Source organism: Vanellus vanellus (genome assembly GCF_965231255.1).
Source record: "Vanellus vanellus genome assembly, chromosome: 19".
Taxonomy (NCBI): Eukaryota; Metazoa; Chordata; class Aves; order Charadriiformes; family Charadriidae; genus Vanellus; species Vanellus vanellus.
This window is the reverse complement of record NC_138924.1, coordinates 6,579,203-6,721,899: the sequence shown is the minus strand read 5'-3', so window position 1 is coordinate 6,721,899 and position 142,697 is coordinate 6,579,203. Positions and strand designations below refer to the sequence as shown.

Here is a 142,697-nt window from a genome sequence, read left to right as displayed (position 1 = left end):
TATTAGATAAAGTACAAACTGTTCAGTTACATCTTAAGGTGTGAGATGCGTACAGATATACTGGAGTAATCTGGTTTAGTTGCATTCCTTTTTTATATAGGAATTTGAGGGCTATTTAGACATGTAGGGAAGCAAGAGACTAGTCTTTACTGTGAGAAGTGTGAGAAGCTTATAATTTGGTGGGGGGGGAAGTGCTTGAATGCTGTTCCTGATGGAACTTAATTATTCAGGTTTGAATAATTTGTTGACCTAAATTCTCTCTTTGGTTTCATAGGATCATAGGAATCATAGGACAGTTTGGGTTGGAAGGGACCTTTAAAGGTCATCAGTTTGGTTAATTGTGCCTTATTCTTTTCTTTGAACTTGGGTATGTTTTCAGGATCTTTTGAACATCTGTTGCTCTCTTATAAGTTTTCAAGTCCATTGTTGGATGACATTAAGATAAAGAACTCTGAAATATAAGAGTTTGGGGTTTTTTTATTCTTATGTCTATGAAGTACTTCGAGATCTTTGCAAACGATATTGGTATATGTATATAGCTGTCCATATTTGCTATGTTTTTTTTTGTGAGGACTGTTTGGGGGGGAAAAAAAATCTGATATCAATTTTTTACACTGAGCTAAAAAGAACCCTGAAAAATCTACATCATCTCACAATTTTATTGGTGTTGGAAGCTCACGCTCTTCTGTTAATGATTTCACTTTGAAATTAAGTCACTAAGGTTTTTTTTTCCTTCTGCTCTCTCTCAGAAACTTCTAAGCTTTTGAATAATAGCCTGTTTTACATTGTTGGTATTGGATACTTGTAGGTACTTGCAGCATTTTAAAGGGAGGCTGAGGGAAATAGGCTTTTATATGCCTTTTACAGTCTTGGCCTTGCCGATCTCTGTCATAGCCTGAAATGCAGTGCAATTTCACTTGCTTTCAAAGAATTAAATTAATAATCCACGTGTGCTGCTGCAGGCAGTTATCTGCACAGGGTCTGTCTAGTTAATGTTACTCTGTGCTCATACGTGCTTCAAATTTCTGTAGACATTTATTGTTTTGATTATTTTCTAGGCTTCACAGAAGAAAGGATAACACTTTCAGTTTGATTTCAGAGAATGTAGGTAATAATAATCAAATGTGACTGACACACTAACATGGAGGTTATTTTTTTTCCCAATTATTTTCCTTCTTAGAAAAACAGGATGAAAGTTCTGATGATGAGACAGAAGAAGGTGAGGTTGAGGATGACAATCCAAGTGATGTTGAGGTGAGTACAGAAGGAAAGTGAAAACACTGTTACAGAAGTCTTGCTCTGATTGGTGTAAAGTCTTCATAACATTATAGTTTCAATCATATATATTTGTAATTCACAATTTAATTATCAAAGTAAATTAGGTAGGGAAATGACAGGAAGTGCAGGTATGCTGTTGGTGAGAATAGCTATGTAAGAGTGTTCTGTGAAAGCAGATTTTGAGAAGTGGTAGGGCATCCAGCACATAAGAGCTAGACTGGCTGCTCTGTTCTGCGAGGGGGCAAAAAAAGAGCAATAATGGATGGTAACGGCCTTTCAGCAGTGAAGGCAGTGCTTAGAGACAAATAGGATTTAGGCTGTCCATAGATATGTGTGAGAATCAGCATACACATTGATGTTTTGTAAGTAATTTAATCTTCATTGGCTGAATATATAATAGGTGTGATTAGTAGTTTTTGTTAGGAATGGCTCAGTGAACACTCATACATCATGGAAATCTGCTTTATAGAAACTAAAATTCAGACATAAATGAAAAAAAAAAAAGCACCTTTTAGTCATTGTGTGAGGGCATGAGAACCTGTTAGTAAACCGATTTAGATATGAAACAAGCAAAAAAATCAAGTAGTAGTTTTTCTGTGTCCAAGTTGTGCTATTTATTTTCTGCAGTTCAGTCAGTAGTATAGTGTCATATGAAAATTATTTGATTTAATAATCTGAGATAATGTTATGAAGCAAGAGAAGGAAATATTTTAAATCTGCTGTGCAAATTACTTTAAAAATTGACATTAATTTTTCAAGAAAAAAAGCAGACTTCATTTGAACATAGTTTGAAAAGTAACTTTATCAGTTGATTGCTTCTCTGTAAGCAATCCATTTTTGTTCAACGGTAATTTTATTTTTGAGTCCAAAATACCTTTTTTGCCCCCCAAAGTTGGATGCCCTCTCCCAGGTAGAAGAGGATTCTCTCCTGCGTAATGATCTTCGCCCTGCCAATAAACTGGCTAAAGGAAACAAGCTATTCATGAGATTTGCTACTAAAGGTAAATGAACAGCTTAACAAGCATAATGAATTAATTGCTTGTTGTAGTTTTTATTTGTTGACTAATTAATGACTCAAAGTACCTAATTTTCATCTGCAAAATTGTTAGGTTTTTTGCTGATTTTAAGGTTTTGCAATAAATCCACATTTAATGTGTGAATTAAATCCAGTTCAAGTTGTATGAGAATTATTGTACATAAAAATTTTATCTTGGGCTCAGGGCATTCTTCCCAATACCATAGAATAGGGTTTATGATGCCCTTCGCCACAGAGGTAAATTTCATGTTTTATAAGTACAAAAATCATTTGAGATGCTGATGAGGTATTAGTGGAAATTACTGCTAAATACGGTTGAGATATTAAATGATATTTATGAGTAAAATGAAAATCCATATAATTTCTGGGCCATGTGGGAAGTGCCACATCCACAAAGAACAGAAAGGTCATGAATAAGGTAAGTATAGCCTCCGGCAGTTACAGGGGGATGTGATGCTCTGTTAAGCTGATATGTTGAAACTCAGTCTCCCTAGAATTAAGTTTCTAGACACAAATAAAACTGTGGTGGTAGGAGAAATTTCAGAGGCGTCAGCAAAATCCTATCCTTCGTGAAGGAGATTGAAGTAGTACTGATCTGTAAGACATATTCAGTCTTACTTTCACTCTCTGTGCCTTTGACTGGATGGTTATATATTTTTATGCTAGTGTTGTAAGATATATTCTAAGAGGGAACTATTCCTTTATGTTTTTTTCAGATGACAAAAAGGAGCTGGGAGCTGCAAGGCGAAGCCAGTACTACATGAAATACGGCAATCCGAATTATGGAGGCATGAAGGGGATTCTTAGCAATTCTTGGTGAGTATTAGATAGAGGAATTGGAATGTTTTAGGCAATTGGACAAGATGGTCTAAACCTGGTTTAATTAGTGGATTTTCTTTTCAGTTTGTGTGGATGCTTCTTATGTGTAAATAATGTTTTTGCAATGTGTCTATGAATTTGCAAGGGGGGTATTTTCTCATGAAAATAATGAATTTGTATACAAAACATTTAGAACAGATCTCTGACATAAATGTATGTCTGCTGTTAAAGCGAGTGATAATTGCTTATGCTTAATCCAGGCCTGAATATGGCTTGTTCATTATGCCTTTTCTGTGACAGGAATGTCATTCTTTTTATGGTGTTTCAGGAAACGAAGATACCATTCACGTCGAATCCATCGGGATGTGATAAAGAAAAGGACGCTTATCGGGGATGATGTTGGCTTGACGACTCCTTATAAACATCGTCATTCAGGTAACTGATGGCAATACCTGGACCCTGTAGGAACACAACTGGGAGATGCAGCACTGGAAAGGACCTTAAACAATGCCTCATCTAATCCCCTGCGGTGCCTGGAAATGAAGTGTCCTTTTTAAAAAAAAAAAAAAAAAAAAAAAGTCTATAACCGAATTACACTTAAAGAGTTTGCAGAGAACAACTGATGCAGAAGTTTCACACTGCTCATTGGCTTACCAAAATAGCTGCTACTTTTTATGCCATGTTTTTCTTTTACAAATTTAGGACACGGGGGCTATAGCATCAAGGGCAAAAAGAAGAAATAACTTCTTTAAACTTCTTGACAATTTGTCCTACTTGCTATGTCCATTCTTCTGTTCTATGAAAAAGCCAGCTCTAGATGTAGAACAATAAAGATTAGAAAATTCTATTAATTAGGCTTGAATATCTTCATCTGCTCCCTAAGGTAGGGGGTATGCATTAGAAAAATAATTGATGTAAAAATCTTTGACATGAGACAAGTACAGTGTCAAAGTTTCATATGAGCGACCTGTTAAAAATACAGCCATGGATGTAGGAAATCTCATTGAAAATTTTGCATGTTGATAATGTACTGCTTTCTAAAAAGATGCTTGCACACTGCTGATGACCAAATTTAATTTTTTTATTTATGTTTAAATCATATATGTGATAAATTCATATTAATGATACTTTCTTTTTGGCATTACTGCATACAGGACTTAAGGATTGTTGCAGAGCCAGCAGTTGTCACACGAAGCCCTGCAAGATCATAGGAATCGTTATGCTTAGTTCGGGAAGTATGAACTGCACCTACTGCAAGAGGCAGTTGTACTTTATATATTCACCCCAGCTTTATGCTTGAGCAGGCTTCTGAGATAGTGAACACCATGGACTTTTTTCATCCCTTGACAATTTTCTTCCACTTAGACTATTCTGTAATACAGGTTCCACTTACAATATTTTGCAAAATATTTGCTCTCTTTAGCCTCAGAGAACTACAAAGACTCATTTGTGGCGGATCATTAATTACAGTGATTTTTTTTTTTTTTTTTGCATTGGTTTTAAGGTACCTTATATGAATGATAAACTTCCGTTTAGTAGAATTGGTTTGTTTTGCTACAGGCTTAATAAATGTTCCTGAAGAGCCTATTGAGGAGGAAGAAGAGGAGGAAGAAGATCAGGATATGGATGAAGATGACAGAGTGGTGGTAGAGTACCGTGATGAACTGCAAGCTTTCAAACAGTCCCGAGACCGCAGCGCAGCAAGACGATCGAGTGCTAGTGCATCTGATTCTGATGAAATGGACTATGATCTTGAACTGAAAATGATATCAACACCCTCTCCCAAAAAGAGCATGAAAATGACAATGTATGCAGATGAGGTGGAATCTCAACTGAAAAATATTAGGTAAAAGTTTCTTATTCTTTAAAAATATCAGTGAAAAGGCATTCTAAATTTTAATTAGTGACAGAGCTTAAAGACAAACTGTTGAAGCTACTTTTTCAATTAACATAACTTTGTAGTAGATGTTTTAAAAAGAAATACAAAATACAGAAAACACCGATACAGGCTTTTAATTGCAAATAACATTTTTAAAAATATAGCTTCCTTTGCAGATTTCCATAACCCTGATTCTTGATAATAATGAAGCTCAATGTGGAATCAGTGTATGCAAGCAAGCAAACTAACTTCTTGCCCTTCATATCTAGTTAAGCCAGGGAGAAATAACTCCTTTTTTCCCTTTACTCCTTCCTTTTTCTTCAGAAAGAAGAATAACCCTAAAGTGTTGATGACAAAAAGGAATTTACATTCATTATGGACATAGTAACCCGAATCGCATATATTGTAGATTATTAAAATAACTTTAATATGCATCCCTTCAATAGTATGATTATACTTCATTATAATGTCAGGTCTTTCAACAATTTTAAGGTTGCTTATCTACTCTGAATTTTGACCCAGAGACACAGCCTTAAGGAGACAAAGTCAGTACCTGCCTTGAAATGGATACGGAGGTATTCATGTGGTTATTGTTAAGCTTAGGATTCTGACTGGAACACGTGCTCTTCTAACTAATGCTTTTACCTCTATTTCTCAGTAGAGAAATCCTGATATTGCCGTTTTCTATGATGTAATTGTACGTATAAGAGGACTTATGAAATGAAATCTAGTATAGTTATTTTTAGGGACGTTAAACCTATTAAATTTTTTTTAGGAATTCCATGCGAGCAGATAGCATAGCAACCAGTAACATCAAAAATCGGATTGGCAGTAAAGGATCATCAGAGAAAGTTGCAGATGTAAGACTACTGTTAGAAGAAAAACGTCAGAATAATACTGGGCCACGTCAGCCAAACAGCACTGTAAAATCAGGTAATTTTAAACTCTTATGTTGTGCAGAACTGTGACTGGCTCATTAAAATGGATATATTCACTTCACAACTGTGCTCCACTGCAACTAACAAACCCGGGGGAATTTTGTTCAGCAGCAGTTTCTGCATCCATACAGTTAATTTTTCCTCACTAAGAGACCGAATTGGGGATTGCTTTGGGGAAAAATGAAGTGCGTTTGAGTGAAAGAGTGATGTTTATTTTTATCCAATTTACTTGCCTGTTTCTATTTCCCCCCACTTTGTCTTTTTTGATTTCCTCACTCCTTGAGGCAGAGTATGACTCTGAGAAACATAGCATGTGGGGGAGCTTATGTGCAAAATGAAACGTGAAACACTAGCTACGTACATGAAAGAACACTTATTACATGAATATGGATGTATTTTTCAATTGGCAGGGTTTATTTTTGGGTTTAATTGACTTTTTTGCCTCAGGTATGTGTAATTTCAGCTACTTTTGACAATACATAGTATCCAGAGGGTTATCTGACTGATAAGTGAAAGATACTCTCTTGTATCAATGTAATGTAGAAGTTATATTGATGTGTTTTACCCCTCCTGCATATTTTGGGGCTCTGACAAGTTGGCACATATAGGATATACCTTTGCCTTTCTGTTTGAAACCTCTTTAAGACTAGGAATATCTAGCTAAACCAGGCAAACTTCAGAATTGAAGAATCAGATCATGGGTTAAGTATCAATATATTTAGGATTCTTATATTCTGATTTTCATTTTATTCTGCAAAGTATCAAGCAGTACTAGAATTCTAAAGCAAGGTATCTGTTATCCAGAAAGATAATTTTAATCACTGATAATATCCCTAGATGTGCGGCAAAGACTGGGAAAAAGACCGCATTCTCCAGAAATTAAACCTCCAAGTAGTACCTCTGCTCCTCGTCGAGAACCAATATCAGATGTACACAGCCGGTTAGGAATCCCCAAACAAGATGTAAAAGGCCTCTACTCTGATACCAGAGAGAAGAAATCAGGTTAGTTTTATGCAGAAAATGTAATACTACAATCCTTTTGATTTTAGAGTATAAGAGAAATTTGAGCAGAAAATCATGAAGCGTGTTCAGGTGAGTGAAATTAAAGATGAATTTGCAGATGTTTGTTCAGAGCTTTGAAATGTAAATACACATAGGTAGGTTGAGCTGAGTGTTTTTATAAGCAATATTTTTATATAGTTATGCTTAGAAGTAGAGGACTACTTTAAAACTGTGGTGAAAACAGGGCCCTAAAATAAGTGTAATGGATGCAATGGCCCTTCAGACCTGCGTGTAGCATTCTCTGTAAATGGGAAACAGTGAACAGGATTGCATTGAGCCTCCCGTATTTTAATTTCAACTACTGCTTCAAAGCGTAGTAAGTTCCATGCCAAACATTACAGTGGGAGGAGTACGAGGAGCTTAAAGAGATGCAGTGACTTTAAGACCAGGTTCCTCAGACTTCTTCCAGAATTACTTACTCCTGTCTGTTTTTTTTAAAAAAATGTTTATTTTTCATCTGATTTAGGTAACTTATGGACCCGATTAGGGTCTGCTCCGAAGACACAAGAAAAGACTTCAGATAAACCTGAAAACTCTGTGGCATCTCCAGAGGAAGATGATTCAGAGCTCCAGCGGGTTTGGGGTGCTCTCATTAAGGAAAAAGAACAGTCTCGGCAAAAAAAGAGTCGATTGGATAATTTACCGTCTCTACAAATTGAAATCAGCCGAGAAAGCAGTTCTGGATCAGACACTGAATCATGATTGTTTTTACATTCTGATCCTCAAGATTGTGACTCTACAGTGTGGCAAGATTTCCTTTGCCCAAAAGCTGGACACTGGCAAAGACTCTGCAGTGAAGGTTCCAGAAGTGTCTCTGTTCCTTTTATACAAAAATAGAGATGCGTATACCACTTGAAACCTAAAGCAGTCACGTTTGTCTGGAGTCTGTGGTTGGCCCTGTGCTACGTAGGGCATTGTCATATATGTTTATTACTGCAAACCTGTAGTTAATTCTAGCAAAACACTTTTCCCCAAGCTTTGAACTTAAAAGAAGAGGCAGAAATGCTCTGTATTTTTAAGATGACCTTTTTGTTCTTAATATTTTTAACATGAAGCCTCTTAACAAAATATTTTACACAGTTCATCCAAAGAACAGGGCATTTTGTAATCAGCATCATTGCCTTGCCCTTCTGGCTCTTACCAGCACCTTTCCTTTCCTCTTGAAGTAATAACAATAATGCTTCCTGGGTAGGCAGCCAGCAAGGATAAAGCATGAAGGGACTATGGCATTCCCTTCTTCCAAAATACTGAATGTAAATCTACGTTAAACATTTTAGTACAGTGAAATTTCACGTAGTGTTCAAGTAGCATCACTGCTCTCAAGGAATTCTGCTCATTTATTTTGGAGGTTATTCTGCTGTAGTAGGGATTGAGATGTTCAAGACTGCAAAGTTGGATGTTTGAGAATGGTGTAAATTCCCGAGGGTTTAAATTTTTTTTCTTTTTTTGTTACATGATGAGAAATTCTATTTCTTTCATTTTATCTGTATTATGTTTTGAAGAAATCTAACAATTTAAAAACATACACTTTTATATTTGTGAGAATTTTCCCGTTGGCCACGGTGAAAGCTATAGTGGTGTTTTCCTATGTGCTGTTTAACTATATATATATGACTAAAAGAGAAAAGGAAAACTATAGGATCATTGTCTCATGTCAATATTTTTGAATGTTCTTACTGTATAGTACATGTGGATGTGCACATGGTTGACTTGTTACATTCAGCTTTTTTACCTGCATACCCTCTCTAGGTAGGAAAAAGGTTAGATTGGTGTACAACTGCAATTTTTTCTTGTTGCCTATGGCATTTATTTTGATTGCCAATAATTCCAAATAAGGAATATTGCTAGAACATCACATTCTGGTAAACAGAACAAGTAGCAAAAACACTGTCTGCTACATTTGGATAGTCTGAAAATTTGTTTGCATTGTCCCTGTTTCCTAGGTTCTGTCAGTCCAAAATGTCTATGGATATCTCTTCCCCTTTCTGCTTTTTAACAAAATGTTTTCTCTTTTTTCCCCCCTATTTTTGTACTAAGTTGAAGTAGGTTTGAGGCTTTACAAAAGCAAGGGGTCTGCAATTAACTTTTCTTACTGCTTTATTATGTGTAATAGCAGCATGTAAAACTAAAGGTAAAATGAAAGGTACAGTGACTAGAAGGGTAATCTGGGGACTGACTGGGCTTCAAGCCTTATTATTTCCTTGTTTTGTGACACTCATCCTTGATTTTATATTTAATTATGGAATATATAAATGTCTCATAAAAGTACTGTTGAGAGTAAAGGACTGCAATGTCTATCACTGTAATAATTCATTTTAATGTGTGCTTTCATTAATACCCCTTCCGAAGTTTTCAAATAGAATCATACCCATACCGTACCCATTTCTCAACATCCTGATAAAATTTATTTAACCAGTGTCTTTTTGCCAGTAAACCTTTGTGTTGTATTACTGTTTTGAATCCGTTATGACTTTTCCTTTTCCTGAAAGGAGATGGCAGATACGAATCATGCCACCGGGTTTATGAAGACAGGCTTCTGCGTTGTTGTGAACCTTTGCATGTTTTTAAGCTCAGCAGCTGGTTGTGCTCTACTGTTAATGTTGCTGATAACCACTGTGTTCCCATGTAAATATTCATAATTTGAGCCTGGTGAGGGACACACTAACTTGTATGAAGGGCAGAATGGGAAAAGAGAATCTCTTCAACTGAGATCAAAGATTTGAACTAATGGGTGTGTGAAATCAAGAAAAGCGAGGTAGGCAAAGGTGTGTGTTTGAGGAAGAGGAGCCATTAACACTGGTTCTGTCTTCTGGATAGTCATAAATACGCCTTACAAATGCCTCCACGTTAGTAAGATCTGTTGTGTTTATGGTTTGGGGGGAGGGTTATGTGTGTTAATGAGACCATGGTAGCTTAGCTGCAAGAAAAATACGGGTTTACTGTTGAAGGGCCCTATAGAGTTTTCTTGGTAATTGCATGTTTGCCTGGCTTTGCTTTGGGATGATGTACAGAGAAGCCTTGAAAAGTGTTTGCTGGTATCACAAACTCTACCTTTGGTCTTCCTTAGTTTCCTCAACACGGACTGCTGAGTTTTGATAATTGAAAATGAGCACAGAATCTTCAGTGAATGTTTTTTTCCTCAACATGGTTAACTTGAATCTATTTGACCTTGAGGGAGATTGCATAGAGAATTTTGTTCCGAGTCCTTTTCTTGTTGTGGTCAGCTGTTTTGCTCTTACCTAATGTGTTCTTGGTCTTTCACTGAACTCCCAGATAGTAGTATATTCCACATTAGACAAACTACAGTTTCAGTGTAAGAAGGAAAATTAAGTAATTGGAATTCTTTGCTTAATAAAAAGAATGCAAGACCTACAAAGGTCACCTTCAAGAAATTTAATGTAGAATTTAATGTTCTGATACTGAGAAGTGCAACATGTGTATTTTACTGAAATGAACTTACATTGAAAACTGCAAGAAGTTCAGCGTTGGCTTCTGCTGGAGGATTTGTGCCTCGGAGTTAAAAAATGGTTCTGAATTCTAGGTGACTCGATAGGACCACACTAGTCCTCCTCTTAGGAAGCTTTTGCTGTGTTAAAAAGCTGTATTTTTTTTGGCAAGTGGTTCAGGTGACCGTTAACGTTGTCCAAAAGAAGCAATGGTGGGGGGGACCCTGTGCTCTGCCTGCGGCTGTCCTCAGGCGGGCTCTGAGCACGCGGCCTTGGCGGCCAGGCCTGGAAGCCAGGGCTGCTTTTGTGGGGGGAGATGATAGCCAGACAGGCACAAGGAAAGCCAAACCCCCTTATTTTCAGTTCAAGGTGACGTTATAATGTGAAAATAATGAAAATTTTATTTAAGCAGCTGTTCTATTCCAAATAAAAGTGGTCTGAAATGGCACTGACCTACCCCGGGCCCTTCTCTGTGAGGGGCCGCTCCCTTGGCTGCCCTGAGCGGGGCGAGCTGCGGGGCCCCGCTTCCAGGTACGGCCTGTCCCGGCCCAGCCTTAATGAACCGAATTCCCTCCTTTTCCCCCCAAAACCGGCCCACCCGGGCTGGGAGAAGCCTCCGGGCCCGCCTCCCTCCCGGCCCGCGCTGCAGGAAATGGACGCCTCGGCCCACCCCCGCTTTGCGGGAGCAGTGGCACGGCCCACCCACCTCCCCCTCGCCGCGGAGTGGTATGTCCCAAGCCTTTATAACCAGTCGCCGCGACTCTTCCAGCCCTTTTCTCCTGCGTGCGTCCGTGGTGGAGGGTGAGCCGCGCCGGCAGTGCGGGTTGGGCATTGTGGGAGGCGGGGGCCCGGCTTACCGTTTAGCGGGCTGAGCTAAGCTTCCCCCCCCGGCAGTGGTGGGGTCCGCTCTGCCTCCCCGTCGCCAGGGCGGCTCGGGCTGGGCCCGACCATCCGAGGCTGTTGGGAGGGAGGGGGGGGGGGGGAGGTGAGGGAGAACGGGCCGCGTTGGTGACGTGCGGGGAGGGGTGTGGCCTCGGAGCACGCGGCGCCTGACTCCCCTTGTCCCCGCAGGTCGGCCATGGTGGCGGACGGCGGCGACGGGCGCTGCTGGAACCCCGCCGGAGGGGCTGGAACGGCTCCCCGGTAGGTTAACGAGGCGCTGGGTTGGGGCGTGCTGTGTGTGCGTGAGGTAGAAACCCCGCGGGCCGGGCGGTGCTGCCGGCGGCCCGTTCCCGGAGCTCGGGCTGAGAGGCCTGGGAGGGCGAAGCCTGTTGGCGTTCGGTTCCTTCCTCCTCACGAGCTTCCCGCCTGCCCACAGGCTCCTCTGTGGTGCCGGGGCAGGGCCCGGCCAGGCTCAGAGCGCCGCAGGGCCTGTGGCGGTAACGCTTTTGTGGTTAGTACTGGGCACCTGTATGCCTTCTATGGGTTCTTTTATTTTTATGGCCTTTTTTTTTAGCCAGCAGGTCACTTTTCTTGGTCGTTCGATGTGCCAGGCCCTTTCTGTGCCGTGAACGTTACAACCGTTGAATTGGTGGTGTGGGGAATTTCAATTTAAAAATTGCCCTTATGGTAAACGCAGTCTGGCAGACTGACAGTTTCCTGACTAAAAACAGGTTAGAGGAGATTGTTGACTACTAAAAGCTGTGTTGATACAAAATTGTGGCAATTCATGGCATCAACGCAAACAGCAGCGGTAGAACTGCAGGCAGATTGTTGGTGGCGAGATTCTGGTTTCGGGGGGGTTGTGTTTGTTTTTTTTTTTTCTGGATAAACTTACTTTATAGTTTTTTAAAATTACTGTTCAAGAGTATTCTAGTAATGCTTCTCTTGCTTTCTTTTCCCACAGCAGAAAGATGTCATGACGTAAAGAGTAAGTTAATGTTTCTTTTGTACTAAGCTGTGAAAAGTTGTTGAGAAGGTTCTAGCCTTTTGCTTTTATATGCTCTAAAGCAGTAAAACACAATATATGATGTAAAGCAGTTAAATACAGGACTGTTAATCAAAAATAAACTGTAATAATTACATCTTAAAGCAAGTTAAAGAAATAAAAATGAATTGAGACTAGTTTTACGTACACCTTTTATAAACAAAGCGGAAAACGTACAGCTGTTGCTTCAGGATGATACAATTAATCTGTTTAAGTAACCAAGTACAAAAGTTGTTGGCTGTTGATGATGATAACCCTGAATAGGAAGTGCCGTCAGATGCGAGAACTGACGATAACCTTCTTATTTGTCTGAAATACAGCTACATGCACGCACAGTTTCAGTTCTAGAGATTTGTCTTCTAGAACTTACTTGCTTTCTGTGAAAAGTGCTCTTGTAATATCTAATGTAGCTTCATGTCCATCTGTTTCACTTTATCTGCAGAACCTGGTCTTTCCAGATAAATGTGACACAGCTGGGACCCAGAGCAGGTCACTCCTTGGAGATGGCCCTAAGGTGAAGAAGGTAAGTAATAAATTTCACTGAACTATGTAGAGCTTTATACCAGGTGGAATCTAAATTGAGAATAAATGAGGCCTATAGGCTGCCAAAAACTTAAGAGGCGTATTTCATAGGTTTGAACTTTATAGCTTAAATCAATCTGCTTTCCCTTCTCTCTTCCTCAAAATTTAAAACTTGATAGTTATTTCCTGGTGTATCTGTATTTAGCTATAGCTTGCAGGTCTCGGCTGCCCTGTGCTGATTGTTACTCATGTCTACTAATTGATGTTGCAGCTCTTCACAGGTCCTGTGGGAGGCAGTGAGACAGCAAGAGAAGGAAGTTCTTCCGGGTGAGTTTAATATTTGGTGTGCTGCTAGTTCATCGTGATGGTTTTTGGCTACAGCCTCAGAAACATTACCTAGTTGAGAACATTCTCATTGGCTATGTTTCCATTTCTGTGTATGCTTAGCTCTAAAATCAATGGAAGTTCTAGGCAAAAAAATACTTAGACTAAAATATGGACAGTAAATGTATAAGAGCAGCTGTCTTCCGCGCTACAGTTTTGCTGACGGCGCTGTAGAGCAAAGGGATAATGGTTCTGCTTCTGCTAGAAATGTGTCGATTTACCTAAAGATATCATATGATGAAACTAACCAAAAATTGCTGGAATTACCGGCAGATTGACTGGTGTTGAGCAAAGGTTTTTCTGATGATATCTCTTATGTTAACAATGGGTTAATATTTAGTGTTGAACGTTAACTTACCCATGCTGTTGTATTACAGGTGTTTATGCTGAAAGTGCCTGAGGAAGAAGGAATCCAGTGAAACGTGCTCGTGAGCTTGAAAAGTAGTGTTTGTAAACACTACATATTTTTCTGCATTAAGGTGTTAAGAAATGGTAACAGTTACAGTTTTGATTACACGTCTATTAAAATTCTCTCAAAACCACCCCAACTGGGTCTGTTTTTTGTGTTTTCACTGCATTGAAGAAAGACTTCTAATTACAACACGTTTTTAATAAACGTGCTGAGTGCTCCTATAATTTGCTATATAATACTATAAAGTAGATGTATACAGACTGCAGATAACATAAATGAGTTTTAGTTGTGTAAGCATTCTATCTGTTTTTTGGTAATTTGCTTGCTTTAAATGGCTGAAAGAAGTGATACTAATACTGCTGCTGTAATTACTGGAGAGAGAAGGTCTTAAATACCCCTAACAGCAAGCAGAGCAAATGCGTCTGTTTCTGTAGCTTGTTCCAGGCTTGCTATTTCTTCATTATTTTGGCCTCAACCTTTTTTAAAATCTGTTACAGAGATGGTAGAATCTGTTCCTGTAGCAGTAGCATTCTAGCCAGTGTTCTGCATCTCTTCTAAGTAATGGTCTAAGATTAATTGCCAGATGCGGGGACGGGGAAGAGACTTGTACTCTCTGACTTGTCAGCATTCTTCAGTGTTGCTAGCAAGAGAAAAAATGGATGATTTTGTGATACTGGCTCAGATTGGTCTACAGTGGAGGTTGATAAAGGGGTTTGGGGGAACCTTGAGGAAATAAAATGGAGATGCATAAATAAAAACAGCATCTGAAGCTAAAACTCCCAATTAGATTCATTATGTCAGTATAACGGGCAGGCTGTAACGCTTCAATCCTCTTTATATTTATAGGAGGTGTGGAATGTAAGATTCTCAAACCCAGAGTCATTGAGCATGTCCAGTGAGGCAGACTTTATGTGGATGTTGCGTGTTGTTTTGCCCACTGGGTGTCACCAAGTGAGAGATTTTAGTACAGTCTTCCATAGTGTGTGCCTTTTGGAAAAGGTAAACATTATTAATATACTTAATTCCTTGTGAGCGCGTGCTCATTCTGTACCAGCAGGAACCAAGGTAATGTTAACTACATATCCAAGTAGAAGATTTCTTGGTATTGCTTCTGAAAGTGATGAAACTTTCACCCAATTGGAAGTTTTCCAGAGGGGATTTGGCTAGGAAACAGCCATTCAGGACTGCTAATAAAACACCTTTCAGTCAAAAATGGTAGTTAATATGATTAGTAATATTTTTACTGTAGTAATTTAGGGGAACAGTTCTTGGTTGCCATAAAATAAAAAGCAGGACACAGCTTTGTCCAGGGATTTATAATTCATAAAACCACTGCCACAGCACAAGCTTGCTCGTTTTTGTGATGGGACAAGGAAAAAAGTGGTGGCAACAGCAGAACGTAAACCTTATTCCAGTCCTGGGTGACACATGAGATGCCCCTGCTGTGAGTGTACCTCCCTGTACCGTGTAGGTAAAGGCCGAAGTCTGTTTTCTTGATTTTTACCTTCTGACTCGATTACCTGAAAAAAAGAATTGCTACAGGTTGTTGCTGCCCATCTGGTGTCACAGGTCAGCTTCCCTGTCCCTCTGGGCACGGGTGAGCCCTGATGTCTGGTGGTTGTGAAAGTGGTGCAACTGGTACGTATATCTGTGCTTGGGGCTTAAATTGTGTAACGTGGGATTTCACAGTTTTCTCATTGAAAAGTCAGAGTTACGTACTTCAATCACGGAAGAACAGGTTTAATGTTTTTCAGAGAAATGTCAAAACCCAGGAGAGTGCCTGATACTGTAACGTGCAGGTGAATTAATCTGGATTTTTCCTGGGAACGTTGCTGTGATACATGCAGGGCTCAACATAAACATTCAACCTGGGTAATGGAGTATGAAAACTTGTTTGCAATTAATTTGTTTCTGTTTTATCTGAATGTATATTTGAGCAATATGAAGAACGGGTTGCTCCAATGTTTATTTTAATTAAAATTTTAAACTAGAGTCACTTTTTGTTCCAAGCGTTTAATAAAACAAAATTCTTTGCCTGATTTTAAGAGCTTGTGTATTAGAACGTGTTGACAGAAGACATTTCTTAGCTGATAAGATACGCATTGGAAATAAAAGCGATTTTAAAAGTTCAGAAGGAGCACAAGAAATCGGCCTTTTTTAAATGAGGATCTGTACACCATTAATGATAACGAAGTTAAGTGTAACCACATGCCCCCAGTAAACAGAAACAACTTGCCAAATATTTGCTTGGCTGTTTAATGTGCTGTTTAATTTGCTCAAGATAGGTTTGCTGCTACTTGTTTTTGTCCTTTCTTTCTAGTATGTATCAGAATTATCTCATTAAAATAGAGAAGAATTGATTTGGGAATACTTATGTAAACAGGAAACAGTTTATCTGGGTTTATTGAGGTTGCAAGTTGGTGGTGTCTATTACAGTTTCATGAGTTTCATTTTAGTATTACTTGTTTATTGTTTTCATCAAAAACAAAGTTCCTCAGCAGGGGATCCTCTAATAGGCTGGTTTTTGCTAAGAGGAATGAGTGTTATTCCTATTAGAATATGGTGCCTTTAGAACAAAACATGTGTCCTAAACATATTACTATATTTTTTTTATTACATACATATTACATCTTACATGGGAGCATATATAATATTACTATTTATCTTACAGTGCTTGGGGGGAGGGGAAATAAAATTATTCTGTTTCAATTACATTTGGAGCACATTAACTTTTCCAGTGTTGGGGAATAAGCAACAGAAAAAAATCCTGATTTAAAAATACAATTAGTTTGGACTTTTCTAAACGTTTAAGAGAACAGTTGGCAAGAGTCCCTGGCACTTCACCACAGCCAACAACCGTGGATAAATCTAAAATAGATGTAAGGATTAAAGTAGAAAGAAAAAAAACAGGAAAATAAGAATGGCTGAGTGCCAGTTTTTAGCAATAAAAGATGGAAATGTCATACAGTAATTCATCCGTAAGAGAAAACACAGTGATTGCGTATTAGCCACAAAATAGGTGCAGCGACTGCTGACCTGATGGAGAGTGGCTGCTCCGGGTAATGGTCTTCCAGTTTGTCTTCTCTACTGAGGTGGTGTAGAGGATGCCGACTGCAAAAAATGACTTCTGTGATGTGACTATGTGTTTAGGAGTAACTTGGCTCAAATCCTCAGGCTCCTTTTTACATAGGGCACTAAAGAAGGTGGGAGGGGACTGGTTTGGACCTCTGTTCAGGGAATTTGTCGTGTGGCTCTGGCAAGAGGCACAAACCACTGGCAGCTCATGGCCAGTCACGTTTGAGGTGGAATGGGTTAGAAGGGACCTTGTGCAAATGGTTTCCTTGCACATGCCAGGGAAGGTGTGCCGGTTTTGTCCTGCGTTCTTTCCAATGGTGCAGGAAAATGACGGAGGACAGGGAAGGGAGTGTGGTGTGACTCGTGTCATCGTGGGGAGAGACATTAACGTGGGGAAACGGCTGCCTTGCGAGAACTCCCCTTTTTCCAAATCACAAGCTTCACGTTTCATATAAATGCTGGTTATCGTCATTATTTCTTGATTAGCATTATAAAGCAATCTTATCTACATCGGTATTAAAATGATCACTCATGCAAAACCATAAATTACTATAATTAATATATCCCAGCTATTAACTAAAATCTGAAGCTGTGTTCTTTCTTGGCTTGGTAGCCGCTGTTTCAGCGGAATGAGTTTTAGCTGGCCATATCCCCTTAATGAGAAGGGAGGAAGCGATATAATGCATATTTATCTTTTCAGCATGAAGTAGGTCCTGATTTGTGAAACTTCACTTCTTTTGTCTTGAAGGCAGATGGAAGAGCAGTCAATTTTTCAACACTTCTCTCCCTCTTTTCAAATTGGTGAAAGAGAAGCAAGGCACTGTCAGAGGGACAACTAAGAGGCTATCAGGGTTGTGCAAGGAAAAATTCTGTGTTTTCTTCCAAGTGCCACGTTAGCAAATGCTTTGTTACAAATTCTCAGATGCTCCAGGCATCGACTCTGAGTTGTTCTGTGCAAAGAGCGAAGGTTCAAAATAGCTGTGGGGGGGTGTTTGGCCTTTCCCACGCTGGCCCAGGGCTCAGGCGCAGCGCCGTTCCCGGCACCTGATGGACGTTGCGCTGCCAGAGCTTTATCTCATTTCACGTGTTCCTGGAAAGAAGGACAACGTCGACACATCATTTAGTGGTCTGGTAGGACAAACACCTTGTTTTGTTGTGCACTTTGTTTTGTCAGGTCATGTAATTTAGTCTCTCAGTTTCATGCTTAAAATCAATTTTAGCCAAAACGTTATCTTAATACTGCTTAAAACTGTAAGAATTTAACAGGTGGAATTTGACTTAGGGCATGCAAGGAGGACATTTAAAAAACAGTAAGCATTTTGTGCTCCTGTACTCTAATTCAGGAGGAGGGACAATAACTTCTGCCCTGTTTTACCACCCGGCGCGTGTGCCCACAAGATGGTGCAGTGATGAAATTCAGAGCATTTATTGTAGAGAAAGAGGTTTTGCAACCTTGGAAGATGCTTGTTTGGGGAAACACAGTTTTACTGCTGGTTCCTTCCTGGTTTGCGAATAAGATTTGCGACTTTCATTATCACGCAGAGAATCCCCCGCGCAGTGACAATATCACTCTTTAATTGGCTGTTAATAATGTTTCTCAGACTGGCAAAGGCTGAGCCTCCGTTTTCTTTGCCGCTGTGCAAACCCATTGCCATAACAGTCCCAGCCCCAAAAGCGTTTCTGGTCTAAGCAGGCAGCAGTGGTGCGAGTCTGTGAATAAACGGTGTGATGGGGAACCAAAGGAGTTAAAATGTAGTTTTCCGGAGTAAAAATCAAAATACCACGTGAGGAACTCCTTGCCCTTCACTACCTTTCACTCAAATGCAGACAGCCTCAGGATGCGCTGGCCCGGCTGCTGGACCAAGCCCTGCTGCGGCTCCTGGGTGGTGGGTGTTGAGCATCAGCTCAGCTGAAGCCAATAAACACCTCGCAGCCCAGCACCTGCGTGCAGAACTGTAAAACCCGGGCAAAATACAAATGAGAAAATCATTTGTACGATGGAGACTGAATTTGAAATCCCTGCTGTTTTAATCAACTTGAAATGTTAAAAGTTTCGCCTCCGATAATTAAGACCTTTCCTGTACGTGCCTTTTTTTTTTTTTTTTTTTTTTTTTTTTGTTAGACTCCTGTTAGTTTTTGCAAGTCAATACTTAGATTTTTTTCGTCACAGGGTTTTTATTTGTAACGGTTTGTGGTAAAATAATCGCATGGCACAGCTGCAACATGAACTCTGAACAAATGAAATAATGATCTGTATTTCTAAAGCTGCCTGTGGCTTTCCGGTGGGCTCTCCTTGTTTTCTTTATGATTTTAATTTATTTTCTAGATATTTTTTTTTCATGACTTCCTTGCTTGTGCTTTTCCAGATCCTGTAGGAGGATAGTTTCTTCAGGTTCGGTTGTTTTTTGATTTTTCTTGTATTCTGTACGCATGCTAACTGCATTTGACGGCTCGTTTGTGTTGGCTGTGAGTTTGTATTGGGCGCCGTTATTAAACTGAATGGTGGAATAGGTGTGAGGTTTGATAGCGCATTCAGAGACAAACTTCCCAGCTAAGTCTAAGTTTACGACCCAGATAATAAGTTTTTCTGAACAGCTTACACTTTATTAATAAATAGCCGGGTCAAGATACTAGTGGTATCAAATACTTCCTATAGTCCTTCGGTTATCAGAGCCCTTATCTGACAGCAATGGGAGTGTTCAGCGGATACAGGAACACATCCAGTGGCCCACAACAGCAGCAGATGAAATGCCCGCTCTAACGCATCTCTGGTGCCTCCATCAGCTAATCTTGAAATGGTGTGCCAGCATCCCCATGAAGCTGGTTTACATCCTCATTACAGACAAAGAAACTGGAGATGGGAGCCTCGCTGGGGTGCGTGAGTAAAGGCAAGGCCAATTTGGGCAGTTGTTGGATAAAACAATTTTATATAGCTGTGTCAAATCAGATGTTTATTACCTTCAACTGCAGCAGTAAATAATAAAGTCTTTGTGCCGAGTGCTCCTCGGGATGTGAAATAATGGAGGATACCTGCTGTGAGGATGATGAGAATTGTTTCAAAGCAAGGCGCGAACTGGGAGCTTTGATACGCGCGCTGATTTTAGAAGGTAATGGGAAGATGCTCTACCGAGGTACGTGCACTTTGAATTTGATTTAATATGTATCCAGCCGTCTCCCTAAACCGGCCTGTACGCTTCTGTACCGGGGGAGGAAGATGCTCTGTGTTTGCAGGAGGCGATCTAAAGCTTTTGTGTCGGCGCCAGGCCGTCGGTAGTCCAAAACCGGAGACCACATCAAGGAGAAAGTATTTCAAAGCTTACCGCTTTTAAGCTTCAAAAAGGTCTTTGGAGATGACAGCAACGCCGTGTCACTTGGCAGCGTATCAGAGGCTAAAGCTGGGGAAAAAGAAGGGTTTCGGGGAGGAGGGCAGGACCAAGGTAACAGCGGTGACACCAAAATTGTTTGGAGAACTGATGTGATGCCCGGAGCTGGTCACGCAGGTGAAGGGACAGCTCTGGTCTGATGGCTGCCCCTCCTCTGGGTGGCTGTTGGTAAAGTTCAGCTCATTTTAGCTGATTTAGCTCATTCAGCTCATTTTAGGCTGCCCAGGGAGGGGGGGGAGTCCCCTTCTCTGGAGATTTTCAAGACCCGCCTGGATGCAGTCCTGAGTCATGTGCTCCGGGCAATCCTGCTTTGGCAGGGGAGTGGGGCTGGATGATCTCTAGAGGTCCCTTCCAACTCTGAAAATTCTGTGATTCCATGATTTTGGGGGTCGGCTTCGCTAGTGGTTGCGTGAAAACTCATTAGCTTGTGTCTCTCATCCAGTGAGCAGCAGGTTAAGGTGTTTGGGTTTGCAGGTGGGATGCTTCAAAAGACGTGTAACGTACACGGAGGAAATTGGATGTTGTGGAGGTCAGAGGAAAGAGATAAAAAGACAGTAGAAAGTGGCAGTAAAGTTACACTGTACTTGGGGAAACTTTTTCCCTCCTTAGCAGCTCTGCAGAGCACGTTCAGGAGCCCAGGCACTGTGCGTGTGGATTTCTGGTCAGTTCGGTGGGGATGTTTGCGCAGAACTGTAACTACAAAATAAAATTTAAACTGTCAGATGCAGCGGAGACTTTTCCACCAAAGCCTGTATGGTCGTCCTTCACAGGCAGGTCTTATTCCTGATCTCAGGCATTACAAATTACATCCAATCAGTCTGAAAACTTCCCTTATCCCCCCCCCAAACAGCCCTGAAAATCTGGTGACTTGTTAAAGAGCGCAGTCTGCAGGTCATTGCAAGAAGGGGTGCCCCAATCTCTGTTGAACAATGTTAGAACTGCAATAAGCTCATGCAAAGCCTGGAGGCTGCTGGCAGGCTGATGCGGGGCTCGGCTTGAATGAGGTCAGGACATTTGCTGACCCTTACTGATTAAAAAGCTGGTGCTCGTTGAGGGCCCCAGGTGAAGCTGCTCACCTCTGTTTCATTTTAAACATCCAATCCCATTTAATGCTCCCCCGGTAGCTCAGGCACAGGGTAAGGATTGTTGGGGCTTTTTTTTGTTGTGTGGTTCTGTTGGTTTTTTTTTGTTTGTTTGTTTTGTTTTGTTTTTTTCTTTTTGGTTTTAACTTTCTTCCCTTAGCAGAATCCAGTACTTTATAAAAACAGTACTCTGCTTATCTAATTTCTCCTGCTGCTGGCAGACTGGCAAGTGGCAACCTCCAAGGATGAAATAGGAAACTTCTGGGCAGTGCTGGGTGGTTTTGGAAGGAAAGCTGCATTTCTGAATGATGATCGAGCAAGAAACCTTTGAAGTTGAAGACCAGCAGGCAGAAGGGCATGGTTGCAAGAGGAAGAAGAGGTGGTACCTATATCCACCAGAAGAGAAAATTAAAACAGGTAGGAAAATTTATGATTTCCCAGAGAAGCTGGTGTCTAATCACTGCCTTCAGATTTTCCTGGAAATTAAGGAGAGAGAAGGAAATAATCAGGGGCCATGGGAAAATGCTGATCCTGGTGCACGGAGGGATTTCAAGAGGAGGCTGTTAGTGTCTGTTACTCTGGAAGAAGTTTTGGTGGGCTAAGAGGGAAAGGGGAAAAGAAAAGGATGATTTGGAGGAACACGCAGGTTAAAATAAGGACGAGATAACAGAGATCTCTAGATGCTTAATGTGTAAGAGTTGTACAGCACAGGCGATGTTTTGTTGTGGGTATGTGGCATTGCTTCAGAAATGCCCTGGTCCGGAGGTGGTTTGCTATCGGGTATTACTACCAATTGCTTAACTCTTGGTCGGCAGTTATCATCAGAGGATGTGGTTTAATCCCTCTCATGTGAGCTCTGCTGCGTTTGCCTGGGACCAACTTTTAAGTGGGGCTTGCTTGGCACACGTGAGGTCGGGGCAGACTTTCCCCGTCAGATGGGTAATTTTGCTGACGTGCGAACCTGAGCTGCTGAGATCGGTCTGCAAAAAGTACTTTATATGAAAAGCACCGCCAAAATTAAAGCTGCAGTTCCGTCGTGCGTGTGTACTGCGTGTTGCGTCGGTGTGGGGAAAATAGCTCTTGCCTTCTACCACTTCCCAATTAGTGTTATCGCTGAAAGAAGCAATATCCACTCAGGTTAATGAGCCAGAACGAGGACAGTTTCAGCAGTGACAGACGTGCAGAAGACGGAGTTTAACTACCACTGAAATGGGAAGTCGGGTTTTCTCCTGGCGATGCCGGGGACTTGCTTCATTTAGTGCATTGCGAGCATCTTCCCGTGCCACCAATTTCCCAAACGGGCCCGAGGTATCGCTGATGTGAGCTGAGGTTTGGACCTATGCTCCAGAAAGGAGCAGTGCTGCAGTGCATCTCGTGTCTCCTGAGTCTTGCAATGCTTCGAGCTGTTCTTCTGCTTTGTGGTTGTTTTTTTTTTCCTCTTTTCCTGGCTGAATGATGCAGTGGTTTTTACAGTAACTTCTGCCAGTTGTTGGGAAAATGCGTATCACCCAGTTGGCTTTAAGCACGTTTGCGAAGCCTCTTCTTCTACAGCTGCTCGGGAGGGAGAAGTAGGTGCTTTGTTCTTTTGAGAATCTCCCCCTTATAATTTGCTTGATTATCTTTTCCTTTCCATCTCGTGCACGGGACCTGAACGTAGCTGGCAGGCTTTCGTGGCAAACGGAGGCGCCTGAAGGGCACAAAGAAAGGCGAAGTTTTGCATTTCAGCCTGCAGCACTGTGCTCTTTGCAGTGTGTGTGGTGGAGGGGAGCTCCAAGCTTGCGAGAAAGCGCGGTTTCCCCCAGAGCAGTTGGAAAAGTACTTAGCCTTTAAATTCATAATTCAACAAGCAGGTGTGTACTGAGGAGGAAGTGAAATAAAAGGTAACGGTGAAGTTCTCCTGCTATTGGAAAGCGATGTGTACAGGCACGTAGTCCGAAGCAGACGCCTTTTGTTTTGTGTGTTTGAAAATCTGTCCGCCTCTGAGATTTTCTGCCTGCGTCTCTGTGCGCAGGACTCAATGGGAGTTTGGTGAGAGCCAGGTGAGCGGGTACCGGAGCACGACGTGCACGGTGCTCAGAGATCCATTCTTTACTGCCTTATATTTCATTTCTGTAAGACAAGCTGGAATTGCAGGTTTTACCTGGAGGCAGCTGCAAAAGAGGAAAGGGGAGGCTCGTTCCTGTGGTGATGCAGCTGGATTTCCAATACTCGTTAAAGCCAATGCCCCTTCCTTTATCTTCTAGTGTTCCATATATATCGGAGTCTCTGTATGTCTATTCCAGGAGTTTACACCTGTAGGAGAGGCATGCCTGCAATAAGGTGCTTTGAGGTCTAATCCTGTTGCTGTGATTTTCACGCTGTGTTTAGCACTGGCTGTGGCTTGTGGTCCTGCTGCTGGCGGAGGCCTTTGGCTGCTGCTTGCGATGCAAAATCCTAATCAAAGAGCGCCTTTGCAAAGGCTTGCACAAACCAAGGGGAGCTCTGGTTTCCCCCGGAGAAGGACAGGGCTGACGGGTAACGCAGCGAGCCACGGGGAGAGCCAGGAATAGAGCAGCTTCACCAAGAAAAAAACAGCCATAAATGCACGGGCCAAATCTTCAGTGAGTTATATATCGATTTTTCTTCCCTTCTTGGCACAGCACAAGGCAGCGGCCCTGTGCTTCTCTTTTATAAACCTCAAATGCTATTTCTGCGTCCGCTAACAACTCGCGGAGGGATGCAGCGTGCAGGAGGGTTACTGAAGAGCCGCGTTGGCAACTGATGGCTCAGCCAAACCCGCCAGATGCAGCTAAGCAAACCCTTGGTGAAGGATGCTGTATAGACTCCACAGGTTTATTTTCTCCCCAGATTGAATTAATAAAATGGCACAGAAGCATGAAAGATGGCACAGAAGCCACGGAATCAATAAGCTGTTAGGCGGCAGAAAACTCGGGGAATGCGTTTAGAAACCCGCACAAATAATTAAAGGCGGCTGTATCTTTTCTGACTCTATCAAATCAGGTCTTCGATGTTATGTAAAACCATACACTAAGCCAAAGGTACAACCAGCTGTCTTCTGTGCGTATTTACAGAAGAGAAGATAGACAACGCAAGCCCCAAACTGCCAGAAGGGACTATAAACAAAGCATCTGCGATTCCCCATCGATCAGGAGTAATTGAGCCACGGGCTTACGCAGTTTTCATGTAAAAAGCTGGCACTATGCCGAAATACCTGTCCTGCAGCGCCAGCTTGGGAGCCGGGGCTCCTCCTGTCCTTTCCAGTTAGCAAAGCTCTTGCAGTTCGTCCTTGTGAACAAAGTCTGCGCTAACATTTGTTACTGGTAATGCACAAGCAAAGTAGTTGGAATACTTTCTCTCCTGTCCACCTTAGTGATTATGTCTGCGCAAAGAAATAACCCAATATCCACTTTTTATTCCCAGCAAGCCTTCAGCTCAATATAAATGACGTATTTGGGATGTATAGCTTTTTTTTTTTTTTCCGTTATTTTACTATGTTGCTTGGAGACATTGGTTATTGCGACAGCTGAAAAAGGAGGTCCGTAAGTTTGGTTATAAGCTCGACCATCTCACCAGGTAGCAGAAGAGCAGTAGCAGCTACTGCCGGTCCGATTGCTACCGCCTTTCTCTGTGATAAAGCTTCTCACGAGCGATCTGTTGTGAATTAACTGGTCATCCATCATGCAGCAGCTTTCCGCCGGGCAGGCAATTAATGGTGCAATCAATGAAATCTACTCAATTTAGCTGTGACCTCTGAAGGCTGAGCTGCCAACTTAGTACCCGGAGGCTGAGAGCCGCTGAGCCAGGCTCGCAGGCTTTCCTCCACGCTCTTACTGGTGCAGGGTAGACGGAGTGAATAGCAAAACCTGCGAGATGTTTTCCAAAGCCAGTATCAATCCGGACAGTTTAGGAAAACTGGTCTTCAAATCCATCTTATTTAAAGAAGGGAGTTGGGAGTCGCTTTTTCTTGTTGTTAGCTTTGAGCGTGCCGTCACGGGCGGGGGCTGTCACGCTTCTACAGCATCTGCTGCAAGAGAGCCCTGACCCTGGCCAAGGCCTGTAGCATCGCCAGAAGCATCAAAACAATAGGATACGTATTTTTTATTATTATTATTATTGTGGTTGTAGTAAAAGGGAAATTTCACAATTGGGCGGAATGTTTGCCCACTGAAATGTGGGAGGTAATTGATGGGCTGGAAGGGGAAGGCGGCCTGATCCATCCATCCATCCATCCCCGCTCGCTCGCAGGAGGCCGGTCCTCCCCCGTGCTCGGAACTTGCCGTCTGGCACTTTTTCCCCGGGGCCCTGAAGTATTTCGGCATCGGCCTTATCATTTCCACCAAGGAAAAATGATTTCAACAAGAATTGCACGAATCTGAACCGCGATGTAATTTTGGCTCAGAGCTCCTCGATCAGCAAGAGCTAAAGCCCCTCTGGCTTCTAACTGGGCTTGCTCAGTGTTTTGTGTGTGAAAGAGGTACTCCTTGAGGGATAACACTTAGTTACTTTTCCAGGTGCCGCTATATGCATTTTCCTCTCTCAGCTGAGCTCGAGCAGACTGTTCGCTATCTCCAGGGCCAGTGTTAAACACACCAGCATGAGCTGCCAATAAATAATGCAAAAGGTTCCCCTAGCCAGGACTTTTCCTTCTATTAGTGAGAGGAAAAATACCAGGCTTTGAGTAGCATGGCAGCAGCTGAAAGTTTTAACCTCCTGGGGTTTCATGCGGATGTTTTGTTTTGTTTTTTTTTAAAATCCCGGGTGTTGTGGGTGAGGTTTGCCTGGGTCTCGGCCTTCTCCCTTTTTCTTGGCCTTCGTTGCAACGCCCCCCAAAAAGTCACCTTCTCCCTGCGAAAACTGCATCCTGCAAACATCTCCCTTCCCTCCTGCTGGTTGCTTCTCTATTTAACCAGGCGCGGCCGAAGCACTCCCACAAGGGTTGATTTTTTTCCTCACAATAACCAGAGTATTCACGTAGGTTTTGTTATGGTCTGGCTCACAGCCTTCGAAAGCACTCCCCGCCTGTTGTTGAGTTATGTTTTAGGTGGAAAAGGCCTGATTTTTTGGAAGGAGGAGCCCTGGGCTGTACGTAAGGCTGGTGGCTCTCCTCTGGACTTGTCTGCTCGGGAAAACGGCAGCCCAGCATTCCTAAATTTCGGCTGTTGGGATCTCCGTCGGGATTTTGATGTAGCTCTGCTCCGGGCAGCTCGGCACGCTCCTGCCTTCAAGGGCTGGGTGGCATCGGCACCCGGGAGCAGCGGCGTCTGCTCGGGAGGGCGTCACTCGACACGAACCGTGACAAGCGTAGAAATCCTCCCCGCGCCCTGCGAAGCGCTCCCCACGCTCCCCGAGCGCCGCGTTTTCCAATCGATATTTGTAACGACAAACAGAAGTCCGCCGACCTGCTGCTCTCTGGGTCCTCAGCTAGGTCAGCTTTTTCTTGTCTGAAAAACATGTTTTTCAGGTTGCAAACCCGCCTTCTTTTGCAGCAGTTGTGCTTATTTTCCATTCACCCGTTCCCCATGAACAGCCCTTTCCTACGAACCTGCTTCTTTACGACCCAGAGGCTGCAAAATACAGATTCAAAAGAAAAAAACAAACCAAACCAACCCAGCCTGCCCCCGCCACCCCCCTCCAGTTTAATTACTATTTCAGTTCTCCCCTGCAGCGCTGTGCGTTCCCGCGGAGCACGCGGGAAATCCTCCATACGCTGCAGCCCTGCAAATATATATACTTCTTTCTTAAAGCTCAGAAGGAAATGAAAAGACATCCAGCGCAAGCTGGGTTTTGCTAAGGCGGAGAGGGGGCTGCGCCAGGGAACCCCCCAGTCCTTTAGCAAGTCCGGACAAAACCTGTTGCCTGCCCTGCCCAGACACCTTCCCGTGCACATGGTATTTATTTAGTTTTTCCTCTGAATAAAGAAGAGGAAAGATGAGGAAGAGAAAAAAAGATGATTTTTCCTCATGATGCGTGTGACGGGTGTCAGTAAAAGGAGTGGGAACGTGAGAGCAAAGGATGTGTTGGGCTCTGCGCATCAGGGAGAGGGGCCTCGATCCCCCCCCCGCCCCCCCCTCCCCAGGGCTTGGTCCTGGTGGGGAAGGGATGGCGCCGGCGTGGATTTGGAGGAGCTTTTCTGGTACAGGCGGAGTGTGGGTTGCAGCGGGGTGGAAGAAGCGGGCAGCCTCGCAGCCAGCCCTGCGCCGATGTTTCCCCTTGTCTCTTCTGCCCACCTCCCGGCTGTGGACCTTCCTGCCGTCACCAGCTGCAGATGTTCGCGTTTGCGATGCAGTCGGTGGGGTTTGTAGCTCAGCATGGCAGTGCCCAGGCTGTTGCACTGGGCTGGAAGTGGAGAGCGTGGCTGTAATCGGTGCAGGGAGTTGGTGTTTGCTCCTCGCTTTGCCTCCCTCCTGGACAAGCTGTCCTTGACCACCCACATATAAATACACTGTAGAACCCAAACCTATTGTATTTCTTATTTTTTTTGGGTAGCTTTGTGTGCTAAGTAGCAGTCACGACGCACTGCCTGGCTGCGTGCAAGCCTGTATCTTGAAAGTGTTCAATCAACGGGTTGTGGGGTGCTGCAAGGGAGGGGAGAGATCCCTATCGAGCCTTTAACTCCACCTCATCATCTCAGAAGACCTCTATTTCCCCAAGGCAATGGGAGGAAAGGCTGAATCTCCAAAGCCTGGCAGGTTCTGGTATCGCAGGGTCATCGGATCTTTTGCTTATGGCTGTTGAGCATTTGAGAATACTCCTTGAAGAGGGGGCCCACTTAAATGAAGCAGTGAGACTCACGTTGCTGAAGGCTGTTGAAGGACTACGAGTGATGGATCTGGTTTCCTGTTCGTCCTTCAGGATTTAATGCTAAAGATATTTAATATAGCTGGAAAGATCATCTCCCCTCTCTGTATACAGTCTGCTGGTGGAACATGGCCTCCAGGCAGATAAAAACTCAACTGCCCCTGGAGCGAAGGAACAGTGGGATCATTGCCTGATGTTTCCAGGACAACATTTGCGTACCAAAGAGGTCCGGAAGAAATTATATCTGTTGCTCACCTAGGTACATTACACCGGAGAGGTGAGGTTAGTTGTTTTTTCCCCTTTCTCATGAGCATCAATATATGAATACTGCTAATAAGGTCAATCGGTTTCCTTGGCAATTGCAGCTACTGGTGATGTGCTTCCAGTTAATGAAACATGTGAGCCTTTGCGTTTCTGAGGACACGAGCGGTCCCTGCACGAGCTGAGGAGCCTTCTCCTCCTCTCCCGCTGCTGAAACGAGATGTGCTGAACCATAGGAAAGCGCCAAAATGTTTGTGCCCGAGTGCAAAGTCAGTCGTGGTGCAATAACCCGGTGTGGTTTCATCGCCTTCACCCCGGCTCAGCCGCTGCTGCCTCCCTGGTGTCCCATTAGTCCCTTGAGTCACTTTCTCACCTCTCCTCCACCGCAGTTTTGGGTAGGCGTTTGCAGTCACCTGCTGCTCTCTGGAGGACTGGCCAGCAGCAAGCACTGCTTTTGGCCAAAGTGGCTTTGAGCTTCTTGATGTCCTCAGCAGTGCCTTCTGCAGCTTCCTTGCTCTCTGCCGCAGTCCCGTGCTCGGGGGTGACCACCACCAGCCCTCTTGCCTACTCGTGCTTCCAGCAGTCCCCACCTCCCCCAGGAACATAACCTTCACTTTAAATGAATACTCACCTTCAAAACCCAAACCGGGCTTGTGCAAACTCTTCCGAGATAATCCAGCTGGAACAAGCCCTGTAGAGCATGTGGCATCAGCCCTTTCATCCCTCTCTCAGTCCTCGCCTACTGTTTTGATTCCCCTCGGTGTGGGCTCTTCGGTCTGTGCAGAATGATTTCCAATTACATTTTTGTTGCTGAAGGCATAAATCATCTCCCACAGACCAGTTTCTTTCAGGCACAGGCAGAGCTGTGTGTCACTGGTGGAGATAACTAACCGAACCGGGCTTGGATGTTTTATAGACTTTTTATTTTATGGTGGCTATTTCCTCCCCCCTTTGACAACAAATGACCTCAATCAACTTTAATATTCTAACAGCAGTGATTTTCAGTACTCAAATCCTTCTTCTAAGGCCGTTTAAAAGCTTCTGACCAGAACGAGCAGCCCAGCGTAGCACGGGGAACATCACTGATTATATATGGAATGAGCTCCAAGCTTGTTGTGATGCTGGTGGACTGAGAAGGGAAGCAATCTCAGGCTGCTTTTTTTTTTTTAAAAACAAACAAACAAACAAACAAACAAAAAACAACACCACAAAACAAAACAACCAAAACCCAAACCTCTTTCCCGAGCCCACAGACTCATCGTCATACTGAAGTGGAATAAGTGGCTAATTGACCTAATCCCCACTGCGAGGAAGAGACTGATTAGCTAAAGCCCTCTTGTTTTCATAGCTGAGTAACGGTCTCTACTAGAGCTGGTTTGTGTTTTTTCTTTTCCTATGAAAGTCAGTCATTTGGTGCAAACTTCAGCATGCACAAATATATCAATAAAAGGTCCTTTCTGGTTATTTCCCTTTCTCGGAAGGGCTAAACCCTCGCTGGGCACAGAGGTGCTGGCGCAGCCCGTCCGTGCCAGCGGAGCCGCGGTGGCTCAAGCGGTACAACCCCCTCACGGGGCGAAGGGCTGAGGGATGTGGGGTCTTCCTTTGGAGGCTCCTCCTTTGCAGCGCGGTCCTGGCTGATCACGCGAGGGACCCAACCGCAGTATTTCACAGCAGAGGGGGGACGGTTGGGACGAGGCGCTCCCGATCCGCAGCGCGTCGGTGGCAGCGTTGGGCGCGGAGCCTCACGTTTCGCTCTCTGCAGCTGAAAGTTGAGCTGGTGGGCTGCTGGTGGCCCCTCGCGGGAAGAGCCTGATAAATGCAGAACGCGTCCCAGTTGATTGATGTGTTTCACAGCAGGTAGGAGCTCAGCTGGAGGGGAAACGCGGCAGGAGCGGCCTCCCGGGTGGTTTGTGTCGGTGAGGGAATTGAGCGTGCAAAGCATCAATAAATGATGCGGCGCTCTAAATGCGAAGTGTATTTAGAATTTGCACGGCTAAACCGGGGGAGGGGGGGTCCAGACAACTGCTGAGGCCCAGGATGGCTGGTTCCTGTGCAAATACTTCGCAGAAAATAAAAAGCTTGTGGCAAGGAGCTTGCGATTTAAATAATTTAAAGAGACAGAGGGGCCCGAGCTGTGCATGAGGAGGAAGGGAGCCCGGTGCTGAGTACTGAGGTACTGAGCAAACCAGTGCCTGACCTCTTATAGAAGAAATTGGTGGAGTTTCTTTTTTTGCAGGGAGAAATCTTGACGAAAACCCCATACGTTGAGCTAACAGCATCCATGAGGGACGCAGCACCGGCACAGCAGGGCAACGCGTGCACGCGGTGGATGAAGTCGCCATGGTGGATTTTCTGCCCGTGTCTCGTTGCCCGCCCTGGGCGTAGGCACAGGCTCTACGTGCTGCACATCAGCCTTTCCATAGGAATAAAACGTACGTGCCACAGGCTCCGTCTCGCAGCCTGCCCCGGGCAAGGAGAGCCCTGCCCTTGGCTCCTGGGGAGGGGGAGAAGAGCAACCTCCTCCAAGGATGGGGGGATGGTTAGCGATGCAGCTGGCACCTGGCTAACCTGGTGTATCGCATCTTGCTTAATTTATACCTCTATTAAAGGCACCTTATTAAAGTTGTAGTAGTGGTGGGAATAGTCCCCAAGTGCTGCAGGAGAGGTCTCCTGTGAGTTAGGACAAACCTGCGCCCGCCAGCACGTTGTCTGCCATGTCCTGGGCGAGCCCCTGCCGTGGTTTGGGTGCTGGACCCAACATCGTGCAGAGAGTCCTCGCTGCAAATAAAAAGCTGTTTCCTTCAGTGCACTGAGGCTGTTTAACGCTGGAGGGAAATACCCCGTGGAGCGCTATGCCGGTCTCAGTATTCCTTTCTCCCACGTTAGTTTTGCACGCTGGCGACACTTAAAATTTAACAGATGCTTTTATGGTGCTTCTGTGTCCACCTTGTGCCCACCCAGCAGAACCCAGCCCATAAACCGGGCTATTTATTTCTCCAGCCGACTACAGCAACCCTTTCTTTTTTTTTTTTTTTTTTAGCACCCTGGAGAACCCAGACCTGCAGTGCTTAGCACTGGTTTTGGCTGGGGTGCTCTGGGTTGCCAGCTGGGCACTTCAACCTGTACAGAGGAAAACTTCAACACCAGGTCTTTATTAAACATTGTCATTTATTTTGATTACGGATAGCGCCTTTATTTCAAAACAGAACGGTTTATTCACTGCAAGGGTTTTTTCATGCCTGTTGGAAAGAGTTAGCATTAAAAAAAAAAAAGGAAAAAGGCTTGGATACATGCAAATCATACTGAACATTGCCAAATGTATTAAAACGAGTAGCAGAGTTTCTTCTAAGTTATCTACTTGCCTGCGGAGGAGAAACAACAACCGACAGCGTGAAGCCCCTCTGGAAAAAAGCTTCCCAGTGCAGTGATGTGAAATGAACGGAGCCAAAATGATGGCCAAAAAGTCTGACTGCGTTTGCACCCAGAAGCAGCACAGCCAGAGGGTCACTGCTGGGAGCCAGGAAAGCGATGCTGTAGAGCTGGTCAGGGGTGGGCTCTGAACAGATAGAAAGGGGCTCCCTCTTAGCAAAGGGAGTCATGTTTGGTCCTTTGAATGTAAGGGAGAGGAGGTTTTTCACACTTTCCTGCCCTCGCCCTGGGTTTAGGATCAAAGGAAATTCTGGTTCAAAAGCCAAAGTGCCCGTTCCAGTGCTGCTGCTCTGGGGTGATCCATTTTCCATCAAAAATAAAATAAAATCAAAACTACTTCTCTTTTAGAAAAAAAAAAAAAACCAAACAAACCCAAACCACCATTTTAGAAACAAAGCACTTCTGGTCCAGGGGACAACGGATGCAGCCAAGTGACCCAACCGTCTTTCTGAGGCTTTAAACCTGCAGCCGGCTGTGTCCGCCCGGCCCTCGGTGGCAGTGATACAGGGATGAACCCCGGGATTATTTTTTCTTTTATGAGCCTTCACTACTGTGGTCTCTTTTGTCAGCAACAGCAATCAACCTGAGCCGCGCATTGCTTCCCCAAAGCGGATCAAATTCTCTCGGCGTTGCTGGTGCAAGCTCCAGGCACCACATTCAAAGCTCCGGAGTTATTACAGCAGCACGGCTGGTGGGAAACTGGATTTTACATCTGAATAAATACCGGGCAGGCAGAAATGCCAGCCTGATTTCGGTAAGGCTGGAGGGTGAGAGCGGCGTCCAGGCACGCAGCGGGCTGGGATTTAGCTCCGCAGCAGGGAAGCAAAGCTCTCCCTTCGGGCTGGCTCACGATATGAAGAGAAACGCCCCTGGTTAGTGTGTGATCAGACTTTTGTTGTATCTCAGCAGATGCGCTATTCACCAGCAACTCCCCAAGTCGGGACTGGAAAGGATTTCAGGTTTATCTCGGCGGCAGCCGCCTTTGGGGTGACTGCTGTCTGTCCATCTGGCGTGGGAGAGCAGCTGGGGTCTGGCTGGATCCAGCGCTAAGGAAAGGGGGCCCTTCCCTGTAAAGTCTGGGCACCTTTCTTCTCCCCTTCTGTGCTCTTCTAAGGGCCTCATGTTACACCACCTTGGAGATGCATTTTTGAGAGGTTAAAAAGCATAGCGCGTCTCTAATGTTTAAAAATACCTGGCCAGCTTTTATAAAATACAAGTATTCAACGCGATCACCTTTATGTGTTCTTCGAAAAGGAAAAAGTTGACATTCATCGTACGGGAGGAAGGCAGCAGTCCAGACTCCCGAAGCATCCCACCGTGTGAGCTGACCCTCCACGACCTCCGCCGCTGAGGTCTCGGTTTTAAGTCATCCTCGCTCAACGCGCCCGCCGGAGCTGGACATCATGTCTGCGGCGTCGCAGCACCTTGCTCCGAGTTGGGGAGCTCCCCAGCCTCGACCGTTCTGTCCGTCTGCTGCAAGCCTACGTTGTCTGTCTTGCCTGGTCCAGCTCGCAGGTCCTCCTGGCTCTCGGCCAGGCCATCTTGGCCCTCCAAATCGCTTACCTGACCCTCGCCGAACTCCAGAATGGTTGGCAAGTTGCCTTGCTTTGGGCATCGTCTCTTTAGGCTGACCAAGAAGGGTTGCGGCAAGGAGAAGATGTCCACGTTGTTGCCAAGGTCGATCCAGGTGACGCTGGGGAACTTCTTGGGGTCCTTCAGGGTTTCGGTGAGGTCCCGTAGGATAGCTTTGGTCAGCCGGTTGCCGTTGAGGGAGAGGGTGGTGAGGTGGGGCAGCACGCAGAGCGCCGGCAGCAGCTGCAGCAGCATGTCGTCCGTCAGCTCCGTGAAGCACAGCTCCACCGTGTCGATGTGCTCCGAGCTGTGCTGGAGGTAGGACGTGACGCGGTCCAAGTCTTTCAGGGTCAGCGGGATGCCTGACAAGTCCACTGTGTTGTCCTGAGGCTTCCCCATCAGGACGGCTTTCAAGCTGCAGGGGAAGAAAAGGAGAGGGACGTTAATGTGGAGGGACGTCTCTGCTTGGTGGCATCACTTTGGGCTCTCTGGCTGCTCTCGGTGGGGGAAGAACATGAGTGACGTAGGTAGGATGTTCGACTGGGGCTAATCATCTTCTCTGTAGTGGCCAGGAGTGTGTCTGTGCAGCTGCGGGGGGGCGCAGAGAGACATTTCAAGGCTGTTTATTGCTAGAAGATGGCCAGAAACAGGGAGACCATATTAAACAACCATAATTCAGAGAGAATAATGCAGAGTTCTTTTCTACAGCCACTGCAAAACCCTGGAATAAAGAGGTTATCCTGCTGCCCTTAAAGGTGCAAAAAAGGGTGAGGAAGCCCTTGATTGGATGGACAGGGATTGCTGGTGCTGGTGTAACTTCTCCCACTGCTGCCTATGAAGCTCTTTGAGCAGGAGGACGCTTGTTTGTCCTCTCGGCTGTACAGGTGGGAGACTGAGACCCCAGGCCAGCATGACTAGCCCAAGACAGCAAATGTAGGATAGACGCCTCCAGGGCTGGGTGATTTGATCTAAGTATTTCCAGTATGATAGACCTATTATGTCTCTTCATTCTAGCTGCCGAGGAGATGAGCACTATGGAGAAATCCTTAGATAAATAAATTAATTCTCACAATGGCCCTAGAGGGACTCATTAGCATGAGCTAGACTGGAGTTTCACAGGTCAATTTATCTTCTAAGGCAAATCAAAGAACACATCTACAATGAGGACCTGTCGGCAGACTAGCGCTGCTGAGGATTTTTTGCTAATGAATTATTCTGAGTGAATTAGGAGGTGGAAGGAGCCTCACGCATGCTAATTGCTCGTGTCAACTTGGTGAGCGCACATGTCTCATCTGCTGTGGTGGCACAGGCGTTAGCCTCACGCCAAACCAGCCAGCTGCAGAGAGGCTTTTGCCTTTCATTACCGCCTGAGCCGGGGAACGGTTCTGCTCAGCACCTGTGGGTTTTTCGAGCTGAAAATGCAAACCAGCCCTAACACTGCTTTTCTTAGCCGCCGAGCAATGCCGACCGCCGAACAAGCCCACCACCTCCTCTGGGCAGATGCTCAAGCGTGTCTGCTCTGCTGCCAGCGCACCGTGTTTGAAATTTGTATTGCACAGGACGGCAAAGAGGTTTTTACAGCTCGTCCCACAACGTGTGCCCCGAGCCGTGAGCTGTTTGTGACCGGGGGGCGGGTGCAGGCAGCTGGGAAGCGGTGGGCTTTTCCCCTGAGGAGTTATAGAAGTAACGCAACTAGAGAGTTGCAAATTGTGCTGAGCTTTGATTCGTCAATAAAGCATGTATAGACAGACAACCTTGTAAGGCGTTGTGAGCTCCCCACTAGACTTTGGGGGGAATAACTTAGAATAGAGGCAGGGTGGAAGAAAATGAAGGTAATTTGTAAGTACCAAAGCATTTTATTGTTGACTGATCAATACCCGTGTTCACCACTGGGGTATGAGGAGTTAGCCACGGCCGCTTGCTATACCAGAGACCTGCAAGCCAAGGAGGAGTGAAATTCCTGCAGTTCCTATGGAAATAAACCCCCCAAAACTGCGGGGGGTGTGTGTGGGGGGGTTGTATGTGTACTTTCCAAAATCATCATCACCAGAAGAACTTTCCTAAAGGCTGAAATTGCCACGACCCGCAGTTAAAGACTTTGCCCCAAGCCAGCGTGTCTCGCGGTGCTGGGAAGGGGCCAGGGAGAGCAGAGAGCCTGGACCAGCCCAGCGGCAGAAGGGGATGTGCCGTGAGGTGTCCTCTTCATGAAGGATGGCACTGTGTGCGTGGGCACAAGCTGAGCGCTCTGCTGGGACTGAGTATCTGTAGTCATCAGGAGGGCAGCAAGATTCGGGAGCGTGGGGGCTCTACAAGGTATTGCGAACGTGGGGACGGTGCTCTGCCACCCACGCCTGCTCTGCCGAGGGCACAGAGCTATTCGCAGTGCCTTACCTGCCGGTCTTTCACCGCCCCGTGGAATATTACCTGCCTGCCTCTTAAGTCAACAGGCAGTGATGGCCGCATCACCGCAGGAGGCCGCCTTGTTTGGTGGGGCAACGCGGCTGATGCAGTCAGCAAGGCAGTTACCTTAACAGGACTTACGTTGGTTTTAGCCGCAGATCGAGAACGAGCTGTGTGGCCAGGCTGCCCTGATGTCCTGCCTGCCGTCAGATACCCGCGCGGGCACCCATTGAGAAAGCAAACGCGTTCGCACTTGGGGTTAAGCTGTTGGCCGGATAACGTAATGCTGTGGAGGACTCGGGGCCGAGATGCCGTCTCCTCTGGGCACGTTTTTCCAAGCTGCTCATCAGAGCTGACTGCCCAGACACTGTTATTTCAAATAAGGGGAAAAAAGAGAGCTTCTCCCCAATGGTGCATGCCCATGGGTTGTGTCCCAGTTAACAAGAGAGTCTCCAAATCCAGAGTTACTCTTCTGCTCTCTTGAATGGCCCAAAAGCCACGGACTGGGTGCCCATGGCCACAGGTTGGCTACGGAGACCTGGCCATGACCCAGCCGAGCTGGGGTGAGCGCAGACCAACCCCCGAGTGCTGTTTTTAGACCAGAAACATCTCACAAAACCTGACCCGGTTGTGACGGTGAGGCTAGGAGGGGCGAAAAAACCTGGGTTTTTTTTGTGTTTTTCTTGTTATGGCAAGACAGATCATCCAGTGCAAAAACTCTTATTAAATGATGGGTGCCAAGCTCCAGTGAATAGGTTAAGAATATCCTGGCGCTTAACACATCTGGACGCTCACTAAACTCTCCTGTGCCTCGGGGATCCATTTCACTGCTGCGGTGGCACTTCTATTAGCGACAGTTCGTGGTTTGCTGGGTTAGCTGGAACCTCAAACACACCCCTCCGCAGTAATTTAGCAAGATCTATACTTATCCCTTTACAAAGCCTCATTTAACTTGTTACGTGGGCAGAAAGGCAGCTGTTAATGTGACGCGGTTCTCTCTACTGGTAATTTTTTGGCAACACTGGGAAAGAAACCAATGAAATAGTATATTTATTATTTAAAAAAAAAATAAAAATTGATTTTTGTAAGTTGGCAGCTACTTCTCTCCCATATGTACCACTGCATCATCTTTTGGAAGCAGCCCCGGCGAGCGAGGTGTAGCGAGGCTGGGGCCAGAGCGATGCCTCGGTAACAAGCTCTTCCCACCTAAACTAAAAAACCCCAAACCTAAATGACACTTGTTTTGCCGTCTGAGAGCCTAAAGCTGGTTACACTGGGATCTCACTGTCAAATAAAGCACCCAGTATCCCTGCGGATAAGTGATAACAATCTAAAAGCACGGCTGAAATAAGCATTTGGGGGTCGAGCTTTGTTTTATCCGGCATGGACAGCATGGATATCCCCTGCACGGAACGACCCCGTCCGCCTGCCTTCCTGTGACTTCTTGTGGGACTTCTAGCGTGGCTTTGATTTAGCAAAACCGAGAAGATAACAAAGGGGGAATGGGGATAACTTCAGGGCAGCTCTTCTTTTTTTGTTTGTTTGGTTTTGTTTGGTTTTTTGTTTGTTCTTTGTTTTTATTTTCAGCTGCTTTCAATATTGCTTCACATTTGTTTTTTTTTTTTTTTTTTCCCCTCGGAGCATGTACACTGTTTGTGCCAGCAAGTAAAGAAGAATTTCTCACTAGGGCTCTATCCTTTTCCCCTTGCAAGGGATTTAGCTGATATACCTACTGAAACGGATTGATTATCTTGTACAAATAGCCTTTTCGCCCTGACGATCCGCAGTCGGTATCGCAGGCAGAGGAAATCTCCCGAATCACCGGGGCAGAGCGGCCCTCTGCTTGCGCTGGGGGATGGTTCTGCTCTTCCGCAGCAGCCTACGCTCAATCCGTCCCTCGGGAAACAAACAAACAAACCCCAAACAGGATTCAATAAAAATAGTTCTGTGGATATTCTGAACCATCTCATGGAAATGAGGAGGATATTATGTTAACAAACAGCTGTAAAAACTTTTATCCCCGCCATAAAGCTTGCCACAGAACGGCCCCAAATCTCTGTAGGAAGATCTTACCATTAAACAAATCCCTACGAGCTTTAGCGGAGGATCAGTTACACCCACTTGGTTTCATCCTCACATTTTATGAGGATATTCCGTAGGGGAAGACACAGATTGTTTTTCTCCCAGCTGGAAATGTATATGGGGTTTTGACCAACGTAACGATAGGATGGGATATACAACCACGCACTAAGTAAAGCTTTGGCAGGACGCCGATTTACATACGCTCTCGCTGAACTGAAAGCTATTTTGCGTGTAGCGCTGAATCAGATCAGAAGACGTTCCCATGAACAACAATATTGATGTTTAGATCAAAGAGGATTAAAAGAAAAGGATTTCCTCTTGGTGCAAATTCATGACATTTCTCTAAAGCACCGCACAAATCGGGACATGAGACGCCGATGTGTCATGTAATAAAGTGTAATTGGGCTATTGAGCCACTTCCTTGGAGGGCAAAGGAATAGCTCGAGGAAAATGAAGAAGGGGCAGCCCCGTAGAGCGAAGAACTACAGTAGGACTTTTGTATGGGATCACTGGTAAGATGTCAGCAAAATGGTAAATCACTGGTAAATGTCAGCAAAAAATTATTGAACATAATGAGCGATCAGAAAAAAGTAAAGTCTTGAGATAAAAGACTTGTCCTGGAATACTGGTGGTATCAAAGATAAGTATTAAATAGCTTTTCCAAAGTTCCTACTCCTGCTTCAAGCGATGACAGTCGTACACTGGAACAGATATTTTGGAAATGGAGGGAAGGAATACAAATAAATGCGGGTACTCTGTTAGTAATAACGTTGACAAAAGCGTTATGCTCCCCTACCCTCAAAGGCGGAACAGAGCCAAGAAAAAAAGAATTATTTAGCTTAAATGAGGAATGCGACTGAGGTGTATGTAATAATATATATTACATACTATATATTTTATACTAGACATATAATCTATATATAAGGATAAAAAACCAGAGAAGATGAGAATAGACTGCTCTTTCTTTGTCTCTCTTCCTGCATGAACCGAGGGACACCCACTGATGCTGAAAGACTAAACTCTCAGGGGATAAAAGGCAGCCGTGTGTACACCGAGCTCAAACGAACCTCCCCGCTCCAGCCACGGGACGTCACCGAGATCAAGGGCTTTGTGGGAGGTCCAAAGCAGACACGGCACTGCTGTGGCCGATAACATCAAAAGTCATGTTAGGATTTAAAAAATAAAAAAAAATATTAAAAAAAATTGGCTGGGCTTATGTCCTGGAGCGAAATTGTAGAAATTCTGTAATTCGCCGATATGGGGCCCTTTCGCGTCATGGCCAGGAGCCCGGGCAAGGGCTGGTGGTTTGAGCCCGCCCGAGCAGCCTGTTGCCGAACAGCAACGGCCGCGGGACCCCGCGAGGCGCTGGTCAGGAGGCAAAGGCTGCGTCAGGAGGCCGGGGGGATATGAAAATACACGCGCAAGTGCCTGCGTGCGTGTGTTTTGCAGCTGCTCTTTATTTAAAATAGGGAGAGGCGTTACAGTCCCAGAGCAAAATGCTTCTACTTATGCCAGCAGCAAGGAAAGAACTGTATTTCCCAAGTTAAGTTAAAAAAAAAAATCTCCTTTTAACAGGTTTGTGATGCTGCCTGGGTCAATAGTTGGGTGTTTTTTTTTTTTTCTTTCTTTTTGTTTAAAAAAAAAACCCCAACCCATCAAAACATGAAAGGTGCAATCCAAAAATAACATAGACGGAGCCCAGCTCAGAACTGGAGTTGCCAAGTCCTCCAAAATTTGGAGGCACGCAATTCCTACACCGGCCCACCGCAGCCCCTGCTCGCCTCTTACTGCATTCTGAAGCTTTATTCGTCAACACTCCTGAGTGAGTGTGTGTGTGTGTGTGTGTGTGTGTGTGTGCGTGTACACACGCGCGCGCTCTGTTGTGATTAGTCATTAGCTGGTTTAGCTCGTTGTTTACTGCCACAAAAAGGTTTAGAGGATTATTAACAGCGTAGTTTAAAGTCTCTGTTTCTCACCGCCTTAGCAAACGACTAGCTTGGGAAGGCTGCACTCCTCTTCTTAAGAGAGCTTCAGGGTAAAGAGGATTTTTAAATACAGAAATACAAAAATATGTAACTTTAAAGCTCCTGTAGCGCTCACCAATAAACACATAAGAAATTCCTAAGTCTGTGCTGTTAAAAGGGAAAGTACCAGTGTGGATTAGTTATTTCGGTCTCTTCCTGTTCCAAGCGCCTTCCCAGTTTTGCTAAGGTTTGCAGTTTTCACATCATAAAGTCCAGACACCCCCGTTGTTCCCTTCCTTTCCCTGCTATCAAAATCCCAGACTGCTCCTCCGGCGAGTGCCATCTGATTTTTTGGGGGTAGGAAGGGCAGATCGCTCAGCCTGGAGCTCATTGCCTGGGGGCTTTGCATCTAATTTTTGGCCCTGATGCGTGACATCAAAATTAACTTTATTACGCCCATTTATAAAATAATTGTGGCTGCTGGGGATGCTTTGTGGGAATCACGTCACCTAACGTTCCTAAACAGGAGCTCCTACCGCCATTGCAAGACCGAACACGGGGCTGTTTCTCAGGTCCAGCACAGCATTTTTTTAAGCATCCTGTTAAGAGCATACCTGGAAGGAATGGTACGTTTTTCTCCTCCGTTTTCCTCTTGCAGAGGATCCCCAGCGTTGCATGCTGCTGGTCGCTGCGTGTGTGATGCTTGCAGCGACCCCCCCCCCCCCCCCCCCTCGCCCCCCGCTGCGTGCCCAAGCGCACGGGCTGCTCCAGGAATAGCTCTTTGTTTACACGTCTTTCCTTTTCCAAATCCCACTGAATTTTCTTTGGCTCCTCACCAAGCTACGCGGGCCTGTCCCTCCCCTCTTCCAGGCACAGGGCTCGGTAAGCGCACGGGCTATTTGATGGGAAGAGCAATTTCTGCCCACCCAAGAGCATCCCCCGCAGCAGGAGGACCGACACGGGTCTCGCAGCTTCGGCCACGGCGCGGTAGTGGAAGGACGGTCGGCATCAGAAAGATCTCGATCGATAAACCCCTTCCATCGTGGTGAGATAAAGTCAAGCACCTTTGATTTATATTTCTTTACTAAATTACTCCGTGCCTGTGTAACGTCTCCACAGCCATATTAAATTCTAAAACCTTGTGACACAAATAACAAGACAAAGACATTTTTATCACTGGATGAGCGCTGACCCTTTCCATCAGCCTCAACTCCTTCATCCCAACCCGTTTGATGAAGAGCCATCCACTAGAGAGCAGTGTCACCCAGCCCTTGGTGCCTAAAAGCCAGCACATCACCCCAAACCCAGGTCAGGAGGGACACAGCCCAAAAACCGCACCTTGCAGACAAATTCCCACCTTGCAGGGGACGGGGACACTGCGTCACCCCTGGTGTGGTGAAGGGATGAGATGTCACCGTGCCATCGGATGTCCTACTCACAGCACAGCCCTCGGCTCTTCTGCTGGGTACGTCACAAGGGCTGAGTTATCTGAGAGCTGATGGTGGCTTTGGACAGCTGTGCTCAGACTTTGAAGATCCAGATCCAGCTCTAAACGCACTTAAGCATCCTAATATTCAAAATAATATGTGTGTGTGGAGGAAGGAATCTAATATTTTAGGTGCAGCATCTCTTTGGGGAGAAACAAAGTGCAGAAGAAGAGAACAGAAGAAACAGAGAAGAGCCTCTCTTTGGGGCTGGGTGGATTAATTTACTTTAACATCTCCCAGAACGCCTCTAATTGCACCCAAGAGCATCTTTCTGAGGAAGTAAAGGACATAAATTTTCTTTGCATTAAGCGTTTTGGCAATGCAATATTTAGTCCCTTTAAGGCTGATGTGCCTCAACCTTGTGCTGGCACAGAGGAGACGGGAAACCAAGGGGAAGGGAGGTGAGGCAGCCCGGGCAAAAACGGCAGGCGGGGGCTGGCTTCCGCGCTCTCTGGCGGGGCCACAGGCTGCGGGAAGTGGGAAGGCTGCACTGACTTTGCAAGCTGAGAAGCAAAATATCACCCCACGAAAAGGAACCAGCCACAAGTTACTGAAATGAAATTAAAAGGGGAAAAGAAATGTGTAGTGGTTTTGGTTTTCAGTCCAAACCACATACATTCGACCCACTAACACCGGCCAAGAGAAAGTCACAGGTCCGTTACCCATGAACTCAAGGAACCTCCATCTGGGTCCAACTGCTGGGGCTCACGCCCAGGCTGCTGGAGAAGCAGCTGCACGTGGTGGGTATTTGGTGACTTAGAGCCCTAGGATGGCAACCCCTACGTTGTGGTAAGGCTAAACCAAAAAAAAAAAAAAAAGTCTGGGCCGGACCGAAGTAGCACCTCCTCCTTCCCTTGGCCAAGCTCCATCAGCAAACGGCTCTTCCCTGCAGCCTTCAACAGCCCACAGCTGCGAGATTACTGCTGCGTCATAATTTCACGGCATCTCTGTGGTATTTAGCAAAAAGGTCCAATTAAACCTTTAAAAGCAACAAGCTTCTTGGAAAATGAAGTACTGTTATCCGAAGAAGCAACTCGATCGATATCTCCAGTAGGGATAATTAAGCAGAAGAACTACTTTCATTTGCACGCCGCACAGCCAGCTCCTTGTCACGGTCCGGAGCCGCGGATTCAAACGTTTAGTGAAGCGACGGACTTGCGCTCTGTATGAGAACCACCATTTACGTGTTACAAGAAGAGGGATTTTTTTTTCCCAACTTGTTTTTAATTTCCTGCTAAACCAAATTCTAAAAATAAGCATTTGGCATCCATCAAAATGCTTTGCTCTAATTATAACTCTATTTAACTTATTGCAAAAAAAAATGTAAATACCCTGCTGTTGGAGTACGCCATTTTTTCTATCCCCATCCTCCCCGGAATGAAATGTATTTATGTACTCCTTCCTATGATATATTTTGCTCCCAAGAAACCTGCATTTTCCTATAGAGAAGCTCTGCTGGAATATTTCCAACAAACTCTACTCCAGCGTAATAAGAAACCGCAGCTGACGCCCCATTAATAACACACATTTGCAGAAAAGGCAATTTGCACAAGTGCCAATGGAAAAACAATCAAGAATTTAAAAGGAAACAACATGTTGGGCTTGTTGCTTCTGTAAATGACCTCCTGGAAGAGAATTGGGCCAGAATAAGAAATGGGGCACGTTTGCATTAAAATAAACACTAGTTTGTAATGAAATAAACAACATTTTCTTTAAATTCTAACACAGGGGAAAAAGAAGGCTGAAAAGGCTCTTGGAAAGGGACTTTTAGATTGAATATATTAAAAATACCCGAGTAACTATTGGATTCACATGAGCAACTCCCCACTAGGGAGAAAGGAAGCTGATGGGCTCTGGTTTGACTGGGAGAAGGACCTTCGAATTGGGTTGCAGTCCTCAGCGTCCAAAGGAGTGAGGCCATAGGAAGAGAAATCACGAGGAAACTGCTCATAAAAACATACGATTTGCTGCCAGTATGTTTAAAACAGTTCCAAACCGGTGAGTTGAAAGGAAGGGGAGGAAAAAGGAAAAGGCCCAGGGGAGGCTGAGAGATGGGGGGCGAGGGGAAGGGGCTGCGACGGTGAGGGATGGGAGAGCCCTGGGGGTGGAAGGAGCACGGCAAGGGGCTCCAGCCCGTTCCGCAAAACTGGGATGGCTCATTGCTTGAAATCCTTCTTTTCAGCCTCTCCCTTTGGTTCCGTTACCACTTCGTCTTGTCGTTGCAAGGAACGACCCTGCAAGCAGGCTGGATGGGACCCCCCCCCGGAGGGGAGGGGGAGAACGTGGCTTCTCCCTCTCTGTCCCCCTCGTCACAATTTTTAGAGACAAAGAAATGCGTTTTGACACATCTTGCCTATTCACAGCTGAAAGGGGCTGTCGTTAATTCATCTCCATCCCTTTCTCTTCATCGGGAGGCAACTGGGGCCCGGGGAGCCGTGGGGCGGGGGAAACCCAAACAGTCGGGCAGGGCGGCGTGAGAGGCATCGGCAGCGGTTTACTTCTGTCCTCCAAAATCCACCCACAGCCCTCCAACCTGCCCCTGGTGCTGCCAAACAACAAAAGAAAGCCCAGGGAAAGTTTGCAGAGAACGGCACCTATCAAACCGAACGTGCTTTCGCTGAAGGCCTGAGAGTCACACTTTGCAGAGGCTGTTTGTGTTTCCTGTTCCTTCAAATAAGTCGAATGCCATTAATACAAAGGGGAAGAAAACAAGATTTTTGTTCGGGGGAGGGTGAGGGGAAAGAAGCTTCAACTCTGATGCTCCAGCCCAGTTTTCTCATCAGAAACCAGCTCAAAGATGAAAAAAACCCAAACCTTTCCCCCTTTCCCAACTGCTCTTCCTGCAATTAGGGAGCGATCAGCTGCCAAAGTGTGTGCCTGGGGCTTCGCTTTCCCTAAACTGTTTATTTTATTGGAGCACAGATCACATTTGGAAGAGTTTAGGCAGGCAGAGGTCCCCCATTGCCTGTGCTGCTCTGATGAGAGCCAGAGCACGAGACGCAGCCGCCAGCCCGGCTCCCGGGGTCCCTGCTCGTCCCTCGGGCCGGTTGGGAAGAGGTTTTCTCCATGGCCAGGAGCTGATATCACCCCCTGTTTTTCTCTCTCTTCCCAGTGAAGCCCTTGCCACATCTCCCATTTCAAGCCAACCCCTGCCCTTCCCTTCCCATCACCATCCCGACACCTCTGGTGGCCAAAGACAGGGTTTGAATCATGACACGGGTCCTGATGCTCCCGTAGGTGGATCAAAGGGAAACCACCTCCTTCTGCTTCAGCCTGACCGTGGACACGTTGCATACAGTTGTTTTATTTTGGGGGGGGGTCGCATACTGCTTTCCCCCCGCCCCCGGCGGAGGATGGACGAGCCTGCAGCCATCCCACAGCTATGGAGCCGGTGTCCTCGGAGGTGCCTTCCACCTGATGCTTGGCCTTGCTATCAGTTTTTAATTGCAATCTGCTCACCTATGGAGCCCCAAATAATTCTGTTCTGCGTGGCTTTCAATACACTGACGTCACGTTGGCTGAGAAAGCCCTCGTACTGTCACCGTCCTGCTTCCCTGCAGGGGCATACGAGACTCACGGAGGGGCGAGACCCCGGGGATTAGGCAGTGTTAAGCTAATGAGACCTGACCGGCGTGTGACTGCTTCCCCGAGCCCCCCCTGCCCCGGCAGATGCAATCTGCTTCACATTAACTTGCGCAGAAAATAATGGGTCTTACTCAGCGCAGCAGAACAGAGCCACCATTGTAGCCCCGGCTTTCATCAGCTGAGGAATAACAGGATACAACCTGATCCACTACTAATTCCCTGCTCGTGTCTTCAGAAGAAAAAGGGATGTTTTTTTTGTAGCTTTTTCACATTCTGTTCCAACGAGAAGGTTTAATAGTACCCCTGTCCTCCTCTCTTTATAAGTACAGCAGAAAGTCGCTCGATGGAGCGGTGGTGGGGGGGGGATGAACCTGCTTTATTTGCATCCCGTAGGTTCCTTTTCCTGCTGGGCACAGTTTCTCGTGCAGCTTTGCTACCTGCTCATAAAGTTATTTCGTTTTAACAGACCCTTTCCAGGAGCCCGGGGGCGGGAGAAAGCAGCCGCTACCGTTTCTGGGGCTGCAAAGCCAAACAACAGCCCACGAGGAGTGTCTTTAACCGCCCCGAGAACACCCGCTGCTCTCCCTCCAGCACTTCATTGCTTTTGGCAGATTATTTCCCTCCTAATGTGGAGGATTTCAGCATTCGTCTTCCCCCCAAAAGATGAAAACCGAGCTAATATCGGAAGTGAAGTTGGGCATAACAGAAAAGTCATTTCGTGTGCTGCTCTTCACAGCCAACCATCAGTGCTGCCCACCTCCCCCAGTCCCCACGGCACTGCAAATTCTTCCAGACAAGCAGGAAAACCACAAAAACCTTCCCGGAATTGTCCCTGCCTGGCTGCGTAACCTACTCGCTTTTCTGATAAAAGACAGGCCCCGCTATCAGCTGTATCAATAAAACTACAAACCGGTCACCCTCTCCCATTCCGCTTTCCGAACGCAAACATTTTGCCCTTTTTTCTGTTTTCTGTACCCATCAGTGATGAGGTTTTGGGCCGCTGTGCTCTGAGTTGGCTGTTAGAGGGGAATGAGCGATGCTGGAGAGATCAGCACAACAACAAATCTTCCCAAGGTAAGTAATTTGTCCATATTATGTGGACACACACACACACATTTTTTTCTTTCCAAGTCTCCAACTCATCATCTTCAGGATGATGAGCCACGTTTTAGCACTCGGTGGCCAGCAGGACCCAAGAGCTGATTAAATCCGGGAACACAGGAGAGGCCTCGCTCCAGATGGGCACTTCTCTTAGCCAAGATGCTGCCAAGGAACCCAGTGAGGTGGGAAGTGACCTTCACGAGAGAGCGAGCGCACGAGGAGGGAGCACACGAGGATGGCTTCCTCCCAAAAGAACCCCAGCTCCCCAGTCCGGCATTAATCCTGGACAAGGGGAGGGTGAAACACCTGGAAGAACATATTGCCACCCCGGGCTAAACGTTGCTAGACAAAAGAAATCACTCTTGGGGCTGAAGGCCCCGTTCCTCAGGGACTGGGATGTGTCAAAACACAGGCTGCCGTGCGTTGGCAACATACACCAAAGCCAGTCTGCACTCCGCAATTTGGTCTCCCTTTTCTTGGAGGTGCCAACCAGCTCCTTTTGAGATGCAAAAGATCCTTCTGCACTTTCCTGAGCGCTGCTGGGACGGGGACGGGGGGGCTTTTTTTCTCCACCCCATCACCCATGAGCCAAGGGACTACACCACATCGAATCATAGAATAGTTTGGGTTGGAAGGGACGTTTAAAGGCCACCTAGTCCAACTCTGCTGCAATAACCAGGGACATCTTCAACTACATCAGGCTGCTCAGAGCCCCGTCCAACCACCTCTCTGGGCAACAGGTCCCAGTGTTTCACCACCCTCAGCGTAAAAAATTTCTTCCTTGTGTCTAGTCTAAATCTCCCCTCTTTCAGCTTAAAGCCATCACCCCTTGTCCTATCGCAACAGGCTCTACTAAAAAGTCTGTCCCCATCTTTCTTGTAAGCCCCCTTTTAGCTACTGGAAGGGGCTCTAAGGTCTCCCCGGAGCCTTCTCTTCTCTGGGCTGAACACCCCCAATTCTCTCAGCCTCTCCTCCCAGCAGAGGGGCTCCAGCCCTCGGATCATTTTTGTGGCCTCCTCTGGCCCCGTTCTAACAGGTCCATGTCCTTCCTGTACTGAGGACTCCAGAGCTGGAGGCAGCACTGCGGGGGGGTCTCCCCCCCCTTCGCCCCGCTGGCCACGCTGCTGGGGATGCAGCCCGGGATGCCGGGGGCTTTCTGGGCTGCCAGCGCACATTGCCGGCTCACGTCCAGCTTTTCATCCACCAACACCCCCAAGTCCTTCTCGGCAGGGCTGCTCTCCATCCCTAACGATGAAGTGTCAAACTGGAAGGGGATGAGTCAAGCCTGCGTCCGGGTCACCCCCGGGGCGAGCGGGGAACTCGGGGCCGGGTTCTTGAGGGACAGATGGAAACGCCTGTTTATAAGCAATGGGATCAACCAGTAGCTGGGCTTGAGAGGCAGGAGCCTGTGCCAGGAAAGTTCCAGCCACGCTGGCTGCCGGCGCGCACGCTCTCTGCATCGCAGCCCTGCTGCCACCTGCACCCAGTTGCTCACATCTCCCGGTGCCCGGCTCGCTGCCTTCTCCAGTCTAACCCTCCCCGCCTGAGCTCTGCCACTCCTGCCAGCCCCACAGCAATGCACATGGGAAACAAAAAAAAAATAAAAAAAAAAAAAAAGAAAAAACCCACATCCAGCCCAAATACACCTTGGCGTCCCTTCGAAACGCTTGATGCCCAGATGCCACCATCCAAAACCTCGGTCCAGTCCTTCCCCTCCCCACGGCAGCAAGGAGCAGCGGCGCTTCCAGCGCTCTTATCACCGTCCTCCTTCGCACCGCTATTTTAAAACATTATTTTCATTCAAAGAGAGCAGCAGCGGGTGCGAGAGGTGGAAACTTGCCCCGACAGTGAGTCAGAGCCTCAAGTCAAAGTGATGGATGAGCTCACTAAACACCTTCATTTACCACCGCTAATGATGCACGATGTGAAAGGGCTTGGAAAAAAAAAAAAAAATCTAAAATGCCTCTATCAAAGCTTCATCATAAAGCTTGATTCTCCTAATTGGGAAATATAGCTGGGGGTGACAGCCACGCTGGGGCTGGCCGGTAATTAGATGGGCATCGCTGCTTAGGGGAGCGATGGCTTTCCTGCGGGGGGGCAGGAGACCAGCCCGGAGCGGGAGCAGCCGCCGGGCCCCGGGCAAGGGAGAGAATTGCCCCTCACCGTCTAAAAAAGGGACTAAGTTTTAGACAAGACAAATAATGGCAGGGTGTTTGGAGGACTTCCCAGGCAGGGAGGAAACGCGCGTGTGTGGGGATTCATTATTTCACCAGCTGATTCCCTCATTTAATAACAATTTCTGCTGGTTGATTCCCCCCCTCCGCAGCCCGAGTTGTGAGGATAGATTTAAATAATCACTGCCATGTGTCAAAAGCAAAACTAATTTTCACTCCCCTCCAGAAGCAGAGGAAGTGGAGGAGTAATTATTAAAAAAAAAAAAAAAAATTAAAAAAAGTCACACTTTTCACAGTCAAAAGCCTTTTCTAATCAGGCACAGGGCTACAAAACATTCAGGGGCCCACAGGAACAAGGAGGTGAGATGGATGTTCCCTCCAAGGGGAGGAAAACTACTGGGTTATTCCTTGATCCAGTTGCAGGAGGGGAGAAGAAGGAGGAGGAGGATGATGGTGGCTCAGAAAGGAGGTTTGAAATCACAGGTAGTGCCCCTGACTACCTGTAGCTTTTAAGGCTGCAGCAAGAGGGTGAACGAGCTCCGAAAAGCACGGCGGAAGGAAGGGATGTCCTGCCGCTGTAGGTCACCTCATCCCAGCCTCGCTGCCACGTGGTTTTTCCTACTTTAGGATATTTTCCCGTACTTCTGGCTGTTGGTTCGTTCGCTCAGTGGGGGAACAGCAAAGGCAATTCAAGCATTGGTCAGGGCCAATATCCATCCCCCGGATTTGCAGTGCTCCACCTTTCCCCCCACAACAGGCATTTAATTTGCTCCCCATTTAGTCCTGTTTTCACCGCGCCAAAGGTCATCGCAGTGCCTCTGACTCTTTAAATTCAACAACAAACATCGCAGCGCTCTCTTTTCAAGCCTTTCGGCTTCCCCAGGGAAAGACAGGTCACCCTGTCGTCTGGTGCAGACTGACGTGCGCTGACATGTTGAGGGACCCTGGCAGGGGGACACCCCAGGCTCTGTCACCATCGGAGTGCTTCCCCTCTCTGGAAGGCATCTCAAGGGCTTTTTTTCCCAGGCTGGATCCTGTCACAGCTCAGTCTCCGCACAGATTTCCTCTGAGAATTGCACTTTTAACTGTTGAGGTCTCTCCAAAGCACATGAGCAAGCAGAAATAGGTCTGTCCTGCTGGAGACAGATGAATCATAGAATGGTTGAGGTTGGAAGGGACCTTAGAGATCATCTAGTTCCACCCCCTGCCCTGGGCAGGGACACCTCCCCCCAGCCCAGGTTGCTCCAAGCCCCGTCCAACCCGGCCTTGAACACCTCCAGGGATGGGGCAGCCACAGCTTCTCTGGGCAGCCTGGGCCAGGGGCTCACCGCCCTCAGAGTGAAAAATTTCTTCCTCACATCTCATCTAAAACTCCCCTCTTCCAGTTCAAAGCCATCCCCCCTCGTCCTATCACTACATGTCCGTGCAAGAAGTCCCTCTCCAGTTTTCTTGTAGGTCCCCTTCAGATACTGGAAGGGGCTCTTAGGTCTCCCCAGAGCCTTCTCTTCTCCAGGCTGAACAACCCCAGCTCTCTCAGCCTGTCTTCATAGGAGAGGTGCTCCAGCCTTCTGATCATCTTCATGGCCTCCTCTGGACCCGCTCCAACAGGTCCATATTCTTCTTATGTTGAGGGCTCCAGAGCCGGATGCAATATTCCAGGTGTGGTCTCACCAGAGTGGAGTAGAGGGGCAGAATCCCCTCCCTTGCCCTGCTGGCCACGCTGCTTCTGACGAAGCCCAGGCTATGGTTGGTCTTCTGGCATGCGAGTGCACATTGCTGGCTCATGTTGAGCTTCTCAACAGAGGAAGTGGGCTGAAAAATCCCAGCGGTGGAAAGGCAGGCTCGGGACCAAGCACTGGTCATATTTGGGCTCTCCCTTGAACGGGAGAGGGTTTCCAACCCAGGCAGAGGAAGCGATGCAAGCCCAAGCCAAGAAATGATCAGTTCAGCATCGTCACTGCGTTATGCTGCTCTGATGGGTTCCCACTTTGTGACAGAAGGGCAGGGATGTGGTAGGTGAATCACAGCCTGGAGCCCCTCCAGCTCTAAGTGAACGGCGGGATGCGGCAGACCCTGGAAAACTCTCACCTCCGCTGTTAATAGATATTTGTTGTCTAAGTTAAATAAGTAAGTTTCAATTAGAATAAGATACTTAGGGTTACGATACGGTGTGATTTACGCTGTTTGCCTGGCTTTACTTGGCACGAGTAGCTAGATTTGCTGAAGCCTTTAGGCCGCAATAGAGTTAATTTTCTTAGCAATTTTCCTAGCAGCTGGTACAGCGCTGTGTTTAGTCTTTTAGTATGAGGAAAAGGTGGATAACACACTGATGTTTTGGTAGCGTATTTCCCCAAGTCTGAGACTTTTCAGTTCCCCACGTCCTGCCAGCACGCACGGGTGCCCAACAGCGTAAACCAGAAGATAAGGAGGTGATAACCTTCAGCAGAGACGGTGAATCAACAAGATCAGAGCAGTCAACGGCCGGCCTGCCTGGACACGGAGAGAGAGAATCCAAGAAGGTGTTAGAAGACCCCAGACCAAAAATGACCACTGGACTAAAAGACCGTGAAGAGCGTGTGAGGGGCAGGCGTGTATGGTTGGGCTTCATGATCTTAAAGGTCCCCTCCAACCCAGCTGATTCCATGACTCTGTAGATCGCAGGGGTACAATTGCCCAGGGATTTCTTTGTTCGAGGTCCCTCTCTGAAGGCACCCAGCCCGGGCTGACCCTGCTGCTGTACCTTTCAATTAAATTATTTATTTGTATAAAATCCGACACCTGAGACTCTGCTGCGGGAAACCTGTGGTCGAGCCTGAAGAAGAAAGGAGCGTGCCCGAGAGTGAGTGCGTGTGTGTGTGTGTGTGTGTGGAGTGGAAAGGGGCACCCATCGGCTCCCGGGGGTCACCTGCTGCGAAGGGACCCTGGTCCGGGCAGCGACAGACCGGGGTGGTGAGTGTGCGACTCCCGGGACGGTGCGGGACTGCTCCGGCAGCGGCTTCTCCTCTAACACTGCACTGATGCTACTAAGCATCAATGCAAAAGAACAACCATTCCGGGTCGCATCAAGGTCTACCAAGTGCAGATCCTGCGTTTACACGTTAGTTAATGTTTAGGTAAAGGATCTAGGGCTTTATTCAGTTATTCCCCCCTGGCAAATCCTCCCAGCTTCCCGTGCTTTAGAGACTTCTTGAGCCAGAGGTTGAGCCTAAACTACGATGCTTAATGGCCACCGATGAAGCTGTCCTCCTTCATCACTTTCTGAACGCCCCGTGTTTTTTGGCCCTTCGACATCATTCGGTGGGGAGAGCTGGCTGAAAAAGCAATTCCTTCCGTTTGTTTTCAGCCTGCCACTTGCTGACGTTGAAGCTTTGCTGTAACGATGGCACAATCGTTGGGCCGCTTAGCTGGGGGCAGCCGGGAGCCGGCTCAGAGCATCCTCGCCGCACCGTCAGGTCCATCCCTCCCTGTCTGACGCACACGCGCTGATTCAGGGATAGCGTCCACACCAGGGACAACCTAACGCCCTGGTATTTATACCCCACTAACCTTAAAAGAGCATTATTTAAAGCAAAAGCTGCTTAGCGCTGTATATTATTGACTTTAAAATGACTTAGCTTTTTTTTTTTTTATTCCTCTCTCACCTAGCCGACATATATCTTTCCCCACCTGGATGAAATCCTTCCCCTCTTCCCACCCGGCTTGGCCCGCGCTGCTGACCTGCGGTGGATGATTGCCGGCCTACTCGTCCCCCTTCTCTCCAACATCACACGCCGTTCCCACAAGAAGGACAAAACATTTCACCACGGTTTTCGCATGGTCACAAAACGCCGGACCCGCCGGACGGGATGTCTTCACGTTAAACAGCATTTTTGGAGAAGGCACTCATCACATTTTCTACATAGCAAGGGGGAGTGCTGCGGCGCACGCCGGGCTGTAGATAGCTGCATCTCGGCAGGGTGTCCTCGAAGGGTCGTGATTTCCCAGGGATAATCGGCTCCCGACAGCCAGGCTGGCGCCGGTGGGGATGGGGCAGCCGCCCAGCTCCGTGCGGGGCCAGGGCACAGCCACCGCCGCTCGCCAGCATCTCCCTCTGTTTTGGGAAGCCGCTTAGCCACATTTAACCCCAGGCTTAACCTGCCCACCCCACTCGCTCACGCTTGGGGTGGCAGCACGGAGCAAAAGCTTCTGGCCAGCTGCCTCGGTGCACGCTAAGAACCAGCCCCGAAAGCTTGCTCCGGCTCAGCTATCTTGGAAAATGGATTCTCCTCAAACAAAGCAGCCCCTGACCAGGCAGTTTTGAAGCCACGCAGACCAAGAGAGCAAAAATACAGAAGGCACCGTGCTTCCAGCCACGCACGTGCCAAAGGGAATAAATTCAAGAGGCAGGAGCCCAGAAGCAGCATCATGCGGAGGAGCACTGACAACAGAACAACTGACAAGTCAAATCAGGGGTGTTTCAATCCCAGCTATAAAAGAGATATAAAGTCATATCTTGAGGAACTTCAACAAGTCCAAAGAATCCCGGATTGGCAGATGTAGGAAATGCCCCGTGGCCACAAAGGAGACAGAGGTGAGGAGGACGGAGGTGATGAAAAGTGCACTCCTGGGATACGTGCTGTAAAATCACCCATACCCAAATATTTGTTCCAACTCCTTATTGTCTCCTGGTACCTCAAAAGGTTTCTTTTTTTTTTTCCTTTCTTTCTTCTTTTTTTTCTTTCACCAGGGTACGTGCCTTGAACCACAGCAAACCTGCTCGTTCACCGTGCTGTGCGTGGCCAGGAGCCATATCAACCAGCCCATCACAGCGCTGCTAGAAGACAGCCCCCTCCCAGTGTCGCAACACTTTCCAAACTTTGCTGCCAAACTATGGAAAATACTCTGCTTTTAGGTAAGTTGGCCGCGTGCCGTGTGTACCAGACCAAACCAAGGGGGAGCATCTCCCGAAGGAGCTGCTGGAGGCCATACCTGCGTGCCAGGAACACTGCCCGACGCCGGTGTTGCCCACGGGATTTGCTCCGCAGGGGCCAAGCCGGCTCCGTCTGACTGACGCAGGGGTTAACGCCGCACCTCATCCCGCTAGTGCTCTCGTTACTGGGGCAGTTCATTAATAAGGCCGAGCAAAGTGCTTTATCAGTCGGAGACCAATGCCTTAGAAGAAAGGCCAAGCGAAAAGACAAGATGAGATAAGCGGGATGCCGAATGCACCATGGGTGGGGTGATGCCGGTGGCGGGGGGCGCTGCTGACCGCAGCCGCCCGGCAGCCCCGCAGCGGCAGACCGGAGACGGCCTCGAGCTGCAAAAATCACAGAGCACATCTCTGACAGCAGCCAAGGGAGAGGGTTTTATCGTCTTGCTCACCCTCCCCCTGTTTTCCACTCTCTCTCCCAAAATCTTAGCTCCCTTCTGACTTCTCCTGGGTCACTCCAGGTCTTCCCATCACATTAAGTCATCCTTCCATTACCGGAGGATTACTCAGTCCCCGTGGTTAACCCTCACCATTCCCAGCGCTCACGCTGGGACACCCTTTCGCATCAAGCAGATGTGCTGCCTGAGGACTCCCTCCCGCACGGCCGACAGCTGGCACGCTGACGAGGGACAACCAGGCATTAGACTCTTTCGGTGGTTATTTAATATTTCCAGAGGAAAGGCTGGCCTGCCTCGGCCAGGCTGGGATTTGAATGCTGAACCATAGCAATACACAGAGATTAAATTCTAATTTCCAACCCTCTTGCTACAGACAATCACAAAAGTAGGGTACGATAAGCTTGGAGACGGCCTCTCCTGTGCTCTTAGGGCAATTAAGAGAAAAAAAAAAAAAAAAAAAATGAAGTAAATAACCGGAATATTTCTAATGCTGCAGGATAAACACGGGGAAAAGCTCCGCTCCGCCCCAGTAGAGCTCTTATTGACAATTGCCACGCACAGGCAGACAGCAGTTGGTATTTAGTGCCTACCCTGGGAAATGAATTGCTTTCCGCCTGCATCCAGACTGCAATCATCTCAGAGACAAACAGAGCTCTGTGCGACAGCCGCAGCCAACGCACGGACAGCCGGAGGTGGCCGGGAGCTTTGCGACAACACGCCTGAGCGAGGACAAGGGCAAATATCGGCAGCCTTCTGCTGCGGGGGGTGGAGTGGGGTCACAGCCTGTCCCACCCCATCTTTTTGAGCCGTCACCAAATTGCAGCGGGTATTTAATTCCCGAGATGGATGTCAGCCCAAGGGTTTATAGACTCGGTGACCACGCTGCAGCCACGAGGCCGCAGACCTCGGTGACTGTGATGTGACCCAGCAAAGGGTCAGAAGATCCACCACGGTCAGGAGCACCTCTGTCCCTCACCCACGTGCTCCCGTGAGATGCAGGACTCTACCTGCAAGCCAGGGCCAAGCATCCCGCTGATGAAGCCCGACAGCCTCAGTTCCCACCCCCAGGCAGCCTGAAGAACCACCAAGAACCAGAGTTTTGCTTTTCACAGCATCCCAGACTGGTGGGAGGTGGAAGGGCCCTCTGGAGCTCCCCCAGTGCCACCCCCCGCCAGAGCAGGGGCACCTCCAGCAGTGGCACAGGACACGTCCAGGTGGGTTTGGAATGGCTCCAGAGTGGGAGACTCCCCCCATCTCTGGGCAGCTGTGCCAGTGCTCTGCCGCCCCCACAGGAGAGAAGTCCCTCCTCAGGTTGAGACAGAACTTCCTATGGTCACGTTTGTGCCCGTTCCCTCTTGTCCTGTCACTGGGCACCACTGGAAAAAGGCTGTTCCCATCCCCCCGGCACCCTCCCTTTAAGGACTGATAAGATCCCCCCTCAATCTTCTTCTCTCCAGACTAAAAGCCCCAAGTCCCTCAGCCTTTCCTCATAAGAAAGATGCTCCAATCCCCTCATCACCTTCGTAGCCCTTTGCTGGACCCTCTCCAGCAGTTCCCTGTCCTTCTTGGCCCGGGGAGCCCCGAACTGGGCACAATTTCCCCATCCCAAACAAAACGCACGAAGTCTCAGACCACGTAGGGAGGAGCAGAGGTTTGGAAATTGCCATCTTCCCACGGCAAAGGCAGAGTGATTTGCAACGCACCCTGAAATCACAGCACCGGGCAGTATCCCGGTCTGGGATTTGGAGCATTTGCTTCGTGTACGGGATAGCGCTTTGCTGCTCTGTCCCTTCCGATCTCCGGGACAGCCAGGTAACATAGGGCAAAATTAAGTCCCATTGACATAAAGAGAAGTGATCACCCACTCATGGGTCCCAAAGGTCTCCAGCTCACAAATTCTCCGCTCTTCTGCAGCAGTTACCAGGGCGCCTGCTGTGCGCGCGCACACACACACACACACACACATAGATGGGATTTTAATGATGAGGAGAGACTGCATAATTCCTGCTCCAGCCGCCTCCCACAGTGGATTGGTGTCGGATGCTCTGAAGGGACCGTTTATTGCAGGAGCTACAACTTCTCCTATCGCTCGCCCACGAGCTCCCGGCAGCCGCGGAGGGTTTTCATCCACAAACATTCATTCTCTTTCTGTTGTCAAAAAGGAAGGGCGCGTTATTCATGCACCGGGCTTCCCCCATCCCCGTGAAAACTCCTTTTTTATTTTGCTTCACAAGGGCTTTGCAGAGAAACGCGAGCGGGCACTGCAAGCAAGTAGGAAAAATCAGCACTCAGCATTCCTCCGGGAGAGAAATGTTTTGTGCTCCTGATGAAATTAGGAGTGGGACATTAAAAGATTGTTGCTGCCAACCAAATGAGGCTGCTTAACCTCCGTGAGTTCATCACTAAATCAAAACACACTCCTCTCGTGTTTGAAGAGGTCTCCGTACCCGACTGCCACGCGCGGCGGAGAACACGGCTTAAAAACTGCCGCAGCCTCGTGGAGCCTCTGGACTTCCAAAAGCTGTCCCAAACTGTTTGTTTGCACTTTTAGCCGGGTATTTTCAAGGTGATTTCTAACGATTTCGCATCAGAGGGTCTTAAAAGAGCAAAGCGGGGGAGTTCAGGCTGACTCCCAGCTGTAAAGGAGGACCCCCAAGCGTTGCTCCTTGGTGAAACGCATTTTCCCGGCGTGTTTCCGCTCCTCCTTTAATACCATGGGAAACAAAGCAATACCACGGAAAACCAAGCACAGTTGGAGGGGGTGAACTGGTTTGGGAAGAGCCAGGAGGGGCAGCCCTCGGCATTCGGGTACCACGGTCAAACGGGAGGTGGGAGCTCTGCCTCCTGCGGAGGCGAAACACCTCCAAATTATTGCTATGCTGATCCTGAAAAGGAGGGAGAAAAGCACCTTTTCAGCTGTCCCCAGCAGCAAGGGACCCTGCCAGAGCCTCACGGGGCTCCACGCAAACCCCATCAGGGTGCCGTCTCGGGCACGGCTGCCAAACTTTCCCTATTCCCGCTCCTCTGGGATATTTTGGCAGGTTTCCATGGCATCACGCGTGATGCTCCGGTAACACATTTTGCAAAGCACTGGGCAAAAATGGCAGGGTGACAATGGGGGGAGGCGGGCTCCCGTATCCCACCACGGCAGGATGCAAAGGCAACGGGAGACGCTTGCGAGTGAGGAACGAGGGGTCCAGGAGAGGTGTTTGCGCTTCCCCTTTCAGGGTTAAAACGCAACACATTGCTTTGAGAACTGACTACGGTCTTGCTCAGGAAAAAGCAACTTGTCACACTCCTCCACCCTAAAGAAAAGGGGGTTTCGCTTTCCGTGCAGACAGGGAGCAAGGCGGCCTTGTCCCAGGCACACAGCACCCTTCTGCGGGGAAAACCTATTGGGAGAAAACCAGTTCTCTGCATTTCCCCTTGTGAAGCCGACCCCTGCCTCCACAAAGCAGCAGACACAGCCCCATCCACCACTCCGGCAGAGCTGCTTTGGCAATCCCTATTTTCCCAGTCCAACAGATCCCACGGATGCGCAAACCCAAGCTTAAACCCCAAATATCTCCAATCCCACGTGCACCGTGGACCCGAGCGCTGGGGACAAGGCGGGAGCTGGAGGAGGATGAACCAAGCAGGATTTTTGCCCTCGGCAGCAGTATTTTACGCCACGCTGATGGCGTACGACGGATATGGCACACTGTGGCCACTGGACCAGACCCTGCAGATACCGGGGGCTGGAGGTATCAGCCCTTGAAACCAGCTCCAGGAGGGCTTCCTATCCACCCTGGGCTACCAAACGTCCTCCCTGACTTGTTGCTTTATCAGCAGCTGCTGCAAAACAAAGTCTTGCAGGGCTAAAGTCACGCTCGGTTCTTACCCAGGCGCTGCCGGAGGGATGCAGAAGGCGAGAGGAAAGGGTTGCTGCATTTTCAGCCCTGGGAAAATCAAGGAAAAAAAAAAAAAAACCAACACAATATTCTGTCTTACATTATCACGCGTAGCCCTGTAATTTGCACATATTACATGGAGAAGCACCTATTACGCGGGGGCTTTTACACCCCCAGTGCGGTTCCCATTGAGGCAGGGCCACAGGCAGTAATTCCCCTGCAGAAATGGATGGCAACAGAGCAAAAATACCTGTTTGCTGCTTTCACCCTGTTCATACCGACCCTCACAGAGAGGCAGAAAAAGGCAGCTACCATTGGACACTTTTATGGTTAAATATATCCTCCACCTCAGAGAATTACAACCCCGTTGGAGAGAACCTTCCTAACCTGTCCCGAGAGAAAAATCATGGCTTTCCAGCTGCAAAACTGTTTGAGCCGGAGAAAAATCAGTGCTGCCCGAGTGGTGAGCCACGAGCCAGGACGCGTGAGGCTGCCGGGCCCCCTTCCTTGGGGAATCAGGGGCTCACCCTTCGCACTGGCAATGGAGTATCGAGTCTATGCCCGAGTGGGGCATCCCCACGGGTGCCTGGGTCAGTCCCTCAGGCGCGTTAAGAAAACAACAACGTAGAAAATTAGGCTTAAACTTTAAGAGAGTGAGGAAAAAAGGTACCTATTATTCAGGTCCTAAATCCATACGCGAGCCCCTGAGGAGAGACCTGACTTTTCCAAATGCAAAGACCTCAGCGGTTCCCGGTTTGCTCACGCCACCTTCTTCAAACACTGCAGCTCCTCCTCTTCGCTGTCCTCGTCCCCTCCTACCACAGTTATCTTAAGAACCCAACGGCTATTGTGGTAAAACACAATAAATTAGTATAAACAAGATTGTTCCTGGAGTGCCTTAGGAGCAATGCCATTTTTCTGCAGGCTGACACGTTAGATTAATGCATAACGAAGCAGGAATGGGGTTTAGCACGGACTAGCGCTGCTTGTCGAGCGGAGATGAAAGAACGCTCTGTTTAAACCGGAATTTAGCTGAGCAAGATTTAGTGCAACAAAGCAATAAAGGGGTTTTTGGACTGGAATGAAGGAGTGATGCAGCCCAGACAGCCCATAAACGAGGCGAGCGCTGCTAAGGGATGGGGGAAATGGAGTGGGGAAAACCACAGCGGCAGAGACGCAAGAAACTGCAAGAAGAGACGTGAACAATGTGGCATCCCGTGAACAATGTGGCATCCCGCTGAACGATGGCGACATCCCATCGAACGATGGCGACGTCCCATCGAACGATGGCGACGTCCCATCGAACGACGCGATATCCCATTGCAGCGGGGCAACGACAGGTCTAACTCCGACCCGCTTTGAAGCCCCCAGGTTGGGCAGTGGAGAGCGAGGGTGCCCACTTCTTGCATCAGGAGGATGGACGGTGTTAACAGGGAGGTAATGACACCTCCATTTCACCCAGAAACTCAGCTGGACAAAGGTACATGTCAGCTCCTCAGCCCATGACCAAAATCCCCCTACCTTAGCTGGGTACCCACAGAAGTTGTGTTTGCGTCATCACTACAGGATTTGACCCATGGGGTTCAAGTGATCGCCGTTCACAAGCCAAATATGTAAAAGCCCATGAAGCCGTGCCCTGCACGCACAGTGCCCACACGCAGCAGGCAATGTGTGGGCAGAGCTGGCTTCCACGCCAGCATCTACATGGCAAAGAAGGGCAACGCTTGGATTTCGGAAAAAAAAAAAGAATAGATTATATTCCTGGTGTTACCAGAGCCCTCAAAGAATGTTGCCCTTGTTTAGACCAACTATGGGCATGATTCATCCTTGATGTACATAAATACTTGGGAAATAATTAAGATTCTCCATCAGCCATAAGAATGAGCTCACGCCGGGCTGTGGGAAAGCCGGCCAGCCGCTCCGCAGCGCTCCCGCAAAGAGAAACAGCAAACGGCCCCATTTCCTACAAATCCTCATCGGGCGCATTCCTGGTGCGGCCGTGGAGCAGATCTCATAGCAGGGCTGACATTCCTCTCACCCCGCGCTGTGCTAAACGCTCCCAGCTGCTGCCCACATCTGCATCGCTTCCGAACCCGGCATCCAGGCTGGTCCCGCCACCAGCGGAAAGGACAAGTGGCAAAGAAAAGAGAGTTGGCTGGAGCTAAGTAAAGCCACCTGAAAAACCCCTGTGATTTGAGGGAAAAAAAAAAAAAAAAAATCAGATCCTTGCTCCTCACACCTCCCAGCACCGAGGGGAGGATTTGCATGAGCACGTGCCGGGAGCCCCGAAACATAAAATGGGTTCAGAAAGTGAAGAAAACGCCACATTGGCTCACCCCGGTGTGGAATCCCCCCATAAGATCAGGGTAGGCATGGGTTTCCTTTTGGGGTGTTTCTTCACCTTTTGCAGAGCAACAAGAATGCAATGAAAAGCAGTGTTAAAAAATTCACATATTTAGGTCCAGATCGACCCCATTTAATTCCAGCGCTCAGACTGAGCTGCTCCACCCAAAATTCTTCCATGCTTCACGCTCCAGTGGCATCAACAGGAATTGTGCGCAAAAAAAAAAAAAAAAAAAAAGGGGTTTTAACTGATGTAAAATGTGGCTAGATTTGGAGTTATGATATGAACAATCGATATTCCTTCAGACTCAGCCTGGAGGGACAGGCACTGCTGCTCCATCCCCTCCCCGCCGCATCCCTGCCTCCTCGCTATCACTCCCGTGCACAACGCAACACGGGCAGCAAATAAAGGTAACGCGCTGGCCACCACCCTCCGGGGATGGCAAAGCCACAGCAAAGCCACAGAGGCCGTTTTCCCTGGGAAACACCTCCTCTCTCCCCACGAAGCGCACAAGCCCGTGCTCCAAAGCGGTTACGGACGTGCGGAGCTTTGATTACCAGTTTTGCCTTTGCGCTGCCGAAGGCAAGCGCTCGGCAGCAGGAGGAGCGGGGAGATTCCAGGATCTAATTCAGCTCTCGCTAGTTGAACGCTGGACCGTAATCGTGTCCCCGGGCAGAGCCAGAGACGTACAAATGACTTTAGCAGGCTGGCTTCATCCTCCTGCTCTTGGCTACCCTGCCAGGCAAAAACGCTGATTTTCATCCTGGCTGTTTAATAGAAATACATGTGGTTCAGAGGGAGGCGCGGAGAGGGAGACGGCAAGCGAGAGACAGACAGATTGATAATATGCAAAAAAAAAAAAAAAAAAGTAAGGGCGTTTGGCACAGGTCTGGGTGCTCCGGTGGCAGGCAGCGCCGCAGGGCAGGGCAGCCAAGGCTGAGGGCTTCTCCCTCCGTTTGGCTCTTTCCGCGCACACGCGGAATGTGATGCCTGGGGTGAGATGGAAACAGAAAGCGTTGGCCTCCCCGCCTCTGCCTACGCGGCAGCCTGCTTGACCAAAAAATAAAAAAACCAGCTCCAATCCTCTCTATCATCTGTGCCCATCCTCCTCCTCCGGCTGCTCTCTGCTTCTGATTATCACCTGTAACCAATACAGCAGTTGTGGAATACAGAAAAGCAATTTTCCCTTGTAATTATTTCACCGCATTTCTGGGGAGACTAATAGCGGTTATTTGGCTTTGCTCAGCGCTCGGTCGCGCTGTGCCGGGGTGCGGGGCTCTCGCTCACCCTGCCGGCGAGACCCCAGCGGGGGTGCCAGGGGGTGCCAGGACGGGCTGGTCCAGGAGGGACTGATCCACCCCACTGCTTATGGCTATGTCCCCCACTGCCCAGTGGAAATGCCAGCGGGCATTTAGTGAAGAAGGGATGCTATCCCACTAAAAATTTGACTGTGGGCATCCGAGGAAGTGGCAATACAATGACATCCACCACCTTCACAAGCCCTCAGCAAGAAGGGCTTCCCGCTAGTGTCTGAGACCTGCCTTGATCCCAAAACTGGGGAAAGCTTTTAATCAAAGACAAGGAACAGCATTGCACTAACACGTCCATCTCCTACAAATGCAGTCCCCACTGCCTCCAATCATGGGGATAATTAAACTCCAATTCCTTCCCAAACCCTTCCAACACATCTAACCCAGCTGCAGGGAACAGGGGACTGTGGAGCATCAGGAGACGGGCGCAGCCGTGAGCCTGGAGAAATGATGCCTCTTAATGAAGCCACGGCACAGATTACGATGCGTGTGTTTCTGCTGGTTACGAGTCAGTGCACTAATGAGCGTGTCTCTGGCAGACAGGACCCAGGAGCACAATGCATCACAAAGATACAGATTTCTAATTAACAAAGTATTTTCGAGTAACTCCACAGCTCCAGACCCCACGACAGGCTCCGCCAATCCCTGCCATTGTGCTGCAATCCCTAATTATCGCAGGGAACCAGGGACAGAGCCAAAACATTCATTACAGGGTCAAGAATCACTGTGCAGGAGACGAGAGACCAGGTTTCCACATCCAAAGCACGTGGTTACATGCTTCCCACAGATGGACCCTCCAGGCAGGTTGCACCACAGGACAGGTGCTGACGCCAAATTGTCCCTTTCTGGCCCCAAATTTGTCTTGCAGGAGAGTGAGAAGACTTCTTCTCCAACAAGAAAGAAAGAAAAGGAAAAGAAAGAGCAAGGAAAGAAACAATCCTAGAATCACAGAATAGTTTGGGTTGGAAGGGACCTCCAAAGATCATCTAGTCCAACTCCCCCGCAATGAGCAGGGACATCTTCAACTAGACCAGACTGCTCAGAGCCCCGTCCAACCACCTCTCTGGGCAACAGGTCCCAGTGTTTCACCACTCTCAGCGTCAAAAATTTCTTCCTTATATCTAGTCTAAATCTTCCCTCTTTTAGCTTAAAGCCATCATCCCTTCTCCTATTGCAACAGGCCCTACTAAAAAGTCTGTCCCCATCTTTCTTATAAGCCCCCTTTAAGTACTGAAAGGTATCCCTGGAGCCTTCTCCGGGCTGAACACCCCCAACTTCTCAAGAAGTCCGGGCTCCCACACATATCTCGGGAGGAAGCCCTGGTTGTAGGGCTCCAAATGCCCCAGAGCAGGCACCTCCTCCTGCCTATAACCTCCCGTTGGGGGCTGCTGACACAGAGGGGAGCCACCGTACGCCGTGCTGTAGGCACCACCATGGGCTTTCCTGGGACCTTACTGACCTCACTGCAAAGCAAGAGTAGTTCCGGGGAAGCCGAGGGATTTTGGAGTCTATGAAAAGGTGGTAAGAGGAGACTTGAGACCCAGACATGGCTGATATCACCATGATGGTCCTCTTCCAGGAAACCCCAACAGAGGTCTCTACTATAACCAAAGGCTTGTTGCCACAGTTGTGAATTTAAGCCAGTTCACCCCCAAAAACCAAGCACTGAGCCTTTCCTTTTAGAAAGGCACCTCTTAACACCGGATCTCTGCCCCAGACCGGCCGCTGGCTATGTGGTGCAGGGGGCCACCGAGGAGTATCTCTGAGCATCAAGGAGAGATATCAAGTGAGCCCTGGGCTGGTAAGGGGAGCAGTTAACCCACAGACCGATGGGATCCACACCGCAGGTCCCAGACTTCCCAGGCACTGGGTTACATTGCTTCTGTGCCCATGCAAACGGGGATTTTACAACCGTAGCCTTCAATAAGTCAAAATAAAACATATCCTAATTACAAGGGTTGTCCATAGCTACTTACCAAAAACCTTCTCCACTGGGGCACAATCAACCCCTGCAAAAACCAGCATACAAAGAGGGAGAGGAACGGGAGGAACGGGAACTTTGAAGAAAGCCCCGGCATCGCTTGATTTATTGGGTCTATTTAGTTTCTAAACAAAAAGCAATCAGCAAAGCAAAGGAACGGGCCAAGATAAGGCACGATAAAACCAGCTACAGAAAGAGCTGGGAAAGTATTCCCACAGGCTTTGCTTTTATTTCTGATAAAACGGGCCTGTCCTCTCCTTCTCCACCAACCAAAGTCTCTCCGCTACCACCGCACCAAGCCAAAGCTCTTTTCCTTGTGAAGAGATGGATACAAAGAAGGGCTCTGTAGCTCCTCGGTCATTAGAGCAAGCTACTAATTACACCCCAGAGCAGAGCACTGACAGGTTGTGGATGGCCGATAGACATATAAAAAAAGTGTGGAAACTTAATATTTGCAAGTTTCTGCAACACCTGACAGCAGGGCTGGGTCAAGCCAACGCCGGCGCCTGGGAACAAGAGCCCATTACTCCCTCGGAGGCATCTCAGGGCACTTCCAAACCCCAACCCAGAGCAGGGGGCTGGGGAAGGAATTTCCCACCAACTGACGCGCATCAGATCAGGAGTGTCCCCAACGGGGTCACTGCTGGGGCACCAATAAAGCAATGGGTGCTCAAGCACAGGGCAGACAAGACAGACGGTCTCTCTGGTCTCTATGTATTCTCTACATTAAGGCATTTAGACCTTGTTGACTTCAACTTCTAGCAAAGGGTTGGCTTCAACTCACAGCCACTTCTTAAATGAGCATTTAAACCAGAAATCCAGGCAAACCCCATCCTACAAACCCTCATCGGGGCAGAGCCAGCGGCCAACGCCACGTGTTCGCAGCTCCGGGGTCGCTGCCGTGCGGTCAGGGCTCAGTTACGGCCGAAACCTCACCCCTGCTGTTAAACCCATGAAAAACCTCAGCTATTTCCCAGCTCGTCCAAGAGAAGGGAAGCGTTACGGCAGGCTTGTAAGATAAAGCCTCGCAGATCTCTGGCACGCGGACACGCTCGCATAACCGCTCCAAGCTGATAATTAAGGACAGGGATTGGTAATTAAAGACAGAGTGGCACAAAGCACTGCTTTAAATTTTTTCATTTTCAAGCATTTCTCGTATTTGGGGCTGTAAAGAGCTCCCCACTGCCACATCAGCCTAACTTTAATAATGCCCCGATGGGATGACGAGGGGTGTGCATTTCCTATTCTAATTAAGAAAAACAAACCCCACGAGGGTAACTGAGCTCCTGGGTCATTATCCGGCTCCGTGTGCCGAGCGCAGCCTGCGGGGTACAGCCTTGCGGCGCGCAGCCCCAGCGTACTCCCTCCATTTCTGACGCTTTATGGGAAAGGGCAAATTTTAGTCATCGATACACCTTACAAACGCTCAACACACAAAAGTACTGTTACCACTGACAATGGGATGATGACGTTTGGGTCTCTAAGGACAAGAAGGTGCAAGGATGCTGAGCCACATCTCCGGGAGATGTGGTCCTAATTCTATCTGGCCATACAATCCTTTATTCCTTTGTGTCTCTTTTCCTCTTGTGTCCCTTCTCCTCCCCTCTCCTTCTATTTACAGGCTAAGTTTTTTCACGGGATTAATCTCCACTATGGCTACAAACAACATCTGCTACAACAGGAACCAAAACTCTCTTGGGACCACGAGCCAACACCTGGATACAAATCCTGACTCTGCCAGATTGCGGCTTCTTTTGTATTTCTCATTTCCATAAACAAAAATAATAAATATATAATGCAGAACATCACGGAAAACAAGGAGCCCTTTCCATTCCCATCAGCATCATCTTGCAGCTCCATGGATCCAGGACATCGGCAGTAGGGATGCTTTGCTGAGGACCCAGGATCATTTTCTCCCTATTTTTAATCAAACAGTTCCCTTTGGGCAAACATGCTGCAAGCCACGGTGTGCATGGTGACACGCGCCTGTACGTTAATTACCAGCTAATTAGGATGTCTTGGAGCAGTTTGTCTCCCACTCTCCAATGCCCAGCATGGGGGTGTTTGGAGGATGGATAGTTCAGGTTTTCCAACCCCGGGCACTACCGCGCTGCTTTCCTCTGCAACTGGGATGCAACGGGGAAAGGAAAATGGAAAAGGAGAAAAACACCTCTGGGGGAGCATGAAACAACCTCATCACACAACCACGCGTGGGGGAAAACGCTGGTGAGACAGGAGACGACAAGATTTTAGAGGTTGTGGCAAGCTGAGAAGGTTTCCACCTCCCGGCTCCCTTGCAGCCCTGATTAATGGTTTTAAGCGCTTTCCTTCATCGTGGTGGATTTGTTCCTCCTGTCGCTGCAGGTGTGCAACAGCAGCTCCCACCGGCACCCACATTTACACACCACGGCCAAAAGCATCGTGGAAAAACCCTCTTCCAGCTCTCCCAAGCCTGGGGGTGGTCTGAGGACGCAAGGACCGGGATGGGGACAGTGACCCACCGGGGTGACAGTGGCTTTCGAAAGCCGACTCACCAGGACTGCGGTTTCCTCTTCATGATGCCCTGGCGTCTCCACTGCGAGTGGGGGCTGAGGTGGTAGGTGAGCTGCCGGCAAAGCTTCTCCATGGCCCCGAGGGAGTCCCCCTCCTGCAAAAACAAGGGAGGGACACCAGGTAAGGCATCTGCAGCGTTACCGTGATGCCGGTGGGATGCTCCGACCCCGGAGCGGCTCCCTGCTAGGAGCTGGCAAGTCGTAAAGGACCACGCTAAAAATTGTATGGGAATTGGGGAAAAAGAAACCCCACTGATTGCTACGATGCCGCAGGGACGGGGCGTCTCACCAAGGGCCACCCCGTCCTGCGCAGCCGTGGACACTGCTGCAGGAGAGCGAACGCAGGGATGCACGAGCGCTGCCTGGTTAGGGATGAGGAGGTCCCTCCTTGGCTGCTGTGCTGGGGTTCAGGGGAGCCGCACGGTACGGTCACGTCTCTGCTATTCATTCGGCGGCAGCAGCACCGTCATTGTTCGACACTACGTAATAGCTTTCAGCGCTAAAGTTTTACAGGGATTGATTAAATAAATGAAATCACCCTGACGTTACCATCAAAACTGCTTCACAAAAGAGCAAACACTACGAGGCTTTGTGAGCTGATGGAGATTTCAGGAACAGCGCTCATCAGAAAATCTCAAACCATGTATTTGTTTGTTGTTTTTTTTTTTAAAAAAAAAAGTTTCAAGGAAAATGGATTTTGGTGGAGTCTTCTCAATTCTGATGAAAATTTCCACGCAAAAGGATAGTGGCTGGGAAAACTTTAACTCTGAAAGCTTCTAGGAATGTGGTCCTAGAAATTATGGTTCCTAAAAATAAGACAAAATACAAATACCAGTACCTGGACTGTTCAATCATGTTTAATTTCAAGACCTTTATATATCAATGCATGATATGACATCCGATAACGTAAACCACCCACCTTGCCCTGCCTGGCTTGCTCTCTGAAAGATCCCAAGCAGAGATTAACCTGACCTAAAAAATAATAACGATTAAAAAATAAAAACCAAGATGTGACAATTTGTGGCATCTGCCTGGCTTTATGAAACTGCCGCCCCATGAAACATCTTAGAGAAGGCACAGAAGCTGAATAGGAAGCCCTAAAATACGCAATCAGCCCGGGCTCAGCTCGCCGCTGCTCTTCATTCGCGCTGATTGCTCAGGATTTTGCTGTGTGCGGGGATGAGCTGAGGAAGACGCTGCACCTTCTCTGCCTGCACACCCAATTCCTGCTGCCTTCGCCTCCTCCCTCCGAGCCCGAGCGCCCCCGGCAGAGCTGCCCCTCTCGTGTAGTCTAATTTACGCCATGGAATTCTCCCCACCGCGCCTCCAAGTCAGCAGAGCGGGACGGGTCTTATAAAGACATTATAAATATTGAATTAACCAAAGAGCAAGAGGGATTTTGACAAATCACCTCTGGGTGTGCGGGGAAACAATTACAGCAGGTTTTCTCAGAGTAAGAAAAAAAAAACCACACTAAACCAGGACAGAAAGGGCACATCTGCAGACGGCCGGAGCAGAAACATCAGTGTAGGACTTGTGGTCTTGAGCTTCTCTGTTCAATCCAGTCGGCAAGATGCTACGCCTTGGCAGGAATCGGGGTAGTTTATTCCCAGACAGGTCCAGGTGCCGACACAGTCACTAACATTAATCAAAAGCTGATTTAATTCCTGGGCGATGCTTGCCGGCAGCGAAGCCAGGGCACCAGCGCTCACCCCCTCCGTCAGGCGTGCGGTGGCAGGCGATTTCGGCAGCTCCGGTAGAAACTCCAGCCCCACAGATACCATCAGGACACGGTGTACGGAAAACGCCGTGTCAGCACGAGCTGGAAACAGCGCGAGTCGGGACCCGTTTCACATCTGAGCTCCGCAAGCGTTAGACGGCCGTGCCTCCTGGTTCCCAGTTTGCGGAGGAGGAAATACGGGTTTAAGAGCATATTTAAACCCGTACTTTTCAACACCTCATTTATCACCAGGCTTAACTTGAAATAAGGGTTTTAATCCCGCAAATTTCAATGGGACGTCAGCCTATGCTAAACCTCAGGCATGCCGAAATCTCCCCTCCCGCCGGCGACCTCGCGGCAAGAAATCTCTCCTGCTCTAGGCTTGGGGATGGATGAACCCTAGCAGGCTCAGCCTGTCGAATTAACACCGAAAAAATAACGCAAGAGAAGATTTTATTTCGTGTTTTCCACTGGAAGGCCTGGAAACACGTTGCAGCCGTTCTTTAATTAAAGCCTCCAAACGTTTCGGGAAGGCAACGGCACGCGCCGCTCCCTCTAACCGCTCTCCGTTTGCAACTCCTCCCTCGCTGTGTAAGCAGCATCCCTAAAGTGAGAAGAAAACACCATAAACTTTGACACCTGCCCTATTTTATTTTTTTTTTTAACCTTTGCATAATATCCACAGCAAGCTGCCTGCTGCCACCAGCTTTCATTTCGACTGGTTTTTTTAGCTGTTACCCTTTGCACGGCATTGCAACAGCCCCCGAAATAACAGCGCCCACCCTCAGCACTGTGCCCAGTTTCCATCTCCGAGCCCTCACTGCATCACGTGGAAAAACTCTTGTTGAAAAGGAAACAACGCGCAAAACCGCGGTGGAGTAAAGTAGCCGCCGCGTCGCGGTTCAGCGCTGCAAATTGCCTCCAACATAATCCTGAAAGAGACAATTAAAATCGTCTCCGGTGTTATCCTGACAACAAAGCTGTCGGGGAAGTGAAACGATTCACAAGAGGAATGTGGCCAAAAAAAAGCAGAGGAAGTAAAAGAAACAAGTTTTTTTGGCGGTAGAAGTGTGGCAGGACCATCTTCTCTCTCCGATAAGAGATTTTTTTCCCCACGCAGCGTGTCACGCCGGCCCCTGGCACGCAGCTGCCATTCCTCCCGAGCAGCCTGGCCAGACAACGGCTGGAAGCTCAGACCCCAACTTCACATCAAGCCAATTTCTGAGAAATTCAGCCCAAAGAAATCCCCTCAGCCGAACCCAGCAAATCGTCCATCAACGACAGGGCGCACCCAGGGCTCCAAGGAAAGATGCTAGAGCGGGGCAAAGCGTCTTGCAATCCTCATCTCTACACCGGTGGCCACAGCCAGCTCAGCCTTCACGTGGTCATCCCCACCAGCCCACTCTCTTTCAGCCCTCTTTTCTTCACAAGCCCTGCAGGTACTGGGCTACTTCTGTTTTGAGGTTTTGAAACATGACTTAGAGAACATGACTTTGGCACACAGCAACTCACGCGTCTCCCTCTGGTCTCGGTACCACGCGAGGGTATCAGCCAGCCACGGAAGTATGGTCTTTTCCACACCAGTCTGCAGTGATCTGTAGATAAATGCCCCAGTTTAGCACTGGGATAAATAAACAGCCCATTTCAGGCCCTTCATAAGACGCGTTATTTTGGGGTCAGGCTCCTTGCTTCTGCCCATCTCGTTCCCATCACTGCACTTCACCTGCCCACGGGGGAGACGCAAACCTCTCCGTTTCAAGAACCCACTTTTTTTTTGTTTTAGATACCTCCCTAAACCTCTGCAATTGCCCCCCCAGCCCCCTCCCCGAGAGCTTTGCGGGGGGCTCCAGAGCAGCCCCAGCCCTGCCCGCAGTTCCCGGCCGTCAGCCGGGATGCTGAGCACGGGATGGAGGAGGGATGAGGGGAAAGCTGAGAGCAGAGGCTCTTCCCTGCAAAGGGCCCCTTTCCCCGTCGTTCCTCCTCCATCTTCGCCTGCCTCCAGCCCTCTGGAGAAGGAGAGGGCTGCTCGCTGCCAGGAGGAGCCTGGAGATTCATGAGATTTTAATCCCTTAACAGGTTTCAGCTGGGAGAGGGATTCATGGCACATGCCCCGTCTCCAATCCAGCCCCGCACCAACGGGATCTTGTTCAACTGGAAAACGAGGGGGAGCGGCACGAGCTGAGCCCCGTCTGTCCCCACGGCAGAGGGGGTACCCAGGCACGTGCCGGGGACCACCGGGCTCCTAACCCTGGCTCCAGCCCCGAGCGGAGAGCTCTGGATGAAGGGATGGAGCAACAGCGCTTGAAATGGGAATCGGTTAAACCCCAGGGATAAACGAGAGCAGGTAAAGGCTCACCCGCTTCGTGTCCTGCTAAACCTGCCCTGATTTCCACGGGGGAACCTGTTTTATCCTCTCTGATGGTCTCGCCGGCGGTGTAGGAGAGAAACTGTCCAGCCCCTCTCAGCACCGTGCACCGACAGATCCCGTCGGTGAGGTACCACCCGGCATCTGCACACCACCTTCAACCCCAAATGAGCGATCCCTGGACGCGTTCCGCGCCGCTCTGCCGGCGGAGGAGGGGGGGGCGTAATTGGAAGCAGACGGATGACACCATGGGAAAGCCAACACGGGGTGAACAGGACCGTGTTTTCGCTGGGGATAAATAACCGCGGTGTCATTGCCTGTCCTCCTTGCGGCAACGCCTCCGGAGCGACGCAGGGAGGTGAGGGCTGTATCCACAAACTGGATTTCTGCCCCAAAAGAAGCAGCCAGAGAGCTCGGAGGAGGACACAAAGCTTACGAAAGCCTTGGCGATAAAGATGTTATTTGCAAATTAATTTGTTTTCATTAAGGAATGAATCAGCCGCTCCACCCCCAGCAGCAGAACCCCTGGTGATGTGCAGAGCCCCGGGGAGTGGGGGGGGGGGTTGCACCGGGGCCAAACATCGTGTAAAATAGGCCACCGTTAATGATTAAAGAGCCCTGGCAAAGAATTCCTGCTGCAGCGCAGCAGGGGATTGACCTAAATTAGAACAATTAGCCATTGTCTCGGGTGGGAGGAAGCGACAGGTTTCTGCTCGCGTTATTACACAGCCCCATGTTTCTGTCACTTGCAATCAGTCTCTGGGCAAAAAAAAAAAAACAACAGGTGCTGTACCGCAAATCTTAACATGCAAGAAGTCCCAAATTGGCCCTCCAAAACCATGATTTTGACTTAATTAAAATGTTAATTTTTCTTTTTTCTTGCCTTTTCTGTTTCTTTTAAAAAAACTTTTCAAACTTTTATCTTTCCGGATGCTGCAGGATTTGCTGTCGCCGCTTTGGTGCCCAAAAAGCTCTGTCCATATGCAAACCATTGCAGCCACAGGGCAGGGAAGCTGCTGTCATCCTGGGAGCACCATTCCCCACGCACGAAATATTTGGTGTGGAGACCCCTCAGCCAAGATGTTTGCCTTCCATAGAGTTCCGCCGACGCTGGCCCTTAAAACATGACCTATTTCATACCCAGAAAATACAGAGAATGATAGATTTCCTTCCAAATCCTCCTCCTTGTGTTATTTGTCTTGGGTGATTAGCTAGGACAATGGGATAATAGTTTGGACTATTGAGAAAAAACACAGTTGAGAGAAAAAAAACTATGCTGACAATAGTAAACAGAGTTATTACACGGTAAAACAAAGGCATAAAATGGTGAGAGATGCTCTAGGAAGCCCTAGGACAGATCACCCTCAACGGCTTTGACGTGCATCAAATCAGCTATTACAAATGAGCATAGAGCAAAGGAGAACAAATCCCCGGTAACCCGTGCTGATGTAGGGATAGACTTTGGGGTTTGGGAAGGACAAGAAGACGACAAAGAGGAAATGTTATCTCAGCGCTGTGAAACGTCCCCACGTGCAAAGCTTTCGCAACACCAGGAGATCCCTAACACGCGCCAAAGCTGATGGGCCACAGGGACCTCCAAATACCTGCTAGGAAGGCGGCAAGAGAAGGCAAAGAGACACATTTTGGGCAATTAATAAGTGAAAGCCATGTCCACCATCCACCAGCGCAGAGCAGCTGAACCCCCCACCCCCCCCGCCCCCAACCCAGGTCAACGCAGCTCCCGGGAAAAAGCTCTGCCCATCCAAAACCTGCAGCCGCTCCTGTGGCCCTGAACTGGCTTTCCCCGGCCGCTGGCACAGGAACGGCATCCCGCTCCCCGGCGCCGGGGCCCCGGCATTTAATAGAAACCGAATTTACGACGCCTTCCCTTTTGATGTAGTCACGAGGAGCTGAAGTCATCTAATGGCTTTCTGGTTTTCTTTTTTTGCTTTCCTTTCTTCTTCCCTCCCCCCTCCTTGCTTTCAAAGCATGGGGCTAAATTGCAGCCTATTGTTGCACGCAGACATCTGCGCCGCAGCCAGCCCCGGCTCCAGCAAGCCACCGCCAGACTTTCCTTTTGAAGCCCTAATGAAGTTTTCTCCGGCGAAGTGTCCTCCTCCTGCAAGACCCGGAGCCGAGGAGGTAGGAAAGGCTTTAAAGCCACCATTCCCCTCTCACCGATGGCCAAACCATGCCAACACCCGGTCAGCAGCGAGCGTTTCGGTTGGTGTGAGATCGTCCCACCACCACAGGAGGTTTGGTGGTTGCTCCTACCTCCAACCCCATCCAGGTGTGCAGGGATGGATCCACGTCAGCGCCAAACCCCTCTTGCTGCACGGCTGGTGTGTCACCGAGTTCCTTGGGCAAGGATGAAAACGCACCTGGAAAAATCCCTGTCGTGCTACAGGGCAGAGCTCTCCAGGGAGGTGTCCTTAAAATATCACCATAAGGATACTGCAATTCCCTCTCCACTGCTTCATACTCCTCTGGGAAGAAGCCCCAGCGCGTGCAAAATGAGCCGTGAGGTGGATGATGCCCAAAGGTGAGCAGACGTGGGGCACGGTGGATGTAAGCGATATATCTTGACCACAGAGAGGAAAACCAAATCCGAATAAAGTGGCAATATAGCTTTAAATGGGTCCATTCGACCACCCGATACCCCCACGCAGAAATTCTTTTTAAAATAAAGCAAGGCCATTTTAATTCAAATTAGAGGAGAAACGGAGCAAGTTTAATAAAGGCCATTTTAATAAGAATGGGGTTGTTCCCAGCAGGGATCATGGCAACTGCGCTAATCCACTTGATCTTTCCTGAGTGTCCCCAGGTACGCGGCCGTGGGGCCGAACGCCGCCCGCGCCTCCCCCTGCTCGAGGTTAGGGCCGAGCGCTCGCTGGCAGCGGAGACACCCCCATGGCTTCTGTAAGGGAAGGATGTGCCCCCTGATTAATTCACATTATGAAATGGCCAAGTAAAGACCAGCTGGTCCTGGAAGACAACGAAGGTCTCTCATATGAGAAGAGGCGTTTGGCTTCTTAGAAGAAAAATGCAGAGTTTTTGGCATGGGAAATTCAGATTTGGGCTTGGTGACCCCTCTCTCAGCACGGCTCCAGCAGCGAGCTCGCTGCAGAGTCCTTCCCAAGCTCTGCTCACGTCCTTCCCCAGCCATCCACGTAGCAGCAGGAGGTTTGAAAAGACAACAAAACCAAACCAGCTCCCGATTTCCCACCGCGGAAGGGCACTTGGTGGTGGAGCTGGGTCTGTGGGGTGCAGGATTTGGGTCCCGGACCTGGGAACAGCCAGCGAGACCCTTGCAGACCTGTCAAATGACCATGTACAGTCGGCTCCCTTTGTTGGAGGCTCTCTGCCAGGAGTGGAGCGTCTCCACCCCGGACAAATCTCTCATTTCTGCTCTGCAACATCATATTTTACAGCGGCCACTGTGGGTCCACAGGAACTCAACAGGGCTTATGGAAGGTCAACGCCCAGCATCAAGTAAGGTACTGCACCTTATTTCAAATCACCTAATGTGGGGCTATTTTCATATAAAACTCTCTCGATATATTAGGAAGCGGTTTATGGGAAATTTTACGGAGAGTGTGTTAAAAGATACACAGAAATAGAAACGCATAGACACAGACGTTGCACAGAAATGATGCAAAGCCACCAAACAGCTCCAGATGCTCTTTGGATAAAGAATGTTGCTCATACTGGAAACCTTACTCCCTTCCTTCTGGTTTGCTAGGATACAGGCTTTGCCATCAACAATTACCTCTTAAAGAAGGGCAGAGGTAAGAGCAGCTGTCGAAAGTAGCATAAATAAAAGGCAATGAAAAAGATGGCTTATTTTTTGAGGAGGAGGAGAAAGACCAGTCTTCTATCAAGCAATAAACCGTACTTTGAGAAAAGCTTATCAGAACGTAAAACTTTCCGTCCAGCAGCAACCCTTTTGTACAGGAAGGAGCATTCTGGAGATCTCGCAAGAGCTGAGAAGGGGAACCACTTCTCATCAGCATTCCTGATCAGAAAACTCATTCCGTTACCTGCCAAAACCCAAACCGAGCAACCAAACCATGCAGTACAATCTCAAACCCCGTGCCCAGGCCTGCAGCCATCGGGCCAGGCAGGCAGAAACAGGAGCGACAGCCCCAGCTACCGCACAACGTGACCCTAAGCTGAAAATGCTTTTGCGGAAAGACTCCTTGAAGGTTGGGGCCGTGATTAGCTGCAAACCCCGGGCTGAGAGCATGGGGCTTAAGAAGCCCTTCTGGTCTTCACCACCTTATTGGAGAAGCCTGACACACCGGCAGGAGCAGTAGCTGAAGGTGTCCCTTAGCAGATGGCAGGTAGTCCTTGCCAAGGCAGACAGCATCAGCTCTGGCAGCAAGCACGGCACAATTAACATTTTGCGGAGTCCTGGCTGACGGCTGCATAAAACTCAATGAGGGAGAAAGTCAACAACTGGTGCAAAACATAAGTGGCCTCAGCCTGGGACTCCTGGGCAGGAGGTGCCCGCAGGGATAACCAGGCTCTCGGCTGAGGGTGACTGCTCCTCGCCATGCTCGTTGCAGCTGGTCCTCAGAAGGTCCCATTAACGCCTTGGTCCAAAAGGAGCAACTGGCTTTGATCAAATTAACCAATGGAGCGTGGTGCATGCATTAACCTCAGGGTTCAAAAAACCCCAAATCCTCTGCTTCCAGACAGATCTACCAATGGTGCAAATCCTCTCCCCAACGCAGCCCAAACCACAAAGGCACGAGATCGCCACATCTTGCCATCACATGCTGGTTGCAGAGACGGGAGGGGACGTTAACCTCTTTAAGATGACCAGCACGAGACTGAGCACCAGTAAGGTCAATTTTTTTGCCCTCAATAAAGGATTTGCTCCTGCTCAACTCTCACAAAAACCAGTCAGGCCGGTCCGGCTCTGGACCGGCCTGACACCACAAAGCCACTGCCAAACCTGGGAAACCCATGGCTGAGGACATCTACACTGGACATTCTGGGCATCCTGACACAGTACTAGGTGCCCACCTAAGACTATCACAGAGTACCAAGGACACCGGCAATTAAACCCTGCCTTGAACTAGCCTAAACTGGGAGCTGGAGAAGCTGCAGCAGAGGCAGAACATCGAAAATGGAAATTTGTAGAAACAAAGAAAAGAAATGGAAACCAATTCTGCAACTCAGATACCGCTATAAGAAGTGCTCATCATCCGCTTTGACGAAAGGCCGAAGTGCGACGCATGAGATTCGGTGTTGACACGCTGAAATGAAAAGCAATGTACAAGAGGGCTTATCAAGAGAGGCAGAAGTACAAGATGAATGGCACCGCTGCAACTCAGGAAGTTATTCAAAAGAATCCTGGAGTAATATTACACTTGGACTTCAGAGAAGCAATTAAAGAAGGCAATAAAATTCGAGGTGATAGATGGCCCTGAGGGGAGCGTGTAAGATAAAGGAAAATTGCAAAAAAGAATATAGAACTCTTTCGTGAGAGCTACTGGAGGGTACCCAGCTTAGCTTCCGCAGCAGAGGATAAATGAGCAGCAGTCACAAAACGACGCGGGGAACGGCAGGGGACCTGCGTGCTGCCCTGCGCCCATCTGCGGCACTGCCCCGCGCTGCGATGCCTGATGCCACTGACTCCATCCTCGGCTGGGACGGGCACAGCAAAGCTCTGACTGCAGAGGAGGTTTTTGAGCATCACCACTCCAACGCGCGCTCCTCATACACGCCGCAAGATCCTCAGCCAAATAAATTGGACCCACTTCAGTGCTATAAACAAAGTCACTAATGGGAAGGCCATTTAGATGCCGGTGTTCCTTCCTGGAAGGGTCACCGGACCATCCTGTTAACGACAAATGCATCTGTAGCCTTCTGATAGACGCAGGGAGTTATCATAAAACAAAGCAAGCAGCTAAAAATCCAGAAGAGCCATTCATTACCCTGGAAATATCTCAGTGAACAACCAACTCGCGAGTTAATCACTGTAGAACAGCAAAGGCAGAAACCTCCCCCCGAGGTGCTGCGTCGGCCAGACTGCAAACGAGGAGAGGGGTCGGAGGTGCCGACCTCTGACGTCTGCTGAAGTCAGTGTGTTCGGTGGGTGATGGCACTCGTCATCCTCCCACAGGCACAGACAGGGAGGATTGACTTGGCAGCCCCGGGGGACGCAGAGCCCCATGGCAGCTCCTCCCCGGTGGGGTTCAGCCTCTCCCCATCGCTCACTGCCCCTGCCCAAGCGCAGTTTGCAGGCAAAGCTCCCCCGTGTTTTGGCAAACAGCATCGTCCACCGCCTACAGACCCGATGTCTCTGCTTACCCGCGTGGCCCCACGCGGCAGCGAGCGCTGCTTCTCCAGGGAGGTTCCTCTATTTGCTCCTCTTGGGCTCTCGGGCTCTGCCCGGGTGCGATGCACACAGGATGGAGACGCATGCTGTGGAGCGATGGGTGCATGGACCTTTGCGCAGTGGCCGTGATACCTCCCCACCATCCTGCCTTGAGCAAAGGTGTCTCTTCAGCCAGACCCTGCTCTAGCCACTCTCTCAGCAGGAGCCCGCGTTTCTCGGGGGACATCCCGTTGGGAACCGCAGCTTGGAGCCCAGCACCTGCTTTCCCTGCTAAATACAGGAACCGCTCGCCGTTCTTTGTACCCCTCCCACCCCAGGGTTAAACCAGAAGTAGATTATTTGGTTATTTATGTCCCAGATGTAGGAGAGCACGTAGAGATTTTCCCAGCCCTGCAAGTCTCCTACGGAGCCTGGGTCTCAGCTGCACCGCACCGGATCCCACGGGAAGCAAACCGCAGCCCAGTCCGTCATTGCTGTTGGAGGAGAGCAGAAGTGTCCCCAGGATACCACTGCAAATATTTATGTCATTCCATGGGGGCTCTCGCCACAACCCCTGGGAGTCTCGTGACGCGCACGAGAGCCTGGGAAGGGGCGGCAGCGACCCCCTCGCATCGGTCCCCATTACTCCCCGCTGCAGGCGGGCACAGAAATGTGAATCCCAGGGCAGGGGCATAGCCCGCAGTGCAACGCGCACCTTCAGCTCATTAACTGCTGTGCAGCCCTCGTAGGCACAAGAGAGCTGGGAATTTCCTTTTTCTTCTTTTTTTTTTTAAAAAAAAAAGAAGAAAAAGCTGAGATGCCAGTAATGAAGCAGCAGCTAAGAGCAGTGGCTGCACTCCAGCCAAGCTCTCCCAGTGACAGCTCCAGGATGCGGCGAGGCTTGAGGGAGCAAGGCGCTCCAAGCAGATGCGAAACTACGAATGCCGAAGACATAAGAGCTGTGCTGGGGATTTCCTGGAAAGCTGGATGGAAAGGAGAACGGGGAAAGTGACAGAGAAATCAGGAGGATTGGCAAATAACCTAATGATTGCAAAACTCTTTGAAGATGGGAAGGGTGGGATCTTACTCTCTTACCCAAGTCCTCAAATATCCCAAACTGCGAGATAATCGCTTGCTGAACTTGGGCCAGAAGTCACAGTCCCTGTCACCTATGAAGAGCAATCGCTGAAAATCCCGCTGGCAACTTCCTTACCTGCCAGACCTTGGCTCTTTGCATTTCTTTATTACTTTTTGCCCCGCAGAGGCGGCGCAGCTGCATCTTCTCGGGAAGGAGCGATCACCTGGTGGTCCCCAGGGGAAGGGGGACACGTCGTACACATGGGGTGAACCAGAAAGAGGGGCTCCTCTTGCTTCATCAGCACCCCATGGGGTTCTGACCCACCCCAAATCTGCAACGCTGCTCACCAATACATCTCCTATATTTGGCTGGGTGAAAGCATCTCCAAGACCTGGCACAGCCAAATCCCCAAGGAACTGCCCCGACGAGGCGATTCTGTGCCAGGGTCTGCAAAGGCAAGGGCTTGGACATCAGTAGCAGAGGGCAAACCTTCTCCTTGCTCCAAGAAATAGCCTGAAGCATACATCAAGACAGCTGTGATGCTGCAGATGGGCTAAACATGAGTAACTCTTCAAATTCCAAGATCAGCGCTGGAAATGGCTTTAAACTGGAAGAGGGCAGGTTCAGATTAAACATTAGGAAGAAGTTTTTGACTGTGAGGGTGGTGAGGCACCGGCACAGGTTGCCCAGAGAGGTTGTTGAGGCCCCATCCCTGGAGGTGCTCAAGGCCAGGCTGGATGTGGCCTCGGGCAACCTTGGCTGGTGGGAGGTGGTCCTGCCTATGGCAGGGGGGGTTGGAACTCCACGATCTTCAAGGTCCTTTCCAACCTAAACCATTCTATGATTCTATGAAATGCGAGTGCTTCAGAGACCCAGGGGCGTTTTGGTTCAGCCCCGATGAGCACGGTGTTGTGCACAGCCCTTCCCCAACTCTAAGCATCTCTTTCCCCTACTGTGAAATGCTGATAATGCTCTTTCCCTTCTTCATATAGGGCTTGAGGAACCAGCAAGGAAAGGGCACGGAGAGCCGCCGGGCAGTAACAGCGTTTTATCCTCAAGTGATTTCAGCTCACCCTGAAGTGTCACAGGTACTCACAGAACCACAGGGGTTTCGGTACTCAGCACCTCTGACCCCCCCTGCAAAGGCTGACCACGTTACCCAGTAAAGAAGCTGAAATTTGGGGCACATGCAAAACAATAGATTTTTTTCTTCAAGTCCACAGCACGGGGCAAAGGCAGGATTTGGGGCAGGCAATTGCACTCTCGTGTAGGACCCCGAACCTACGACACTCAGTGCTGCTGAGCCCTCACTGGCTGAGCTCCAAGCGCTCCTCATCAGGGCTCGCTTCTCTGCCCTTCCAGAGACTCCGGACACGCCACCGTCTCCATTCCTTCCCCCAGATGTTGGGGAACTGCCCCTGCTTTGCAGGAGAGCAAGCAGAGATGCAACAGGGCTCACCGAAACACGTCCTGAGCACTGACAGCCTGTGGCTGTTGGGGTTGAACCAGCTGCCTGCAGCCCCAGAAGAGCTGAGATCGGGTCGTAATATCTATTAGAGCTTCTTTCACCCAGCTTGACAAACAGCGAGCAGGACTTTTCTGCCTGAACCGGGTCAGATGTGGCCATAACCCGTGGCTGGGCAATTCTTCAGCCATCAGCAGTGGTCTCTTCTCACAGGTAATTAATGACAGAACAAGAGGGAATGGCTTCGAGCTCCAACAGGGCAGGTTTAGACTGAACATCAGGAAAGAATTTTTCCACAGAAAGAGTGGTCGGGCATTGGAATAGACTGCCCAGGGAGGTGGTTGAGTCCCCATCCCTGGATGTGTTTAAGAGACGTTTGGACGTGGTGCTGGGGGATATGGTGTAGGGGAGAACTTTGTAGAGTAGGGTAGATGGTTGGACTCGATGATCCCAAGGGTCTCTCCCAACCTAGACAATTCTATGATTCTCTCAGTAGAGAGGAAACCCCTCCTTATTGAAACCCTCAAACCCTCCTTATTAAATCGTTCATTTCTGTAAATCCACATTGCCAGCAGACCATTTGCTTGCTTATTGTTCACACACCCGTGGGTTAGGCTGGGAATAGATATTAAAATACCCATCCGAGTGTGCAAGTCACCCATGTCTCCCCTCCAGCCCCAACGTGGGAGAGGTTCCCACCACGCGCTCTTCAGTGCTCCGGGTAAACAAATAACGGTCCCGCCAGGAGGCAGGGAATCAATACGCTTCCTCCCTTTGTGGTAAATTATGTTCTGATTAAAAGCTAAACGAGCTGAACTCAAACGTCAATCACCATCAGAAAACACCAATAAGGTACGCTGTTACTGTTTAATGAGGTACCTGTTTCTTCATCCCTCATTTCCCTCGGGGACACTCACTTGGCGTTACTGGGGAGGCTGCAGGTGAAGCGCGTGGCAGGGCGGACAGTCCCGGATGCTCAGCTCGGGATGGGGATGGGGACCCACCTTTGCACTGGTATTTCTGTGCAGTGACACACAACTCTCAGCTGACAGAGCTGTGCCAGAAGGGTCCTTAGAAAAGACGCAAAATTAACCAGGGCAACTACAGCCCTTGCCAGCTCTAGTGAAAGACGCTCAGCTTCAGTGGTTCATCCTCCTTCAGCACAGTTTTTCCTAGCAATATTCCCCATCTTGTGATTCTCAAGGGACGGGATCAGACAAAACCTGCTTGACCCAGATTGGTTTTGTGGTGCAGACGGTGTACCAGCGGCTCTTCAATGTGCTTCTTAGGTGACATTTTTTGGAGCGGCACGATGCATTGAGTAAGAGACCAGGCACGCGGTTCAGATGCCCTCTGCATTCATGCACTCTCAGTCTCATTGTGTTCTCTCACATCGACAGGGCTGAGCAGCAAATCCTTTCCCAGTTTGTATTAACAAACTGACTTTTCTGAAATCTCGGAGCATTTTCAGCCGGAGACCAAAACCTGATGCCTCTGGCAACCCTCTTGGAAAGCTCATATTAGTCTGCAGGCAGAGGAGCAGAGCATGCGGGAGACAACCATATCTTATACGGAGTCAAGGGTCTACAGAAGAGGCAGGTAAGATCTGACTTCAGCACGGAAGATGGCAGAAATGGAAACACTATCTTCCAGAAGACAATTTGAAACCCCCAAGGACCTCATGTAAAGATGTAATTTCTTCTTTTGTGTCAAGGCAGAACTGCTGAGCCTCAGGTGCAGCCGCAGGACAAATAGACCCTTCTCCAAGAGACTTCACCAACACTAGAATTGAATCTTGCTTATCATGACCAGCAGCAGAACATCTCCTATGGTTCTTTTCCTTGCTGACCATGAAGGGGAGGCCACCAAGCAGCAAGGCGAGAGGATCCTCTTCTCTGTCCAGCCATGCAGCATCACTGGGAGAGTCAACAGCAGAGTCAGTAGGGGTCTATGTCATCTCCTATGTTTTTTTTCCTCTAGAGGAGAAGATATTGGGAAGAGAAGTAAGGAGGCAGGGGAGAAACAACTGACCCAAGGAGGTGTTTAACAGAGGGGCAGACGTGGCGCTGAGGGACATGGGTTAGTGGTGGGTTTGGCAGTCTTGGGTTAATGGTTGGACTCGATGATCTTAAAGGTCTCTTCCAACAAAAACAATTCTGTGAATCTGTGAATTGGTAGATCCTTCCAAAATGCAGCCACAGACCTTTTCCTTCTCTTTTTGGCATGAAAATACTTGTGCCGACCTGACGCCTTCTCTTCTGCTTTGGATCCAGCTCTGAAGTTTAACTTGGGTGCTTGGCCTTTTGAGAAAAGATGAGGCCACCGTGAAATGTCTTTTCCTGCTCCTGGTTCTTTTTTAATCTCCAGCTCTGACCTGTGGGATGATGCCCATCACCGACAACTGCTGTCACCCAAGATGCTCTTGGCTGCTTGGCAGAGGAGAGGAAGCCATGCACGCAGCACTTCGCACATCGCTCACCGGCTCGCATGGCGCCTGACATTTTGGAGGCATTGCAAAATCCATCTCCAAGCCGACAAAATCCACCCTGCGGCATTTAGGAGGGTTTGCAGATGGTTACGCAGCGGTTAGGAAAGGTCGTCTTATTATTATGGGAACTGAGCGAGGGGCCCAGCAATTCTGCCAGCCAATGTTGAGATTTTGGGTTTAAGCAACCCAAAAGAGATAAAAAGATTAAAGTTTGATAAAAGTCACCCTGGCCACACTGGACTTTTTTTTTTTTCTTTTTTGAAAAGCCTCAGTCAGCTCTTTCAATAACCATTTGTGTTTATACAGCCTCTTTCATCCCAAATTGTGCTGCAGCATTTCAGAGACTTTCAAATCACAGATCCCCTATTCATTGACCCCCACGTGGTATCAGTTAGGTAGCTGGGAACCTGAGAAAGACTTCTTTGTCTCTCCAAACTGCAGTTAAGAGTTGCACACACCGCCATGCCTTAGCCCAATCCCATAAAAAACTCAATACTTTTTAACCCAGGGGAATTTTTTATGGCACTGATAACAGGGTGTGCTGGGTGGGCTCCCCCACACCTGCTGCTTCTGCGCCGAACACGCTCAACTCCCACCACAAGCTGAATTTCCCTCAAAGACACAACTGGTATAAAAGTGGTCAGAATATAGCCAAAATAGGCTAGAATTTTTAGAAATCAACCCGGGCACCCAAGAGAGAAATTAGCTAGCCAGAAAAACCCTACAGTGCCCTGCACAAATAGAGGCCAGTTCATCCTACAGCCACGACACTGGTGCTGCGGTGAAATACAGATTTAGCATCCTTTATAAGGTGCTATTGCTTGAAATATAGTTAATCTACCTGACATTTTAATGTGCTTTTTTTCTTTTTTTTTTTTTTTTTCTTTTTTTAAAGGACAGGAACGCTCCCCCTGGGTTCCTACACCATGAAGTGTGCTTAGGCAAAGGGTGGCATCCTGCCACTTCCCCGCTGATGCAGGCGAGGTGTATTGTTTGAAAAAGAAAAATAGGTGCCAGCAGAGCGGTGCCACGGATCAGACCGTGATTAATTGCTCCACGTGCAAACAGGCTGAGTGCCGGGGAGCGAATTCATCAGGGAGGGAGGGACGAGGCCAGCAGGGGCTTCCTCGCATCACAGGGGGTTTGGACAAGATGCTGAGGCAGGGCTCATCCCCTCTCCCTCTGCCGTCCCGTTTCACATATGAAACCAATAATTTGCCAGTAGTGGTACCATCGCAGCCCATCTAGACCTCACCGGTATTCCCTTTTAGCCTTAATATTAAAAAAAAACACCAACCTTCAAAGTGCAATTTTCCCCTGTTTCCAAGGCACTCTGCTCAGCTTGAGCTCACGCACAGGGGCTTTAGAGGACATCTCTCTTTTTGCAAAAAAAAAATAAAAAAAAGATGAGCAGAGGGCACGACACATTAAGTTAGGAAAGAACCAGAGTTGTCATTAGTGGGGTCTGAGCTTCACAGCCCGTTTCATACTGTAGGATATTTTAATGTATTGCAGATGTCTTAAATAGCCATAAAGAGTGATCTTCGCACTTGGAGCAAGACCAGGAGAAAAAAAAAAAAAAAGAAAAAAGAAAAAAAGCCATTAATACAGAATACAATTGACTTAGTTGACTCTCCATCATCCCCGTTGCTTTTATATCAGGTATTTGGGGTTTTAGAGGGTTTTCATTCATAAATCAGCTCCCTTTTATGATGTTTCTTACAGCAATTGACAAATACTACTTAGTGCTCTCATAGCACTTTGCATCTGGAATCTGAGAGCTTTGTAACACGTGTGAGACGCATTTTCCTCGCACATCCAATAGCAAAAGGGAAAGGTAAGAAACTCGTTGAGGCTGAGAAGCTCACCCAACAGACTGCGCCGGAGCGTCCCTCAACGTGTCATCACTTCGTACCTGTAATTTCAGCTCGTACTGCTATAAAAATGAGTGTGATATCAGAAACTTGGAATGATAATTTGAATTCAAGATCAAATAATAACACGCGTTGGAGGAGCTGGATTGCGTGTTTCATTTGGGAATAAAGGCACTGGGATGGCGTTCATGGTATCCTGATTATATTCACCCCGTATAAATTGAGTTTATTAATACTGTTTTAGCACACAGGATAGTAAATAAGAGCAAAAAATGCTCATTTTAGCTTCAACACAGCTCCATCAGAAATAACACATTTTAAAAAAGCAGGGCATAAAAAAGCCAACATCATCTGCAAGGTAAATCCTTACACCATGGGGCTGCAGAAGGGTTAGAAATAGATTTTTTTCATCCAGGTCAAAATAACCGCTTTTTCTTTCTATACTTTCCATGGGTGACGATTCCTGTAATCAAACCCATACTGCAGACCTGATCGGTTTTGAGCTCACGCAGGAAAAGACATCTGAGCCAGGGACGCAGCTGAGCACATATTTCTCAAATGACACAGAAGCGAACAAGAAAATAGATCTTCACTCTATCCAGAGCTACACGGGCAAAACCCATTTTACTTCTAGTCCCAGCACGTCGCCTCTCCAGCTACGCCGATTCATTAGACGAGTTTTTAAATGCCCTCCCCTAACACATTGCTGTCACCACGCGTCTTGAAACACTGTGAATTTTGGTGGGGAAGCTGAGGACCACGTTATCTGCTGTACACAGCTTCCATGCCGAGACACGTGCCCATATCCAGCACCCCACGTGCCCACACAATTGTGTCTTTCACCCGTCTTCTTCGTGGAGCTGCAGCCTACGGAGGTGCGGGCACCAAGAGAAGGATGGACGGGCAAAGCAGCTCTGCCAGCTCTTCCCCACCCACTGACCGGCGGAAAAAGCTTTCCTCCACGGAAAGCAGCAGGATGGGGATCAGCAAAGCCAAAAATCTCACTTTGGATCTATTCTGGGCAGCCTTTAGGGGCTGCAGGCGCTTCCACTCCTCCGGCTGTTCCCGGGTACCTGGGCACATCCCCAGGACCGCAAGAGCTGCTGCAACCAAACCCCCCCAAGGTCGCAAGGGGCAAAAGCAGCTTTTGCCCAAGGCTTCACTTTCTCCTCTCCCCCGGCTCCGCTCAGCGCTTATCCCACGTTCAACAAGTCCTCCAACCGGAGGAAAGCCTGACTCACTCCCTATCACGGCCATCAGTCATCCATACATGTGGCGCTGGTCTGTGGAAAAAGAAACCGGTTTAATTTTCCAATAGTTTATGGCCAGATATTCCTGCTGGCAAAGAGCGCTGCGAATTTTTTACGGGGGCCCTTTGCTCCTTACGCAGTTTGTGTCTTCAGCTCCTTTGCCTGGAACGACTCCTGCTGGAAACACGAGCGGCTGTAGGGAAGACACGGGGCATCGGGGCAGCTCCGTCCCGCGCCACGCGGCTTCGCCGAAGCATTCTGTCCCCTTTCCCCGTTCACGGGGACAGACAGACAGACAGACATCGCCCCGAGAGCACCAGCAGCACCCACCGCCTCCTTTCCCTGGCACCGCGGGCTGTGCCTGCGGCCGAGCCGCCTTCGGAGGAACCCGCCTGGCACCTTTCCACGGGGCAGAGGCTGGAGAGAGGCAGGAGGATAAAAGACCGCCCCAAGGTCACGGCCGTGGGGAAGAAAACACTTGTTCAAATGCCTTTGATCCTGTGCAAACACCCCCTTGAACCGACGCTGGAAAACTTGCTGCACAATAGGAGAGTTTCCAGAAGAGCAAAACTGCCTCTTCTAAAGCAGAATACCTCCCCCCTCCCCCCCCGAAGGTTTAAAATAGCTGCAGAAGGCGATAAATGCGGACACATTGATCAAATGCTCAACACAACGCTCACACGCGACGGCAGCATTTCTTCGATCCGAACGCTTCCCCACCAGATAGCAACCCAGCGCGGCCCGGCCGGAGTGGGGTGGTCGCCCTCGCACGGCTCCAGCGGTGTTTCTGGAGGCACCGCGCGGTCCTGCTGCGGCCACGTCCCGGCCCCTCGAGGAAGGGCTACTCAAGACACCCCGTTTCGGTTGAATCGCATTATACGTCTGTAAGGAAGGATGGGACCGAATCCAAAGCCTGACTTCCAAGCGATATGGAAAAGGGTTTTCACTCGGCTCCTTTAGCAAAAGTCACCCGAACGCCAGCGCTCCCGGGAGGGCTGGGATCGCAGTGGGGTCTGGAGAGACACCATCCAACCTTTGCACGACCATACCCTGACGTCCATACGGAAACTCGTCCAAAGGGTTTCCGCACTCGGGCTCATTCAAAGCGCTCCAGGCTCCTCCAGCGCAAGTTAAATTTCTTGCCTTGCTGCTGGTTTGAATTTACTCGTTGGAATAAGCATCCACTGAACCGTGCTGAGCCACGGCCACGTCGGAGAGCTCAGGCCAACTTTTTTCTGGCCACACAAACCAGGACGTGTTTACCCAGAGCTCGGAAAAACGATGCAACTTTTATTTTAGCTCAGGGGAGAGACCGAGGGGTCACCTTTAAGCTAAGGGTGGTATAAATAGAGGCTGAGTGGAAAGAGCAACGTACAGAAAGCCAGGGGGGAGGAGGAAGGCGAGACCCCGCAGCTCCAAGCAGGCGTGTATTTAACGGAGCGGGTTAATAGGGACCAGGGGCCGGGTCAGCCCCCTTCTTCAGCCCCATCTGTCCCACCCCTCCTTACGGATGTGGGTAACTTCACAGCTGCCTCAACCCACATATTCCCATATATTCGTGCCACGGGATGCAAGGGCATACTTTTGGCAGGCAGAGCGAAAGGCAAAACTTCTGCAGCCCTCCTGGCCCTGAGCTTTCTCCTGCTCTCCTACGCTGCTGCCAAGTCTCTGTCAAAGCAACTGCGGGGAGGGAAAGAGGTCCGGGGGAAAGGAGGACTGGATGCTGGAAAATAACCCAGGTGACTAAGGCACGCTGGGTTTTGAGGACATAAAGAAAATTGGTGTCTTGGAAAATCACAGCCAAACACTGGGATGAAATTACTTTTCACCCAGCACCCTGAGCTGCCAAAACAAACAAACAAACAAAAAAAGAGGGTTTAAAGCAGAGCCGGTGGCACCTAAAGCCTGAGCAAGGCTAAGTCGTGGACCAGGAGCTGCAGCACAGTCCTGCTGTTGCTGGACTTGTCCCCTGCGCAGTCCCCGCTTCCCTTTTTCCAAGGCAACACCCGTATCAACCTCCCAGGGATGCTCCAGGGCTCAGCAACCGCCTGTGAGCCCCCGGGGATCCCCGACGGAGCGCCTCGCTGCACAGCAGAATGATGGCGATATCTTCTTTGCTGTATCAATACAGCTGTCGCCGCTCTCATGAGAACGCTTGCCACCTGCCAGCATTGGCCACAGCAGCCTCGTACGGTTCTGCTGGCCCGGAGAAGTCATCCCTTGCTCCAGCACCAAAGCAACTGCACAGCGGGGTGCACGCCCTGAGCTGCCCAAAGGAGGGGGGGAGGACCAAGTGCATCCAACGAGCAGCATCTCATGCAGGAGAAGAGCCCCGGCGCTGCACGGGCTGCACTTAGTCGGGTTTGCTATTGCACGTTTTACCGCCGCGGTTTGCCAGAAGCCCACGATTCAGTATTTGGAGTTTGCATCTCTGTGCTTACCCCAGCACTAACTTCCTCACGGCGTTTAATGCCAAAAGACGCATGCAGGGAGACATGCAACAGCAGGTATTCGGCAGCCGAGCAGTTCGCCGTTGCATCAGCGGCCTCGGGTTATTTTTACAAGGAGCGCAGAGCGCACGCTTGGCCGCGGCTCGTTAGTCTCCCAGGGCAAAACGTGGAGGAGAAACCAGCTTAGTCACGACACTTTGGAAAAGGGTAACCTCAGCGGGGGAACGGGGCCTCTCTGCCTGGAAACAGGCCCGTCAAAATAGGTTTCTTCAGTTTCCCATCTCATTGCCCCATGAGGGAGGAGAGAGGAAAGAATCTTTTTCTCCATAAGAAAAGGGAAAGGGATACATTGGTGTCCTTGCGTGGGTTTAGCTACGCAGCACAGGGATGTGTCTGCATCTTGAGCTCACGCCGTAGGACACGGGACATCCATCCATGGTCTGGAGATGGAGATTTGGGTCCCTGATGTCCCCGAGCCATGTCTGCATGCTGCTGCACTCGCTCCACCCTTCCTAACGCGGTTTATTGAGTGCAGAGAGTTTTATGAAGCACTTCCAGAGCCAGTTTCACACCGTAGCCCAGGCAGAAACACCCTGAGCATCACCGCGGCTTTTCCTCGGCAAAGTTAAAGGAATCTTTAAATATGTCAAAAAAGCAATTTCACTCATTTTTAAATTGTGGTGGAGGTTATTAGTAAGTAAAACCTCCACGAGAAAGAGCAGTGAACGACTCTATCCCTTCACGCACTCTGACAGGAAATTAAAGACCCATTTTTAGCAGGAAGTTCCGGAGAGCGATGCCTGCAGGTCCCAGCCTGGACCCCAGCCCTATAGCACCGGGCACAGCACACCTAGGGACCGTCCCTTCCCAAGAGGTTAAAAATTCCACGTGCGAATCAGAAGGAGGCATGAGATGGGTGAAGGCCTTGTACTTCCGCAGCAGAGACGAGAACGGACGAGCTAGCTCCGAGTCTGCTGTCTCCAGGAGGGAAAGACAACCAACCAACCCCCCCTCCCCAGCAAAATCCAAGGATACAGAGTGCAACAAGTGTGCTTCTGGCAGAAATTCAGAGGCCTGATGAGCTCACTGGGACCTGCTGTCAGGTACAAACATCCCCCCCAGGAACACCCGAAAAATATCTGAGGTTCACTGCGTGATCCCCAGCGGGGGCTGGGTCTTGCTCAGATGTCCCCCCTCCTTGAGACGTGGCTGGGACATTGGTGGTGCTGCCCTCCAGGAGGACCGTGGGAAGGGCTGCACCCCTCCACGTCACAGGGGATGGACCCACACGTCAGACACGCACCCGCCTGGGGCATTTGCACCTCTCCTCCCCGCTCCAGCTTACGTCAGCATATGAAGTCTTACACACGGTAATGAACCTGGACGATTGATGCCATGGCGCTGCTCCAGGCAGCTCTTTCCCAGGGGCAAAAAGGCATGGGAAGGGTTTGGAGGACAAGGAAGGAGAGTGTTGGGAATAACATAGCCTGGGAAGTGGTTCCTGGTGGCCCTCAAACAGAGATCCATCACATGGGCAAGCATGACCAGCGCCAAACACAGGTTACGGGTCTGAAAGGGTTTCCTTTTCGCTCAAAGTGAACTTTTTGGTAGCTTATTGGTTCCAGACAGTAAGTTCAGGGGAACCACACAGTTCCCACACTCCCAGGGAAGCTGTTACGATGAAGACATCCCACCAGGAAGCTCTGCAAACCCTCCTTTGGGCTTAGCAGAAAACATCACTCAGCCTCTTCCTACAATTCACATCATTTTTTTAAATGTAACTTCAATTCCCGACAAGCAACGTGCAGGGGAGAAGAAAAGCACAACCATGACAGATGAGCCTTCAGCTCCCCCACCACACTCTGACCTGTCCCAGACAAGATAAAACACGGAGAGAAATGTGTCTTTAGGAGGAAGCCCATTAATGGGAGTTTCAAGAGGACTCGAGGGAGCATCACCAACTACAGCTCCCGCTCGCCCTACAGCCTGCATGGTGCTTTGCGGAAGAAACACACCCCTCAGAGGAAAGGGCTATCTTAGATGTTTGCAACCGATTCATCTTTGGTGCACACCACGTCACCGTAACTGTAGTGCCAGGACACATCACGTCGATTCAGCGGTACTGTGCCATCCTCCCCAAAACTACAGTCCTCCTGCAGCACAGGAGGACTAGGAGATCAAAAATACCCCAGAGATCTGATGCCACCTACATCTCCTGCGACCAATGTCTGGTAGATTTTGGTCTTCTCTCCTACCCCTCTTCCTCCTCACCCAGCGCGTTTTAAGAGATCGGACACTTCATACCTTTCTAAGCCTACGCAGCTCTGTGAATCAGACACCGACAATAGTGCTTATTTAAAAGAAAGCCTGGGGAAAGAAACCTTAACCATCCAAACAGCCAGTGGCCACCACGCAAAGTCCCATTTACCACGGAAGAGAAGGGAGGGAGCCAGCCGGGGATTTTCACAAGCCCTTACGCTGCTACGGCTGCCAGTGAGCGAATGGGGGCAAGCGTCTTAAGAGCCCACATCTGCCTGGGGCTGCGCTCACAGAGACACCTGCTCGTGGCCGAGCCCAAACAGCGCACGGAGACTGCGCTTTTTTGGGAAGCTGGCCTTGATGGCACAGCCAAGGACTCTCTCGTCGTTTGGGGTCACGATAAATATCGCACAAGGGTGAGGAACGGCCTGTTATCCTTGCGAGGCAGAAAGTGTTCCCGATGGGGAACGGTCTTTGACACAGAAACACAAAGTGGCAGAAAGAAGAAATCATTTGCAAAACAAAGTGTTAAAAATCCAGAGTACATTAGGTGAATGTCACTTGGGCAGCCGGGAAGCCCGATACTGTGCAATCAAACCACAATCTCCCATCAGGTCCTCTTGATCCAAAGACACACAAGCACAGCGGTAACTGGGAGACTTTGTCCCTGTCACTCCATGCTCCCAGCAGAGCGGTTTCCCAAGCCAGCACAGTTACGGAGGTGTGATGAGACTGTGGTACCTACCGGTTTGGGGCAGTGGATGTATCTAGCAAGGCTGATGATCAAGTCATGAGTGATTGGATCCACCAGGTTTCGAAAGCTGGCGTATCGATAGAGGACATCATCCAGGGAGGTCGACTCCATTCCCAAATCCTGCAGAAAACAGGGTAAATGAGCAACATTAGACGTGCTATAAAAGCCAGTGGTAGCATGGATCTGAAAATTAGCCCACGTTGGTGATGCCCATGAAGAAGCCAAGAAGAAAGCGACCCCCTCAACACAGAACACAAGGAAGGGACACATGAGCATGGCACCTCGGGGAAAGCTGCACTCCTGTCCTTTATCTGCTCTGCAAAGAGGTGTTAGAGCTGCAGCGAACACCCCAGTGCCGCTCACAAGCCATAAATCCACCGAGGGAACAGTACGCTTGCACCAGGGTAAAATCAAAGATGACTCCAGAGAACGTGACAGCTTGATCAGCATGAAACCGGAGTTGGAGAACAAATACAGCATAGATGTGCTCTGGGTCTGCTGTGCTTAGGGAGGAAGGAATGAGCCTAAAATTGAGGCAAGGGTGGATAAACTGGGGGGAGCGGGGTGTGAAGAGCAAAGCGCTGGACTAGATTGCCCAGGGAAGGGGTGGAGGCTCTGCCCTCGGAGACCGGAGAAGGATGTGTCAAGAATAGTTCAGATGGAGCTGATCCTGCCCTGGGGATGGATCAGAACCCCTGAGGTCCCCTCCAAGGCTATTTTCTCTGATTTTCGGTGCTCAGACGTAATAATTTGAAGAATTTTGGCAGAAAACTCATCGTTATATGAAATACGTTAGTGCACAGGGACAGGGAGGAGCAGGGTTATATATAGCGTACTCCTTTTACTTCAAATATTTTATCTCCACTATATTTTGTTCCTCAGCAGCAGCCGATTAGGGGACAGGACATCACTCCTTGCAGATGAATGCACATTGCAGCCAGGTCCATCAGCCACCCCACAGGATGGCCAGAGCCAGTCCATCGAGGAGATGTGCCTCACAGGTCCTGTCCAACACCAGAGGTCCAGGAGAGCTGGCTCGTTTCAGTTTCGACGAGTAACTTGTTATTTATTGAACATTTTGCACTTCTGCAGAACTTGCCATGCGAGGACATCAGAGCATCTCACAAACGCAAATTGCACGTATCACCCACAACCACAGGTACTTACAGCGCGTTTAGAAGGAAGGCATCCCACAGAGGCATTGTCTCCCTTACAGAGCAGAGCAGAGCAGCTCAGTGAGATGTTAAGCCCCGCAGGTGTGAGAAAGGAGTCCCTCTCAAATATATGCCACAGCCTAAAGCCCCACAGCTCTCAGCCCTCGCAGTATAAACGCAGCTTTTGCCCAAACAAGTAGAAGTGCGGTAGGGTTGGATATAGCTGCTCTCGTAGGAAATCAAAAAAATCAACACGGCAGTAAAAAAGTAGCTTTACATGGTCTAAAAATGTAAAAAAAAAAAAAAAAAAAAAAGGGGGGGAAAGAAGATAATTACAGACCGGAGTAACCTCCCTTTGTACACATACACACGGATAAAGACCAAGCAGAAAAACAGAAATACATGTCAGAAGCTTCGACTATCAGAAATCCATGATCCCTGTCAGATGCAGGACCCAGACGGGGACGGAAACATGTGGCTGAGGGTGGGGACTGTCCCCAGGTCCTGGCACCACTCTGCAACTCAATCAGCGTAGGTGTGTATCAAAAGCCCCCCCCGAGACACCCTTTCTCCAGCCAATGTCCCCGAGCTGGGCTGCTCCAGGGTCACGGTCTGCAGCTCATCATTGACAGCCACACAGGCAATTTGCTAATAATATACATTAAAAAGTTCCCTTTTTCCTACTCCCCGGTGTTTTAATACAGCAAATCCACACCAATAACAACTTGGCTCCCAGCAATAAATTGGAGCCTGTCCTGAGCTCTGAGATGCTCCAGCCCCAACGAATGGCATGGGAAGGGACACTGGTTGTAGACGCTGACGCTCTGTGACTTCAGACAGGCTGAAAATTATCATCTTCACTTAAAAAAAAAAAGAAATAAAAATCTATTCCATCTTAAGACACTGGCTGTAGCAGCCAGAGGGCTCTCACATTGCGTGCAATTACAGCTCACGCCGCAAACGAGGTGGCAAATCTTCACCTTCCCTGTTATTTTCAGGGGCATCACCGCAGCACTGACCGAGTTACCGCCGGCTTCGCTGACTCTGTGGACTGCAAACGTGCCATTTAGCAAAAGAGTGTCTAGGCGGTTAAAAACCCCCAGGAGAGGGGCTGTTCTCCCTTGCTGGGAGCACCAAATAAAGCCTCAAAACAACAAATCCATCCAGGCCACAAAACCCAACCAGCCAATGCGCCCCGCTGGTTGCGAACACACCTAGTTTGGAAAAATAAAGGGGCCGAACTGACTTATGATCTATCTCACGGCTTCTGCCAAGTTTGCACTTAAAAAATAATGAATTAATCTCAGCGTTGAGACGTCGAGCTGAGACGTGGGCGTGTGCGCTGCGCTCCCCACGGCGACGGCCAGGCCAGCCCACCAACGCTGCTCCGGCCCCGTTGGGTTTAATTAGTCTGGAAAAACTAACTCCTTCATTCAAGACCATCTTCATCCTCGCATGCTTCGGCACAGGATGGATCCACAGGTGACTGCACAGAACTGGGTGGGTTCAGGGGCTCGGGCTCCCTTCCAAGAAGGGGGGAAAAAAGAAAAAAAGGGAGGAATAAAAATTGTGAAGACAATGTAGGGCAGGGAGATCCCCAAAGGAACCTCCCACTCCTTCAGGGAGAGAAACACCTCTCCCAACAGCAGTGTGGATGTTACCTTCCCAGTTAGGTAGAGCTCAATATTAGGATTAAACAAACGGGAAGTAAGAGCTGGATTTGGTCCACGGTCATATGGCATCGCTGGCAAACACCATGCACTACCAAAGGAGCCGGTTTGGGGGCTTGGTAGCAGTAATCCCGCACACGCAGCTCTCGGCACACTGGGATCTTTGAGGATCAAACCAGGCTTAGCATCCCGCCACTTCCCTTTAAGCATCTCAAAACGCTGACGATTTTCTCTTAAGCTAAAATTAAAATGTAGAACCACTAAATCAGAGAATTTCTCCTCCTCTCTCCTGGGAGAGCTTACATTTTTCACATGAAGCATTCCCTCCTCCCTCCTGGTACACATTTTTTTATGCACAGATGTCTTTCTCAGCTGCTCCCTAAATCCCTCTGCCACACCAGCATTGTCTCTTTTCCACCACATGTAATATTTTAAAGCCACTCAAGGCTGAAACTTGTTCGAGGCCAAGTGATGAGCTCATCTGCAATTTAATAACTTCGCACCAGTTCACGCTGTCAGCAGCAAATCACGAATCGCTAGCGCTGGAGAAAACGCCCAGCATCTGGCTCGAGTCACTCGGGTGTTTTTCCAGCACGTTCCCTTTTCCTAGGGGACCTGTACCTGGATAGCAAGTGCAACTTTCAAATGGGAAAGGGTACAAGGGTATAAAATGATGGTATTTGTGAGCCAGGCAGGACTGTGGCTTTCTTGGTGTAGGCTGGAGGGGTGTTTTTCTAGCGCGCGCCCAAAACCCTGCACCGTGCTGAGATGGTTGGGGAAGGTCTGCGCGTGTGCGGCAGGAGAAGGGGAACGCTTCTGCATCCCTGAGCCACCTCGAGTCATGATGTCCCCGTGGGCACTGGCAGGAGGGGGCCGAGAGGACATGTCGGAGCAGCACATTCAACAGCGTGAGGCAGCCGGAGCCAACTCCAGCAGGATTTGGGATTAACGACACAAAAACGAGCAGAGGAAATCAGGAACGCAGAAGCGACTGAAAACAACCCAAAGGCTGCGAGTGGATCAAAAAGCACCGGGGAAGAAGATGCCGACCCTGAGGTTAGGCAGCTCCCTGCAACTTGAGCTGCTGCCCCTGAGCCCGTCTTGCCGAAAAGTGGTCCCCACCGAGAACCATCAGCTCGAGTCTTGCTTTGCCAGGCAAGGCCAAGGAGTGGGGAGAGGAGATGGCTTTGGGACTAAGTACAAAAGCAAGAGTCTTGCTCAACATATTTTGCTGCGCATCCTCCCTGCCGTCACTCATGACCTTCCTGCAATTTATCTGATTTGTTTCCAGCTTTAGGAGGCCAAGAGAGCGTCAAACCACTGTTCAGTCCTCGGGGCTGGCTTACCCACTGGAAGGAAAGCTTCCTGCCCCCAACTAGTTACGTTCAGCCTCCGCAGGAGGACTCTTCTGCAAATGTAGCAATGCAAAGCTATTAGAATTTAAAAACAAACAAACAAAAGAAAAAACAACAAAACAAACTCCACGCCGCCCAAAAAATAACCCCAAACGAACGACAACGACAACAACAACAAAAAGTGAAGGAATGAGAAATTTAAATCAAAGAAGCCCAACAGAAAAATGTGATGCCTCCCTCCACGGCAGCCAGCAACGGAAACCTCCCAGCTACAGCCATAAATGAAAGGCATAAGAGAACCCAATTATTTCGGAAGAACACCGTGCCCGGTGGGAGCCCGCGCGTGGTCAGGCCAGCCGCCCCGCAGAGCTGAAGCTGTGTTAGATGCTCTCTTCAACCTGGGTCCCTTTCATAAGCAACAACCACAGAAACAGCCCTTCCACCCAGAAACCAGCCCAAACTAAGAGCTCACCGGCGACTTCCCCAGGCCAACGCGACCCAAGCAATGCTGTTTTCCCAGCGAAAAAGGAAAGATACTTTTGGGAGCTGTAGCCCCAGCTTATCTTTCCTTAACGCCAGGTAAAACAACTTGTTACTCCCCTTCTGCCGCCTGTCAAATGCAGCACAACAGCAGCTAACCGTTGAGCAACAGTCTTTCGAAGCTCCAACCTGTGTTTCCACGAGACGCAGCATCGTGTGATACTCCCCTAAGCCACAAGGAGCCATAACCAATGGAAGTCAAGCCCGTTTTTGCTTATTAAACTATTTATCACTGCAAATTGGATTGCAATTAGAGGAAAATTCAGCAGGTCCGTTGTAAGAAGTCATACAAGCAAGCAGGTTATGCTGTTGCTGCTTTCATTAGCACAGAGCAAATGCAGTTATCGGCTGCCCAAATGAGGTAACTGTGGAAAATATCACCCTGAGCTCCTGCAATCACGGCTGCTCATAAATATCCTGATAGCTGCTATTTTGGCCAGCACCTCTTCCAAAACTGTTTCATATCTCCACTAATAGCCAGGGCAGCATAACGAATTTGCAAGCGGAGAGACGGGGATTATAAACAATGGTCGGGCACGAAGGAAGAGATGGATTAATATCGTGTGCGATCAATCATCTGCAGCAACTTATCTGGGAAAAATGATTTCATGAGGCGAGCATTAGCAATGTGGTGAGTAAGGTCAGGTCAGAGAGAGAGAGGCACGTGAGGCGTGACTCAACAGCGAGCACAGTGTGGGTTGCTCAAAGGCTACGGGGTTGGTTTTCTTGATGGAGGACACATTTAGCTGCTCAACCCCCATGCCTTGTGAAGTACCCCCTTGAAAACGAGCAAGCAAAACAGTTCTCGCGTTTAATCCTTCGGATGTTCTACTCCACCGCAAATCCTCCGATGTCTGGTTGAGTTACGAGGTTCGCAAGCCACCGTCAAACTCGGATTTGCCAGCTGCAGTCGGCCACGGCTGGCCACCACGTCTAGGATCAGCCTCCACCTGTTTAACACGCGAGGAGCCCTCCGGCATTTGCTTCGCAGCGCACAAGTTTGGTGCTGCTTTACTTTTCGATGAGACAGGACGAAGCAACATGGAAGCGCGTTGCTGGAAAGATTATCTGCGTGGTGCGTTTATTGCAGCCCAACGGCGCTGGGCATCCATTTATACACTGCAATAAAGTGTCTTACACATGCTATAAACAGCTTAATTCTTAACTGGGTATCCGAAGGAAACAAGGCTGAAATAGTCACGCTGTCCATCCACCTCCTCCTCCTCTTCCCCAAACAGCTTTTTAACATATGAACTGATTTTATGGGTTGAGAAAGGAGTAAAGCATCCGGAAGGTAATGACTTTTCAATTGGTTTGGGGGGAAAAAAACAGACCTCAGCAATGCAAAGATGCCCAACTTTGCACCTTTGAAGGGGGCAGGCAGCAGCTGGCAGCCACACGTGGTTTGGCTGTGACCAGGCAGCCCGCGGTGGGACCAGTACGTCTGGATGGGGCGTCGCGGAAGGCACCTTGGGAACCTTCAAACAAACCAGCAGCTGCTACTGCAAATTTCTGTGTAATCCACCAGAATGGTGCAAAAATGGAGTTTAAATATGTGGGATATTTTCTGTTTAAGAGAGTAAATATTGGTTTGGAACCAACGATTGCTCATTCAAAAGCCTCAAGTGAGGGTGCAGTTAGAGAAGAGAGTCGATGTTTCAGGGAAGAAGTAAACATTTCCCTGGCAGATTGACTCAAATAATAAACGGTGGCAGCTTGAACCCCCTCCAGGAGGCTGGAATTATAGAAACTCGGAGAGACGGATTAATGGGCAGAGATACGATGCCGCCATCCAGATAATAAACAACTGCAAATAAGAGATTTGCAGAAGAACGCGCTGCGTTTATTTCAGACTGCAAGGCAAACGCAATTACCCCAATTGGAGTTTGGCCAGACCACAGCTAACAGACTTCTTCGGGAAAGCGCCTGTGGATATTTAATGAGAACAGATAGCTTCAGCTATCCATCCCGTTTTGATTTACAGTGGGATCCCAGTATAGAAAAAGCTTGGAAACACTATTTGGGGAAGGTGACTCCAGGCCTTCCTTTGAACAATTAAAAAAAAATTTAGATCCATCACTGCTTTTAACACAAGCGTTCGTCTTAAGCTCTCAAAATATTATTCACTCATCGCTTCTAAACCAGCGGGAGCTGCCCGCATCCCGGTTTCCCGTCCAAGCCGGTGCATCAATCTGGGGCCGTTGCTCCGGCTGGGGCTGCAGCCCCAAGCCAGCATCCTGCTGGCCATGCAGAGCCTGCACCAGATGGCTTCTGGTGGGACTCGCCACTTCTTCCTCCTGCTCCCCAGACGGACGGGTGACAACGGCAACCTCCCAGCGCTCTCAGCCCAGAGGCGCAAGAGCTTCTTCCGCTCCGCGCCGCAATGTTCTCAGGGAGAGCGATCCCCCACGGTTTTCCTCCTGCAAAGGAAAAACGGGGGCAGAAAAAGCTGCAGGTCTAAGGGCAAGACATGGAGGAGGCTGTGAGCAAACACACCGGTCTCTCCGGTTTGCCGATAGCCGATTGCAAACACCGACGGGCCGCTCTCACGGCCTCCTCACCTCCTGCTAGCCAACTCCACCCAGAGCCCACCACGTTACGTGGCTAAAATCCAAAGAAAAAGGTTAATGCATCAACCCGGCAAGACGCCCGCCCTATTAACTCTGCTCTTGCTGCTGGAACTCCCATTAACAACTCCGCGGTGAAGCATTAAAAGGCAATATGACAAATTTAATCAAACATCTGCCATTTCTTTCCTGGTGTGTCTGCTCAAGGGGCTTGCTGGAGCAACCCAGCTGCTGACTGGAGCATCCGAACCACAGGTCAGAAGCAGAATTTCAATTTATCATTCTTTTTGCTCTGTGACTGGTGCCTTCGACTATTAAAGGCAGTAGGGGTCGCACAGGGGCTCCTGCCCCAGCACGGGGCAGCGGCCGATCCCCAGGACGAAGGCTACGCGCCTCTCCCCCTTCCCACCCCAAATGCAAAAATAATACTTATTCTCCCTCGCAGAAGTGCCCGAGATCTCTGTCAGAAAATGGACTCACAGGACAGGATGCGTCTCATCTCCTGTCAGGTGAGGATCCAGGCTTGTCACCTAAGCTCAGCCTACTGTCAAGTCATATGAAGATGGTGATTCATCCAGTTCTAAGGCAGCTGGGCTGAGTCAGGCTCTGGATGTGGCTGTCTCTACCAGTTATCCGTCAAGAAAAGCCCTTCTAATTAGCTTATGCTAGACATTTAATGTTTAGGCGACTGGAGCAGGAAAATCCCACTCGTACTGGTCTGACCTTTGTTTTCCACCACAGCAAGCGCGGAGCTCTGCGTGGCTTTCATACCCACTCTTCCAGCCAAAGAACAGCCCCATCTGTTTTGCAGCTGATCATCCACCAACACCACTTACGTTTTTAAGTCTTGCTTTAGGCCCCCACTGTTTTGTTGGAGGTAACTGGGAGCTCAAACAGCTCCTGTCCTTGGAAGGTGACAGCAGATGCCTTATGGGCACGGAAGAATTTTATTTGTGCATGCAGATATTCTACCACGTTGTGTTCACGTGTGCTAAATACACACACACACACATCTTTATAATAAGTATTTATGGGAACAACAGCAACAAAAAGGCAGAAGTGAGATCCTTGCGGGAAAGGGGAAGAGGTTTCCAAACAGAAGATGACATTGTCAGATGGGGAGGAATCGCTCGTCTTCATAATTTCCACTGCCTGTTAGAGACCGCCTCGGTGTCTGGGCACACAGTAAGTGAACGATTCCTGATACAAGAGCAGCATTTACAATCACGCGCCTTTCCCTGTTTGAAATTACAGACCACTCTCCCCACACACTCTACAATTGATGAGAGTTCTTGGAGCAACACCGAGTCTACGAGCGCTTTGCGCAATCTGCTCCTTATCCCCCACCTGCACATACTGCATTTCATTAACAGTAACGAGCCAAACACCCTCGCTTTACACATCCCTGCAAAGATCTCCGCTAAGGGATACGGTAAGAAGAAAGTCCAAAAATCTTGACTCAGATGGCTCAACATTAATAATGAGTCAAACAGGCAACGAGGCTTGAGCTGTCTGTCCATCCTTCCCCATCCTGGTAACTCTGTGGGTCAGCCAGTCTCATTAAACTGTGGGAAAAGGACAAAAGTCTCAAAGGTAGTTAAGGCCCTGTAGATTTGGGGAACCAGAAGGAAGAGACCCCAGTGAGGAAGAACCAGGATTTGGCTGCGGTGCACCCTGCGTGGCAGCAGATGGATGGACAGGAGGACAGATGGTCTGCAGCTGGACCAGATGGTCCACAGCTGCTGTCAGGGTGGCCCAGCTGGGACCTCGAGGAGGACACTGGAAGCAGCTGGGTTTTCCCCGGAGCTGATGTGATGGACAACCAAGATAAGCCTGCAAGAAATCCAGCCTCACCTGGTCCTGCACTGGGGACCGCCCCCTTTTCTAAACAGAAAAGTTGAAAGAAGAGAAGTCCCCACCTCTCGCTGCTGCCTTCTCTAATCCAGCCACTTTCTCCAAGTTGCCCTCACTTCACAGATTAACGCAACACGGCATGAGCTGCCTGGCCCTGGCATTAATTCTGTCGAACCAGCCTCCGGTTAGCGGGAAAGCAGGATTTATGGCCTTGGCCCACTTGAGCCCCATCTCCTGTTTCCAGCAGCTGCCACCATGAGAGATTTCAGGAGGAGGTCAGCACGGGTCTCCTTCTGATGTACAAGGGTGCAATCCTGCCTGCCAGGAGAAAAGCCCTCTCTGAGCACCGTGTAATCAGCTGCTGCCAAGAGAAGGAGATCCCAACACCGCCAAGTACAGAAGGAATTGCAAATCTTGGTTGAAAAGTCACGTTTGCTTTTCTACCCGTTCAAAATGCTGCGTTCTGATGATCTCCCTTCCTCTCCTCAGCCCGGAGAGCTGTTGCAAACCAGCGATGGGAAAAGAAACTTGATAATTTCAGGGGATCAATCCGGCCTGCGTTAGCAGCGCCGCAGTGGGGATTACCCACACCTACCTGATACGGGGGGTTTGTTTGGGCGTACAGCTCTGCCAAGCAGCGAGCACGCAGCCAGCCATGTGAGCCACCGGGAAACACCCCCACAACATCCCCAAGCACCGAAATTCCCAGGCATGTCACGCCGAACCTGCACCGTCGATAATGACGTTACCGTAGCACCGGGAAGCCTCCTGGACCCCCCCCAGCGCCCAAAAGAAATCAATCCGTTACTGCACGTACAATAAGAGCTTGCAATCCAATAACTGCTATCTAAAACCTGGTTTCACTTCCAAGCCCTGGGTTGATTATTATTGCATTAGCTACGGAGGGACGTATTGTTACCGCTCAATGAATGCTAAGCTCTACTTCAAAGGGACTGAGTTTTGGCGGTGGAAGACTATACAAATGCTTCGACAATTGCTTTGGGATCCTTCAAAGCAGATAGGTGCCAGAATAAAACCTAAGATCTTATTGATACGAGCGTTAGTAAAAGTAAGCGTCAATGATTCCTCAACACAGCTCTTTTCCAGAGTAGGTTATTCAAGAGAAGCAATTTGAGACGTCTTTGAGAGAGAGAAATATTCAATTAACTCTTTAAGCCGGCTGCCATGGAACAATGTGAATGTTACAAAGAGATCATCTAAATGAACAAATTGTAGCTGACTCCAATAAAAACATTTCAAGCCTTTTTTTGGTGCCATTTATGCCACTGCAGAAGCCTGGGCGAGAGGACAGCCGGGACAGAAACGGATTTGGATAGATAGCGGCAAGGGAAGAGCCAGACACTGCAACGTACACCACTGGCACTACCCTACGCACACCAAATACGTCTCCAATGCGCTGCCGCGCTCTTGGGCTGCCCGTCGGTACCTCCGGAAAGCAACCCCACACCCGAATCAGAAGGTGAAATGTTTTGCCATAGCCAAAACCATGCCCTGGCAGGCAAGGCAATGGGTACGATCCTCTTCTGCCTTAGCCTGAGCACCCTGTCCTCTACCTGTCGCTGCAAGAAGACCTATATTAAAAATTTTGCACCGTAAAACCTTAGAGGGAAGAAGGGACAGGTAGATTTTAGCTCAAAGCAAGAGATGAGAAAATAGGGTTGAACTTGACATTGAAATAAAATCTCTCTGCTCCTTTTCTGCATTAAGGCTTATCCTGAGTTAACAACAGCCCATTCCACACTAAGGATGAAGTCTCTACTCTTGGTACCTTCTCAACAGTTAAAAGAGGCTTCCAGCAAAGGAGGAAAACAAACAAATCCCACAGCACCGAACTCATTTTCTTACTTAAGACAGAGCAACGGGAATGGAATAAAAATAAAGGTTTCCACAGCTTCTAAGGGCTGGCCAAGACGACCAGCATCACACAAGTAATTAACATGGACAACATGAATTTCAATTCTTTCATTTGCAAATCCAGCATCACAGTTAATCTCAAGCATGGACAAAGTCCATTAATAAAGCAGATTCATGTAATGGGATTCAAAGCAATGGCAAATCAATACATAACACACTTGTATGCTAGAATAATCTATGCTTCGCATAATAATCACGGTAACTGTAATGCTGTGCATTTATATGGAGACATATTCAAGACCAGCCCAGGCCACCTAATGAGCTTGGCGGGCTCTGCTTCTACCTGCAGTGGGATGCAGCCGGCACCGGGAATGAACAGCCGCCGAAGAACCACCCGGCAAGGAAAACAGATAAACCTGTGCACGACAGCAGTTGCGGCAGGGAGAAGCAATCAGGGAGGATGCTATTTAACAGAGAGGGCTGGCACTCCGAACTTCACCTGAAAAAAGGGAAAAGGATCTATTATGTGCCATTGTGTTCTTGTGATTATGACAAAAAAAGGCTTTCATCGCCGAACGGAGATGTACACCCATGGTTACCATCCAACGTGTTCCCAAAAGCCACGTGAGGGGCAGGGGTTAGCGGAGCGGGGCAGGGAAAGGACAAACTCGTCAGCAATCCCGTTTCACGAATTAGACGTGGACCTGGTGGCTCGTTTCTCTCCAGACACCGACAGCAGGCAGGTCAGAAGCGGTTTCATTAAACACCCACCACGCGCACTTTTGCACAAAGATACCTGCCGCACCGAGGCAGTGAGCTATCCCCCTAATTACGGGACGACAACAGACACGCTCCGAAACCAGCATCCTCCACCCAGCTCCGGCCTGGGGAAAAGTAGAGGAATCGCCCACTTCTCCGATTAGCTCCCAATCAAGCCTGTGAAATGCCTTTTCCGCAGGAGCTGTGCCCAAAAGCATGCGATGCCAAGGGGATAGGCAGCACGCGAGCTGAGGCAGCGTCCAGCAAGGCAGGGCATGGCTGTCCAGCTGAAGCCCCAAAGGACGCCTGGCACCAACATCCGCAGGCAGTGAGGGTTTCCCACCGGCAGTGCTTTGCCTGCGATGCTCTGACCACCGCCGAGCGCCACATCTGCGTAAAAAGATCCTGCAGAGGTGTCAGAGCTGACTCCAAATAGAGAGATACAGCAGGAGGGAGGGAGAGCTGCTACCCGCTCTGTCCCCACCTCTTCCTTCTGCTTCCAGGCTGGTTATTAAGTGGCTTTCCCATTTTTTCCCAGGGGAAGATGATGATCAAAGACCCCCTAAGTCTCACAAATGATGGAGTTATTCTGGTTTTGGGGAGGTCCTCCCGACCCCCTTCGTTACGAGCGGCAGGAGCCAGGGTTCTCCGTGCTAGCTGCTCAACTGCTGCACCAGCTGGGGCAGATAATTTCTCTTTTCTTCAGCTTCCCCAGCAGCAAGACGGAGGAGAAAACAATGGAAAACTGAGCAGACCTAGCGTGGCGCGAAGGTGCCTGAAGACGCAGGCAGCATCCTCCCGCATCCCAAAAAGCCCGGTCCCCAGCCCCGGGGCAGCGTGAGCTTATTGAGTTAATCCTCATAACCGCGCTGCTTCGTCCCCCCAGGGCGAGAGGAGAGAGGGAACTGGAAGTATTTCTTACACCGCTGAGCAGCCGCGAGGGAGGAGGCACTGCGTCACCTTCTCCCGCGCAGCTCTACCCAACAGCCGCCAAGTGCCTCGCGCTCAGCAGCTTTTCAAGGTGTGAGTGGAGATGTTTTCCCTTAAAATCCCTCCTCGAGCCCCTCCGGTCTTGCCCTGGGCACTTGGCAGAGCCCTCCCCTCCAGGAGGTGTTTGCCCCGGGAGCTCATCAGCCGCTGGTGGGACCTTTCCTCTGTCCTCCGCTGCAGGCTCAGACGCACCTGCCCGAGACACACCGATCCCGGCTCCTCTCCTCTTTCCTTTAACCACTGCCCTTCTCGCCGTCTTTGATGCCTCGAAGCCCCTGTGGGCTTTGCAGAGAGTCTCGCCCTGAACAAACGGGAGAAACGGAGTCTGTGCAAGCGAAACCCACACCCCCAGACTCCCACTCCGCTGCCTTCTGCCTTTAACACCCGCGTTCGCAAACACCGTGAGTTGGGAGGCCACGGTTCCGCTCTCCTCCTCCTCCTCCTCCTTCAGGATATCTTATCTCATGCTTGCCAAGTCAGAAAACCACTTAAATACCTGATTAACTATAAGCACATGTTTAAGTCCCACTGAAACCAGAGGGCTTTGATTAGCAGAGCACTTCACGCAGGTTTTTCGCTAAGCAAAACTCCTCCACGGCCCTCTCCACCCCGCTCCCCTCACGGCAGCACAGGGTACAACTTGAGCAGCAGTGGCCGGGACGCACCGCGGCCATCAGCTGGTCAGAGCGAAACGCAGCTTAAGAGATGGGCAGAAGAGCATTTAGCGCAAAAGCAGGCAAGGAGACCCCAGGAGACACAGGCCGTTTGCAGGCTGGGCTGCTCCCACAAGCGCTCTGCCCTGCACAAAAACTCGCCAGCAACCGATTCCAGTAAGCGCTATTAAGATCCTCCTCTTGGTTTCACCACACATCCCCGCAGAAGGGTTTGAGGGCGGTGGCTGCGAGGGACGCGACAGATTAACCCACACGTGGCCGGACACCACCACCACCACCACCACCCCCCCCCCCCCAGCACCGGGCCGAGAAGAAAAATTCATCCCGGGGTTCATTCGTGGTGATGAAGGGACGCAGAAAATAAACTGCCTCTCTGCTGCGCTCCGCGCCCTCGCCAAGGGGGAAGAGGTGCTCTCCCGCACCCCCAAACCCACCGCAGCGCCCCGAAGGCGGGGAGATGGGGGGGGGGGGGGGCGGTGGGGAGAGGCAAGGGCGTCCCCTCCCGCCCTCCCGCTCAGAACGGCAGCGGTACATCTTGTTCAGCAATAAGATGTGTCAAAGTCCCTCCCCTGGTTAAAAACGAGAGCATTTCTGCTTTGTTTGACAGTCAGGGCCATTAAGCCGCCCTTGTTGATATTTCATTTCCCAGCGAAGACGCCGGCAGCGTGCGCCAAGTGAACTCGGGATGACCCAGACAGAAAACATACCTTTGCCCAGGAAGCTTCTACGAAGGGAATTCAGCACGTGATGGATTTGTGGCGGTGCAACGCCCGGCAGATGATAGCGCGCAACCAGCCCACGCTCGTGCGCGACAATAACCACACCTCGAGCTCACTTTGCAGGAGACGGCTTCACCGAAAACCTGCTGCTTCCGCTGCTGAGTCACGGCAGAGCCCCCGCACTTCGGGCTGATGCAATGCAGATTTCAGGCCGGGCTTTCACTTCCCGTAGCTCCCAACCTGATTAGGGCTTTCCTTCCACCAGTGGCTTCTACCCAACCTCCACTGTTGGGGTCCCAGACGAGGACCGAAAGGACCACCAGTCAGTCCCAGTGACAAGGCAGGAGGCAGCTCTTGAAGAGGTTTACACCGGAGACCGCCGTTCCTATGTCAGCTCCTATTCTGTTTTCCCACCCGCGGGAGCACGGCGGAGCTCCGCACCCCGGCACTGCGGGTAACAGCCTGGACTCGTGCCGTGGGTTCTCACAAGTTTAGCACTGTCAGAGAGGCCAAGACACAAGAAGAAAGTGGTGCCGACAATGAGCTGTGGCTCACGGTGCTCCACTGAGCTGCACTGAATGAGATCCGCAGCGCCCCGCACACCACCGTGCCTCCTCCGCCTCCTCCTGGGGCTGATTCGCACCTCCCAAACACCCCGGCTCCACACAAATGCATTCCCTCAGGAGGAAGGTAGAGCCTTTGCACCAGCAAAGAGTCACTGTTTGCACAGAACAGGCACCGATGACTCAACCATTAGATATCCAGTCTGGAACCAGCCAAAGCAGGAGTTTCCGCAGAGGGATGGAGGTGCTCCACAGGCTCCAGGGCTTTCCTGGAAGGACAAAGGGATGAAAGGACATCTGGTGCTTCACTCTGTGATTTTTGGCACTGGTTTTCTTTCAGATAGAAGAGCCTGCGCTTCCAACAAAGATGCTGACGTAAACCTCCACGGGGTGGTTCTGGGATGAAGGCTTGTGGCACCCAACACGTCAGCTGGTCAGGGCAACCCTCAGGTCCTTCATCTTAACACTCTGCAGTCTTCATCCACAGAGAAGCAAAGCAGTATTTCAGTTAACAAGTTGCCTACCCAGCCTTCCCCCCTGCCTTGTCCCAACCTGGTAAAACCCCTAAAACCACACTGAACTGGACTCGACTGTTGACGTCTCCTTGAAGTGGATGGGCGCTAAGCAGAAGTGTTTATTTCAAGCACATCTTTCCAAGCTTTCTCTGGGCCTAGATAAACCCTTCAGCTGCATCTCCTGAACCGGAGCAGCCATCCCAGCTCCACAGGGATGATTAGTTGCCCAAGACCTGTAGCCTGCACATCCAGCACAGGTCACCTGATGGGCCGGCTCTTGTCACCTCCAGCCCCTCAAGGTCCAAGCTGTCAGCTGCACAACAACAACTCCAGGCGCAACGTTGAAGAAACCACATCCTCTACCATGGTGATCCAGCACAAGCATGGGCTGATCTCTCCCTTCAGCACACAGCTGGCAAGTCAGCTCAGCCCCTCTGCCCCATCCCTAATGGCTTTAGGTTGATATCAGTAGATGCTGTTGGCTTTTCCTTCGTTTACCCTACTGCAGATCCTTCCTCCTCCGTCAGTTCCCCTCATCCTTTTGAATTTCCCCCCCCAAAGCTGGCTGTTGACCCCCAACACTGCTGCCCACACCAGTCGGGTCCAACACACACCACCTCCGGGGCAGGTGTCCCCATGGCTCACGGTGGGTTTTGCTTGTTCACTACAAGGACCCAGTTTCTGGAGTGCTTTTTGCACTTGGGAAACTTGCCTATGAGTTCTGCTCATGTAGCCTGCAAGGACAGCCAAAACCTCCCCTTACGCAAACCTTGAAGGAACACCAGCAAAACACCCGGCGAGAAAAGCCTCTGTCTCCGTGCCCTGGGCTATTTCCCTATTTCCTTACAACGTGACACCACCCCAGGAAGCATCTCCATCCCCAGCCAGAAGCAGAGGCCTGAAATGCCGGCGGTAACACAGTACCCTGCTAATCCCTCCTCCTTCTCCTCGGGTGGTTGAGCCTTCCTGGGAAAACTAAACTCGACCCTGTGAAATGCTATGGCCAAAGAATATTTCCACAGGTGTTAGAACAAAGCCTTTGGCTTGAAACTCTCACCGCGGATCCGGTGTTACAAGCCAGGAACATTCGTTTTCCAACTTCAAAATAGCCAACACTAATATTTTTGACCACCAGTTTCTCCTGAAGTTAACAGCAGAGAACGAAGAGCCCTAGAAGCCTTCAGGACGCGGGACCAACTTCTGGATATTGTTTTCCAGACACACCGGCAGGGCTGAACAATCGCTGAAACTTGCTGCAAGACGACGAGCTGAGCAAGAGCAAAGCCACGATGAGCTCATTGCGCAGCCCCGTCTGCCGGCAAGCCGAGCTTTCCCTTCCCTGCTCCGGTCCCACTGAGACATCCACAACCCTGGGCTGAAATTCCTCAATTGGCCATGAAACAGCTGATTTCAGTATCAAGACAGCGCTGAGACGTGACTAACACAGTCATCGGGCCGGTTTCCAAGTGTAGAAGCAACTGGCCCATGGTGAACCAGACACCTACAGCCTCACGCACGAGGGGTGTGGGTAAACCACGGCATTTGCAGTGGGCTGGGGTGGCATTTAACACACAGTAACACCAAAGGAGTCTTGGGACCTTCTCCCCCTCCTCCCCCCGCCCAGGAAACACCAGAGAATCACGCTTGAAGGAAAGACTCCTTTTGCAAGACATTAAACAAGAAGAAAAAAGAAAAAAAACCTTCTCTCTCTCTGAAGATGCCACAGGCTCATCCAGAATCACCACCGACAAGTAAGTAGGTTGGAAAAACCTACTTCTGAGGGCTGGCAGGCTGACAAGCAGACTTAATGTGTGTTGCCGCTTTCCTTTTTTACCTCGTCTTCCCCGACATGCCTGCTCAGAAAGAGATAAGGAGCAGCCGCCCTCAACCCTCCTCGTGGCTCTGCCACCTCCGGACACCGCCGTCCCTGTTCTTGGGACTTTCCCCGCTCTAGCGGACACTCCCCTTCCACTATCCCAGGGGGACGCTCAGCCTTTCTGCCCCTCTGCGAAGCGAGTAGGACAGACGGATCCCCCCGTTACGCGGGTTTTGGAGGGGTGATGAAGGCAAAGACTGCGAGGTGCCCAGCAAGAGAGGAGCCGTGAGAGCCCCTCCGCCCGCTCCCCAGGGGCGATACACCTTTCCTCTTCCCCCGTTAGCACTCGGCCCTCGCAGAGCCTTTTGGCCAAGCTGACCAAACCTGTCCCTTTTGGTTTGCCGAGGGCTTTCTCCCGACCTCTGCTCGGGGCTGAGCACAGCCCACCAGCCTCAGGCAGTGAGGCCGCGTCTCTCCCCACACGCCACGGTCTTGCTGCAACCTGCTGCCGCTGCTCGCTCCCCCCAGATCGCCGCCTCGGTTCCACATTTAGCTGCCGTAATGGTAAAAGCCGGGTCAGGCCAAAAAAAAAAAAAATAAAGCGTGCCTCCTCCTCTGCGTTGCACAAACACGCACGGCAGAAGCTCGTAACCCCCAGGTCCTACTCCAGAACCCGACCACAATCCCAACTTTTCTTTCTCCCAACTCTCTCTTTTGCTTTGTGCGGCTCCGTCTGGAGAGAGTTTCGTTCCCTTTAATTAGCAGCAAAGCCTGGAGCACCCGAGCTGCAAATCAGCCCTGCGGCATCCTGCCGGCTTGGGGAGATGAAGAATCCGGAGACGGAGCTTGGTCAGCGCTGGGTCCCACCGAGACTTTACACGTGGTGCTCAGCAGCAGGATGTCATTCTCACCCTTCCGCAATCAACAGAGGCAGCACTGTGAAATGACCTAAACCTGCAGGAACGGCACGTTGGGCACACCAGGACAGGGATTATTTCTGGCTTCCATATTTTTGCTCCGGCATGGTCTCCTCTGAAGGGAGAGCACATCAGCAAACACGAGTCCTTCTAGAAAATACAGTTGATTTACAAGATGCGGCAATGCTAAAAGAGAATTTTTAAAGAATGGCTCGCAGGAGAGGAGTTTAGCTTATTTATTTTCTTTGTGTTGGTGGAGAATAGCAGCTGATGGGCAAGAGATGAAAGCACTCCAAGCAGAGACTCCTTACCACATTTCAGGGAGTTAATCTCATCAGAGAACTGCTTTACATCTGTTTGAACAGGGATGGAGCGGTTGACCGAAGCCAAACCTCGGGCTGGTGCAGACGGGCTGATCCCGTCACCCGCACCGTGCCAAATTCTCCACCTTTCTTCTCAGGGCAGCAACAGGGTGGGAAAGAAAACGCAGGGAAGACCAAGCAGACCCAAGCCGTGCATGGAGAACATGCAGGAGCTCAGAAAGAGCTAAGAGCGAGCACCAATGCTGTTTCTTTTTCGCAGTTCAGCCTACCCACCGAACGACCAGTGCCATGTACTGGAAAGTCAACTCATGGTACAGTTACAGCAGTCGGTCCCCGTGCGAGAGCAGGGACCCGCTGTGCTGGATGCTGCACACGCACAAAGTCCCACATTGCTTATGACACAATCAAGGGGTTGTTTATAGGGATGCATGCGCCCTAAAAGCCAGGACAACCCAGAGCCCTAGCAGCTCTCGGAGCTGCTGACACCCTCGTCCTAAAGCCACGAGGCAAGAGAGAAGGCATGCCCCTTCTGGCATTCACCCCTGTAAAGGACTGGATTTTTATACTCAAAAAGGAGATGTCAGAAAGCAGATGTTGTGCTCGTAGAGTTCAAAGACACCTTTTCCCCCCGCTTAAGCCAAATCACTGAAATAACTCAGTTGCATACTTAAAGCATGCTTGCGCTAGCAAGTCCCAGGGAGAAGCTCCACCTAACGCGAGTCCCCGCGCACCCCGATGGATGGGGGTCCAGACTACACTCCCACTTTACACACGGGGAAACTGAGGCACAAAGGAACCTACCAAACAGAGAATCCTCAGCAGCATCGGCCGGGGCTATGACCACCCTGCTACGACCAGCAGCGGCCGCAGCACATTCGACACACCGCCGTCTCTCGTTTTGGGCAGAAATAAGGTTTTCACCTATGTCTACCAAGCGCTCACTTGGGTCGGGGTCTTCCCCAAGCCCGTTGCAACACGGACATCGCAGCCCCGCCGCAAGGGATGCTGCGGAGACGTGGAAGGAGCCTGTTTGCATCACCCACGCTGGGGATGCGCAGTGTTTTTAAGGGCCCTTAGGTACGTGGTTATGAGCGACACTTCTCATCCGAAGAGAGGATGAAAAGCACAGCCCCGCGCTCAGCGGCGGGGAGGGCGGGCAGCAGGCACCGCTCCATACCTGCAATAAACGGGGCTGCGCTGAACGCTCTTAATCCCCCTCCAAAGCTATCAAGCTCTTAATTCCGCCCCCCTCTCCCCCCCCCCCTTCCCCCAAAGCTATCAAGCGCAGCCCGCTGTCGGGACCGGCTGTATAAATCTCAGCCCTCCGCCCCGCTCGCCAGGCAGGCAGTCTCTAATTCCCATCGTACAGCCTGACAGGTTGGTAATAGCGCACATCATAATATATTGATTTTTCTCTGCTGGACGAGAGGCTGCCAGGTGGCCCGAGGAAGGGAATTGCCCAGATGAGGGTTTCCTCTCAAAACAGCCGCAGAAAAATGGGATGCTGGTTGGGAAGGTAATGGATGAGTCCATCAGCCGGGGCAAATTAATTCCACTTTTCGCAGGGTGTTTCAAAAGCCTCCCATTTTCTCTCCCCCCTCCCCCCCCAAGACTCAATCTGCACTGCGATTTACACCACGGGGAACTGGGAACCTTGCCCCGGGCTCGCAGGAATATATAATTGAAGGAAAACCAGTAGGTTTGGGGGGGGGTATGGAAGAAATGAAGTATTTTCGCATGTTTTATCCTGTGCTTGTGTGTTTTTATTTCCAGCATAAGATTTCTAACCATTAGGGAGAGCGGAGGCTATTCTGGGTTGGGATCTGGTATTTGGCTCAGAGGAAAGAAGCTCAGAAAGTAAAATCTTTCTTGAAGACTTACATAGTAACTTCCCCCTCTGGCACCAGGGAATTTGGATGCTCCTCTGAGGATCCACCTTGGCAGGTGCCTCCAAACTGGGGGTAAGCGAGACATGGCAGCTACAGGGGCGGGATCCTCCCAGATCGCTCAGTCTCTTCTGAGAAGGTGCTGGAGCGAGTGCAGAGGAGGACAACGAAGCTGGTGGAGGGCCTAGCAGACAAATCCTATGAAGAGCGGTTGAAGGAGCTGGGACTGTTTAGTATGAGGAGGAGGAGGCTGAGGGGAGACCTCATCACTCTCTACAGCTATTTGAAAGGACACTGTAGAGAGGTTGGTGCTGGTCTCTTCTCACAGGTAATTAATGACAGAACAAGAGGGAATGGCTTCAAGCTCCAACAGGGTAGGTTTAGACTGAACATCAGGAAAGAATTTTTCACAGAAAGGGTGGTCGGGCATTGGAATAGACTGCCCAGGGAGGTGGTTGAGTCCCCATCCCTGGATGTGTCTAAGAGACGTTTAGATGTAGTGTTGGGGGATATGGTGTAGGGGAGAACTTTGCAGAGTAGGGTAGATGGATCCCAAGGGTCTCTTCCAATATAGATAATTCTATGATTCTATGAGAAACCCAAAGGTAAAGGCATCTGGCTCGGCAAAGAGATTAGTAAGTGGCCAACTAAGGAAGAGTTAAGGAACGGGTTGCACGAGGATTCAATTCAATGACATTAAAATTCAATTAATACCGCTGTTTAAAGCGGCTTTAAACATTACACACATTTACTTTAAACCACTCATTTCGAGCAAGCAATTTAAGGTGATGCCAACCTACGGTCACGTTTTAATATTCAACAGCTCGCGTTAGCCCAGGCAAGCAGGACCCGCCGGCCGCCAAAGTTTGAAGGAAAGCCACCGACGAAAAAACAACCAGAAAAGACTGAAGCACAAACACACAGCTTTTGGGGGAGCCTGGCGCTCTCACAAGGACACAGAAAACATCTTCGTTTCCATTAACTCACCCAGTCCCGCTAAACACCTCACTGCAACAAAGCCAACGAACAAATCGGGGCTTTGTTGGAGAAACGCACTTTTTGTAATCTGCAAGTAAAACTGCAACCCGAGAGGCCAAGATCCCTAATTATGGTGACCAGAAGTGTAATTCATTACGTACAATTAAGACGCTAGCTAATGAATCAACTAGTTTTAAACGTGGTTTGAGACGTTTACTTTGTCTGCCCTACGTATCCAGCATATTTTGAGTTTATTAACCCATCAAACAACATGAAAATATTAGTTTTCTGCATTTTAAACTCTTATTTTCATCTCCATGTAACTTGAGTCAGAAATACAAAAAAAAAAAAAAAAAAAAAAAATCATGTAAACCCCAAAATCACCGTTTCCCACCAGAATAAAAACATACACAATTCATCACCCGGCCAAACAGCTGCCTAAATAAACGCCCCCAGATACTTCCTTTTCTGAGCAAGGAGCCTAGTGTATCTGATTACACCAAGCAGAAGCAGCTTTTTACAACCAAACAGGAAAACATCCTCTTTCTTAGAGAATGACCAAAGAAAAAAATAAAAAATCCTACCCACAAAAAAAAAAAAAAAAAAAAAAGACTGCTTAAATCAAGATTCCCTCCGTGCTGATTTTGGCTGCGGTCGCCGCCACGGATGTCGGTCATTCACACTCGCATCCCAAATTGCTTCACACTTTCCATCGTCACCCAGGAAGCCCACAGCAGCCATCAGGAGCGAGATTTCCCCCCAAATCCCCTCCTCTTCCAATCCTGGAGTGAGGAGAGCTGTGTCCAAATAGATGGGATATGTGGAAACACATGAAGGAACGCCAGAATGAATGAGAGCTTCCTTAGCTCTGCCTCCGTGCCACCATGGGTCAACGGGGACCTTCGGAGAAGGGGACCATCAAGGATGGGCTGTTTGGAGGGGTTTGACTCCTGCTTCCGCAGAGATCTGTGCTTCGCCATCCTGATTTCCGTCAGCTCAGGCTGGACCGGGGCCCGGGGCTTATTCAACACGAGCGAAACCCACGGCAGACGCTGGGGCAGGTGCAAATGCATCCCTCGCGCGCGGGAGTTGGAGCTCTGCCCCAATGTGCTCTTTTACCTTTCGGGGTTTGCACCCCTCAGGTCCAACCTGAAGCTCTCGCCTCCACACTCCCCATCTCACGGGAACCCAAACCTCCCGCTTTCCACCTCCCGCTGGAGGTGCGGGGGCCCCCAAACCACGGTCAGAGAGATGGTACCAGCCCCCACCGCAAGCACCGTGCTCCGGCGGACCGGCTCTGAACGGGGAGGGAGGTGTCCCAGCAGAAACCCTCGGCACATCTCCGGCTGAAACAACCATTTCCCACCGTAGACTGCAAAAGGCTGAGGGCACGTCTGCTCTCCTTCCTCAGCAGCTTTTGCTTTCCCCTGCTGGGATTTAATTGTTGCGCCAAAAAGATCCGCCTGGCCTCAGGGAGGACGGGGGCGAAGGAAGAGCTCTGCAGAATAAGATGGTAATTAATTGCTCGCCGGCTCCCAGCCATCCCCCGAGTGGGCTCAGTTTAAGCATCCCCAGAGACAGAAGAAGAATCAAACTCCGGGAGCGTTTCCCAGGGTGGTACCCGGCCGCGGCACCGGGGGCTCCCGGGCACAGCTTTGCTTATAGCCCCTTCGGCCTCGCAAACATGAGGAATCTTTGGACAAAGCAGACTCCCGCCTGCGAGAGATGAAGATATGAGAGCCATTAAAGGCGCTATTGTTGTTACTTTTAATATAATGCTTTCCAAGCTCATCACGTAGTGATGGGACGAGGGGGAATGGCTTCAAACTGGGAGAGGGGAGATTTAGATGAGATGTGAGGAAGAAATTTTTCACTCTGAGGGCGGTGAGCCCCTGGCGCAGGGTGCCCCGAGAAGCTGTGGCTGCCCCATCCCTGGAGGTGCTCAAGGCCAGGTTGGACGGGGCTTGGAGCACCCTGGGCTGGGGGGAGGTGGCCCTGCCCGGGGCAGGGGGGTGGGACTGGATGGTCTCCAAGGTCCCTTCCAACCTAAACCATTCTATGATGATTCTATGCTTCGGAGGGGGAGGAAGCATCCCCCCGGCTGGGTGAGGGCAGGGGCCAGCGCTTGCCCCGTCCCCCCCAGCTTGGCCGAGCTGCTCTGCAACCCACAGCCCACGCTGATGGCTCACCTTTTCTAACCGGGCATACTTTTGCTTTCCCAGCTAGCACTCATCTTCTCATTTCCTGAGGCTAAACGTAAAAGCAAGGAGCTGGGAAACCCAGCACACGCTTCCCCATCCTCCGAAGAAACACGCACACCCGCCATCGGCGCTTGAGGGTCCTGCTGGGAGCGCAGCCTGGTTGGTTGGGCTCTGCTTTAATTAACCAACGTTCCTTTCAACTCAATTACAGTTAGAAGTTTAGGGACGGTGCCTCAGAAATAATCTCTTGTGCAAGACGTGAATGCAATCCCCTGCCCCGGCACAGCCACAGACGTTGCAAAACCTCGGAGGGACGGGCAGGCGGAGCGGGGCGGCAGCGGAGCAGCCCTGGAAACGCTGCTGCTACTTCTCAGAAACCAGCCTGAAAGGCAAAGGGGACGTTTAAAGGACTGAAAGCAGCAGGCGGCAGCCCAATCCACCGCCCCTGGACAGCAGACCTCGAGGAAACCCTCTCCACGGGCCAAGGGGGATGCGCAGGCTCTTGGAACCCGCGCAAAACCCAGAAACGTCTCATAAAGAAATTCCTCCGCTGATACCAAACCTGAGTCCTGCTCTGTAACAGAAAGAGAGCCAGACCTTTAGGAAGATGTAATATAAAGAGGCCCTAAGGAACCAGCTACCCATTGAGACACCCAAAGGCAGGAGGAAGGAGACATCTCCCATCGGCTCCAGCGCGTCTGAGGCTCTCCCTTGAGCTGGCGGTGCTCAAACCCTCGCGCAACGAAAGCGTCGCTGCCTTTGAAAGACATAAAGTCTGAAAGGTAAAGAGGCCTTGAAAAGATCTGAGAAAAGCAGAAAGCTCGAAGCAGCTCCTGCTCGCAAAGCAGCACGGTCAGAGCCAGGAGTAATTGGAGCTAAAACCTTCTGCTTGGGGAGGAATGGAAAGGATAATTTCCTTTTTGCTTTCAGAGGCAAGATTAAATTTACCATTCGCTGATCTTTTCTCCAAAATTCGGAGGAGGAAGAGGCTGAGATACACAAAAGACAGAAAGGGAATTATGCATTAAATCACATTAGGCTTTTGGCTGGGACCTGCGGAAGAAGTTAAATGCTAAAACAATCCTAGATCTCTTTGTACGAGAATGAAATTAATATTAATATATAACCATCTCCCTTACCTGAGAGGAGGCCGTGGTCTCTACTCCCCCCCCCCCAACACACAGAATAGTATTATTGATGTAAAACTATCAAGAAGCTACAATATATTGAATTTCAAGCGCATCCTGTATCCCTCCCCCCCCTGCCCCCTCCCCGAGACCCCCGGCACACCATCGCCGCGCAGGTCCCAGTGCTGGGATCTGCCGGGAGGTCTCTCCCCGCACAGCCCTCACACCCACGCGCTGGCAAGAGAGAGAAGGCATCCTCAGACGCGGGGGGGTTACAGTTTGAAGCAAGATAAAAAGGAAAAGGGGGGAAAAAAAAAAATAAATAAAAAAGGTGCATGCCAGCCTGTCTGAGGGCTGGAGCCCAGAGCTGCCTGTGCTTCACATCGGATGTGGAAGCAGCAGCTGCCTGGGGAGGGGGGAAGACACATTCCAGCTATTCTATGAACAGATAAACTGTTGAATAGGGGCTGCCTTGCCAACTGCAACCATTAACCTCTCCCAGCTCAAGATTTCTGGCTCCGGAGGGGCACAGGGAGAACCTCCTCCTCCCTTCGGGAGCAGCAGACAGCCCAGCCCAGCCCAGCCCGGTGGAAGCCAGCCCAGCCTAACCCAGCCCGGCTCGGCGGGTCCAGAGGAAAGAACCCAACGTCTGACCCACCAGTTTCATCCCTGACCCTTTCAGAGGAGGCAGCCCCGCGCTGCATCACCTCCTGAGCCATGGCGCGCGTGGGAGCCACCACCTCCCCGGGGCACGCAGCGCTCCCGGCCGGCAGCTGGGATGGGGGAAAGGCTGAGCCTTGGCAAAGCGGCCACGGAGGGAGCCAGTGCAGGAGAGACGCTTCTCAGATGCGAGGAGATCTCCCCCCTGCTCAGGCTCCCTCACCGCCGAGCAGGGCCTGCGCGGGTGCATCGAGTGTGTTGCATCACTGCAGCCACTAGCAACGCTGATTCCTTACACGTCGGATTCCCCGATCCCAGCGGGGACATCCCTGCTAGAAGAGAAAACCCGCTGTGCTCCGTGCCAGCGGCAAGGTGAGCATCACTGCCGCGCGGGGGGCTCCAGGGACCGAGCCCACGCTGCCAAGCACGTACCGCCTCTGCCCTCCCCAGCGCTGCCTGGCCTCCCCCTCCCTCCCTGCATCTCGGCATCCCCCAAAGACACGTTTTCCTTAGGAGGAGCAGCGGCAGCAGCCACTTTCCAGGGGGTTAATTAAAACCAGGCTGCTCTGATGCCAAGCAGACACTGGGATGCATCCACCTGTGCATCCCACGGGGGAAGGAAAAAGAGCAGAAGGAGCCAGGATGGGATGCAAGCGGAGAAAGGACGCTGCAGTAGGGCAGCCGGCATCAGGGCAGGGTTAGGGAGCACGGCCAGGAGAGCAGAGACCCCGTCTGGGGCAGAAAACGCCCCACGTTGCCAAACACGGTCATTTGCTGTTGCCGCCACCAACAGCCTAAGGGTTAAAAATAACCGTGGGGACCGCTGGCGGTTTCATCAGCAACCCAAAGGAAACAAGTGCTAATCCCAAAGCCGCCCCACCAGGTTGCCCAACTTCCACCGTGCGGTGCCCGGCGCTGCAGGCAGAGCGAGCCCCCGCTCCCCGGGGAGCAAACCCCATCATCCCTGTGCTCCCGCCGGCAGCTCACAGGCTGCGGGGAGCCGAGAAACCCCATCCCCTCCAACCCCTCATCTGCTCTTCGCGGTCAGGAGGAGGAACCAGGCATTCGCTCGCGTGGCAGAAACGATGCCAAAGGTCCTCCTGCATCCCAGGGGCCACCGGAGGGTCTCCACGGGGGCGATGCCCCACGGCTGGTGGGTGCAGGGCGAAGAGCAAGCGCCGAGCGGCACAGTGTAGCCACGAGGCACCCGCGGGCTGCGGCCAAGCTGCATCGTCTCAACCAGAGGGCAGCGCTCCCCGAGGTCTGCTCGAGATGTCAATACGCACATCAAATCGCATGGCTGAGGAGGAACGTTGAAGCAGTTTCGGCATCGGCAGGGGTGAAGCACGTGCTTCGAGGCCGGAGCAAACCCCCAGGGCCGGCATCCTTCGGGGAGAAAAGTTTGAATCTGAGAGAGGGCGGCACTGAAAGACATCCCCTTCATCCCGCTGAGCTGTCAGAGCCGCCACAGTCATCTCAAACTCACCCGACAACACATCCACCTCCCTGGGGATCTACTACGCAACAGCATCTCTGTCTCTTAAGAGCAGTTTGGGTAAATCAGTAACCCTGACAGCACTCCTGACCCACAGCGCGTACCCTGAAGGTGCACATTGTGTAACACAAAGCGCACCACGCAGATCAGGAGCTTTTACCGAGCGCGCAAAGTTACAACAAGGGGCCAAAACCATCTTCATGGGTGCCTGCTTTTCCAACCCAGCCGGGTGTAACGCTGCCCAGCCGGTTTGACCTCAGGTAAACCTTCTCCTGCCCATCTCAGCATCTCCGGGCACCCACCAGACGCTGGAGCCGACTGCCCTGGTGGGTTTGCGAACATCTGTATTTCTCTCTTTGAGAGCTCCAGAAGCAGTGCTTACCCTCCCCGGGAAGGTTGCCGGCCTGTCGATGTCTCATTGCTCCCTCACGGGCCGGCCCAGCCCTCGGCCGGGGCTCACTGCCCCCCCAGCCCTGCGCCAAACTCCCCCCGCAGCTCCCGCCTCCCCTGAAAGCACAAAATCCCGAGCGCTGGGGGAACCGGGGGAAGAAAACAAGGGCAGGTGTGATATAAATCACAGGGACAACTGGGATAAACAGCCCTCCCTCTACATCAGCTGCCATTTAATGCGCTTACCAACGTTAATTAAGCAGAAGAATTGCCCCTCATAATTGCTTTTTCATTTCATCACGTAGCCCTTTGCTCCGGTGTAGTGGGGAGAAGGCCACAGGTGCCCAAAGTGAACTGTCTCTATATTACCCATATTAAAATTAATATTTTTTAAACAGTTCCCCCCTGGCCAAGCCCCCTCTTACGATGAAGATAGTCATCATTTAATTAACAAAGCATCCCTGCGCCACGCAGTCCCCACGGCACCAGGCAGCTGCTCCGAAGTAGAAGGCATTTAATCACCGACCCAGCGGGACAGACGTCGGGACACGTCGTGCCTTACTCCCCCCCACCCCGGGGCTGCAAAACCCAAGGGGCGGCTTTTGGACACCTGCCCCCACGGCAGGGATGTATTTGGGGGACAGAGCCCAGGCTGCCCGCCGCTGCCTGCCCGGCTCGGTGGCCACCAGAGCACGTTTGCCCCCCCAGCCCCTTGCAAATCGGACTTATCGTGGTTTCTTTGCCCATTTGGGACCCCGACCCCTCTCCCCTGCCCTCCGCCCCCTGCCCCCACGAGCCTGGCCCAAGCAGAGAAGCCACCTTAGAAGTCGTGAAGCTTTGCTGCCCTTTGGACCTCGCCATTTGGCTTCTGGCCATCTTCAGCGCCCGGAGGCTTTATTACGATACTTTGCCCTCCCTCCCTCTCCCACCCCTTTTTTTTTTTGTTGTTGTTAATTCCTGGAACTTTCGTACACCTCCTGCCCCGGGCAGGTGATACACAGAGGCAGTGGATGCCGCCTCCTCCTCCTCCTCCTCCTCCTCCTCCTCCTCCTCTCTCCCACCAGCTCAGCACGGCCGGAGCAGCAGCGGCAGCAGCAACAGCCCAGCAAAAACTCCAAGTCGAGCCATAACCAATGGCAAATTCTTCGAGTGAAACGTAATGTGCTGGGAAGCGCCTCACCATTTCACTTGGGAAAAACGATCCGTTTGGCAGCGGAGAGGAAGAAAACATGCTTTGTTTTACAAATCCTCTCCCCAGCAGGAGAGACACTCCCAGAATTTAATATACTGACAGCGCTTGGCCGCTTTAACCACTGAAACTCAAGACTGCGTCAATAAAAAAAAAAAAAAAAAAAAAGTGATGCACTATGTAATATTAAAGCCTATTCTATTCTGCAACTGGTGGTAGGGGGCACAGCAATTCATCAGCACAGAGGAGCCGCAATTCTCCCACCGGTGACGGCCGGCAGGGTCGGGGTAAGGGTCCCAGGCTTCTCCAAGTGCTGGACACCCTCAATTAATTCAGTTTTCTCCAAGAAGGGTGAGGCCCTACAGCAGCTCCTTGCGGGAAAGCAGAGAAGATGCCAACAGGTAAATCTGGGAAGTCGCTTTTAGAGCGGAGAAACTGGATTCAAAGTCATTCAGCACAGGAATCGCTTCCATGAAAGGCAACCGGCTCCATCCAGGTGACCAGCAGGCTTCTTGCAACCCCAAACTCCGGCCTCACTAAAACATGGAGTACTTCACTGTATTTCCACTTCTCCTCCAATGCGTTTAACTGCCCAAACCACCCCCCCCCGCAGCGCTGGCGAGGACAGCTTACGGGAAAACACCCCTCATCCAAAGAGGGCAGCGGACGGCGCTTTTTTGGGAGGAGATTTTAACTTTGCAGCGTGGGGTTTGAGCTCCAGGCGGCTGACGGCGTTACCGGGGCGGAAGGAAAGAGCAACCGGTATTCTCTAGCTAAGGAACCTGTCTTTTAAATCAGGTGGGCTGTGCCAAAGGAGCGCGTACCCTTTCCACCGGCCGCCGCCAGCTCCCGCCCGCAGCAATAACAGCGGTGTTATTTTGCGGGCAGGCAGCGGGATCGAATCGCCTCCGCGCTGGAGACCGCTGCCGACCTCTCCAACGAGCGGCCTCGAAGCAAATAAGGCCGTCTGCCCTTCGCGGTTTTTACCTTTTTAAACCAAAAGAAGCCCGCGTCAGTACCTTAGCGCTTTTATCGTTGTTTGCGACCTCCAAGCATTCTTGGAAGCGCTGATTAATCCTCACCGGAGCCTGTGAAGAAAACAGCATCGCTCCCGTTTCAGCGGAGGGGTAAATTCGGCGGAATGCAAAAGGCCACGCTGGACGTTGGTGGCAGCGTGGACCTGTCCGTGCTCTGGCACAACTTTTAAAATGCGGTTTTGCTGCCCTACCCTTTGGCCGATTATCAAACACAGCTTTTGGGGGGGGGGGGCCTGGCAGGAGAGAGGAGAAAACCCCAAACCTCGTCTGGCAGGGGGTGGGTCGGGCAGGGCGTTACGTCAAGGAAAGGTGGTCAGCCCTAGGTTTGGCAACGTGCTCGTCCCGCTTAAAAAAAAAAAAAAAAAAAAAAAAAAAAAGGACGGAGCACTTCCAAACCGTGGGGATGCTGTCACCTACCCCCTTGCGCGCACGCTGGGCTGACTTCAGAACTTGAAGTCAGTGGAAAGGCTCCCAGCGACCTAAATAGCTGCGATTTAAATAAATAAATAAATAAATACAAAGACCAAACAAAGCTGAGAGCTGGGCACCAGGTCCCTAGGTTCAAAACCCCCAGTTTCGCAGCATCAGCGTCATCGCACGTTCTGTTTAGCAACTGCCCGCACCAACCAACACCACAGCCCCTCTGTGGTTCATACCATATTAATAGCTCATGAGAAGAGGTCTCTGCCCCACTGCGCTCACCCATCCCTCCTCCTCTGCAGGGGGAAGCTCATCCTTCCCCCCAAATCTGCATTTTCAGGCTGGGAGGCGGCAGGAGCTCAGCTCTCGAAGGCTCCCGCTGCCTCACAGCCCCAGCTGAGCATCCCTTGCAGCCACCGATGCACCCCCAAAAGTCAGCCCGTGGAAAACCACCATTTGTTCATTGGGGCATCCCACATTCGTTACCCAGAGGCGAGGAATAATACCGCCTCATTAAAAATGTGCTTTGAGTCTATTATAGTATCTAGGACAAAGTGTTCCCTATTTTGACACTCTAAGATATATTTTATCAGAGCAAGCTCTTCAGAAACACTCACTCACAAAGACTTATCTGACTGTAACAGGTTCCTCGCTTCCCCCAGCATTTTAAAATTAATTTCTAGTTGGTTCCCCCCCCCCCCCCCCCCCTTAGTCAGATGATGGGATGTCCCCACGGTCAGATTTGTCACTGGGGCAGCCGCTGTGACAGGTCCCAGCTCCCTCACACCCTGCACGGCCAACCCGCGGGGAGGGAGATGACGGTCCAGAGCATTGCTGAGAAAAACCAGTATCTGAAGCCAGGGAGAACTTGGGAGCGACTCACGGTACTTCACAGGCACCAAGATTTTTTTTTTTTTTGGGGGGGTGGGGGGGGTGTTGATATAAACACCTTCTAAAATTAGCACTCGCCTTTCTGCCAGCTCCAATGGGCTGCCGGCACGACGATAGGGCTTTGGCGGGGCTGAGAGGGTGCAACATTTTGGCACGGATCTGCTGCCCAACTCACGGCCACTTCTGCCCCAGGCGGGGTTTTCCTGGCCACGTGTTTGACCCACCGCGGCCGCACAGATCCTGCACGGAGAGGTCATTGTCCCAAAGAGTCGTACCCCTGACTCCCAGAGAGGGGGCACGTTCATCTCGGAAAAAGCATCGTATCTCAAGGTTGAGGGTAAATCATGAGAGCTTTCTGTGAAGGACCACAAACACATATGAAACTGTTCGGATTTCTCAGCTGGAATGCTCCAAAGATAGTCCTGAGTCACGTAAAGGGGACAGGCAGAGCGACCCTGGCTGATGGGGTGAATGGAAGCGTGCCCCTCGGGGGGGGAGCGAAGGGGTCAGGGACATGCCCCGACCAACACATCCACTTGCTAAGAAGCTAACAGGACCAGAAATTGGGGGGGGGGGGGAATGCAAAACAACATCAAGAAGAAAACCGCAAGGCTCTGGACCAGCTGTTTTCACACGGACAGACTGACACGGAGCAGATCTACGGGGCAAGAAAGCAGCTCCCAATACCCAGCAAAGATCTGAGCAACTTTTCCCCAGGTGGTAGAACTGGTTACACCAAACAGCTGGGTGCCCAGCAGGCTCCTTGGGAGGCAAAAAAAAAAAAAAAAAAAAAAAATCAAGCTTGAAGACAGGGCTGTTTTCAGTTTGCATGGAAAACTTGCCGGTTTTTAAAGCCCCGTGTACCCCAGAGCCTTGAAAATACCCAGCGCTTGGGTCTTTTTATCACCATCTATCAGTAGAAAAGGTTAAATGCTAATTTGCTGGATACAGAGCACTGCTCCTCGGCTGCCTTTCTGTTTGCTCACAGCAACTTTCCGTAGTGTTGCTTCTCCGCTAATGCCCAGCTCAAACAGAATTTCAAGGGGAAAGGTCTCGGGCTCCGTACAATTAATTCCTCGTTCTCGCACAGCGTCTCGCATGTTCATTGCTACGAGCCCCAGTCAACGCTACCAAAACTCCACCGAGAGATCATGTGTCAAAAAGAAAAAGATAAAAAGCAAAGCTGCCGACTGTTGGTATTTCTGAGCCGGGAAAGCCGATTCTCAAAAGCTGCTAGCTCAAATTGCCTCAGCGCTTTTACAGAGCTGCTTTAAACACCAAACTTTTTGAAAGTTGAGTGGGCACCTCCTTGAGTGGGCTGCGCATTACTGCAAAGCCCAGAGCTATCAGCGCAAGCGATGGAGGGGAAGGAGAATAACGCACCCGGCAGGGTTCCTCGCTGCAGACAATGCAAACCACCTCCCCGAGGTTATTTTCCCCATCTCCAACACCATGACCACCCCGCAGCTCCTCAGCCGCTTCCCCAAAATTCCGCCACGACCTGCAGAAACGGAGCGTGCCCCCCTCTTTGCTAGCAACCTTTCGAAACCGGGATGGTGTTTTGCTCCTAGATTGCCTTTTCCCCCCCACCGCAAAGCAGGCACCCACCCACATCCCCCCCCCCAGGAGAAACCTGCCCATCCTCACCTGCCGCAGGTGCCTCAGCAGCTCCGTGGCCTCCTCCTGCTTCCCCTGCTTCACCAGCCCCAGCATGTCCTGGATTATGCAGATGCGCCGGTGGTAAGGGGGCAAGCTGCTCCCACCACCCTTCCCAAACTTCTCGCCGGACTTCACCACGAGGGAGGCGAGGAAGTCCCCCCTTTCCCTGGGGGGGACTTTCTTGCGGTGATGGGCCGGGGGGCTCTCGCCGGCGTTGCCCGGCTGGCAGCCCTTGGTCTGCTTGGTGCCCATGGTGCGTGGCCCCGCTTCCCGCAGCCCTAGGGCTGCATGCAAGGGGGGGGGGGGACGGGGACGGACGACTGGAAGCCACGTAGAGGGGGTCACAAGGGGGCTGGGGGGGTGCGCAAGGGGATGCACAAAGGGGTGGGGGAGATGCACAAGGGGTTCGGGGGATGCACAAAGGGATGCACAAGGGGTTGGGGGGTGGGGGGATGCACGAAGGGTTCAGGGGGTGCACAAGGAGCTCAGGGGGTGCAGGATGGGGCTGGGCGCCCCCCGGGAGCTTAGCAGGGGGGCCGGTACCCGGCGGCGGGGCTGCTCCGCTCCGGTCGGCGGAGGAGAAACCGGCTGCGCCCGGCGGAGAGGAACCGCGCCGCGGCCCCGCCGCCCCCCTCCATCGCTGCGGGGAGACGAGAAACCGGGATGCGAGAAGCTCCTTCTGCCGCTCCCGGCTCCGCTCCCGGTCCCGGCTCCGGCGGAGCGATGAGAGCGGCAGTGCTCAGCGCTGCAAAGCGGCGGCGGCTCCGCGAAGCCCCCCCCGAGCCCCCCCCCTCCCCTACACCTCCTCCTCCCGGCGCCGAGAGGGGGGTCCCCCGGGGAAGAGGCGGCCACCACTTTGGGGGGGGTGGCGGGGGGCAAACTGTTGCTCGGCGGGGGCTGCCCGGGGGAGCGGAGCGGAGCGGCGCGGCGCGGCTCGCCCCGGCGGTGGGGTGCATGCAACGGGGAGAGGCGGGGGAGGGCCGGGGGCGGGCACCGTGCACCGAGGCAGGGCTTGCGGAGGAAGCTGGAGCCGGACGGGGCTCTTCCTTCCTCCGTCGCCTTCCTCCTCCTCTTCGCCCCGCAGGGTTGGGGATTGCACCGGGGGGGGGGGGAGAAGGGGGGGCTCGTACCGGAGGGGTTGCACCGGGCTTGTGTAGGAGGGGGGATTGCACCGGGGGGAGGGAGGGAGCGGGGCTCGGCTGTGGGCAGCCCCCGGGGAGACGGCGTGGGGCATCCCCGCTGGTGGTTCCCGGGGAGGAGCACGGAGGGGTTTCCCGCTGTATTCTCACCCCAAGGGACCTCCAGGGACTTGGCCGTGCCTGTCCCCCGCAGGGCTGTGCTGTGCCCCGGGCTGGTCCCCGCACGCAGCCCTGCCTGGCCCCTCGGGTGCCCCCCTCAGCCCATCCCCGGGGTGAAGCACCGCAGCGGGCGGGGGGATCCCGCGGGACCCCCAGGTCCGGCTCTGGCTGCGGTGCCACACCGAACCGTGGCCGCTCCCGCACCTCCTGGCCTCCTCCCTCACCTTCGTCCTTGTCCGCAGCCACTCCTGTGCCCAGCTGGAAGTCCCCGCTTGTGCCCTGCCACCCCCTGTCCCAGCCAGAGCCCCCTCTGCCACCCCCACTCAGTGCTCACAACCGCCCCTCACGCGCGCTGCTCCTTCCCGCAGCTCCCCATCCGATGTTCAATCCCTCCTTATCTTCCAGGCGCTCCGCCGGCAGGGCTTAGGGCACGGATTAAAGCTCTTGGATAAAGATCATGATGAGCAACTCTTCCAGACAGGCACCGCTCACCTGCTGCAGGAAACAGATTGCTGGAGAAACGCCTGGGAGGAACGAGCTTCGGACTGAGGAGGCCCCAGCGGTAGCCTCGGCCCCTCTCGCGACGCGAGGGGCTGATCTCCAACACAGACACGCGGCAAACTCTGTGCATCCACCGCCACACCTCTGCTTGGCCCGGACAGAAGACCCAGAGCAAGAGAAGACGCAGGGCAGGAGAAGACGCAGGGCAGCGCCCAGGCTGGGGCAGCGTCTCCTCCCGCAGGAGGAACATGCCACGGGGGCGTTTTGCAACCGTGTTAGAAATAACCCCGAAGCCACAGGCGAGAACTTTTTGCCTCCTTTGCATCCTGTGCAACCGCACATCCGCAGACACACAAATACCGTGTTCTGGTCAAGGAATAAAAGGCGGCTCTCCTCGATAGCCACATGGCTGGAGGCTGCGTAGTTGTTTCTAAAACTCCAAAGTCCAACCGCTGTAATGCATTTTTATACATGAACCATGAGAACGGTGCAGAGCCTCACTGGCTTCAGCAGGGTTTGGCTCTGGTTTACGCGGCTATGCTGCACAGCTGTCCAAAACCAGACCAAACACCGCTGTCTGCCCCCAGGGTCTGCTTCACACTGCTGTCATGAGCTAAAAACTACATTTCGCTGGTTCAGCCGTATCAAGTTAAGCCACATGAGAAAACGCGCAGCCACGCGGTTTGCAGAAACCACGAATTTCTATGAACCAGAGGCCTCACCTGGCAGTAAATCTCCCCAGAGAAGTCAGGGAGAGGCAGCCAATTTGCCAATGTCAACGGGAGGCAGCGGGAAGCGATGCCCGACGCCCCCCTCAGCAGCACTTTTCCTGCAGACTCTATCCTAGGTACAGCCTCCTCCTTTAGAAAGGATCAGTCCTCTTCGTGCAATTAGCAGGGTGATAACACGTAACGACATTAAACAATCGAACGCTGTTGTGCCCCTGCAAGGTGCTGCGCGGGGGCCCTGTCTGAAAAACCAATTGAAGGAGCATCATTTCACACCTGGAGCGTGACACTGTGCCCCAAAGTCGGTGGGAACGGGACCGCTCACCTCGTGCATTCATTCTGCGTAAGGCGATTTTCCCACCTCAATCGATGGAGCATCATTAGCACTTTCCTGAGCAGCAACTGCGCGCTCAGTCCTGCCGACGCATGCAACCTCACTGCTGAACAGGAGCTGCCAGACAAGGCGCTTCTAGCCCTAAAATCCTCCGCCTGTCCCCGAGTTTCATCTCAGAGCCTGTTCTTTATGTACATCTCCAAGTCTGTTGTACAGCAAGAAGCCAGCCAAGATCGGGCCGTGCACCTCTCCAACAAAAATATTAAATAATGGAAAAGAGGACGAGATATAATATGTAATATTATATATAATAAATATATAATAAAATAAAGGACGAGAGACCCCTGGCGGGGCTGGGATCCCCCGCTCCCCCTGGCTCCTGCCGCGCTTGAGGCCGGGCAGCACATCACCCTGTCCTGACTGACAGGGCCCCCTCCAAAGAGACATTGCCGTACGAACAGAGCTTCTCATCCAGAGCGACATGTAAAGCATGCACCTCCCTTACGCCAAGAGCTACGTTCTTACACCGCCAGCCCAGGAGACCTGTTACCTGCAGCCTGTGCCGCTGATGGCCGAGACCCCAAAGTTCTCATGAAGCCTCATCTCTGCCAGCAGCAGGCAGCGTGGGTCCTGCCCCCGTTACAACCTTTACGCTGGTTCATATCGGCTCTGGTAGCGGTTTGCAATGCAGATGCTTGTCCCGCAGGAAGAAAAAATTTGGATGTGACCATCCCAGCTGGGAGGAGGAGGACGGGTCGGCTGAGTGAGCCCACCCAGCAGCGTGCTCCTGAGCTCGCCCCAGAGCCAGCGGCCACGGGGACAGCCCAAGGCCGGTTTGCAGCATCCTTGCTCGCACCAAGAAGCGCCTGTGGGAACTGCGCATCCCTGCGAAATCGAGATGTACAGCCCGGTCTGAAGAGAGAAGCCACTGATGGGCACGGGGAGAAAACTTGATAGTTCAGGATCTGCTCTTCAAAGACCGCACCAGGCTAAACACGTTGCTTCTAGAGGCACGTGGAGTGCCAAATTCAGCTCATCGCTAATTTTGCCTTGCTTCGACGCAGGCTGCCTGTGCCAAGCCCCGTGAGACGGGGCAGCTTTGTTGGCACAGGCTGCGGGGACTGACTGCACCGGGAAGACACGGACATCTCTCCACCTCTTCAGGTCCATCCAGTGGGCCGTTTCACGTTGATGGGGGACCGCCATCCCCATCCCTTAGGGATCCCAATGGGATGGGAGCTACAAATCCCCCTCCCTTCACCACCCACTACCCCGGGGGAGAGGGGAGCCCAGCCGGGCAGAGCCGCGTCCCGGCCGAGGACGGGGCAGTTTTGCACAGCAGCCGTGGCCCCAAGTAAAGAAAACCCAACCTTTGCTCCTGTGACACCGCTGTCAGTGGGGCAGAGAGTTTATCGGCTGCTCCTGATCAGGCTTATTTATAGCACACAGGACAACGCCAGCAGGAGAAGAAAAAAAAAAAAAAAGAAATAAAAAAGAAAGGAGTATGGAGTGTCCTCTTGTTATACCAGCGCAAAGCAAACACCAAGCGCTGCGGGTTGGACTTACTCTCCCCATGAGTGGATGCAAAAGCACCGTGACCGCTCAGGAGTAACCTCCAGGCTCAGCACCGGTGGCTCGACGGTACAGGACACGCAGATCCCTCAGTAACGCTCCATCCCGGAGCGCTACTCTCTTCTAGACCCTCAAAAAGCTACAGACCCACACTTCATGGCAACGCTCAGCTTTCGTGCGCGCATACACAGTTTTCCATACACGCTCAAAACACCCGTGTACAAACCAAGCCCACCCAGCCCCAAAAAATCTGACCCCGGCAGTTGTGTGCTGGGAACCCGGTCTGCCCTGTAGCTCTCCGCTGCCTTCAGCTCGTGCTGCGGCTCTCTGACTGACGAAATACTCTGCTAAACTCATCAGCGGATCTGCAGCCAACGTGCATTTTTTTTCCTGCGTGCAGATGCGTGCAAACTGCGAATTAGTAGATGTTTGTCTAAGGGAACTTGCTTTTTTTGTTTTTGTTGTTGTTTTACTCAAATTCGTGCTCCTTATGATGTCTAATATAAAGGCTCTGTTAGAATAGCCCATTTCTTTAAAAGGAAATAATTTCACGAGACCGTGGAAGAAAACCGTTTCTCCTCTCCCACAAAACTCGGATTTAAGAGCATTCTAACTTCTACACCAAAAAGAAACTGAAGCTTTTCAATGCATTATGCAGGACCCGGGGAACACGCATACCACACGAGTCGAGACCCTGACGGAATAAGCTGGCGTGCAGGAGATCCAACGCCAAATACCTGAAAACGGAGACACTCAGCCTCAAGTTCCGCGACACCCCAACTGTGGGTACCCACCACCAACCCAGGTTGCACGCGTCTACACGTATACGTTTGGTCTCGGATTAGTCACGCATAAAACTAACTTCCCGCTTCCAGGAAGGACTGACTGGTTTTAGTGGAAGATCACAATCTAGTTACACTTCTCTCTTCCCAGCCCGCCTGTGTTGTCCTTTCCAATGTTCTTTTTAAGGCGCTGCAAATAACCCCCGTGTCCGTACGGGCTTAGATGGGGGAGCTTAATTTGGCAGCATGCCTAAGGTAGAAACCCCCTTCCTGGTCCCAAGGTTTGACCTATATTAACCTTGAAAATCCACTCTGGATGAGTACAGTCCAATGTGGGATATTCAAAAGAGGGGTGTTACGCAAACTGCTTGTAGACCTCCATAAGTGGGTGTTTTGCAAGACTATCCCCACCATCACTTCTGTATTTGAAAGCTCAACCTGAGACACCCAGCCACACGAGACCTTGGAGTTCATAAGTTCTCCCTCATCTAACCGGTCTTGGGGGTGGTTCTTGGCAGCTCAGCTCTTGGTCTAAACCTCACAGTAACCGTTTCTCTAAGAAACAGAAGAAACGCCCCCAATTTTCCATCAGTTGTTCATTTTGCTTGTCACACCCCCAGCATTTAACCATTTCATCACCCCAAAAATCTTTTCCACAAGGTCTTGGCACAGGAACCACAAGCGCTCGGAACACCAACCTTCTCGTCTGCATCTGCCCCTTCCCCAAACATTCCCGTTCAAACCAGAGAGCGAGCTGGGACCAAGCTCTGCTTCTCATCAAACTCCCTCGCTTCGGGAGCAGCAGGAGTTGCTGACTTTTTCTTGATAGGGATGGGATGATTAGGATTAATTTTAAATGTCAGCATCAGATTCAGCGCTCCTCAGTATGTGGAAAGGACTAAGCTGACTATAAGAAATATCACTTTCAAGATGGCATTTAAAGGAATCCCAGAGTTAATGTGATTTTTGTCTTTTACTAAAAAAAAAAAAAAAAAGCAAACCAGCCTTGCTGTAAGACACCACCAAATCCAGCAAGAGGAGAGCAGTCAGTCTCAACAGACCATCTCTGGGGAAGAAGGCCAAATTGAAAAATACGATTTTAAAAGAACAAAAGGGCTATCCATATCCCAAGCTTGATTCAATTCGGCTTTGACAAGGCACAGCAGCGAGACGGGGCTGAAGGGCCTCACGAAACGCTGCAAGATGTAATTGCAGAAGAACTAAACTCCGGGATAAATGGGGCAATATAATGACGAGAAACATTACATGTATCAAGAGATGTTTTTAAGGAGAAATGAAAGAATCTCACGTAGAAGCACTTATGTTTCCTTCAAGCAATGGATGTAGTCTTCCTGTATTCACCTTTGAATTAATCCCCCATATTTGGCCTAAGCTAGAACAGGCAAGTGAAAAGGATTACAAAAAAATATCCCTGTCGTCATTCCCCAAAGCAAGGGAGAACACAGCCTGAGTGGCCAGAGAAACATCGATGCGAAATAGAGAGAAGCGCCTTCCTTCTCCTCTTTCTTGCTGCTTGAAATCTGTCCTGACGCTCTGGTGTCTGTTTTCAGCGTAACCCACGGGAGGGGGTTAGAGGAGGGTCAGAGAGGAGGAAAGGAGAGACATGTGGCTCAAGCCTGGGTACCAGGGTGAAAAAAATTACGACAGCCAAAAGCACAGAACTGCCCAAATCCCCAAACCATGACGTGGAAAGCTTTCTTCTTAATTCACTACACCTTACTACTTGTATTAAACTAGAATAACTGTACCTACACAAGCATTTTTAGAGGAAAAGAACTCGCATTTAAATCAAACCCTACCCCCCTTCCAAGCAGTTCTGCTGTGGCAGAAGGAAATTGGGATTTTTCCCCACGACGCCCTTGGCCAAACCATTTCACCTCCAGCTGCCCCGTTCTCCTCTCGTTCTCTCTTGCTCGCTGCGGGGGCCACCAAAATGTGCCCTCACCCCGTTAGCCCACCAACAGCCACTGCCTCTCCTCCACCGCCCTGGGGAGGCACGAGAGAAGGGCCCTCCGGTGCTCGCTCACAGGGTGGGAAAAAAAAAAAAAAAAAAAGAAGGAAAAAAAAAGTCCAGCAAAGGTTATACTCGTGTCCCAGAGAATGCGTGGGGGGGTTGTTGGTTTGGGTTTTAGTGGGGTTTTGTTGTTTGGGTTTTTTTTTGCCACTGGTGAGTGTTTAATCATTTAGCCCAATCAGAAGAGTAGAAAATTTATTTGTTAGATGCCAGAAGCGTTTCCTCAATAAAAAGGGACGGCCTGTAGAGGTGCTTGCCTGCGTTACGCCCACGGGTGCCGGGAGGATGGACCCCTCTGCACCAAACCCGATCGCTCCGGGGCAGAGGGGAGCGGGGACCGACCGCCTCCCCCCCACGCTCGGGTATCAGATGTGCACGGGGATGGCTATCAACAGGCGCTTCTATAATCTCATACCTTTCCAGATTCAGGTGCTTTCCCCCTCCAGTGCCACCTCTCCCTCTTCCCACGTTTCCCATGCAAAATATGTCCAAACTCAAACCCTTAACCCTGAGAGAATATAAAAATACTTAAGCTGCCGGAAGCGATACATCTTCCCTTCACGTGATGGCTTCAGCTTTTTTTCCACTCAACAATCTGGATGCCGTGTTTATAAAACCAAAGGACTGTTTACACACTGTCCAAAAGTTGTTTAGCAAGAAGTTTAAGCTGCCAAATATTTTCCTGGAGTCATCTTGAAAACTACCCTCTGCTTTCCCTCCAGCCGGATTAAAAAGGCTTGGACAGTTTTCTGCACTTTGGTCTGTAGGGAAAAATTATTGCCTTGAGATGCTTTAGCAGTGGAAAAACAAAAAAATCAATGGGCATTTTTATGGAGACTTATCCTTTTGTGCTGTTAGGGAAATGGCCGATTCAAATATGGGATTGGGAATCAAATCTCTGGGAGTTTGTTCTTGAATTTTTCCTGGAGACAGCTTCATGCCCTGGAATTGCGTCCTCTCCCGGGCTCCGGTACCCGATCCCTGGTGGGATGCGAACACCCAGCAGTGCTGGAGGGGTTAATCCATCACCAGCCGAGCGCGGTGCTGAGCTCGGTGCATGAGCAGCGATGGAGGGGACGAAGGGCTGTTGCCACGTGGCTTAAACCATAGGGCTGGTTGTTGCCCGGTGGGATGGATGAATCACCGGGAAGGGGGAAACCCCACCAGGACCAGCCCCGCGCTTGGGGGGTGCTTTGCCAGGATGGCACCCAGCCCTCCTGCAGGAGCCGGCCACCCCACACCGTTTCTGCGGCGAGGGAGAAGCCAGCGCAGCGCCCGGTTGGAGCCAAGAGGCCACGAGTCCGTTTGACTCACGCTCCTGATGCTTTCCAAATGTTTCCCAGCATCCAGCCGTGACGTAAAGATGAATGTTTTGGAGGGGCCGACCCCATCCATCCCTGCCACTGCGCAACTCCAACCGCGTTTGGCCTTGGGAAGAGGGGTCATCAGTCATCACGGGAGTTTGTTGAGTCTGTTTTGCACGTGCCGGTGTCTCTGGATTAAGCGCTCTGGTTATTTGCTCTCTAATTTCAGCTCGGGATTAACGCCCGTTTGGTGGAGCCGGCCGGGCACGATGGACGTGCTGCTGTGAGCACCAGGCTGAGGTGGCTTCTGGGGACAACGTGGGGCCACGAGGACACAAACCAAGCTCGCTGGCCCATTTCACACCGCAGGCGGTGCCTTTCCAGCCATTACTGCCCATTCCCGATTTGGAACGGTGGCTTCAAAAGGTGAAAGGTTTCGCATATCACAGGCGCCAACATCCCCAGCCCTACATGCCTCCGGGCTCCTCCATCCCAACCCTCCTGCTCCCTCCCTGCGTCATCTGCCGCTCTGGGACCCGAGATGAAGTTGCCACTATTTGGCAGCCTCAGACCTGCCAAATCTCAGCGCCAGACTCTGGGGAAGAGCGACGGCAGCCCGGTTACCTTTACAAACACGCACAATAAACTGCCGGCCGAGCTCACGGTGCCTTTTGTTTAGAGGTGGAACAAAATAACCTCTGTCTACCCGAGCTATTCGGGTTGAGTAGGAGGAGCTGAACGCGGGGGTTTGTTTATCAGAAACAAACTGGTGCAAATCCTATTTGTGCAAAGCTGCTTAAACCCACTGGTTCGGAGCCTTTTCGGTTTGCCCGGTGCAGGGGTTGGGCATGTTTGCTGATAAGGGTGAGGGAAAAGCAAGGTTACCGCCTGGGTTTGCCATCAGCAAATCTGAGGGTTGCATTTCAAGCAGGCTAGAAATGTGCAGCTCTTCAGGATTAAAATAATAAATAATTGAAAAAAATCTAGGCTCAGTTACCTGCTGCTCAAGAGAGCCTGAAAGGCAAATAAGAGCAGATGGGACTTTAACTTTGTTAAAGCTGAAAAGAATTATATTCTATTTAGAGGAGAGAATGCCATGGTGTTTTTTTCCAGGCAGGAGTAAGACCCCCAGCATGGACTGCACCAAGGTCTGGACCTTCCCAAAGTCCAGAGCAATGCTATGATCCGTCTCAAGCACCTTCTCTGTTCCTAACACCGAAAAGACCCTTCTTTTGAGAAGGAATAAGTAAAGTCTTTTGTGTTTGCAGTTCAAATCCCTCGAGTGTGGGGCAAAACTGACCTAAATCCAAGACCTCCCAGCCACAGAGAGGCTTAAACTCCGGGTTTCTTTCCAACCTGGAGTACAAAGTTGATATTTCAAAAAGAATAATTATAAATCAAAGTTTTCATTCACTTGTGCGAGACAAAACTTTCTGATTTCGGAAACACTAATTTTCTTATCGGTTTACCGTGACGAAGCGACTGGAAGCAGGGCAGCTGGCGTCAACGTTACACCGTGTTTCTCTTTAATAATGCATCTCCTCCTGCCTTCCTCCCCCCGGCCCGGCCGGGCTCCAGGGATGAACCCGGCACGACGCCTCTTCCCGAGCTGACCCGGCGAGGTACCTGCCTGGCGGCGCAGGGGTAGACCTTGCTGGGAAGCGTCCTCCGTGGGATAAAATAGGCAATAAAAAGTAACTTGTGTCAAGCAACGCACCAGCAGCAAGATTCAGTGTCGTTCCACTGAAGTAATCAAACGTTTTGGGGTCATTTCGGCAAAACACGGTAATGCGAGTCAGGCTGACCTGATCCAGCATGATATACTCGCTCGGCGCTGCCCTGGCAGAAAACACAGCCGCTTTTAACAGGGAATTTGCCGAGAAATCCCGAGCTCTGCTCGCGGGGTCACGGCCCTCCATCCCCTCCCACCGCAGCGGGGGAGCGGAGCGGCCCAAGGGCTTTGCGAAACCCAGCCTGATTTTTAGATTATATCAAAAGGATTTATTCAGGCATTAAAATCCCGCCGCTCCCTCGCTCTGGTCCCCGCGCACGTCCCCAGGTACGCTGCCCTCGTTCCCAGCCACGGCGCCCGCCACCCCCCACCAGCGCAGCAGCGGGTAGGCCTCAGGTTTTAACCCCGCCGGGAAACGCTGCCCTTTGTCCTCTGGTCACCCCCAAAGGGTCAGAAGAGTTGACAGAACTGAGGATTTGCCCTTTTCCAACCCAAGAGGGAAGCCCAGACCCCGGTGCTCAGTCACCGGAGCGCGCTCAGCTCCAGCTCCTGGGCTTCGCCTATGCGACAGCCCCGTTCACCGTGAGGCAATTAATTAACCAGCGCTATAGGAGGGGCCGGTGAAGCCTTTTGCATAAAAAAAACCCACTTTGTTTCCTGGGAAGAGGGGGAGGGGAGATGCAGCTTAAAACATTCCTCAGGATGCCTAAATAATCCAGCCCAGATGGAAAATGTGTTCATAAAAAGAAGATGTTAAATATAAAACAACTGTGGGGGAACGCAGAAGGGCAGGAATGGAGGGGAAACAGCCGGGGCAGCGCGATTCGCAGCCTTCGCGCCGCAGGTGATACCCAGTCCTGTGAAACCCAAAATCCGACAAGCGGAGGTAGGATGAGAAAATGACAGCACAAGCCATTTGATGAAGGTAAACAGAAGAAAAAAACAAAACAAAACAAACCCGCAGCCTTCTTAAGGAAAAAGAAAAACGAGGCTAGAGGAAGAGGATGCAGGTGGACAGCCCTCTCCCCTCCGCAGATGGGGGCATCAAAAGTTTGGGGCTCTTTAGAAAGAGAAGACGTGTTGTGCAGATGAACCACAACCCAGAATTCAGACCTAAAGTCTGGGGAAAATTTAGAAAGAGTGCTGAGAAATGTGGATCTACATTCCCTCTACTGCAGGGCTCCTCTCGTGGCATCGCTCAGCACCTCAGCGATACCGCGTGCAAGAGGAAAGCAGACGTGAAAGATGACATGAGGATTAGAAGAACAGCGTTTTTAAATGCAGCCACTCGACTTCATCTCAGAGCAAGTGAAAGCAACAGCCACCATCGCTTAGCAAAATTAACATTAAAAACTATCACAGGAATCAACCGCTGATGGATCAGACCTTCACCCCACCTCTGCGGAGGCTCAGCGCAGAGGCCACCCTCCAAACCCCATCAAGTGCAGGAGCTCCTCCACGCCTCTGCGGAGTCAACACGCAGCGGCATTTTTAGGGCTGTCTATCATCAGCACAGCGATAACAATGATCCCTTCACAGCTCTTCAACCACCCAGAGCCTCTGCTATTACCAGCTGCCGTCAGAGGGGCGAGAGCAGCCGGGATGCTGAGTAGCTCTTGCCCCGGGACAACCCGTTCAGACACCCCGTGATTTATTCTTCTTTTTCAACGTAACAAGCACAAATTAACCCAAAGCCACAAAAAGATTCAGCAAAGAACAGATAAAGCTCATCCAAGTGCCAGATGGTAGCAGCCCCGACCAAATTCAAAGGCCTCTTTCCTGCTTAGTCTTCTCAGACCTAATCTAGATAAAAGCCCTCGCTTCTTGAGCAAAGAGCTTATTTTCCACAGTAAGAAGATGAGGGTGTTAAATCTGGGAGAGCCCGGGGAGCACTGCTATTTAGAGGAGGGGATGAGACGTCCCAAGACCCAACAGTCTCAGATCTTGCACTCAATGTTCCCAATCTCACCCTTCTTTGTAACTGGGGACAAACCAGTAGATGACCTGGGATAAGCTCTCCCCCCATCAGGAAAGAAGAGCCAAAGCTCTTCAAAGTAACTTCAGTTGTTTTTTTGACCACAGCTCAGACCCCCGAAATAACAATTTTGCCAATGCACGTTCCCATTTTCAGACATTTTAGACCCAGCTTTGTAGGGCTACACAGGCTCCCAAACGCTAGATTAAGCCCACCCACAACCAAATCCCTGGGGGAAAGCCAAACATGGGTGTCTCTGCATCCCACCGGAGGCTATTTGCAGGGGATGGAGTCCGGATTTCCTTAGGATGCCTTCAGAAGGAAGCCTGTGCTCGGACACATTACCCCAGTGGCACATCTGGCATCGGAAGGTCAACCCATGGATGGGCAATGGACACACCAGGTTTCCCCGTGCCGTCCTGTGGGAATGCCCTGGCCTGAATATGAGGAAAAACTCAGGAAAGCGCACGGAGACCTCCACCCTCAGGCACCTTCTAGTCCTCACTCTCGTTATCAAGACGGCTGTCAACAGAACCAGTGGCGGATATGTAGGGAAGACCTACAGAAAATATAAGTCCTTCCCTTGAGGTGCTCTCCCAGAGCCCATTCTAACCGTTATTTATGAAAGCAATAACATCATTATAGATGTAATTTTGATTAATGTGATTTTTGGCTAAAAATTCCAGTACGTGACTTTTGGCTAAGTTTCTGCTGCCGAGGAAGGGAGCGAAGGCGGCCGCCTGGCAGCTGCAGATAAGGGATGAGCAGATGGCGGTGGCGGGGTGGGTCCCGGGGGGTAGGAGGGAAAGTCACGGGCCTGAAAGTCTTAAAAGGCACGAGAAGAAAGAGAAGCCAAATCAAAGTTAAACGCTGCAGCTCTCCCTCTCGCTACAACCTTCGGCGCTGAAAGAATCCGGGAGCGCTTTGAATTCCTGCGGAGAGGGCTCTGCACATCTGATTTTGGATTCAAGCGGCGGGGTGGAGCGGTGAGCCCCAGCAGCCTTAGCCCAGAGCGCGGCGGGGAGCACGGAGCCCTGCCGTCCTTCCGGGCCATCCCAGGGAGGCTTACCCACCTCGCCACCCCCACAACATCCTTCCCAAAACACCACCTCTCATTTAACGCACATGGACGCAGAGCGCCGAGACTGCCGCCGGCGACTACAGCAGCCTCACACCGACGCTCTGCCCTGCGGGGAGGACGGATCCCGTCCCACTCCGGGGCTCTTTCCGTCTTCTCAACCATCGGGACAGAGAGGTTTTAACCCCATTTTGCAGATGAGGACGTGAAGCAAGAAGCAGAGTGGAGCAGGAGCATGAGGTGGTCTCCAGAAAGCAAGGTCAGGGTCTCTCTCAGATCTCAGATTCACTGAAGCGCATACCTTTGCCCCAACAGGAGAGTTGATTCTATTATTATTATTATTAATTAAAACCCTAAAGTGCAGAGGTACAGCCGTGCTTCTTATTCAAGCCTGCTTTCTCTTAACACGCCCCTAGCTCCATACGGCATTTCCCGACCAGAAACAGCAGTCCGAAATTCTTCACGAACAGCGGTTGCTCTCGCCACGGTTTTTATTGTGCATCGTGAATTTTAATAGAAACCCGCACAAACCCAATCCCTCAGCGCCACGGCACCAAGACAGGTGGGGTTCGTACAAGGTGAGAGGTGCTACTGGTGTTTTTTGAACAGAGTCGCAGTAAATAGCTGTGGTGGGCGAGGGAGAGCCCAACGGAGCTACTTCCACCCACAGAGAGCGTGGAGCTGCCTGCAGCGTAGAAACCCTCTTGGTGGGGCCCTGCATCGCAGAAGGGTTTCCTGACTTGGGTGCTCCATATCAGCATTTGTCAAAGCTATGGCAGCCCCAAAAGACACCCCAAACCGAAGCCAGTGAACCTGCCCGCTCCCACCTGACAGGCAGCACTTCCCACCCCATCCCTCCACACGCAGGAGATGACCCCGCGGCACCAGCAGCCTTCCCCACCACCCCGGATAAGCACGGCAAGGAGCCCCAAACACAGACACACCCACACACACACCCACACACCCCCAATTTACGGCCATGCGTGCTGAGACGAGGCAGACCCCTGCCTTCCCACAGGGGACGGGTCAGCGATTCACCCTCTGGTTTCAGCGCCTCTGGAAGCCCAAGAAATTAAATTAAACTCCTCTAACGCATCCTTGGCATCTTCACCCAGAAGGTTAAAACAAACAAATAACAAACAAAACCAAACACTTTAATTTGCCGGAGGGAAAAGCAACCCTTACTAACGCTCAGCCTGGAGAAGCTTGGGTGATGTGGTGGGTGGACTGTCAGTTCAGTGGAGGGTTTCCCATTTCCAGGAACGGGCGCGCTCACAGGCACGCCGGAGGTTGCAGTGTTATTGGCAGCTTTCCGCAACAGTGGAAAACCCAGATGCTTGCGGTTGGAAGTGACCTGTTTGGGGGAAATGAGCAGAACGATGCCCAGAGCACCCTCTCCCCATGGAGAGTCCTCAGCAGTGTCCTCAGCAGGGAGGAATGTTTCCCAAAAATCTTTTGGCAGCAAGGTGCCATCTGGTTTTGCAATCAATGACACGCTTATGGGCAAAGCCGTGTGTCCCATGAAATAAGGGTGGGAAGAGGAGGCAGCAGCGTTACCAGCATTACTAAGATGCCCCAGAAGAGACAGACCCCACTGGAGAGATCTCCCCAGCAGAAAGCTGATGGCTCTCCTGGGCTGTCCCGTACAGATACGGCAGCTCCTGGAGACATTTTTCTTCCAACAATGTGAACATTTGTGAGCTGCTCTCATGAAACTTGGCCAAAAATAGGAGACACATGGCGCAATCTGCACAAGTCACAAGCCTTTGGCCCTCCTGAGGTCGCACCATGGGACTCACATGGAGACCACCTGTAGCATCTTCTACTCCATTTTCCAGCCTACTCCGTCACACTCAAGCAGAGCTATCTCAGCGCTAAAAGCTCCTACAGGCCATGCCTGTACACAGAGGGATGCTCTTTGCTTTTGAAGGTCCTCCGAGAGATGCTCTTGGTGGAAAACACCCTACCATCTTGCCCTAAGCGTGGCAGCAAACTAAAACGTGGAGGCGTGCGGCACCCAGGTCTCACCAGCACGTGGGGAAAGCAGCAGCTCTCAAGTCACTGAGGTTTCTGACCTGCGGGTCAACACACATCGCTCACCTACCGCTCAAAGCAGGTTGCGAGCCACGCACGGAAGGATTCAACGCTACTAGAAATGGCGGTTTCAGCAAGTTTCTGTTGCCCGTAGCCATAAACACCAACCCTGTTCATAGACAGCAGCTCATGCCCTTAAGCAAACCTTTGCCAGACCTGTTCCCATCCCTGGCAGCCCCCAAAGGCTAATGGTCCCCACGCCTGGGTAAAGACCACTTGGCTTTAATCTGATGGTTAAGATATCCACGTGGCAGCCAGATCAGCGCAGCACCAGGCGGCCTCAAAGGACTTGGGGCTTGCGAGAGTTTAGCGGAGAAGCCAGCAGCGGATGGCAGGTAACGGGAGATGCCCCTCGCCCTCGGTAGCAGGGCTGTGAGCACCCTGCTTCTCGTGGGGACCATCACCACATCTTCTCCATCCCATCCAGGAGCTGTAGCCTGGACTTCATTATTGGGCAGCTATGAACTTTAGCTCAAATTTAGCTCTATCTGCTGCTGTGATGCTGCGAATGACTCAAGGGGAGATCCTGACGCTGGCACATCATCCCAACCTTGTATTATTCAGCGCACGCTCACACTTAGCCCTCCTGGATTCAGCAGATCTGCTCAGATCCCGGTTCTCAACCACGGGGAAGTGCTTCTCAAAGGATTTTTGACTTTGTCAGGGCGACCGTTCCAGGGGGGCCATTGTCTGCTCCAGCATATTCCGCTACCCCAGCCCAGCAAGTCCCGGCAGCGCTGGGCTCCAACAAGCCCTGGACGGCGGGGGACTCCTTCTTCCAACCAGTCAGCTCAAACACAGCAGCTTTCAGGCTGCTTTAATTGACACTAGAGTCTATGCCAGCCTCCAGCTGTGCCCGGGCTTTGAGAAGATGACGGCCACCTTGTGTGCCAGGGTACGGGCTTCCCCCCACGCTACAGTCACTTGTTTGTTTTATGCATGTACAGTCATGCCCGGGCAACCGGTCGGTGGAAGGAGCTTTCCTGCTGAAAAACTGCTTTGTACGGGTCTATATCCCTCCTGCGCGCCAAATGCTGGGGACACAGTAACCTGCCCAAGGGCTGCCTCGACACCAGGCAGATCACGGTGCTCCAGCGACGGCAGAGCATCCTCGTGCGAGCGGCATGCCCGGGGCGGGCGCTGCTGGGAGATCTCCCGCGATGAAGGCTTCCTGTATTCCTACAAACCGTTTTATTCACGCACGATGGAGTGTCATAAATAATTACGAGCGGGCTGTGCTCCCGGAGCACTGAATACAGCGCTTTTTGCCAGGATTTTGCCTCGCTTGCTAACAGCCAGCGGGAACGCAGCATCTTCATTCAAACAAGGTCCAAAGCAAGGGGAGAAAGGAGAAGAGTTCCTTCATCTACCACAACCGGGAAACACAGGAACTGTGGCTTTATTTAAAATAGGAGACGGGGGGAGCTCAAATCCTCCAAAGAACAATTAAGTGCCTAATTCCCATTCCCTTCAGAGCAAAGTAAGCCACAGGATGCAGGTGCTGGTGAAGAGATACTAATGTCTTGCTGCCAGAAGGTTTGGAGCCATCTTCCTGGAAATATCACCTCTCTCCTCCCGATATTGCTGTCAATAATAATTCCGAATTAAGACAGACCCTGTCCTTGCTAGCCAGCGCCAATGTCAGACCGGGGGGGGCTGAGGTTTATGACCGTCACAACAGAGAAAGGCAAATCCTCTGCAATACCTCCTTTAATCAATAGCAGGACCAGGCTTGTCTAATTGCTCTGACCTTTGGTCAGTAAGCCTTCCGCTCCCCAGGCTGGACTTCAGCAGGGGAGATCCACAGGCCCAATTTATTCCTTACAAGTTTCCTGCTGTTCCCTTTCCCTGCCCGGGAGCAGGACCCGGGAAAAATGAAATAATTCCCCAGACTTTCCCCGGGCAACCGCAGACGTGGAAGGACCTGCAGGGACAGAACCGAGCCGAGGAATCAGGCTGTCCCTGCCACACGGAACGGACTGAGGAGCTACGTCTCCCCAACACACACCTGGAGCGAACATCAGTCTGTAGCTCTGAGACAGTCTAGAATCCCCGCAAAGCAGCCCTGGGAATGCCACAGAGCTTCTGTTGTGTGAAAGAGTTGTTTCTAATTAAAAGTGTGCATCCGTGGCCTGGGATGCTGCTCAGGGGATACCACGCGCCTACTGCTAACGGTGCTAACGCTGGGTGGGCTGTCCATTGAAAATGCAGGTGGAGACAAAGAGAGGAGGCATTTCGTCAGGTGGGAGGTGTTTGGGCGCAGCGTGGTGTCTGGCTGTGCTCTGTAGCAGTGAGCAGGGCCGCAGGAGGGGAGCAGCACGGGCATGCTCCTGGCTGGCACCCGGAGCCCCCCTGGACCCAGCGGGTGTCTGCGCGCTGGCGGGAAACGCCTCTCCCACAGGGAGATCGTGCAGCTTTCCCTTTCCCCATCAGCACCTCGGCTGGGGCCGGTGCAAGAGGAGATGCCGAAGGGGCACAGCCTTGACTGGAAAAGCTATAAATAAAGTCAACCTCACCAAAAAATCCCCACCTTCAGTCCTGCGGCTGAGCCGGCTGCACAAAACCTGGGCTCTGACCATGTCCAAATGAACACCTGAACTAAGAGACCGTGTGGGAACATCAGGGAAAGGGCTGGAGAACTGCTGCCGTTCAAACAATTTTCCATCCCTTTCTAAATGAATCCCCCCTATTTCAGGGGAGTCCACAACATCCGACGAGGCAACATTTATCAGAGGGAGCAGGGAAGCAGTCTACGTTTGCCCTACTGCTCCTTACGCTCGCTCGGGAGCTGCAGACCCTGACTCCCAACAAGGGATGCTCCCACCTCCCCTTTGGGGTCGCAGACACCCCAGCAGGGCTGTGGGGTCCCCGCGATGGAGTGTTTCACTAAGAAAAGGGGATGGGGGGGGGGAGAGGGGGGGAGAGGGGGGGAGAGGGGGAGGGAGAGAGGGAGGGAGAGAGGGAGGGAGAGAGGGAGGGAGGGAGAGAGGGAGGGAGAGAGGGAGGGAGAGAGGGAGGGAGGGAGGGAGGGAGGGAGAGAGGGAGGGAGGGAGAGAGGGAGGGAGGGAGAGAGGGAGGGAGGGAGAGAGGGAGGGAGGGGAGGGAGGGGAGGGAGGGGAGGGAGGGGAGGGAGGGGAGGGAGGGGAGGGAGGGGAGGGGAGAGGGGGAGGGGAGGGGAGAGGGGGAGGGGAGGGGAAGGGATGCTCCGCAAAGGCAGCGGAGCCGGTCCGAGGCTGAGCTCCTGCCGCCATCTAGCGGTGCTCCGCGGGGAGAGCCGACCCGCGCCGCAGCCCTCCTCCCGGCCCGGCGCTCCGGCCCCGCCCGGCGGCTGCCGCCTTCTCTCGGTGCTTCAAATTACGTGTTTGCAGGAGTTTCAGACGCCTCCTGACCCCCATCAGCTCTGGGGGGTTTCTCCCCGCCCCGGGGCTCTCTCAGGTCACCTACAGCCGCTCCGGTACCACTGAGCATTTGCCAGAACCGGCCCAGTTGGAAGGGACCTTTCCGATCATCGAGTCCAACCATCAACACAACGCTGCCAAAACCACCACTAAACCACGTCCCTCAGCACCCCTCAGCGCCGCCCGACTTTTAAATACCTCCAGGGGTGGGGACTCAGCCGCTCCCCGGGCAGTCTGTCCCAATGCTTCATCACCCTTTCGGTAGAGAAATTTTTCCTCATATCTGTCCTAAACCTCCCCGGCGCAACTTGAGGCTGTTTCCCCATGTCCTATCGCCTGTTATTGGGAGCAGAGCCCGAACCCCCCTCGCTACCCCCTCCTTTCAGGGAGCTGTGGAGAGCGATAAGGTCTCCCCTCAGCCCCCTCTTCCCCAGGCTGAACCCCCCCAGTGCCCTCAGCCACTCCTCATCAGACGTGTGCTCCAGAGCCCTCACCAGCTCCGCTGCCATTCTTTGGACACGTTTCCCCAGACATTTTCATTTTCAACCCCTTTGAGCTCACTCTGAAGCCCAGTTTTGCCCCACAGCAGCAAAGGCCCCACTGGAGACACCCCCGCAGCCCCCACACCCCTCCCCGCGGGCAGGGACTCACCGGGGCTGGAGGAATCCAGTAGCTCCAGTGCAGCCTGTTCACGTCCAAGCGGTTACTCATATCACACTGAGCCATCGCACCCAAACCATCGATTCACTGCCTGAAATACTTCTCCAGGGTCCCCTGGAGAGACAGGTCACTCCGCTGGCCGGGGAGCAACAGGGAGTGCCGGGTGGTGGTGACCATCCCAGCTCAACCACAGCCTCCCAGCACCCAGCTGAGAGGCAATCAGGGGTAATTGGCACCTCCTGTGGGCAATGGCCAAGCTCCATCCCACAGCCTTCTCCAGCTGTGCTGGGCCAGGGCTCCCAGCTTACCTGTCTCTGCCTAAATACTGGAGCAAAACCCATCTGGCTGTCTCTCGGGGGTCCACGTGTGATAGCTCATCCTCATTACCCTGTAAAATGGTCCCACCTGGGACCCTCCAAAACAAAGCAGACACTGCCCCGCAGCTGCCCAGCAAACGCTGCTGCCGAAGGAAGGAGAAGGTAAGAGTTCAGTGGAAACAGAATTAAACTCTGGGGTGAAAATCCTGCCTGGGGTGCTGAGCTGCGGTGAGTGCCACTGGGAGGAGATGCACATAGTCCCGGCCCCATCTATGGGTCACAAAATCACATTTCTTACCCACTTGTGCCTGCTAGAAGATGTCAGTTTTGTTCATACAGGGCTCTGGGGTGAAATGGGTTCAAGGACGTGATGGGTTTACCCACGTTTTTCGGTCACTCACCTTGTCTGAGCTGCTCCTGGGCTCCCACCCTTTCCCACAGACACAACAACTCCGTGGTGTGATTTATACCACGACCACGGGGAGGATATTGCCATCCTCCTCGCTGTAAAGCCTCCTCTTGCTAGAAGACAGAGGTCATTACCAGAAGCGATGTTTTCAAAGGATAAATCATAATGTAGCGTATTGTGAAATGTTTTCTTCACAAACGTTAATAAGGTCTGTGAAAAAGCTGGCCCATGGACTGCCCTACTCTTTTTTTTTTTTTTTTTTTTTTTTTTTGTAGCTACAGATTAAATCTTACAGTGGTGTTTATTTCATCAAGGTGCAAGAATCCTGTGGCGAGGAGCTAACGTCAGAGAGAGCATAAGGAAGTCTATGCCGAGGTCCCCAGCTGTTTCTTTAACATCCTGTAAAGAAACACCTTCGAGAGGTAAATAGGGACTCTTGGTTCTGCTGGGAAGCCTTGCGGGTTAGGGGACAGCCTCCCCCTCCCTGCAGCAGCAGCCTCAGATGCATCTTCCAGCCGAGGATAAGTTAATTCTATCGGTAAAGGTCATAGCACTTAGCAGAGCTGTAAAAGCTGTATAAAGGAGAAACTGAGACCTACAAACGCACGGTAGCTGCCCGGCTCAGCAAGGTACCGCGTCTCCCGACAGCCGGTGCAGCGCGCTGAGGGACGGGGACACGACTTGC

General features: G+C 50.5%; 2 protein-coding genes and 1 long non-coding RNA gene across 3 annotated transcripts in view; 2 read left to right on the top strand and 1 right to left on the bottom strand.

Moving 5' to 3' along the window:
- NCBP3 (nuclear cap binding subunit 3) overlaps window positions 1-9,523 on the top strand; it is a gene marked incomplete at its 5' end in the record, with an annotated part of 17,933 nt that extends 8,410 nt beyond the window's left edge. Inside the window, 8 exons of the mRNA XM_082493251.1 lie at window positions 1,181-1,254; window positions 2,171-2,279; window positions 3,031-3,130; window positions 3,462-3,568; window positions 4,694-4,979; window positions 5,788-5,945; window positions 6,788-6,952; window positions 7,479-9,523. Of these exons, the coding sequence (XP_082349377.1) occupies window positions 1,181-1,254; window positions 2,171-2,279; window positions 3,031-3,130; window positions 3,462-3,568; window positions 4,694-4,979; window positions 5,788-5,945; window positions 6,788-6,952; window positions 7,479-7,714 (1,235 nt within the window). The 3' untranslated portion in view covers window positions 7,715-9,523. The remainder of the gene's footprint in view (window positions 1-1,180; window positions 1,255-2,170; window positions 2,280-3,030; window positions 3,131-3,461; window positions 3,569-4,693; window positions 4,980-5,787; window positions 5,946-6,787; window positions 6,953-7,478) is intronic.
- Window positions 9,524-11,242: 1,719 nt separating this feature from the next.
- Window positions 11,243-13,829, top strand: LOC309679667. The gene is made up of 6 exons (XR_014269840.1): window positions 11,243-11,259; window positions 11,530-11,601; window positions 12,305-12,328; window positions 12,828-12,908; window positions 13,179-13,234; window positions 13,669-13,829. It is a non-coding gene; the product is annotated as an uncharacterized lncRNA (long non-coding RNA).
- Window positions 13,830-31,458: 17,629 nt separating this feature from the next.
- On the bottom strand, window positions 31,459-122,047 carry LRRC75A (leucine rich repeat containing 75A; the record flags this gene model as incomplete). Its single annotated transcript, XM_082492916.1, has 4 exons — window positions 31,459-33,718; window positions 65,523-65,635; window positions 89,563-89,691; window positions 121,784-122,047. The coding sequence occupies 4 exons, from the start codon at window positions 122,045-122,047 to the stop codon at window positions 33,133-33,135; spliced, it is 1,092 nt and encodes a 363-aa protein (XP_082349042.1). The 3' UTR covers window positions 31,459-33,132.
- Between the last annotated feature and the right edge of the window lie 20,650 nt (window positions 122,048-142,697).